Source organism: Homalodisca vitripennis, chromosome 5, assembly GCF_021130785.1.
Source record: "Homalodisca vitripennis isolate AUS2020 chromosome 5, UT_GWSS_2.1, whole genome shotgun sequence".
Classification (NCBI taxonomy): Eukaryota; Metazoa; Arthropoda; class Insecta; order Hemiptera; family Cicadellidae; genus Homalodisca; species Homalodisca vitripennis.
Window position 1 is genome coordinate 179960095 of NC_060211.1, and position 144179 is coordinate 180104273.

At 38.4% G+C, this 144179-nt stretch overlaps 1 protein-coding gene across 1 annotated transcript; it reads right to left on the reverse strand.

Moving 5' to 3' along the window:
• Positions 1–2758: 2758 nt before the first annotated feature.
• LOC124363254 (muscle M-line assembly protein unc-89-like) lies at positions 2759–99465 on the reverse strand. The gene is made up of 8 exons (XM_046818457.1): positions 99207–99465; positions 34703–34812; positions 24133–24229; positions 23097–23288; positions 7770–7833; positions 7546–7641; positions 7241–7321; positions 2759–7037 (listed from the first exon to the last, which is right to left on the reverse strand). The coding sequence occupies exons 2-8, from the start codon at positions 34809–34811 to the stop codon at positions 4443–4445; spliced, it is 3234 nt and encodes a 1077-aa protein (XP_046674413.1). The 5' UTR covers position 34812; positions 99207–99465; the 3' UTR covers positions 2759–4442.
• Between the last annotated feature and the right edge of the window lie 44714 nt (positions 99466–144179).

Below are 144179 nucleotides of genomic sequence, written 5' to 3' on the forward strand. Positions count from 1 at the left end.
CACTAGAACATTATTAATTCAGAATATGTTTAATAATAACTCATTAGATATATAAAATTTGTTTCAGTTATCCATATTATTATTAATTACACTCTAAAGATTACTCATTGTTAAGAAATAAATTTATTTTCTGTATCTCAGCTCGTTTTCAGAACATTCTTAACTCTCTGAGCGACTTGGTGTATTAACGGTTGTAGGTAAATCAGTTAAATATTCATTGTTTCATTAGATTTGTTATACCATCTTATAAATATAAATAAATAAATTAGTATCTTTATATATACATACATACATAAATAAAAAATAGTGTTATAACGAACATTTAGTCCTCATTTTTTATATTAATTAGATGATTACAAAATATCCTATAAATCATACATTCATAAACATTATTTGTATTTATTCATTTTATTTTATTTTAATCATAATGTTAATAGAAATTGGTCTGTTTATTTTTCAAGACCGCTTAGCAGGCCAGACATACTCACAGTTTCTTCAAGACCGCTTAGCAGGCCAGACATACTCACAGTTTCTTCAAGACCGCTTAGCAGGCCAGACATACTCACAGTTTCTTCAAGACCGCTTAGCAGGCCAGACATACTCACAGTTTCTTCAAGACCGCTTAGCAGGCCAGACATACTCACAGTTTCTTCAAGACCGCTTAGCAGGCCAGACATACTCACAGTTTCTTCAAGACCGCTTAGCAGGCCAGACATACTCACAGTTTCTTCAAGACCGCTTAGCAGGCCAGACATACTCACAGTTTCTTCAAGACCGCTTAGCAGGCCAGACATACTCACAGTTTCTTCAAGAACAATTTATACTGACATCGCTTGAAGGTGCTCCTCTTGCAAGGCGACACCAGCTGTAATTCAAACGTGATAGCGCATCGCAAACCTTTTCAAAAATAGTTTCCACTTGGTTGAATCAACATCCAAATAAATGGATCGGTCTAGGAGGTTCTATATACTGGCCACTCAGGTCACCATATCATACGCCGTTGGATTTTTGCATATACAGATAGACGAAGCAGAAAATTAAGAGGTAAAAGTTAATTCCCATGAGGGCTGCTTAGACGTATTCATGAAACTTTTACGCAGTTAAAAGAAACCTGAATTATGAGGTAACCGACCAGAGCAATCCTTAAACCAGCAGAAAAATGCGTTGAAGTCGGCGGAGACACGTCTGAAAATGTACTGTAAGTCGGTTGAATAAGTTTGGATTAATGTTTTCCAGTTAATTTTACTTCGTACTGTTATGAATAAAAAACCATTTAATGCTTGCTTCCGCTTTCTTTGTACTTTCTTTACACGGTTTTTTTTTTCTAAATAAAATGTTCCACAAGTTTTATTATAAGTTTTGATACGTTTCTTGGTGAATTATCAAAGTTATTGTTGCCCTAAAATGAAGAAATGTGTTTTTCACTCCACTTTTTGCTTATGAAACTTGTTTTTTCAAACACTACTTAACTTGCAGTTCTGGGACCTGTTTTATTCAATTTCTAAGGTCAAACAGAATTTCAGGAAGACCTCGATTTACATAGCGAGCTTAAAATCCGGGCGAAACCTTTCGCTAGCCGTAACTCGCTAACGAAGTATCTCCAGACCGATGTTTATATAAAGTTTGTAATTATTTGTACGAGTACATGCAGAGCGAGCTACCACAGTTTTTCTGCATACCTCTGTGTAGCACCCTGTATATGAAAACAAAGCTGTCTATTCACGGATTAAGAAAATCTAAATCAATCAGAAAAAATTATTAGTTTTTTGTTTTCAGACTGTGTTTTTAATAAGCTGCACAATAATAGTTCCTTATTTAGTTCGCAAACATTAAGACGTAGAAGGCCTAAACAATCTTATCTGTGCATGCCAAAACTTACATTACTTTCTCCATTTAAAAAAGAATTTTATTTCACTACAAAAAAATATGTACACCTTGTTAAAAGCTTAAGGTTCCTATGTAAGTTAATAAAAATGTCTTTTCGAAATCATTTGTATGTATGTGATAGGTGTCCAAGCATGCATATGGCATGTAGCCCGCGAGACCATGTAGCCTACAGGGAGCTTGTTAAAGTCATCACAGTATTTCTCCAGTACAACAGTAATATTTCTATCTTTTTATAGTATATTTCAACAATTAAAATTGAATAATTTACAAAATATTATAAAAATAATAATAGTTTAACAATATCATTAACACCTTAAAATAAGTAGGCCTAGCAATTTTAAAAAGTTTACCAAAATGCATTGAAAGGATAACAGGATTTCGAACATTTGATATCGATATATGTTACAAAAGGTATAACACAGCGTTTCGAGGATTGGAATCTATCCTCTTCGTCAGGTGAGGGAGGTATTAATACATATAATAACAAAGAACAAAAAGAAAGGGAAAGAAAAGGGTTCAAACATACCCCAAAGGCTGACTGAACTCCAAACAGTTTTTGGATATGTTTGAACCATTTCTTTCCCTATTTGATTCTTTCTGTTCTTTGTTCTTGTATGTATATTAATACCTCCCCCCACGTGATAAAGCGGATAGATTTCAAACCCTCGTAACGTTGTGTTTTATCTTTTGTAACATATATCGATGGCATAATGTCCGAAATCCTGTTGTAACTTCCATCGTCAATAACAAACTGTATTGATATCACAAGGAACTTGTTTATTTATTTTTACATAGTTTCATTTTCATTATTATTTAATGGTTATTCCTAATAATATTTTAAGGTAAAAAAGGGAAAATAAAACCACTTAAATTCCAGACAAACAGGCGTAACTTTTAATAGGAATATCTTGAATACATGTAGACACGAATCCTACACGATTATATCACATATATACAATTAGCTTATGTATTTACTATATGTACATAACATTTTGAAACTTATAATACAATTTTATGTACACTTTTCAGCCAAAATATAACATAAATTCAAACTAAAACTTAATCGTGAAATAATTATTTCCCACAAAAAATACAACTCTCTCTAATGTAAACAAAATAATACAAATCTGAAAGGAACATTTTCTGGATATAAATTACAAATAAATTGAGAAAATTATTGTCAAAATACAATTGAAATTTAAACTTTAGCTCGAATTAAATTTACAATTAATTAATTAATTCAATTATCTTGTAATTAATTACCGAAAAATTAAATATTACTGTTATATAGAACATATTCAAACGGTGTACGTGACTACTCAATCTTATATTCCTACTAGAAACATTGAAATATTATAACAAAAAGTACTGTATTAGTTAAGTACAGTTATATAAACCAACCCAGAACATTGACCACTCAACAACAACAACAAACTAACTGAACAAGAAACAACAAAATGTTATAGATAAAGATTAAACAAACAGTTTATCAATAAGTTATATGAACTACGAAAAGAAAACTAATTCGGAACAAAAATTAAGATAAATTAGGATAAAATACATTCTTAAATATTAGTTTGTGAAACAATACAGACTTCAATACAACAATACAAAATATTATCACTAACATAACAATTAGTTTCAAAATAAATCAACAATAATAGCCCAATAAAACTAAAACCGTATATTTCTTACCAACCAAAAGGTGGGAGAGACCTTCTAATTTATAAACGTTACAGTATTAACCAGTGAATTAGAGGAATAATTAACAAAACCAGAAAAAAATTCGGAAAATTGTCTCTTTTTTCCTGAACATTGGAATGCTTCAACAAACTTATCAAGTCCTTTCCATAAATAATAGTAATTTTAGTGTAATAATTAAATATCCGTAGAGAAGAATTAATAACTGCGTCAAACAATAAATCACTTAAGTAAACATAAAAATCTAAACATTTTTACACATTAAGACCCTAACTAATATTCTACATTTGGAAAACATTTTAAATGCAAAGCATTACGAGATTGAATCAGATTTGTACTGAAATACACACTATTGTACAGGAACATTGAATATTTAAAACCCTGCCTTACACTACGTGATAAAATAATGCTCTAAGAAGTCTTTGGTGTTGAAATGAACAACAAAACTGTCCATAGAAACTTAAAACCAACTTTATAATAGGCCTACGTAACTTACTATACATTTTGATATGTACAACAGTAGTATAATCTAGTTCATAAATAGACGTACTTCTGTTAACTACAGTGCTGGTAATAGTAAATTTGCACGTTGAGTAAAAACGTGCGTCAAGGCAATCTAATTGTCCGAAGTAAAAAGTGTTTATTATTTGTACTTGAGAGTAGTGGACCGTTGTAATTCCTAAGTGGTCAACGGTTTTTAAATCAAACATTAGGTTCATTCTTACACGTCACAGCTTGTTAAAGAGATCAGATCCTTCTGTACATTTGCCAAAGAGTACTTCATCCTTTGTACTAGATCAGTGTCAAGTCTTTGATCAGTCCTCGATGACGCGGTGCTGAGCGACAGTCGTGCACTATGAACTAGGGATTCCAGCTGCAGCTTTGCTAGCCGCCGAGATCCCTCTGGCGATCTTTTCCAGGTCGTACTTCCTGGCCATGTTCTCCATCTTGTAGAGGGTCGATATGGGGATGGCCGGGGGAGGCGGGGGTATGCGCCCGTTGATCCCCGCTTGTTTCTTGGCCACCGTGACAGACTGACTCTGATACATGATGGGGTAGGCGACAGAGCGACCGCGGGAGGCCGGAGATGCAGGGCGAGTCATGCTGCCTGAGAGCTTACTTGTAGACGAACGAACAGCTCCGGGCGCTGTCGGAGCCTTGTGCCTGCCGATGAACTTGTTAGCAAAACTCGTGCTGGGGGTGGGAATCTTCAACTGGGTAGGGGAAGACACCGAGGGGTATCTCTGGGGTGACAACTTCTGGTTGTTAGCCAACTGACGCTTCATGTCTTCCTGCATGTTCTTGTTGCTGACACTAACTGCGGTGTTGGTGAGTGTCATGAGGTTCCACATGCCGGAGGTATGCTGCTGCAAGGCACGAGTGGGGGATCCCTTGGGGACGGCTGCTGGGGTGGGAACTGGGGGACTGCCGGGTGATCTGCGGGGGCTGCCGGTGGCTGCTAGGTGACGGTTGATCAGAGGCTGAGTCATGGACAAGGCGGTCTGGTTGGGCGAAGGGCAGTTGGAATTTTCTGAAGCCGGCGACGATCCACAAGATCGATTGGATTTTCCAGATAAATCGAGGGCACCGAAACTCTCCCCCTTCTTTTCACCTACCTTTCTGTCACCTACTTTGTTGTCTTTACTGCTTTTGGCACTTTCAGTGGACTTGTTTGCTCCCTCAGTCTTAACCTTCGACACGGTCAGTGCGTTTTGCTTTGGTAACATTGCATTCAGACTGTTTGACTTCATGAGTTTTACAACAGGAATTCCCACAGGCACGTGTTTTTGCTTAGGTTGATTATTGTGTAGTTTGATATCAGAGTTCTTGTTTACGTTGTTCGGTTTATTGACCATGATGATTTCCAAAGACGGTTTCTTGCTTTCTAAATTGTTGTTATTCATCATCATCATTTTTTCTTCAGCAGTGACTTTGCTCACGGTCAAAGACGAGGTAGGAGATGTCAGTAGTATCGGTGTCTTCGGAGAGTTCTTACTAGCCTCCTCAGCACTCACTTTGCTTATCGTTGTGTTCACAGGAATTCGGGGAGGAGGAGGGGGTGTTATGTTTTTATGCCTCACTTGCCTCATTTGCAAGAGTTTTTCTTTGTTGGTTAATTGGGCCTTCTTGGCCTTTGAAGAGTCTAAGTTTCCATTGTGTAGTTGAGTATCTTTATCGACTTGAGACAAATCGTCCTGACCTTCCTTGGAGCTGGCCACACTCCGTACATCGTGGTCATCTGTTGACTGTGAGTTCCTGGAATCCTCATCAATATTAGAGTTAGAAGGAGATTGGGCGCAACTAGGTTCAGTTTCTTCGGCAATCGAGTATCTATGGTGCTTTATCTGTTTCGGTGAATTATGGTTGTCACTTAACGAGTGATATTTGGAATTGTCGTCTTGTTTATTTTTCAGTTTCCCTTGGCTTGACTCACTTTCACTTCTAGTTATTTTTAGTTTCAATTTCAATACGTCAACGTTATCGTCTGAGACAATGGTTGCTTCAGGGGCAGGAGAATAATCCCGTTTGTGTCGGTGGTGGTGTTTTGCTTTCTTGTTTTTCTTCCTGCTTTTACTTTCTTTTCTCACGACCTCTGTTTCCTCTTCGATGACGTTTTCCAGTTTTTCTTCTTCTACTTGAGGTTGAACCGAATCGACTTCCATTCCTTCTTCCGCATTTTCATCTCCATTCTTTTCTTCGGGTACTTCCTCAGGATCACATATCCTTAAACGATCCTCATCGTCGTCCTCTTCCAAGTCTTCACTGATGTCCATGGGTTGTTCTTCTTGAAGGATAAAATCTTGAGACGGTTCTCCTTCAACGTCCACAATAACCTCCTCGATGTCTTGATTAGCATCTGCTACCAAAACATCGCCTTCTATTGAGTCGGCAGTTTGAGAAACTTCTTCTGTTTCCATTACTTCGTCATCGTCTGCTATCAGATCTACTGCCGAATCTTCCGTTCTTCCCGGTGACGTCGCTTGGCTCTGTTCACCTTTGTCCTCCCTCGTATTCAGTTCCGGATATTCTTCTTCGACGTTTTCGCTTTCGATAGATTCCTGGCCGCAATTAAGAAGTTTATTCGGTGTTGGATTTTCCACTTCTTGGTAATTTTGAGTTTTATCAGAAAGAAGCGGTTCATCCCTTCCAATCCACCTTCTCCTTTCCATTTCCGATTGCTTACTCAGAGGCTTCTTTGACGGTGCCGGCCCGTCTTCCAGAACGACAGAGCTCGTGTTTTCCTTGAGTTTCCTCTTGGCCAGTCCCAATTCTCGCACTTGTTCTGCGAGTTGATTATCGGTTTCATCCACTTCTGTGGTCGCCACACTGGACACTGTCATTTCCAGAGAAGAGGAGGAAGAGCTCTCTCCCAATACGACTCTGTTGGTTTTCGTCACTTTTACTGCGTGCCTTTCCAAAATCTGATATCCGAATTTCATTGGCTCCTTCTGCAACACAAATTAAAAATACAACTATAATACATGAATAAATACAATTAATTATTAGAACCATTACATTTATGTTTCCAATAAAGCGTTTTATTTATTTAATTTTTTAGGATTTCACATTTTTGGTTACATGTTTTGTTGCAATAAAAATAAATGATATAGAAACTATCGCATAACGCGTGATAATATAGTGTATGCCTTACTCTGTCCCAGCTGTAGGTGTACGCCACATCAATGAGGGAGAATGACTCCGGCACCAGATTATTCAGGTAATAGATGTCCACCTGGAAACCAAAAGTGAAGTTAATGCATCTGTTATTTTATATTTTATTACAATTTTTATTGGACACTCCATATCTCTGATGTTACCCAGAGGTTCCTCACAGGCTGATACTCCGGTAGAAGATGGAATTGTGGTTGTAATTTGTGTACAAACCTTTTGTTTCTTAACTAAAATCGTAATAACCCGCATATCTAGTATTTACGACGAATTAAAGTTTTTACTCACCCTATTGTCAAACTTGAGACCATATTTCTGACGCAGGAACTTTTTCAGCATCCGAATGGTGAGAGCTCCCGGACACTGCAGGTACCTCTTCCCTGTCTGTAACGATAACAACTCATTACTCAACGACGTCTCAACTTAGTTCTTCAGTAGCAAATCTGTACGATATATCTCGTATTTATAGATACTTGAAATCAAAATTAATGAAACGATGAAGAGTCTCTCACCTTTCCAGCAGCGGATTCTGCGGAGTTGCCGCCCTGAGCCTTGTCTTCGGCATTCGTCCTCGCACTGGAACATAACATTTACAGTTAACATTTTCATTGGAAACAAAGATCCTATGTTGAGATGAAACATTTGATTAACAATTAGCCAGAAAGTATAATAGATGGAAGTGATATAATTGGTATAGAAGAAATCCTACAAATATAATTACCCCTATAGTAACTCACACGAAGTACTGAGCCGGCAATAGAGGGTTGAGTTGCGTACAATCGCCGCGGATAAAAATAAAGCAGATTACGAGGCAACGTGCTCCGGGACAATTTAGTAAACAGCCCCTGCTGGAGGGAGGGGGATGGGGGGAGGGAGTGGCTTTATTGGATTACAACAGACGGACTGACAGACAGGCGGGGTTCTCTCTAACTAAGCCAATTACGCCATAACACGTGACGTAATCTTATTAAATACATGCCTGCATCTGAGGATTGGTCTAGTCCTTTCAATGTGAAGTGATCATTACAGATTCCAAGTTGTTCATTGATGAGTATAACGTAAACAATTATTGTCGAGAGAATTGTTAAAAAACGGAACGAATAGCCTATTAGCGCCTTCCTTGGCTGGTCTAAATGTTGGATAAATATTCAGAGTATTTCGGTAAGCCCTTTGGCAAAAAGGTTTAAAGATCAGGTGAATTTTTTGAAACATTTTTGTCCACCTTCTAGGTCTTACATCTTCATATAAATTTCGGCCAGGCTTTGAGTAAACATCAAAACTTGTGCTCAAGGTTGATTCGAACGAGAAGGAGAAAGGTGCACAAGCAACATTTCCATTCCGTGTATTCAACTGATCAAGTTCTTTACGGCCCCGACTGTCCGAAGAGCGCGGGTATACATCAAGGCAGTTGTAGGCTGTGGGCGCCAATTTGCGGGTAGATCCTGAGACAGATAATCCGGTGAGTGGGTGATTATGTAAATATACGGTCGAGAGCTCGCCGGCTAAGGTAAGGAGTGCCGCAAGGCGCACGGCTGGTTCCCATACTATGCCGAGAGTGGGCGGGGCACCCGTCACGGTGGGAGACCACAAAAACCTGTTCCGACCACCTTTTGGACGCAGGGTGCTCATTAGGGGGATACAATGTATCCGATTCAATTAGTGCTTGTGTCTTGTTTATTTTAATTGCTCACTGAAAATGTGTTCCGTACTGAGTTACTGAAGTAGTCCCTCGGACACAAGGACGCGCGCCACATACCGGTTTGTGAACACCTCTTTTCTGAAAATATATTAGTTAATAGTCAATTATTCATTGCGGAGACAAAATACATTTGACCACTCATGATGCATTCATACATCGCCAATGTTTCCCGCTTCGTTCAGTAGTCAATTTTGTTATCGTAGGGTATCCCAGGAATACGACAGAAACTAGTTTACATTATTAAATTCATTTGACGCTAAACAGCGTTTCAAACGAGTTATGAACGCCTTGTGCGTAAAAGGCATTTCTTAATGCACCGGGCAATCTGTTAATAAATGAAACATTCCCTGTCTGCGAAGGCAAGCGTTCATAAACCACCGTCCTGTGTCTCCCAGTTCGGTAGTTGTCTCTGCCTCTAGTGACGTACGAATGAATGTCTCGGCCCGTAGTCAAGGGACATTTAGACATACAATACAACGTTGTTTCCAAAATTTAGAGGCTAGACAGAGGTAACAGTTGCAATTTTTTGAAAGTTGACCTGCGCGACTCTCGAACTTTAACTTTGCCTTGATGCAGATCGCTTGCTTCTGCAATTTGAACATTCTTGAAAATTGATTATTTTACAAGCACCCCACAACAACAATCCGTAAGTAAGGTGGGGTTAATAAAGCTGTAATATCCGTATCAAAACTCGACTTGGGCAGTATTTGGCTAGAGGCCTGAAAACATAAATGCCTGGCGCTTAATTTTCATCAAACGTAAATTTCATAAAATTTAGATGAATAAACTTCTTCAAGTATTGTATCCTCTAACATAACGCTTGGTCCATACACAAAGTTTACTGAGTCTACTGTTAGATAGAGAAGAATTTGTCTATAGATTGAGGTTGTGGGAGTGTTGGGACACAATTGTTAATCCCAGCAAAAGTGTTTTGTTCCAAGACTGATTTCGAAGGTTCGTTGAAATAAAAAGTCTATTATCAGCATACTGCATACTGCACGATTGTATAGTGTGGCAGCGACGATTGTATGTCCTTGACATAAAGCAGGAAGAAATTTGGACTGAGAATGGATCCTTGAGGGACTCCATAAGTCATTTTCGCAGATTTGGAGACATGATAAGAGATTTGTTATACGAAAAAATCATGGCTAAATTGATTATAGTTAATAATGCAGCTCACGTATTACAAATCTTTATGGCAGGTAGAGGGAGATAAATGACAAAATTAATACGGAGAACCGCTTATATATACACTTCATAGCAATCAGTCAATCTCAAAGTACTCTTACATGAAGCATTTAGACAACCGTTCCCGAACTCCTAGCTCTCCTCAAGCTAATGCAGCATCAAATTGATTAATTAGTGTCATCGAAAAGTAAAATATCACAACACAAAACCCGCCTGCTCCCCTTAGCCTATTGTCTGGCTGAGGGATCCCGGCCCTCTATCTCACTCTGCAAGCAGCAATTTCATCTGCAGCCCTTTGTATCCCCTTCACACTCCCTTCTCCATCCTTACAACATCCCTTCCCATTCCGGTTCGTGGACGTGAAGACCTGTTCCTCGTGGGACATCAATTTAACACTGCTCGACGATTTTGAGGAGACTAATCAATATAGAATCAGGTGTTAACGAAAGGGACTTACGCGAATTGAGCTAAATTAGCTACAATAGTTACTTTTTTGTCAGGCCGTTCTTAATATTACTACTTAGATCGTAGTAAGATGGGCTCATCCTGATGCTGAGTCGTCGCTAAGATCGATCTCAACATTAGGTTTATACTTATAAACACCTTTCATTTCATTAGAAGACAGTAACATTTGTTCTAACTTCATAAATAAGTTGCACATATGAAATATTGCAAAGATATTGATTCAACGCAATACACGATTCTGGTAAGATGACATAATTTGACGAATCAGGTTGTAAAACGTATAGTATTGCATTTACTTCTAAAAACAGACTCATAACCACACTGTAATAGCTTTCAGGAATAAAAATTACATTTTTACACAAACCATTTGTTTTTATATATGTTTTAACAGGTCGAGACTTAATAGTAATGCCATGTGATTTTTACAAAGTAACATATTTTGATATAGAAGAACAGGAACAATGTAAAGTTAATAAAATTATAACATGCGTATACTGTACTGTATATTGGATGTAAGTAAACAATGTACACGTGTAACCGTCATGTACTTTGTCCACTCACGCCATTAAGAATGTTGAAGATAAATACGACGATTTAGTGCAACTCATGTGATTACCAACTGACGTAGATTACGAGATTCAATGTGAACCACAAGGAAGTGTCAATCAAACAAATAACTTTCTACCCATCGCGTTTGTTTACTTTTTCAAAACATTTTTAAATTTTGAATTATTCCGAAAGTGTATAAACCGAAAGATGGGTGCGAATTCCGGCAATATCCGACATAGCGCGTGATGGTGCCAATGTGATGGTGCCAATAACGCTGTCGCACCATGTGGTCGCCGCCTTTGTCCACCGCACAATGCCCAGTGCTGCTGCTGCTGCTGTCACAGATTACGCCACGCTAGCTCGCCTAATACAGACAGTTGTAATAGCCACCGTGCAAGGAAACTTGCTGGGCCTCACCCCGTCCTCAACTGGGTCACCTTCTAGCCTTCAGAGCCTTTCAACTGATCTAGTCTGTTGTCTGTTTCACGGGATAATAACAAAAGCCTTTAGGAATGTTTCAGCAATGTCATTCACAACCAGCAATGTTCCTTTGATGATTGTGATTTGTAAATGGGACGTGTTTATATAAAATACGTGACCTGAACCTCTCAACGTTCTCAATCCAAAAGTTGAGAAGAGCATCTACGAAAATCTTATCTCCAGATACGATTGAAGGGAAACGTTTTAAAACGTCTCATGAGAAAATTGAAGGAAACTAATTTTGAAGGTTTCGTCCATAAACCGAAGGAGGAACAAGGAAATAGTTTCAGAGACTGAAACATGACGAGTAGAACTGTAATGTTGGCGTGACTGCAGTGGGCTGAGAGAGGGGGAAGGTTGGATTTACCCCAAATTGATTTCACGAGCGCACTAAACGGCCGTCAGATTCCCCCAGCCCCCGAGTTACGACCAATTAATTCATCCTTCGTGACACTCCCGGAGCGTGTTCACTTTCAGGTGAAGTTTATTCATTTCAAACAGCCCCTTTCACATTTGTAAAGATAATCTAGCTTTAGTGTATCGTTAAGAAATGTGTAAACCTACAGCATACGATGATGTATGTTTAAGTACACCGTATTGCAGAGGGATATGTCTTAGCTTGACAGCTCTCGGCTACTGCAGGAACAAGATCACGGCGACTCGGTGGCGAAAGAGAGCACTACGCGAGGTCAATTAATCTGTCCACGACTCATACGAAAGATAGAAGTATCTCCATCAAACAGTTTTTATCAGTGTTGCTTTTTTATGTTAAAAAATAACATTCTACTAAAGCATCTTACCAATGATTTTGGACCACGACATAAGCTAATTTTGAGATCATAACCGAATTCTCAAATTCTCCTTCCGCAAATATTGTTAGTTACGTCACAACAATATGCTTCATTATTATAAAGTTCGAACCTGAAACGGCCCCGACACAGTGGTATTTCGACTCTTGGACCGTGTGGGAGGGAAGTCAATCAGCAGCCGCTGCCACTCGCGTGCCGTACACACGGCCCACACTCCTGGACCATTACCCGAATTAATCTCCCATTCACACCCAGTGCCGCGGCAGTTTTTAATGGGACTTTGACAAAGCTGCGGCCCACCCCACGACCACAGGCACTCTGCTGATTGGGCTTAATGAGGGTGAATAGATGGAGGCTGGTCTGTTAGAACTTCCGTCACGTAACAGCCCGAGATTTATTATATATTTTATATTTCAGTGGCACTGGGTATAAGGATAGTCTTACAAATACAATAATTATCGTTAGTCAACAGAATACTTTGTACCGGAATATTCTATCTGAACTATAGAAAATGTAGAAAAAGTAAACAGGAGTCTTAATCCTGTAAAGTAGCTTGGTTCTTCAATCACCAACCAACATATTAAGAAAATAAAAATAAAAACTCAAACTATCAATGTCACTAAATCAGTAAATGCATTGTACGTAGTCTAGTAGCTACTGTTTAATAACAAAAAGGGAATTAAACTTTTAAGCTTATGTTTCAGCATATACGAGTAGGTGTGATTGGAAAACCAACGTACGGCAAACAACAGCAAACTGGAAGTGAATGCCGCGTTTAGTCAACGTTTTTAATTTTTATATTCAATAAAATAGAAAACACTGAACTCCAACATTAGGTTCACAATACAGCCCGTGTATTAATTAGTCCCTAGTTGTGACCATGACATGTTACTCCCTGTACTCCAACATTAGGTTCACAATACAGCCCGTGTATTCCTTAGTCTCTAGTTGTGACCATGACATGTTACTCCCTGGACTCCAACAGCAGGTTCACAATACAGCCCGTGTATTCCTTAGTCTCTAGTTGTGACCATGTCATGTTACTCCCTGGACTCCAACAGCAGGTGCACAATACAGCCCGTGTATTCCTTAGTCTCTAGTTGTGACTATGACATGTTACTCCCTGGACTCCAACAGCAGGTTCATAATCCAGCCCGTGTATTCCTTAGTCTCTAGTTGTGACTATGACATGTTAATCCCTGGACTCCAACAGCAGATTCACAATACAGCCCGTGTATTCCTTAGTCTCTAGTTGTGACCATGCCATGTTACTCCCTGGACTCCAACAGCAGGTTCACAATACAGCCCGTGTATTCCTTAGTCTCTAGTTGTGACCATGACATGTTTCTCCCTGGACTCCAAAATTAGGTTAATAATACAGCCCGTGTATTCCTTAGTCTCTAGTTGTGATCATGACGTGTTACTCCCTGGATTCCAACAGCAGGTTCACAATGCAGCCCGTGTATCCCTTAGTCTCTAGTTGTGACCATGCCATGTTACTCCCTGGACTCCAACAGCAGGTTCACAATGCAGCCCGTGTATCCCTTAGTCTCTAGTTGTGACCATGCCATGTTACTCCCTGGACTCCAACAGCAGGTTCACAATGCAGCCCGTATATCCCTTAGTCTCTAGTTGTGACCATGCTATGTTAATTCCTGGACTCCAACAGCAGGTTCACGACATTGAGCCTCGAGTGCAGTCCACTAGCTACAGCATAGCTGCATTCGTTAATCGCCAACCGCTGTGTTACCCTCTGCTCTAATCAGGACGATGTACTCCTTCCAGTTGGAACTACTTCAGCCTATTTCCGCCGGAAGACACGCGGACACGCAGAAGCAATTAGCCGGTAGGTATCTCTAGGCTCGAGCTTCTCACATCGCTCTTGGTGGCCGACCTGTGTGGCACACTTTCTGCGACTTTTACAGTCACCGTCCTCGGATCCTGCCTCTCCTCATGTCTGGTCGGGGAATGTAACAATTCTTCTAGAAATAGGTTATAGAATAGAATGTGTTCACTTTGACTATCAGCGTAGATATGTATGATGACACCTATTCTGCCTATTGACACATAGAGCAGTGCAGGTCCCCATGTCGCCTGTAGCCCAGACCCTGATGTGTGTGACAGCTGCCGACTATGAGGGCTGTATGCGGGCCTGGTGACAACTTGCCCGTAATTACGCTCGTGCCGGCGCTGATACGCTATCACACCACGTGCACGCCCCGACCCGTCAGGCCTTACACAGAAGCGATGTCTCGGAAGAATCGATACAGGACGGACTGAGAGACAGCATGTGGTGGGTGTAGCCGAGCGACCAGAGGTAGACTCGATTACAGATTCTGTGTTGAATGCCTTACACAGAAGCGATGTCTCGGAAGAATCGATACAGGACGGACTGAGAGACAGCATGTGGTGGGTGTAGCCGAGCGACCAGAGGTAGACTCGATTACAGATTCTGTGTTGAATGCCTTACACAGAAGCGATGTCTTGGAAGAATCGATACAGGACGGACTGAGAGACAACATGTGGTGGGTGTAGCCGAGCGACCAGAGGTAGACTCGATTACAGATTCTGTGTTGAATGCCTTACACAGAAGCGATGTCTTGGAAGAATCGATACAGGACGGACTGAGAGACAGCATGTGGTGGGTGTAGCCGAGCGACCAGAGGTAGACTCGATTACAGATTCTGTGTTGAATGCCTTACACAGAAGCGATGTCTCGGAAGAATCGATACAGGACGGACTGAGAGACAGCATGTGGTGGGTGTAGCCGAGCGACCAGAGGTAGACTCGATTACAGATTCTGTGTTGAATGCCTTACACAGAAGCGATGTCTTGGAAGAATCGATACAGGACGGACTGAGAGACAGCATGTGGTGGGTGTAGCCAAGCGACCAGAGGTAGACTCGATTACAGATTCTGTGTTGAATGCCTTACACAGAAGCGATGTCTTGGAAGAATCGATACAGGACGGACTGAGAGACAGCATGTGGTGGGTGTAGCCGAGCGACCAGAGGTAGACTCGATTACAGATTCTGTGTTGAATGCCTTACACAGAAGCGATGTCTTGGAAGAATCGATACAGGACGGACTGAGAGACAACATGTGGTGGGTGTAGCCGAGCGACCAGAGGTAGATTCGATTACAGATTCTGTGTTGAATGCCTTACACAGAAGCGATGTCTTGGAAGAATCGATACAGGACGGACTGAGAGACAACATGTGGTGGGTGTAGCCGAGCGACCAGAGGTAGACTCGATTACAGATTCTGTGTTGAATGCCTTACACAGAAGCGATGTCTTGGAAGAATCGATACAGGACGGACTGAGAGACAACATGTGGTGGGTGTAGCCGAGCGACCAGAGGTAGACTCGGCGAAGGAGTGCCGCGCGCGTGTGGCCAATCATGCGGTCCAGTTGATACGATGATTGGCTGACGGGCGTGCCGTCACATCGCGTCATCACGTGGCCCGTCACATGAATACCAGTCAAGTTCCTGTTAATGTGAGTTACAAATCTAGTAACTAATTTTGTACAACGGCAAATTCAAATTTGGACATCAGTAAACGGTATCAAGTGTATGGTATCATCACTACGGGTTTTAAACACGTGTAAAAGCGTATGGTATCATCACTAGTCGTTTTAAGTACGTCTAAAAGCGTATAGTGTCATCACTAGGGGTTTTAAGCACGTCTAAAAGCGTACGGTATCATCACTAGGGGTTTTAAGCACGTCTAAAAGCGTATGGTATCATCACTAGGGGTTTTAAGCACGTCTAAAAGCATATAGTGTCATTATTAGGGGGTTTTAAGCGCGTCTAAAAGCGTATGGTGTCATCACTAGGGGTTTTAAGCACGTCTTAAAGAGTACGGTATCATCACTATGGGTTTTAAGCACGTCTAAAAGCGTACGGTATCATCACTAGGGTTTTAAGCACATCTAAAAGCGTATAGTGTCATCACTAGGGGTTTTAAGCACGTCTAAAAGCGTATGGTGTTATCACTAGGGGTTTTAAGAACTTTTATTTTCCAAAAGAATTTAAACTGTTAACAGTCCGCACGTCACAATCCACAATCACATTAATGTTCATGGACTGTTGTAGACAGAGCGGCAATCGCGTGTTAACGAAGGACGATAGCGAGTCTCTGGTCGCGGTCCAGCGGCGCGGAACGTCCTCCGTGGCTCACAAATTGGTGAAAATCCTTCCCCGCCCGGTCAATTGCCGGATTCCATTGTCATTTGGCATTGAGTGATGGCCGTAGATTATAGCCTGAGCGCTGTACACAACAGAGTCTGTAAATACTTCGCATCCCACGATCTGGGCGAACAATTCCTTTCTGTGCAGAAACGTTGTATGTTCATGAATTACCATGGGCACGGTATTTACTTGACTAGATATATATTGACAAGTTCAGTATTTGTGCAAACAACAGATCAAGTTGTGGCTCCAAGACTAGCGAGTTGACGCCACAGGCGGCGCGGCGGGCGAGCTCTGATAATATCTCCTAACGACCGCCGTCATCATCGGCGAGCTCGGCCCGGCACAGGCACACTACCGCCGCCGATCCTTCTCGTCATCGTCACCTAGTCGCCGCACTACCGCACAACCGCCGCCACTTTCTCCTCATCAGCCTCGTGCTATACAGTCAGTAACTACTGCCGCCCTCCTTCAGGCTCGTTGACATTTGTCCTCCATTACATAACGTCGGCCTTCAGTCCATCAAAATATTAAAAGTGACAGTTAACTCTGTGTTACCAGCTCAGCACAGGTACTATGTTATCATATCATTGTCAGTATATTCAATTATTCAATAGCAGAACATCCTGGTAATATATCCTTTGTTTGAAGTTGTATCAAGGCATTGGTATATCCCAAGGTACTGGATACAGACTTCGTACCGAATGCTGTCCCGAGCTCCACAATCTGGACTCAGAATCTTGGATAGTGACGAGACGATAATTAATGCTGTCCATATATTCCCGATGGCTCCAGAATCTGGACTCGGTGCCAGCTCGGTATAACTGTTATCTTAGATAGTGCGTGACGATAATTAATGCTGTCCATATATTCCCCATGGCTCCAGAATCTGGACTCGGTGCCAGTTTGGTATAACTGTTATCTTAGATAGTGCGTGACGATAATTAATGCTGTCCATATATTCCCCATGGCTCCAGAATCTGGACTCAGTATCTAGGATAGTGAGTGACGATAATTAATGCTGTCCATATATTCCCCATGGCTCCAGAATCTGGACTCGGTGCCAGTTTGGTATAACTGTTATCTTAGATAGTGACGTAACGATAATTAATGCTGTCCATATATTCCCCATGGCTCCAGAATCTGGACTCGGTGCCAGCTCGATATAACTGTTATCTTAGATAGTGACGTGACGATAATTAATGCTGGCCATATATTCCCGATGGCTCCAGTATCTGGACTCAGTATCTAGGATAGTGAGTGACGATAACTAATGCTGTCCATATATTCCCGATGGCACCAGAATCTGGACTCGGGGCCAGCTCGATACAACTCTTATCTTAGATAGTGACGTGACGATAATTAATGCTGTCCATATATTCCCCATGGCTCTAGAATCTGGACTCGGTGCCAGCTCGATATAACTGTTATCTTAGATAGTGACGTGACGATAATTAATGCTGTCCATATATTCCCCATGGCTCCAGAATCTGGACTCGGTGCCAGTTTGGTATAACTGTTATCTTAGATAGTGACGTGACGATAATTAATGCTGTCCATATATTCCCCATGGCTCTAGAATCTGGACTCGGTGCCAGCTCGATATAACTCTTATCTTAGATAGTGACGTGACGATAATTAATGCTGTCCATATATTCCCCATGGCTCTAGAATCTGGACTCGGTGCCAGCTCGATATAACTGTTATCTTAGATAGTGACGTGACGATAATTAATGCTGTCCGTATATATTCCCCATGGCTCTAGAATCTGGACTCGGGGCCAGCTCGATATAACTCTTATCTTAGATAGTGACGTGACGATAATTAATGCTGTCCATATATTCCCCATGGCTCTAGAATCTGGACTCGGTGCCAGCTCGATATAACTCTTATCTTAGATAGTGACGTGACGATAATTAATGCTGTCCGTATATTCCCCATGGCTCTAGAATCTGGACTCGGTGCCAGCTCGATATAACTGTTATCTTAGATAGTGACGTGACGATAATTAATGCTGTCCGTATATTCCCCATGGCTCTAGAATCTGGACTCGGTGCCAGCTCGATATAACTGTTATCTTAGATAGTGACGTGACGATAATTAATGCTGTCCGTATATTCCCCATGGCTCTAGAATCTGGACTCGGTGCCAGTTTGGTATAACTGTTATCTTAGATAGTGACGTGACGATAATTAATGCTGTCCATATATTCCCCATGGCTCTAGAATCTGGACTCGGTGCCAGCTCGATATAACTGTTATCTTAGATAGTGACGTGACGATAATTAATGCTGTCCGTATATTCCCCATGGCTCTAGAATCTGGACTAGGTGCCAGTTTGGTATAACTGTTATCTTAGATAGTGACGTGACGATAATTAATGCTGTCCGTATATTCCCCATGGCTCCAGTATCTGGACTCAGTATCTAGGATAGTGAGTGACGATAACTAATGCTGTCCATATATTCCCCACGGCTCCAGAATCTGGACTCGGTGCCAGTTTGGTATAACTGTTATCTTAGATAGTGCGTGACGATAATTAATGCTGTCCATATATTCCCCATGGCTCCAGAATCTGGACTCGGTGCCAGTTTGGTATAACTGTTATCTTAGATAGTGCGTGACGATAATTAATGCTGTCCATATATTCCCGATGGCTCCAGTGGACTCGGTGCCAGCTCGGTATAACTCTTATCTTAGATAGTGACGTGACGATAATTAATGCTGTCCGTATATTCCCCATGGCTCTAGAATCTGGACTCGGTGCCAGCTCGATATAACTGTTATCTTAGATAGTGACGTGACGATAATTAATGCTGTCCGTATATTCCCCATGGCTCTAGAATCTGGACTCGGTGCCAGCTCGATATAACTGTTATCTTAGATAGTGACGTGACGATAATTAATGCTGTCCGTATATTCCCCATGGCTCTAGAATCTGGACTCGGTGCCAGTTTGGTATAACTGTTATCTTAGATAGTGACGTGACGATAATTAATGCTGTCCATATATTCCCCATGGCTCTAGAATCTGGACTCGGTGCCAGCTCGGTATAACTGTTATCTTAGATAGTGACGTGACGATAATTAATGCTGTCCGTATATTCCCCATGGCTCCAGTATCTGGACTCAGTATCTAGGATAGTGAGTGACGATATATAATGCTGTCCATATATTCCCCACGGCTCCAGAATCTGGACTCGGTGCCAGCTCGATATAACTGTTATCTTAGATAGTGACGTGACGATAATTAATGCTGTCCGTATATTCCCCATGGCTCTAGAATCTGGACTCGGTGCCAGTTTGGTATAACTGTTATCTTAGATAGTGACGTAACGATAATTAATGATGTCCATATATTCCCGATGGCTTCTGAATCTGGACTCGGTGCCAGTTTGGTATAACTGTTATCTTAGATAGTGACGTGACGATAATTAATGATGTCCGTATATTCCCCATGGCTCCAGAATCTGGACTCGGTGCCAGCTCGGTATAACTGTTATCTTAGATAGTGACGTGACGATAATTAATGCTGTCCATATATTCCCGATGGCTCCAGAATCTGGACTCAGTATCTAGGATAGTGAGTGACGATAATTAATGCTGTCCATATATTCCCGATGGCTCCAGAATCTGGAATCAGTATCTAGGATAGTGAGTGACGATAACTAATGCTGTCCATATATTCCCGATGGCTCCAGTATCTGGACTCAGGATCTAGGATAGTGAGATGACGATAACTAATGCTGTCCGTATATTCCCGATGGCTCCAGTATCTAGGACAGTGACAGTGTGCGTGGTGCGTGGCCCGGACTTGTGAGAACAAACACAATGAGCGACTGGGGGAAGCGGAGAGCGGCGTTCACGACTCGGTGGATACAGAACAGCTTGTCATCAGGGAATGTGTCTGGCCAGTAATTACTCTATTACCGCCGCATCTATTTACTATTCACTAAGTATCGCGCGGCGCGGTCTAATTAAAAGTTTCATCACACTATTAACCCGCACATTTGCATGGGGCTTTCACCGACTGCGGCAGCCGGAGTGTGGCAGGTCCGTACTTAGCTTTCACCCGGTCTCCTGGGCTACTGTAGTCTCCTAGGCTACTGTTCTTCATCAGAGGGGAACATCCCCCAGTGGCTTCACTATAGTCGTCATTACATTATACAATTTGCATAACTAGACATCAATCCCAGAACTATAGACAAGCAAGAGAGAACAATTCTAGAGGAGCGGTTGGACAAGACTGTGCGTGTGCGTGTGTGTGTGAGTTGGCGCTGGGCCACCACGCGAGTACCCCCCCCCCCCCCCCAACAACACCGCCTCACGCTACTCCGACAACAAGCGCCTTTTATCATGTTATCGCCATAAACTCGCTCTCCTGTCCGTGCTGTGCCAACTGGCGCTCGCCCTACACAACTCTCCGCCTTGTCGGTAATTCATTAGGCGGGAACCTGAGAGATATCCGCCCCGGCAGTCTAACGCGTCTATCGATCATACATTATACAACGTTCGGTGAAATGTCGTCAAACTGTGCAAGATCTCACAGCTCCAACGTTAAACCACATAATAATTATTTCACGGTTCGAAACTTCTATTGAAACGATCTCCCACAATCTTCCCCTACTTCCTTGTATATCTCGCATTCGTTGTTCACTTCTATAACAGTAATATACGAATCTAATGCATTTTCTTTTCCTATATCAGCTTTAGGTCTGATATTGAGTTATGTCGTACAAATATTATGAAGCGTAAAAATAATTTAAAACAAAAATGAAATATGTATTTCTTCAAGCAACTCATTATATCTATTCTACTTCGTTTTTTTCTCAAATCAAGATTACTCTGTCATAACTTACAATATGATTCTAGCACCTATTACATGGAAACGAGACTAAGTTTTTCAGTAGTGCTATTAAAGGAATTTATATGAAAAAAAGAAAAGAATTTCCTACCATGATATAAAGTTTATATTGGAATGTGAAATTTTCAAGTAAGGTTATTCTTTTGGTTGAGTTTGTAGTAAATTTGAATAATAACCATGAACTACTAAGTAAGTCAAATTATAAAATCTTATGCAGTCTACTATTAAGTTTTACTGGTTCATTCTCAACTCAGTTACGTCGGCAGTGACAGAAGAAGTACACATTTACTTCCAACAAGCCGTAACCGCGAGAGGGAGGACACCAGAATGGAGCCAAGTCTCCAAGGAAGGTTTCAATGCGGTCGCAGGATTTATCGAAACATAAACAACAGTGAGGACCGTAACGGGACGACTTGTATAATAGATATTATTGGTTTAGATAATGTCGGTCTTGGCGGGAGATAATCATTGATTTGTGACGGTGAGCGGCGCGGGACAGCGCGGGGGGTGGGGGAGGGTGTAGGCTCGTGACTCGCCAATTTGCGTTAATAACACATCTTCCGCATCACGACCACAACTCACTCACTCACTCACTCACTACAGCCACCGCCTCCGTCGGGGCACAATCATTTCTAGGACTGCATACGATTTAAATAAATTCCCGAATATATTGACCTTAACACGTCTTAATCTCATGTGGCTGCAGATATACGAGATATTGCTGACTCCAAACCTTCATCACAAATAAATTACTAGATTTATGCTATATTTGAATTTCTAAAATTGAATCTATTCGTCAACGTGTTTTTTTCAAAAACTTTGACTAATTGGTATCATAAATTACCCAAGATCTCCAAAACCCACGATTGTGGTCCAAGGAGTAACACCATAAAACCAAAGTCTTTTAATTGTCCTCGGTTTTTTTGTAATAATTGTAAAAACAACCTTTTAAGAGTTTGATGACGTTTTTGGGCGTTATTTCATCAAGATGAAGAGACCAAGACTGGTCGCTCCAAAGTTTGAACCATTAAACAGTCTAACCTGAGGAACACTATCCTGAAATTGATCATGACAGGATTTCAAGGAAGCATCCAAAAGTCCAACCAGTGACAATCGTGTCAATTACAGTGTATGCCTACCATAAGTTTGTTGGCAAGTTTATCAAAAGAGCAGCAGTCTCTGATATGCAAATGCCACCTTCCTCTTGTTGGGCGTATTCTTTTCGGGAGATAAAACTGAACAATTTTGACTCAGCATTCCAAGGAAAGAGTCCATAAGTAGAGGCAGCGACAACCGGATTCTCTCACTACCGAATGTTTTAGTGCACGTCTCATTGCTGCACTTCAGCCATGGGGGTTTCCATAATCACGAGTAAGGATATTCCTGGCCTATGTAATCTGCTTTTCGATCCATTTGGGAGTCCAGAGTCTAATTACAGCCTTACATACTGTTGTTAGCATCAATTTGTACGGTAGATACATTGATCGATAGTACTGTGAAACCGATGCTCGTACAGGGCGACCGCACTTGTACAACTCTACTTTGTACAAGGTCTAAATCCAACTCTAAAATGGTAAGATCCACTGATAGATACCTGTTGTAGTACTCTATTGACAGGCTGAAACTGTCCTCTGGAGAGAACGACTGGTACTTCGCCAGCCTGGCGATGTCTCTGTGGAAGTCCGGGGACTCTGGATTGGTGTAGAACTGACGTCTCCTCTGTAACTCTCGCTGGAACAGTCCCGGCACCACCTTGTACACCAGCCTCTGCAGCGTCGTGTCAGGCCTGGTCATCACAGAACATCGATCAGGCTTTGATCTTCATTATCATCGTACCTTACTCTAGAGATGTGCATTGTAACTCTAATCACATCTCATTTAGCGATCTCATTATTCGTTTTTCCAAACTAACGTATTTTGGATTTACAAAATAATAGAAAGGTAACATGGCAGATAATTTGGGTAAGTAAAAAGATTAGAATTATATAATTGCACAATTATATTTATTTAATAGGAAGTCCTAAATATTTGACATATCCTTGTCCACATCGAACAATACTGAAAAATAATTTGGACAAACGTGGGACTTTTTTGTTTTTGGCAACATAATCGCTTACTAATGTCTTCTAGGAACAATCTGCCACAAGTCTATGTTTAAAATTCGTAACGGTCTTAGCAAGTTTAGCAAGTGGAGATTTCCGAGCTTGGTGCTAGAGAATGGATAAATCCTGAGCATTTTCTGGTCAACTTTAGGTAAGTAATGCTCATATTCACAGTAAACAGTCGTTGTAGTACTTGAAGTACTAAACAAATCTTCAAAGAGCTCAGAAAGAGCCAAACGATTGTGAAGATTTGGATAATCACAGTTAGCCTATATGTGCAGAGTGATCAGTGTTGAGGAACAACTGCGGGTTAATTTTATCACGATTACATTTTGTTAATTAAAATGTATTGGAAAAATGAAAAGGTTCCAAACTCTGCAATAAAATTAATCTCAAACATACAAAAAAGGGAATTTTGATTACCAAAGTACAATATCGGCATAAGTCATTGTCCTACTGTTCTTATCAAGCCAAAGAAAATGAATCAATAACACTCACGATACAGTAAAGTAAGCCTTTCCTCCTTACCTGATGCTGAGGAGGGGTTTTGACTTGTGCAGTTGGACATCGCAGATCGGGCAGAACTTGCTGGTCTCCAGGTGTTTCACGATACACGATCTGCAGACTGAAAATGAAATCATGCCTTTAAAATCTTAATTTATTTTAATTTGACAAGTGTAATTTTTAATAACCTTTACAATATTAGTCAATTAGATTCTCAAGTTCTTGTAACGCTTCATAAATTATAACATTTTTCAAAACACTGTCCTTGAAAAGGACATTAGAAATTGAGGAAATTAATAGTCTACTATGTATAATTGAAGACCAGTCAATGTACCAGTACAAACAATGAACAAAATATAGAACATCTAATCTTTATCATCGTGTATTACTTCACAGTATACATCTATACAATGGTGACAAACAGAATAATTAACCGAATAGTACCTCGCCCTCAATGTACCAGTACAAACAATGAACAAAATATAGAACATCTAATCTTTATCATCGTTTATTACTTCACAGTATACATCTATACAATGGTGACAAACAGAATAATTAACCGAATAGTACCTCGCCCTCAATGTACCAGTACAAACAATGAACAAAATATAGAACATCTAATCTTTATCATCGTTTATTACTTCACAGTATACATCTATACAATGGTGACAAACAGAATAATTAACCGAATAGTACCTCGGCCTCAATGTACCAGTACAAACAATGAACAAAATATAGAACATCTAATCTTTATCATCGTTTATTACTTCACAGTATACATCTATACAATGGTGACAAACAGAATAATTAACCGAATAGTACCTCGCCCTCAATGTACCAGTACAAGCAATGAACAAAATATAGAACATCTAATCTTTATCATCGTTTATTACTTCACAGTATACATCTATACAATGGTGACAAACAGAATAATTAACCGAATAGTACCTCGGCCTCAATGTACCAGTACAAGCAATGAACAAAATATAGAACATCTAATCTTTATCATCGTTTATTACTTCACAGTATACATCTATACAATGGTGACAAACAGAATAATTAACCGAATAGTACCTCGGCCTCAATGTACCAGTACAAACAATGAACAAAATATAGAACATCTAATCTTTATCATCGTTTATTACTTCACAGTATACATCTATACAATGGTGACAAACAGAATAATTAACCGAATAGTACCTCGGCCTCAATGTACCAGTACAAACAATGAACAAAATATAGAACATCTAATCTTTATCATCGTTTATTACTTCACAGTATACATCTATACAATGGTGATAAACAGAATAATTAACCGAATAGTACCTCGGCCTCAATGTACCAGTACAAACAATGAACAAAATATAGAACATCTAATCTTTATCATCGTTTATTACTTCACAGTATACATCTATACAATGGTGACAAACAGAATAATTAACCGAATAGTACCTCGCCCTCAATGTACCAGTACAAACAATGAACAAAATATAGAACATCTAATCTTTATCATCGTGTATTACTTCACAGTATACATCTATACAATGGTGACAAACAGAATAATTAACCGAATAGTACCTCGGCCCTCAATGTACCAGTACAAACAATGAACAAAATATAGAACATCTAATCTTTATCATCGTTTATTACTTCACAGTATACATCTATACAATGGTGACAAACAGAATAATTAACCGAATAGTACCTCGCCCTCAATGTACCAGTACAAACAATGAACAAAATATAGAACATCTAATCTTTATCATCGTTTATTACTTCACAGTATACATCTATACAATGGTGACAAACAGAATAATTAACCGAATAGTACCTCGCCCTCAATGTACCAGTACAAACAATGAACAAAATATAGAACATCTAATCTTTATCATCGTTTATTGCTTCACAGTATACATCTATACAATGGTGACAAACAGAATAATTAACCGAATAGTACCTCGCCCTCAATGTACCAGTACAAACAATGAACAAAATATAGAACATCTAATCTTTATCATCGTTTATTACTTCACAGTATACATCTATACAATGGTGACAAACAGAATAATTAACCGAATAGTACCTCGGCCTCAATGTACCAGTACAAACAATGAACAAAATATAGAACATCTAATCTTTATCATCGTTTATTACTTCACAGTATACATCTATACAATGGTGACAAACAGAATAATTAACCGAATAGTACCTCGCCCTCAATGTACCAGTACAAACAATGAACAAAATATAGAACATCTAATCTTTATCATCGTTTATTGCTTCACAGTATACATCTATACAATGGTGACAAACAGAATAATTAACCGAATAGTACCTCGGCCTCAATGTACCAGTACAAACAATGAACAAAATATAGAACATCTAATCTTTATCATCGTTTATTACTTCACAGTATACATCTATACAATGGTGACAAACAGAATAATTAACCGAATAGTACCTCGGCCTCAATGTACCAGTACAAACAATGAACAAAATATAGAACATCTAATCTTTATCATCGTTTATTACTTCACAGTATACATCTATACAATGGTGATAAACAGAATAATTAACCGAATAGTACCTCGGCCTCAATGTACCAGTACAAACAATGAACAAAATATAGAACATCTAATCTTTATCATCGTTTATTACTTCACAGTATACATCTATACAATGGTGACAAACAGAATAATTAACCGAATAGTACCTCGGCCTCAATGTACCAGTACAAACAATGAACAAAATATAGAACATCTAATCTTTATCATCGTTTATTACTTCACAGTATACATCTATACAATGGTGACAAACAGAATAATTAACCGAATAGTACCTCGCCCTCAATGTACCAGTACAAACAATGAACAAAATATAGAACATCTAATCTTTATCATCGTTTATTACTTCACAGTATACATCTATACAATGGTGACAAACAGAATAATTAACCGAATAGTACCTCGCCCTCAATGTACCAGTACAAACAATGAACAAAATATAGAACATCTAATCTTTATCATCGTTTATTGCTTCACAGTATACATCTATACAATGGTGACAAACAGAATAATTAACCGAATAGTACCTCGCCCTCAATGTACCAGTACAAACAATGAACAAAATATAGAACATCTAATCTTTATCATCGTTTATTGCTTCACAGTATACATCTATACAATGGTGACAAACAGAATAATTAACCGAATAGTACCTCGCCCTCAATGTACCAGTACAAACAATGAACAAAATATAGAACATCTAATCTTTATCATCGTTTATTGCTTCACAGTATACATCTATACAATGGTGATAAACAGAATAATTAACCGAATAGTACCTCGGCCTCAATGTACCAGTACAAACAATGAACAAAATATAGAACATCTAATCTTTATCATCGTTTATTACTTCACAGTATACATCTATACAATGGTGACAAACAGAATAATTAACCGAATAGTACCTCGGCCAGCTTGCCCATATATGCGTAACCCGTACACATTTTTTGAATAACAAAAATATATTTCTAGTCTTGAAATCAGTTTTTCTAAAAAGCTACAAAATGCTACCAACTAGGACTCAAGAGTAACAAATAGAGAAACAAACGATGATCCCGCACAAGTAACGAGGGAAGTAGCGAGAGAGCCGCGGTTCCCATGAGCGTGTCTGGCGGAACTGATGGCAGGGTGTTCTCTCACTGATTACAGCCAACAACTAGGACTCATGAGTAACAAATAGAGAAACAAACGATGATCCCGCACAAGTAACGAGGGAAGTAGCGAGAGAGCCGCGGTTCCCATGAGCGTGTCTGGCGGAACTGATGGCAGGGTGTTCTCTCACTGATTACAGCCAACAACTAGGACTCATGAGTAACAAATAGAGAAACAAACGATGATCCCGCACAAGTAACGAGGGAAGTAGCGAGAGAGCCGTGGTTCCCATGAGCGTGTGTGGCGGAACTGATGGTAGGGTGTTCTCTCACTGATTACAGCCAACAACTAGGACTCATGAGTAACAAATAGAGAAACAAACGATGATCCCGCACAAGTAACGAGGGAAGTAGCGAGAGAGCCGTGGTTCCCATGAGCGTGTGTGGCGGAACTGATGGTAGGGTGTTCTCTCACTGATTACAGCCAACAACTAGGACTCATGAGTAACAAATAGAGAAACAAACGATGATCCCGCACAAGTAACGAGGGAAGTAGCGAGAGAGCCGCGGTTCCCATGAGCGTGTCTGGCGGAACTGATGGCAGGGTGTTCTCTCACTGATTACAGCCAACAACTAGGACTCATGAGTAACAAATAGAGAAACAAACGATGATCCCGCACAAGTAACGAGGGAAGTAGCGAGAGAGCCGCGGTTCCCATGAGCGTGTCTGGCGGAACTGATGGCAGGGTGTTCTCTCACTGATTACAGCCAACAACTAGGACTCATGAGTAACAAATAGAGAAACAAACGATGATCCCGCACAAGTAACGAGGGAAGTAGCGAGAGAGCCGTGGTTCCCATGAGCGTGTGTGGCGGAACTGATGGCAGGGTGCTAGACACGTTACAGAGATATCTGCTAAATTAGAGGATATCTCGGACAACTTACAAATCCCAGATGATACTAATTCTGTCCTCTTATGTAACAATTAAGAGAGTCAGGAAACGATGAAAACGAGGTTAGGATTAGCGTGCACGGTTGCTTCAATTTCATTCCAAATATATACTCAAACATGGGGTTAACAGGAAATTCTCAATAACAGTTTTTTATTGCAATTATTGTAATTATTGTGATGTCAATAGGTCAAAAATCCTATTGATGCCATACACTTTGTAATAGTAGAAGTAAAAATTGTTCTTCCTCTAAACACTAACAATCAACATTGAATTCCTGTACATAATCATTGTGGAACTTTCCCTTTCAATGCAGATATATTTTTTATTGACATGTACAAATTTTGATTCAGAAATATAAAATGCAGGAGGACTAAGTTTGAATTGAAGACACTTATTATAAATTACTTTTAATCCTTAAAATATATATTTTAGATATGGTTTAGAAAAAGAAAACAGATTCTGCACTTTGAATAGAGTTGTAATGTAGTACTATAACATTGGTCCGGTTTTTAGGGATTGTTTATCGACTGAAATCATTACTTTTCAGTCTTTACTAAACTAACCCTCTTTAGCAACAATACCCCTTACAAGAATTCAATTAGCATAACTTTTATAGTACTACAGTACGAGCTTGTTGTGGACCATAAACCAACAGGGAATAATGGGTTGTATTTTGTAAATACCCATAAACCGAAACGAGCGTATCGGCTACGCCAAGTCGGCGAGAACAATGGCTAACTGCCGCCGCCTTTATTGTGGCGTGACGTATTAGCTCAGAGACTGTCGCTTGTGTGGGACCGCAGTAGTACTTACACAGCAGTACTCTACTTACACTTGAATACTTACAATTCGAGAAGCTCTGCCGACACAATTATTGTGGCGTGACGTATTAGCTCAGAGACTGTCGCTTGTGTGGGACCGCAGTAGTACTTACACAGCAGTACTCTACTTACACTTGAATACTTACAATTCGAGAAGCTCTGCCGACACAATTATTGTGGCGTGACGTATTAGCTCAGAGACTGTCGCTTGTGTGGGACCGCAGTAGTACTTACACTGCAGTACTCTACTTACACTTGAATACTTACAATTCGAGAAGCTCTGCCGACACAATTATTGTGGCATGGCGTATTAGCTCAGAGACTGTCGCTTGTGTGGGACCGCAGTAGTACTTACACAGCAGTACTCTACTTACACTTGAATACTTACAATTCGAGAAGCTCTGCCGACACAATTATTGTGGCGTGACGTATTAGCTCAGAGATCGTCGCATTTGTGTGGGACCGCAGTAGTACTTACACTGCAGTACTCTACTTACACTTGAATACTTACAATTCGAGAAGCTCTGCCGACACAATTATTGTGGCATGACGTATTAGCTCAGAGACTGTCGCTTGTGTGGGACCGCAGTAGTACTTACACAGCAGTACTCTACTTACACTTGAATACTTACAATTCGAGAAGCTCTGCCGACACAATTATTGTGGCGTGACGTATTAGCTCAGAGACTGTCGCTTGTGTGGGACCGCAGTAGTACTTACACTGCAGTACTCTACTTACACTTGAATACTTACAATTCGAGAAGCTCTGCCGACACAATTATTGTGGCGTGACGTATTAGCTCAGAGATCGTCGCTTGTGTGGGACCGCAGTAGTACTTACACTGCAGTACTCTACTTACACTTGAATACTTACAATTCGAGAAGCTCTGCCGACACAATTATTGTGGCATGGCGTATTAGCTCAGAGACTGTCGCTTGTGTGGGACCGCAGTAGTACTTACACAGCAGTACTCTACTTACACTTGAATACTTACAATTCGAGAAGCTCTGCCGACACAATTATTGTGGCATGGCGTATTAGCTCAGAGATCGTCGCTTGTGTGGGACCGCAGTAGTACTTACACTGCAGTACTCTACTTACACTTGAATACTTACAATTCGAGAAGCTCTGCCGACACAATTATTGTGGCATGGCGTATTAGCTCAGAGACTGTCGCTTGTGTGGGACCGCAGTAGTACTTACACTGCAGTACTCTACTTACACTTGAATACTTACAATTCGAGAAGCTCTGCCGACACAATTATTGTGGCGTGACGTATTAGCTCAGAGACTGTCGCTTGTGTGGGACCGCAGTAGTACTTACACAGCAGTACTCTACTTACACTTGAATACTTACAATTCGAGAAGCTCTGCCGACACAATTATTGTGGCGTGACGTATTAGCTCAGAGACTGTCGCTTGTGTGGGACCGCAGTAGTACTTACACAGCAGTACTCTACTTACACTTGAATACTTACAATTCGAGAAGCTCTGCCGACACAATTATTGTGGCATGGCGTATTAGCTCAGAGATTGTCGCTTGTGTGGGACCGCAGTAGTACTTACACAGCAGTACTCTACTTACACTTGAATACTTACAATTCGAGAAGCTCTGCCGACACAATTATTGTGGCATGGCGTATTAGCTCAGAGACTGTCGCTTGTGTGGGACCGCAGTAGTACTTACACTGCAGTACTCTACTTACACTTGAATACTTACAATTCGAGAAGCTCTGCCGACACAATTATTGTGGCGTGACGTATTAGCTCAGAGATCGTCGCTTGTGTGGGACCGCAGTAGTACTTACACAGCAGTACTCTACTTACACTTGAATACTTACAATTCGAGAAGCTCTGCCGACACAATTATTGTGGCATGGCGTATTAGCTCAGAGATCGTCGCTTGTGTGGGACCGCAGTAGTACTTACACTGCAGTACTCTACTTACACTTGAATACTTACAATTCGAGAAGCTCTGCCGACACAATTATTGTGGCATGACGTATTAGCTCAGAGACTGTCGCTTGTGTGGGACCGCAGTAGTACTTACACTGCAGTACTCTACTTACACTTGAATACTTACAATTCGAGAAGCTCTGCCGACACAATTATTGTGGCGTGACGTATTAGCTCAGAGACTGTCGCTTGTGTGGGACCGCAGTAGTACTTACACTGCAGTACTCTACTTACACTTGAATACTTACAATTCGAGAAGCTCTGCCGACACAATTATTGTGGCATGACGTATTAGCTCAGAGACTGTCGCTTGTGTGGGACCGCAGTAGTACTTACACAGCAGTACTCTACTTACACTTGAATACTTACAATTCGAGAAGCTCTGCCGACACAATTATTGTGGCATGACGTATTAGCTCAGAGACTGTCGCTTGTGTGGGACCGCAGTAGTACTTACACTGCAGTACTCTACTTACACTTGAATACTTACAATTCGAGAAGCTCTGCCGACACAATTATTGTGGCGTGACGTATTAGCTCAGAGATCGTCATTTGTGGGACCGCAGTAGTACTTACACAGTACTTACACAGCAGTACTCTACTTACACTTGAATACTTACAATTCGAGAAGCTCTGCCGACACAATTATTGTGGCATGGCGTATTAGCTCAGAGATTGTCGCTTGTGTGGGACCGCAGTAGTACTTACACTGCAGTACTCTACTTACACTTGAATACTTACAATTCGAGAAGCTCTGCCGACACAATTATTGTGGCATGGCGTATTAGCTCAGAGATTGTCGCTTGTGTGGGACCGCAGTAGTACTTACACTGCAGTACTCTACTTACACTTGAATACTTACAATTCGAGAAGCTCTGCCGACACAATTATTGTGGCATGGCGTATTAGCTCAGAGATTGTCGCTTGTGTGGGACCGCAGTAGTACTTACACTGCAGTACTCTACTTACACTTGAATACTTACAATTCGAGAAGCTCTGCCGACACAATTATTGTGGCATGGCGTATTAGCTCAGAGATTGTCGCTTGTGTGGGACCGCAGTAGTACTTACACTGCAGTACTCTACTTACACTTGAATACTTACAATTCGAGAAGCTCTGCCGACACAATTATTGTGGCATGGCGTATTAGCTCAGAGATTGTCGCTTGTGTGGGACCGCAGTAGTACTTACACTGCAGTACTCTACTTACACTTGAATACTTACAATTCGAGAAGCTCTGCCGACACAATTATTGTGGCATGGCGTATTAGCTCAGAGATTGTCGCTTGTGTGGGACCGCAGTAGTACTTACACAGCAGTACTCTACTTACACTTGAATACTTACAATTCGAGAAGCTCTGCCGACACAATTATTGTGGCGTGACGTATTAGCTCAGAGACTGTCGCTTGTGTGGGACCGCAGTAGTACTTACACTGCAGTACTCTACTTACACTTGAATACTTACAATTCGAGAAGCTCTGCCGACACAATTATTGTGGCATGGCGTATTAGCTCAGAGATCGTCGCTTGTGTGGGACCGCAGTAGTACTTACACAGCAGTACTCTACTTACACTTGAATACTTACAATTCGAGAAGCTCTGCCGACACAATTATTGTGGCATGACGTATTAGCTCAGAGACTGTTGCTTGTGTGAGACCGCAGTAGTACTTACACAGCAGTACTCTACTTACACTTGAATACTTACAATTCGAGAAGCTCTGCCGACACAATTATTGTGGCATGACGTATTAGCTCAGAGACTGTCGCTTGTGTGGGACCGCAGTAGTACTTACACAGCAGTACTCTACTTACACTTGAATACTTACAATTCGAGAAGCTCTGCCGACACAATTATTGTGGCATGACGTATTAGCTCAGAGACTGTCGCTTGTGTGGGACCGCAGTAGTACTTACACTGCAGTACTCTACTTACACTTGAATACTTACAATTCGAGAAGCTCTGCCGACACAATTATTGTGGCATGGCGTATTAGCTCAGAGACTGTCGCTTGTGTGGGACCGCAGTAGTACTTACACTGCAGTACTCTACTTACACTTGAATACTTACAATTCGAGAAGCTCTGCCGACACAATTATTGTGGCATGGCGTATTAGCTCAGAGACTGTCGCTTGTGTGGGACCGCAGTAGTACTTACACAGCAGTACTCTACTTACACTTGAATACTTACAATTCGAGAAGCTCTGCCGACACAATTATTGTGGCATGACGTATTAGCTCAGAGACTGTCGCTTGTGTGGGACCGCAGTAGTACTTACACAGCAGTACTCTACTTACACTTGAATACTTACAATTCGAGAAGCTCTGCCGACACAATTATTGTGGCGTGACGTATTAGCTCAGAGACTGTCGCTTGTGTGGGACCGCAGTAGTACTTACACTGCAGTACTCTACTTACACTTGAATATTTACAATTCGAGAAGCTCTGCCGACACAATTATTGTGGCGTGACGTATTAGCTCAGAGATTGTCGCTTGTGTGGGACCGCAGTAGTACTTACACAGCAGTACTCTACTTACACTTGAATACTTACAATTCGAGAAGCTCTGCCGACACAATTATTGTGGCGTGACGTATTAGCTCAGAGACTGTCGCTTGTGTGGGACCGCAGTAGTACTTACACTGCAGTACTCTACTTACACTTGAATACTTACAATTCGAGAAGCTCTGCCGACACAATTATTGTGGCGTGACGTATTAGCTCAGAGATTGTTGCTTGTGTGGGACCGCAGTAGTAACTTACATACACTACAGTACTCTACTTACACTTGAATACTTACGTAGGTACTTTCCAGCAGTAACTCTCTTACACAGGGTGTTTTCCTACATGAATTTATATGTATATGTAAATGAATGTATATGTATAGGCTACCCTGAATTGTACGGTTTTCAGGGGGTACTGTTACTTATTTTCAAAGTGTACAACCCCAACGATCAGTCGTTTCCTCTAATCAAAAAAAGGGTTCTTAAAACAAATAATTAATCAAATCCCTGAGAACAAAGCAAGGCATTCTCCTAATTTATTAATTTTAAATTATAAATTGGTTCGCATCTGAGACTAATGGACAACATACTTTTCGAAGTGCCTAATACAATTTCAGACTGATTTTGTACGGTCCAAAAGTTCTTAAAATTAGGTTTAACTTTGTTCTGGAAGAGAGAGGGGAGCTACTAGGCTACTCACACGAATGCAGACACTCGCAGATGGTGGTGGCATCAATGTAGTAACCACCGCACAGAACACAGAGCAGGTGGGCGTTCAGGTCACTGAGGCGGGCGCGGTCGCGGTCCATGCTGCAACAAGAGACATCGGTATAGACGAGCCATCTGGACAGGCAGGCGTACAATCTTACAAACAACAATGTTACATTCCCCTGGCAGACAACATTTATTGAGAGGGAGGAGACTATCTGGCACGTCACCTTGGAGCAGCCAATGAGGACTGAGCGACGTTGCCAAACTTGTTCCCCGCTGTAACCACAAGCCGCGCGAGTCCAGCGTTCTTAAAATACTTAACCGTTACGCTCGAATGAAATGTTAGAGCTGTCTTGAATGAATTAACTACGTATTACAAAATATAATTTTAAGGTCATTTAAAAAAAAGTACATCTCTGTAGCTTATTTCCATGTTGAGTTAAATGGATTGAAATAAATTATTGTATTATATTACTCATATACGAAGATCGTATGATTAAAATCTTTAGCCGAAATATAAATTAAAAAGAAAACATAAAAATACCGCAAAAACGTTAATTTCCCGTTAATAATCCGTGAAAATGAAGAAGACTCCGAGGTTTTGGCTGCGATATTGCCGCCTGAGAGCGAATAAATAATATACAAGTGCAAAGGTAAGAATATTATTAAGTCAATCATGCTTTTTAACGTATTTCATTTTAAAATAGTAGGCCCTAAAAGCTATTTAGTGGAAAATTGGATTATTTCAAATTTTAAAAATATATTGTTCCATAATTTTAAAATTGATTATATTGTTATATTTTTTTAATTATTTTTAATCAAGCAACACGTCATGCAGTGTCCAATATAAGCAACATGTATATTAATTTTGTGTGTGTTTAGTAATCGTTTAAAATCACTGAAAAGATTGTTGTATCGTATGGAAATAAGCAAGTACTGTACTCTGACTAACTGACGGGACGATTTGTTTGTTTTAATCGATAGTTAGTTTGTAATAACATTAATAAACTATACAAGTAATTTAAATATAATATAGCTGTCAACAGATTTTAAATATTGTTTTTCAATTATACTGATAAGTTTTAAATGTTCAGTATCAGTGTTAATTGTGACAGCGCAGCGGTTTATCAGCCACAATGCGCCAGCCGTGCCGGGCGGCAGCGGCAGTTGTGTGGCAACGTCGCGCAGGCCAGTCCATTCTATTGGTCGCCGCCAACTGCACTCTCTGGTGGTTCCTTGTATAGAAGACATTAGCCTACACGATGTTACTTAGAAATAACAACAAGACCGGGAAAACTATCTCAACAATATTATCAAACAATACGGTTAGTCTACTCTTGTACACCTTATCCTCTACTTCTTTTGCTACATAGGCAAATTTAACCAATAAATAATTTTGTGAGTAAATACTTATAAAAATATTTTAGAATATAAGTAGATTTATCAACATAGGTACAGAAAAACAGCAGTAAGTTTAGGCTATATCTAGTCAACTGTGATATACAATTGCAATACGGGTTGAACAGTTGATAATTAATTGGATTGTCGGCGATCAATCAAGGGCGTCGGTGATGAGGTAGTTATAGTCAGGACACAGGGGTCGGTATAGGCAATCCGGCTAGCGAATGTCGCGAACTACAGTAGGCTATATTAGTGGTGCACCCGCTTGTTATTTTCCATACCTATTCTGCGGGGGATTTAGCTTAAGTAGAAATTTTACGATTTTCCTACGGAAAAAATGTGTTGTCAACTAATGTTAGGTGTTTTCTACAGGTAATATTTTATTATTTTGAAACAAAGACAATTACAAAGATTAGGAGAACACAAAATAATTAACGCAACATTGCAAGACACTACAAGTTGTTAACGTAAAGTTAATGTTCAAGGTTACTTGCAATAGAAAATTAATGTAGGCTAATACATCAAGATTTCAAGTTTGTAGTCAATAACGTTTTGGATGTATATAGCTTAGTTACAATTTTCATTTTGAATCTGTATCAACCGTAACAGAAAATGACAAAATGATGTTTTCAGCGAAATTGTAGGCTAGTTCACGTGTATTTAGCTTCGCTTATTATTGATAACAAGTACATTTTATTATGAATTAAATTAAACATTTTTATTTTATTTAAATTTTATAAGAAAGTTCAATTTTTAGTTCAATTTTAATTTTAAAACCAAGACGTTAACTTTTATTTAATTAATTGTATTTAAAACAAAAAAATGTTCTTGATAAAATCCTGTTAAACGATTGGTGATTAAATATTCATAAATAGATAAAGATTATTTTATTGAATGTCAATTTTAATGTTGGGGGTGTAATAAACAGTTGTTTATTAAAAAAAAGTTCTTAAAGTAATTCGAGAAAGTAATCTCCTGGCCGCCTGTCTATGCATATAACTTTAAAACTGGACATAGAAGTGCAGAAATACTAATGAACAAATAATGTAAAGAGGGTTTGTCTATACATATAACTTTAAAACTGGACATAGAAGTGCAGAAATACTAATGAACAAATAATGTAAAGAGGGTTTGTCTATACATATAACTTTAAAACTGGACATAGAAGTGCAGAAATACTAATGAACAAATAATGTAAAGAGGGTTTGTCTATACATATAACTTTAAAACTGGACATTGAAGTGCATAAATACTAATGAACAAACAATGTAAAGAGGGTTTGTCTATACATTTTGTCTATACATATAACTTTAAAACTGGACATAGAAGTGCAGAAATACTAATGAACAAATAATGTAAAGAGGGTTTGTCTATACATATAACTTTAAAACTGGACATAGAAGTGCAGAAATACTAATGAACAAATAATGTAAAGAGGGTTTGTCTATACATATAACTTTAAAACTTGACATAGAAGTGCAGAAATACTAATGAACAAATAATGTAAAGAGGGTTTGTCTATACATATAACTTTAAAACTGGACATTGAAGTGCAGAAATACTAATGAACAAACAATGTAAAGAGGGTTTGTCTATACATTTTGTCTATACATATAACTTTAAAACTGGACATAGAAGTGCAGAAATACTAATGAACAAATAATGTAAAGAGGGTTTGTCTATACATATAACTTTAAAACTGGACATAGAAGTGCAGAAATACTAATGAACAAACAATGTAAAGAGGGTTTGTCTATACATATAACTTTAAAACTGGACATTGAAGTGCAGAAATACTAATGAACAAACAATGTAAAGAGGGTTTGTCTATACATATAACTTTAAAACTGGACATTGAAGTGCAGAAATACTAATGAACAAACAATGTAAAGAGGGTTTGTCTATACATATAACTTTTAAAACTGGACATTGAAGTGCAGAAATACTAATGAACAAACAATGTAAAGAGGGTTTGTCTATACATATAACTTTAAAACTGGACATAGAAGTGCAGAAATACTAATGAACAAATAATGTAAAGAGGGTTTGTGGGTTTTACGAATCTCATTACAGACAGCCAAACTAATCGATAAAATTTCGTATTAACAAAACAACACTGTTTGGAATTTATAGCATTGAAATCTATCAAAGTGCGCATTAAAATACATTATAGATAAGTCTAGATTGTTTTGAATATGTCAAGGTTTCAGCCTTTCTAAAGTTTATAAAAAGAGAGATATTTTATGGGTTCAATACAATGAAATCTATAGATGAAAAATGTAAAAATAAATTAAAAATAACAGGCAAATTATAAAATCACAATAGCGAAATAATTCCTGGGCTTTCAAGACGAAATCAAACAACGACAGTCCGGGATTCAAGAACAGAGAATATTTATCAAGCCGCATGTGATGCGATGGTGATGGGGGATCTGAAAAAAGTTTGGCCCAATAATTACGCCCTATCGCCGACACCGAGGGCTGAAGGGAAGACTGGGGTCAGCCCAGCACGGCAGCGGCTCGGCGAGGCACCCTTCCAGGGCACAAAGATGGCGGCGAGGGCTCACTCGCTGTGAGGGGTGCGTGGTCAGAGGGAATGGCGGACCGGACACGCGAGACGTTATTCGGTTACATCATTCGGTTATTTGGTTGATACAAATATATCCAACAGATAGTCAAAGAATAACTGTACTTTGAAACTCAATACTTTTTACAGCACATACAGCAAAATAACTCATTTAAAACAGGGATATATAACAGATTATATGTACACCCGTCATGTTGAATTTGTGGCGGCGCGGCGGCCATCTTGAAACTATTAGTACCTCGAGTCTTGTAAGCCATAAATACATTTTAATATGTTCTGCTGCGACTACTCAACATTTACTTGACATTAAAACGTTTTATATTGGTGGATATAGAAAAACTTCACAAGTAAAATTTTATTATGAGATCAACGAAATAATTTGTATCGGTTTTTACAACAGCAGAGATATTTTAACAATTTAATAATGAACATTTTCTCAAAATTTCTTCGAGGACCTTAATATGCTTTTTACCACAGCTGTACGATTTTGCTTGCGACAAACATTAAAAAATCTCATAGACTACCTCATTTACACTCCGATTTAAGTTTGTATATTAAAAATACAACCAAATAAGTGCTGTTATCCAGTTGTCTGTCTGTGAGACGCTATGTAGGCCTACTCACCACCATCACTCACATAAATTTTGATTTCAATTTGTTACAACTGAATTAGAGGAAATCAGTGAAGCGACGAATCAAAGACATCAGCAAACATACAATGTCTCTCAAACTAGCAATTACCACAATACACAGTAGACTTTCACAATCGTTAACTGGTATTGTTGTATTCACAAGTTATTATATTAACTTCATTTATTTGTTAGGTGCTTTTAATAAAAATCTCAAACATATAGTAGAACCAGTACCGACGACGTACTGGTTTAAAATGTTTTAAGTAAAGTAAAATTTATTAAACAACATTATTAATTAATTATGAGAGGATTTTCATCATAATCGTTGCACAATTTTACATTAATTTTCTATAAAGTCAAAGGTAGTGTAATGTATATATATTTATTTTTATTTATTTCCACTTAACATTGTATTCTGTTTAATTGAATTAATCCACTTAGTTTGTTGTTATTGAAGAGCGAAGGTGGTGAATTTGCTAGATACTTTGTCAGTACAGTGTATGCCAGGTAATATCCTTTACTTTGTAAGACACAAACAATAGATCGTTAAATTCGCTTCTACACGCTTCACGCTTCAAATCAACTTTAATTGTTTTTCTGAATATGTACTACAGATAAAACAAATCCGTCATCGGCTTATTTACAAAGTAAATAAAACACATGTAAAAAACACGATGATTTAAAATTCTTGTAACAACTGTTTGGTATTTATTAGTCCACTTTGTCGTCGTAGTTGACCGGATTAATTAGTTATCTATGAAGGGCGAGGAAGAGAGAGAGGTGGTGTGCGCAAGCGAGGGCGATGCGGGCGGCGAGCGTCATAAAATGGCGGCCCGGCAGCTGAGTGCGGGCAAGCTACCAGGCGCGCAGGAGTGGGGAGCAGTCCTATTGGTCGAGAGGCGCGCGCCACTGGCGAGAACTCGGCGCCAAACAGCGCGCGCGGCGGGAAAATGATCCGGAGAGCAGCAAGTAACAGCAGAGCCGGTATTGGCTCTCACTCGCCGCCTCTCTCTACTGGCTCTCTCGGGCTCTCGTTCTACTAAGCTCTATTAAACCACATCTTACTCTAATACGTTTTTAGCATTCGTCTTCTTTTTTTTAGTAAAACTGTATTGTCACTAATAGAATCCGTATGATGGTACTATTCTATACAACTTTTATGAGATTCAAACATTCAGCAAAGAATAATTTGTTCTGTCATAATAAACTGAAATGCTCTCATTTTGGGTTTTTTTTCATATTTTGTCCTTACGCTTCACAAACGTGTAAAATCAAAAGTTTCATGTATTAGAACAGAAAGTATGGAATTGTCTGCCCAACGTTGTTCTAACATCGTTCCAAATTTTAACCAGCAACTATTGTTGAGAAGGACGGCAGGTCTAAAATAAGCTTCGTAAAAATAATTAAGCAAGTTACATGATAAACTGTAACCTAGAGATAATAAGCATATTATTATTAGAGAAACGTAAGCGATGCGGAAGCGTTTCCCAGTTTATGATAACACATCCAGGAGAGACGAACTCCGGGTGGGGGAACCCGTATAAACTACATATCATGACCCCCACGTACACAGCGTACCGTGGCCTGCGTGCTACACGCAACCTCAGCTGTGTACGTGCAGCTCTAGCGTAGGAACTGACACACACGCACACGCACGCACCGTAACTATTCCAGCAAGTTTTGGCTCGTTCACAGGCCGCGCTGCTCTGGCAACGATCTCATAATTTGCTCTCAGTTTCTTGTTACGACGTGTTCTTGCCATTCTCAGAATTTGCTTTACTAACTTACAGGTCTGCTTTCGTACTCACAGGGGTCGAATACTTTGTTCGACCTTTCACCAGAATTTTAGCTTGACAGATAAATTGAAAAAAATTATAATCCAACATTTATTTATGAACTGTGTTAACATTGGCAATTCCAAATAAAAAATACATCGAATACAAGCCCATAAATATTATGTTGTGGATAACAATTCATAAAGTATTGTAAGGATTTCTACCTTTCACCCCCTTATTACCACAATGATTTAATAATGAATGAAAAAAGTTGAATGGATTTGAGAGTCACGCAATCAATACAGGGGACCAGTAGTAAGGGTCGGTTTGTTCAAGGCGGTGGCGGTGTGGTGGGGGGTGACGGAGGGGAAGGGGAGGTGTCTGGTGTTTACTGTACGGAAATAGCGCGGGAAATGTTCCCGCGCGCGGTAATACATTACGGGCTGGCGACAGACACAGAGCAGCGGCGCGGAAAATGTGTGCAGGCGCGCGCTTATTTGTTTCTCTCCCGAGATCAAAGGCTCCCCTTCGTCTTCAACGAGATTCTGTTCGAGGGCTACGATTACAGTGCAGCTAGCTGTTCAGTTTCACTTAAGAGCTGGCCCAGTCTTTTTCGTGTAAAACTGGTAGGTTGTATACTCACTGAATACCTTAACACATTCTTTGCAAATTCACACTCATGTGTACTGATATTTCTACACAATATATTTTCATAAATAGTTAAATCAGAAGATTACAAAGTTCCCAATTTTTTACTTTAATTCTTTGTGATGAACACCTTCCGAAATAATTGATGAAAAATGTCACATTTATTAATTTGCGCAATAAGCACAATTGTTGCTTATAATTTGCACAATCATTCGTTTTTACATTGTACGAGTGAGTATGTTTTATTTAATTGAGAAATATGTAAACAATACGATGACGTCAGAATACGTCACTACATTGCACCCCGCCATGAAACGCAGTGTCCTTCCGTTAACTTGAGAATTAAGTTTCGCTTCGGAGAAAAATATTAATGTTGTCTGTATAAAACATTTTAATGTAAATTGTTTAATGTAAGATAGAGAAGTTTAATGGAGGTAAATCAAATTTAAATTTAGTATATTATGAACGTGGAGAAACTAAACATAAGAACATTGTCATCAATGGAATAATCTGTATTTGAGTTGAATTTGGAAACTAAATTATATATTTAAATAACATATTAAATTCTGTATATACTTAAGTGCAGAGAAGAGTTAGATTGATTTAATTGTAAATCATATATAACAAACACAAACAGGTGGGGTGGTGACGAGCTCACAATCAAGGGGTTGAGAAAAGTAGGCCTACGTATCAGGGAGGCAGAGAAACCTAGCAGCCCTTATAATAGCTGCCTCTCCCCGACTGGGTGGAACCCTTCCACGCATTCTCGTTAAATAACTTGCGTGCAATATTGTTTATAACGTTCCAAGTATTTTTTTTTATCGGTAAAACTCCTTTGCTCATTTCAGAAAACACCATTTGACAAAAAATGAACTGGTTTCTGTTATTATTTAATGTATATTGAAAAACAATTAAAATGGCGTGAATGAAACATTGTTTAGCCTACATGTGTTTAAAAAAGAGGCGAATACATGTTGTATTACTCTCCAGATGACTGTCCCCGAGTTTTCACCATATCAGGGGACGTCTAACAAGTATAATAATACAATACAATACAATGTTACATAAGAATATATTTATAATATTTATATCTTAAAACAATGCTTACAATCTGACTTGAAACAGCTCTATCTAAGAACATGGCATGCTGTATTAGACTCTCGACACTCCACACCGGATATAAGGATATATGAAGTGAGTTTACACTGAATATACACATCTTGTGTTCGTGTGTATGTGACTGAACTCCTCCTAAACGACTGTGGTGTACTGCAGATTGCATAGAAGAAGTTATTACCTAATTTTAAATTTAGATTGCACCAATGATCAACTATCTAATGCAATGAAAATACTATTGAACGTTGTTATAACAACCACCTCATCTTACAAAGCCGTGAAAGTTTGTACACAAGGTAATCGAATTCGGTTAGATCGAAGGTAAATGAAAAGAGCCGAAAGAAGACGCTTTATGATCGAAATTGGTTTTCATTGATACATTTTGTTGATCGGAGCACAAGGCAAACTCCACAATAATACTGGATATATCTTAGACAGAAAATTAATTTGTTTTAACCGAATTTGATTCTTTATAACCAAATTAGTTTATCGACATCCAATTATATAAAGTAATTGTACTGAATAACTTATCAACATCTAGCAAAAACCACGAAAGATAGAGGCAGGAAATATGGTACATACCTTCATAATGCGCCCAAGAGGCTCACGAAGGAACGACGAATCAATTATCTCAGGAGTGTTTAGAAGGTGATAGAAAAGAATACGTGAATATAGTGTACCGTTTTACAACAGGAAATTGTGTGCGATGCCGCGGGAAACTGCTAGTATAAAATATAAAATTCTACGCAAAACTCCACTCTTGAGGTTTGGATCTAATCTGAGTCAGGAAAGTGAAACGCTACATTTTGAAGATTCTCCCCCCCCCTCACATTATATATTACATTATAACATTGCGGTTCCGACTGGTATATAACGGGACGTGACTGTTGCCTTACTCGTACTTTGTTACGCAGTTTTGCATGGTTTACTGATACTCTATTATTTGTAGTTCATTCAGCCTGTTAGAGAGTATGAATACTCCTAGCAAGTTTTCGATTGGATAATGGGGTTTCACATCGCTATAATCTAGAAAGTCGACTTAAAATTTTGAAATCTAATGACTAATTTAACATTTACACCGCAGGAAACATTGTATATTGCGTGCTCGCCATCATTTTCACGACATACATAATGTTGTATATGTGACACAACACAAACTATATTTTGTATAAGGAAACACCTAAAACATAGTTAAAATATGCCTTTAAGTGGCAGAGTATGTCCTGGCGTTTTTATCTAAATTGGATAATTGGAATTGTGATAAATTTGGCGAAATTACTCCAATCTCGGAGGCCAGACAAACTAGACTAAAATATTCAGTTTTCCTTCGCAATTCTTGTTTTTGCTTCGTCGATTGTACACGACGATAGTGCACTAACAATGTTATTGCCTGTTATTCTTCGTGTCTTATGCAATTCACACGATGTTTTTGCAGTAACAGTATGTATTCGCGTTTTCCTTCTGAATGCTCAATAGCAGTTGGCGAATATTAAAGAATACTTTAGAAAGACGCCAACTTGAAAAGAAGCCCAACATTCAGAACTTAAGGATGTACCAGAACCCCAATAGTTCTACCCATTGTTCAATAACATTAGCTACTAGAAGTTGTAGTCTACACGCAGATTGATACTGCAGAGATTGCAAACCTGTAAAGAGTTCAGGCACAGACTGTACGGGCAGCTCATCAATATCCAAGGGGAGCTTCGAGGAGTCCCACAATGTAATCTCCAGTCCTAAATAGATTCCGGGCTGAAGAGCGGAGCTAGCAAACAGAAGCGGCCACAAAGCTCTGGGGAGGGCGGCCGAGGGGCGAGGGCGAGTTTATTTCGGGCCGGAAATTTATTTCGGCTCCCCCGGCAAGGCGGCGGCTGACGCAGCTCCATAAAAAAGAGGAGCTTCCCGCGCGGTGGGCGATGTTTTCAGGCCGGGTAGTATAGAGCCGTAGCGGACTCCCCTCGCAGTGGACTCTTCCGCGCTACTGTTGGTGGGTCGCGGGGAGGGGGCAAGCCGACTGTGAACGTACTGTACTTCTTTTACTGCACGCCTGGCGCTGCTGATATACTGTATCGAATCTATGCCTCGTTATCTCTGCGATACGACTACTCCGCGATATGAACACTAACTCAGAGTATCTCAGATTTAAATATGTAAAAAAGTTACCAACAGTTAGGCCTTTGCTAATCTGAGGGCTCAGATTAAAAACAAAAGTATGGTTCGTTTAAAAAAATTATAGATATTTAAACTAATTCCACTATAATATGTAGCCTGTGACTAAAACACCAAGGAATCCATATAATTAGAGAATAAGTTACTCGCAAATGAGTCCAACAAGGCCATTAAGATCCAAGCCGCCTAAATCCACAAACGACTCTTATCTGCCAACTAATGGTCGTATAACAGTAATGTAACCTCAGACCTTTACGGCTGAAGCCAAACGAAGGTTACAAGCCATCGATTTTATCAGTGAATTCCGCGTAATGGAACAGTAGCAACATTCTGAGCTTGTAGATCTGTAGGGACGTCCAGAATGGCGAGAGCTCATTGAATCGGCACAGAGATTGATCGTGAAGGTACACAACATTCTGTGCTTGTAGATCTGTAGGGACGTCCAGAATGGCGAGAGCTCATTGAATCGGCACAGAGATTGATCGTGAAGGTACACAACATTCTGTGCTTGTAGATCTGTAGGGACGTCCAGAATGGCGAGAGCTCATTGAATCGGCACAGAGATTGAATCGGCACAGAGATTGATCGTGAAGGTACACAACATTCTGTGCTTGTAGATCTGTAGGGTAGGACGTCCAGAATGGCGAGAGCTCATTGAATCGGCACAGAGATTGATCGTGAAGGTACACAACATTCTGTGCTTGTAGATCTGTAGGGACGTCCAGAATGGCGAGAGCTCATTGAATCGGCACAGAGATTGATCGTGAAGGTACACAATGTCATTCGTATAGACGTTATTCCATGTCAAACTCGCACGTCGATGAAACCGAGCAATGTTCGGTTAGAGACTTTGGAAGGTGGAGCCATATCTTGTTCACAGGTAAGAATAAAACTAAGGTTTCGCCACCACTTCTTGAGGACATATTTCTAGTTTCCTTAAGCGGATATTAGGGACGGTATTGTGAATGTTGGGTTTGGATCCAGTTAATCTTTCACTTAGTTCCTCTGCCGTACTTGGATTGTATCTAGAACATCGCAATGCGCTTGATGAGACAATGAGAACACCATTTCACCTAAATTACACTTGATGTTGTAGTCTCGGTGTCTCTGATGTCTATTTGGTATTGAGCTTCATCGCAGACTCCGTATTTCAGGACTTAAGTCTGTGGCAGCGTCAGGTTCAAGACGCTAGACTGAGAGGAAGGTGAACTGGAGCTACACTGAACATTCACATCGAATTCACCCTTCTACGTCATTGTATTAGCTAGTACTGCTATACAGGGAGTTCCTAAACGTATGGAAAACCTCGGGACCGCATTCCATAAGTCAGAATATCTTTCATCACACCAACGTGTGCCAAAGCATACAACGGCAGTTATTTCAATTTTGGGACTCCACTAATTGCCAAAAAATTTTAAAAACTAGTTATCAGGGGATAATTTTGAAGTTACTGTTACATTCTCTTAATCTTCACTGTTCTAACATAAAAAATTAAGATACAATTTTTTAAATAGGCTTTTTTCGCAAATCTGCAACCAGTCGTCAACTATTTATAAATGCTACACATTAATTGTTTTATTACAAATAGCAAATTGGTTTGAATTGGTTGCGAACAATTTCGAAATGGTTACAGACCGACCAATAGAACGATTGGTATCGCCATTTTATTTTATAAAGACATTTATTTTTTTATTTATTTCGCATCTAGAATACGTTTCTGGCAAGTTTTATATGATTTGCATGATTAAACACATTTGTTTATGCTATTTTCTGATCGCGAGAAAATATGGTTTAGACAAATTACAGGACCTCAAATCTTTACGTTCACAACGCTGCAGATAATAAATTTGAAAAGAAACATTTCTAATTAACACGATGTATTGCTAATTTATGTTGTTTCCATTACTCACTCTGTATGGTTTAAGTTACGAGAGTTACGATTAGCAAACATAACACACACGTTGTAGTGGTGCGGTATCAGCTGTTGAAGACGACTTGACGGATATTTAAGTAATTTATGTTGTTTCCATTACTCACTCTTTATGGTTTAAGTTACGAGAGTTACGATTAGCAAACATGACACACACGTTGTAGTGGTGCGGTATCAGCTGTTGAAGACGACTTGACGGATATTTAAGTAATTTATGTTGTTTCCATTACTCACTCTTTATGGTTTAAGTTACGAGAGTTACGATTAGCAAACATGACACACACGTTGTAGTGGTGCGGTATCAGCTGTTGAAGACGACTTGACGGATATTTAAGTAATTTATGTTGTTTCCATTACTCACTCTTTATGGTTTAAGTTACGAGAGTTACGATTAGCAAACATGACACACACGTTGTAGTGGTGCGGTATCAGCTGTTGAAGACGACTTGACGGATATTTAAGTAATTTATGTTGTTTCCATTACTCACTCTTTATGGTTTAAGTTACGAGAGTTACGATTAGCAAACATGACACACACGTTGTAGTGGTGCGGTATCAGCTGTTGAAGACGACTTGACGGATATTTAAGTAATTTATGTTGTTTCCATTACTCACTCTGTATGGTTTAAGTTACGAGAGTTACGATTAGCAAACATGACACACACGTTGTAGTGGTGCGGTATCAGCTGTTGAAGACGACTTGACGGATATTTAAGTAATTTATGTTGTTTCCATTACTCACTCTTTATGGTTTAAGTTACGAGAGTTACGATTAGCAAACATGACACACACGTTGTAGTGGTGCGGTATCAGCTGTTGAAGACGACTTGACGGATATTTAAGTAATTTATGTTGTTTCCATTACTCACTCTTTATGGTTTAAGTTACGAGAGTTACGATTAGCAAACATGACACACACGTTGTAGTGGTGCGGTATCAGCTGTTGAAGACGACTTGACGGATATTTAAGTAATTTATGTTGTTTCCATTACTCACTCTGTATGGTTTAAGTTACGAGAGTTACGATTAGCAAACATGACACACACGTTGTAGTGGTGCGGTATCAGCTGTTGAAGACGACTTGACGGATATTTAAGTAATTTATGTTGTTTCCATTACTCACTCTGTATGGTTTAAGTTACGAGAGTTACGATTAGCAAACATGACACACACGTTGTAGTGGTGCGGTATCAGCTGTTGAAGACGACTTGACGGATATTTAAGTAATTTATGTTGTTTCCATTACTCACTCTTTATGGTTTAAGTTACGAGAGTTACGATTAGCAAACATGACACACACGTTGTAGTGGTGCGGTATCAGCTGTTGAAGACGACTTGACGGATATTTAAGTAATTTATGTTGTTTCCATTACTCACTCTTTATGGTTTAAGTTACGAGAGTTACGATTAGCAAACATGACACACACGTTGTAGTGGTGCGGTATCAGCTGTTGAAGACGACTTGACGGATATTTACGTAATTTTAATACAATATTTGATTCACTTATGGACGTTTGTTACCATTAAGTTAAAACAGTTTTAAATATAAAGTCGATTAATTAATATAATTGTTGTTTTAGTAAACACGGAATATTAACACTGTTTAGCCTATCCTAAATACAGCTACAGTTTGTAAAAAATTATTGATCTTAATTAGACTTAAGCTGAAGTACCGCTTTGATAGCCACTGATTTGATTGGCATATGTCAATTAAATGTAAATTTGAATAAATAATAAAATTATAGTTTTTTTTGGAAAATTGGAATATTAGAGGTTTGTGTCTTAAATACAGCTGGACTCACTATTCCGTAAAGTATGTACATAAATTATTGATCTTAATTAAACTTAAGTAACTGTTTGAGAGCCTTTGGTATATTGTTGATTATACGCTACAAAGAACAGAATATAATAACATTTTCAGACAGGAAAATTACATTTTCGATATCTCTAACCATTTAATTTTCTAATAATTTTCAACTGTTGATAGCATACATAAAAGTACATTTTTGTAAAAATATGGAGTTATCTCGTACATACGATATAATACTTTGTACTTCACACCAGGTATACTATACACTATGCGGATGTAGTGTGTAGGCTGAATGAGTTAACTAACAGGTATCTGTAATGGCAGTGTAAATACTCATTTTGATACCCAGTAACTAACAAGTTTAACGTAAAGCTGTAAATATTATAGGTACACATAATTTGATTAGAAAATAATATTTAATTCTTTCATCAAAAAAACAAATGTTCAGTTATTTTCTCAATTTAAATGCAGGGTAGATCTTGTCATTAGGTCCTACAGTATTATTTTGTTATAAAACAAACTGCGTGTAATGGCGCTGTTTAGTTGTAGCGAAGGACGTCATGGCCATTGATATGGAACAAGCCAACGAAATACATGCGGAAGAAAATTACATAATTCGTGTGATGGCAACAAACTTTCCTCCAATGCATAATTCATAGATCCACCAGCCTTACGTAAACTGTCCGTAGATGTACAGCGAAGGAGAGCTGCTCCTGCGTAGTTTACAGATATATCTAACGAGCTGAGCCGCACGTATCATAACGAGTCCAGTAATACACTGTCCGTAGATGTACAGCGAAGGAGGGCTGCTCCTGCGTAGTTTACAGATATATCTAACGAGCTGAGCAGCACGTATCATAACGAGTCCAGTAATACACTGTCCGTAGATGTACAGCGAAGGAGAGCTGCTCCTGCGTAGTTTACAGATATATCTAACGAGCTGAGCCGCACGTATCCTAACGAGTCCAGTAATACACTGTCCGTAGATGTACAGCGAAGGAGAGTTTACAGATATATCTAACGAGCTGAGCCGCACGTATATCCTAACGAGTCCAGTAATACACTGTCCGTAGATGTACAGCGAAGGAGAGTTTACAGATATATCTAACGAGCTGAGCCGCACGTATCCTAACGAGTCCAGTAATACACTGTCCGTAGATGTACAGCGAAGGAGAGTTTACAGATATATCTAACGAGCTGAGCCGCACGTATCCTAACGAGTCCAGTAATACACTGTCCGTAGATGTACAGCGAAGGAGAGTTTACAGATATATCTAACGAGCTGAGCCGCACGTATCCTAACGAGTCCAGTAATACACTGTCCGTAGATGTACAGCGAAGGAGAGTTTACAGATATATCTAACGAGCTGAGCAGCACGTACTATAACGAGTCCAGTAATACACTGTCCGTAGATGTACAGCGAAGGAGGGCTGCTCCTGCGTAGTTTACAGATATATCTAACGAGCTGAGCCGCACGTACCATAACGAGTCCAGTAATACACTGTCCGTAGATGTACAGCGAAGGAGGGCTGCTCCTGCGTAGTTTACAGATATATCTAACGAGCTGAGCCGCACGTATCCTAACGAGTCCAGTAATACACTGTCCGTAGATGTACAGCGAAGGAGAGTTTACAGATATATCTAACGAGCTGAGCCGCACGTATCCTAACGAGTCCAGTAATACACTGTCCGTAGATGTACAGCGAAGGAGAGTTTACAGATATATCTAACGAGCTGAGCCGCACGTATCCTAACGAGTCCAGTAATACACTGTCCGTAGATGTACAGCGAAGGAGAGTTTACAGATATATCTAACGAGCTGAGCCGCACGTATCCTAACGAGTCCAGTAATACACTGTCCGTAGATGTACAGCGAAGGAGAGTTTACAGATATATCTAACGAGCTGAGCCGCACGTATCCTAACGAGTCCAGTAATACACTGTCCGTAGATGTACAGCGAAGGAGAGTTTACAGATATATCTAACGAGCTGAGCAGCACGTACTATAACGAGTCCAGTAATACACTGTCCGTAGATGTACAGCGAAGGAGGGCTGCTCCTGCGTAGTTTACAGATATATCTAACGAGCTGAGCCGCACGTACCATAACGAGTCCAGTAATACACTGTCCGTAGATGTACAGCGAAGGAGGGCTGCTCCTGCGTAGTTTACAGATATATCTAACGAGCTGAGCCGCACGTATCATAACGAGTCCAGTAATACACTGTCCGTAGATGTACAGCGAAGGAGGGCTGCTCCTGCGTAGTTTACAGATATATCTAACGAGCTGAGCCGCACGTACCATAACGAGTCCAGTAATACACTGTCCGTAGATGTACAGCGAAGGAGGGCTGCTCCTGCGTAGTTTACAGATATATCTAACGAGCTGAGCCGTACGTATCATAACGAGTCCAGCAATACACTGTCCGTAGATGTACAGCGAAGGAGGGCTGCTCCTGCGTAGTTTACAGATATATCTAACGAGCTGAGCCGCACGTATCATAACGAGTCCAGCAATAAACTGTCCGTAGATGTACAGCGAAGGAGGGCTGCTCCTGCGTCGTTTACAGATATATCTAACGAGCTGAGCCGCACGTATCATAACGAGTCCAGCAATAAACTGTCCGTAGATGTACAGCGAAGGAGGGCTGCTCCTGCGTAGTTTACAGATATATCTAACGAGCTGAGCAGCACGTATCATAACGAGTCCAGTAATAAACTGTCCGTAGATGTACAAGCGAAGGAGGGCTGCTCCTGCGTAGTTTACAGATATATCTAACGAGCTGAGCAGCACGTATCATAACGAGTCCAGTAATACACTGTCCGTAGATGTACAGCGAAGGAGGGCTGCTCCTGCGTAGTTTACAGATATATCTAACGAGCTGAGCCGCACGTATCATAACGAGTCCAGTAATACACTGTCCGTAGATGTACAGCGAAGGAGGGCTGCTCCTGCGTAGTTTACAGATATATCTAACGAGCTGAGCAGCACGTACCATAACGAGTCCAGTAATACACTGTCCGTAGATGTACAGCGAAGGAGGGCTGCTCCTGCGTAGTTTACAGATATATCTAACGAGCTGAGCCGCACGTATCATAACGAGTCCAGTAATACACTGTCCGTAGATGTACAGCGAAGGAGGGCTGCTCCTGCGTAGTTTACAGATATATCTAACGAGCTGAGCAGCACGTACCATAACGAGTCCAGTAATACACTGTCCGTAGATGTACAGCGAAGGAGGGCTGCTCCTGCGTAGTTTACAGATATATCTAACGAGCTGAGCCGCACGTACCATAACGAGTCCAGTAATACACTGTCCGTAGATGTACAGCGAAGGAGGGCTGCTCCTGCGTAGTTTACAGATATATCTAACGAGCTGAGCAGCACGTACCATAACGAGTCCAGTAATACACTGTCCGTAGATGTACAGCGAAGGAGGGCTGCTCCTGCGTAGTTTACAGATATATCTAACGAGCTGAGCAGCACGTACCATAACGAGTCCAGTAATACACTGTCCGTAGATGTACAGCGAAGGAGGGCTGCTCCTGCGTAGTTTACAGATATATCTAACGAGCTGAGCAGCACGTATCATAACGAGTCCAGTAATACACTGTCCGTAGATGTACAGCGAAGGAGGGCTGCTCCTGCGTAGTTTACAGATATATCTAACGAGCTGAGCAGCACGTACCATAACGAGTCCAGTAATACACTGTCCGTAGATGTACAAGCGAAGGAGGGCTGCTCCTGCGTAGTTTACAGATATATCTAACGAGCTTCTAACGAGTCCAGAGCTAGAGCGAAGGAAGCACGTATCTAACGATAACGATTCCAGTATATACAATACACTGTCCGTAGATGTACAACGAAGGAGAGCTGCTCCTGCGTCCTTTACAGATATATCTAACGAGCTCAGCCGCACGTATCATAACGAGTCCAGTAATACACTGTCCGTAGATGTACAACGAAGGAGGGCTGCTCCTGCGTCCTTTACATATATATCTAACGAGCTGAGCCGCACGTATCATAACGAGTCCAGCAATAAAGTGTCCAGCAAAGTGGTGATTATAATATAAATATTGGTGGATCAAACCGGCCGCGCTCGCTGCCAGATTGGCTGGCCGGCTGGACTGGACCATCAATATCGCTGGAGCCTGCTGGAGTCTGCTGGTGTGTGGCAAGACGTGTATGTAAACTAGGAGAACTGGAGAGCTGAACAACTCCAGGACATTACCGTGTCAATTATATTTTCCAAAGAAATTCTTCTTTAGTACAAGGAACAGATCATTCTCTTTAAGATAATGAGACATATAGAAAACATCCTGTGGATCTTGTGTTTTCATGGGAGCGACGGCATTATAAGACTATTTGGAATTTCCAGAAACACTTCTAGATTAGAGTTATAAATAGTATATCTTGAGTATACTGCTTCTCTTCAAGTAACGGACATTTTAATGAAGAATCTTGAGGACAATCCAGTGGATCTTGGGTTTTCATGGTAGCGACAGTATTACAAGACCATTTTTGAATTTCCAGTAACACCTCCAGATTAGAATTATAAATATCTTGAGTAGAGCATTTCTCTTCAAGGAACGGACATCTTAATGAGGTATAAGATATCCTTCTGCAAATCCTGTAGATAAGGGTTTATGAGAGCTACAATATCGCATGACTATTTGGAATTCCACAAACACTTCTGTTTTTGTCTTCTCTGTGAGGTACGGTACCTCACGAAGACGATGAAGATCTCTGTCCCACTGCTGGCAATGATAAAGGATATCGGCAGGGACCAACAATTGACGGTTCCTCTCGTAGATAATACAAGCACACAGCACCTCACGAAGACGATGAAGATATCTGCCCCACTGCTGGCAATGATAAAGGATATCGGCAGCGACCAACAATTGACGGTTCCTCTCGTAGATAATACAAGCACACAGAACCTCACGAAGACGATGAAGATATCTGCCCCACTGCTGGCAATGATAAAGGATATCGGCAGGGACCAATACTTGACGGTTCCTCTCGTAGATAATACAAGCACACAGCACCTCACGAAGACGATGAAGATATCTGCCCCACTGGTGGCAATGATAAAGGATGTCGGCAGGGACCAACACTTGACGGTTCCACATTAAGCTGCGGGGAGTCGCCTGGCGGTGAGCGTGTTATGGTAAACTACCGCCCACTCTCGCACCCGCACGGGAGCCACGGTGTCTTCATTAGAGCGCCAATTCTATCTCAATCTAACTCTTCTACAAGTTCTTCGACCAAGGGGTCTGTGAGAGAATGGGTACAGTTACTTTATCACATCAAACGTATATTCAATATTATTGATCTGGTAACATTTTTTGCATTTCATTAGACAACTATTCACATCTTACTAAAGAAGGACTTTAGACAGAACCCAAATTTAGTCTGCCACTCACATTTCGTGCTACCACTAACACCTCCGCTTGTTACAAGTGTATGTACAGACGAGTGTATCAGAGGTAACCTTGGGAGACAGACACGGGCGCAGGTAGGGCTGTGACCCCGTCCTAGCAGTCGAGCCGCTGCTGCTCTGCATTGGAAATCAACGACAACACCGACACTGACAGTGAGGCGCCTAAACTATCACGTGCGCGCGTACTTTACCGACGCGACCACGTGACCTTCACACACCTGCTCACTACACGAAACAGTCTGTTCTCAATATCCAGATGACGGTTTGAAACTCTACGACACGAATTCGTTGGCCAGTAAATCAGTATTGACGATGACTGAACACGGGAAACACACAAACATTAAACATTTTGTTCGTTAAAATCAACTTACTTCGAGGAATTATTATATAATCCCGAAAGATATCTAAGTAGCCTACTACGGCAAAGGGCATTAACATCCCTTTTTGTTATTTTTGTATAAATAATGTCTGTTTATGATGCGTCCAAATTCCTAAAAAGAAACAACATTTTCAAGATTCCGATACAGTAACAATGTGTTTATAAACGTAGCCTACATAGCAAAATTGACAAGTTCTAGTTGGAGAAATAAGCAATTATCGATGTGTACAATTAGATTTATAGGGGCAATTATTAAACATTTGATCAAGCTGTTCAGAAAATAATATGGTATTTAGGTGTATCAGACGACAAAAAAGGAAAAGAAACAAAGGTCTTATGGAACTGGTTGGGAGGACGCGTCCAAGAATAAATGACAAATACACGTTGTTGAAGAGAAGACAGTTTTAAATTCTCACGGAAGTAATGTTGGATTCCTCGCCTTGCGACTGGATGCGGACATGGACTCCCGCAGCGCCGGGGCCGGGCCATCGTGTTAACGTTTGCGCGATCGCCGTTATAACGGTCCTATCATTACCTCTGGCTGGTGCTGTGTTCTGCGTGCCATTGTGCCATTGTGGCTCTGCTATTGAGCTCAATCTCCTGCCATTGTGACCGACACGTGGAGAATCGGACACGAGCTGCCACTTCTATTGCTAGCACTGCTGTGTGGAGTTCGGCGTTCCTCAGGGTTCCGTTTTGACCCCCTTTTTCTGGTTTCAAATGATGGGTTTAGTTGTCAGTAAATATATCAACTGTCAACACAAATGGAAAAATCGGACACGAGCTGCCACTGCTATTGCTAGCACTCCTGTGTGGAGTTCGGTGTTCCTCAGGGCTCCGTCTTGAGGCTCCGTCTTCAGTCTTGACTCCCTTTTTCTGGTTTCAAATGATGGGTTTAGTTGTCAGTAAATATATCAACTGTCAACACAAATGGAAAAATCGGACACGAGCTGCCACTGCTATTGCTAGCACTGCTGTGTGGAGTTCGGTGTTCCTCAGGGCTCCGTCTTGACCCCCTTTTTCTGGTTTCAAATGATGGGTTTAGTTGTCAATAAATATATCAACTGTCAACACAAGAGGAAAAATCGGACACGAGCTGCCACTGCTATTGCTAGCACTGCTGTGTGGAGTTCGGTGTTCCTCAGGATTCCGTCTTGACCCCCCTTTTTCTGGTTTCATAATGTGGGTTCAGTTGTCAATAATTATATCGACTTGCAATACAAGCGGGAAAATATACATTTCAAAAGAGGCTGGCATATTAAATACGAAAGAAACAATCGCACTTTTGTTTTTGAACCATTATGCTCGATGTAATTAACGATGTTTTCAAACCTTTTCACTGTAAAAAATACGTTGAGATCTCAAACACTGATACGCCTTATTCTTGCCATATATCAGAATTCGTAAAAATATCTCCGTTTATATATTCAGTTTTTTTATGTAATAATAAAAATACTCATGAATGAAAAACTAAAGCTACAGAACTAAAAAGCAATAATATAAGGAGTCAAAAACTTGTTTTTGTACTCGCCTGGAGACAGGGTTGAGATGTCTAGCCTAATATATATATATATATATATATATATATATATATATATATATATATATATACATCATTAATATGTACATATTATGTATGTATATATGTAATATGTATATATATATATATAATACATCATTAACATATATATTGCATAAGCGAATTTTATGTAAGTTAAATTATCATATCCTCCAGAATTGCCGTAGTGGTCGCGTTTATTTATATCGCTTCAATTACTAAATATACACTTATAGAAACTGTACACGACAGATGTAAATATCTTGAGAGTTATAAAAAATCCATAACGAGTTCATTATCTTGTTAATTTAAAACTTAATGTTAATAATGATCATAAATAACAATGCTGATTCCTGTATTGTTGTCTCACATTTTAATATTCAATTCAATGTAATATATTTTTTAATTTTTTTAAAGGGGTTTAAATTACCTAGATAATAAATTCGTTATGTAAATATCTTGAGAGTTATATAAATTTCATTACGAATATGTTATCTAATTAATTTAAAACATGTTTTAATTACACGATGTCTTATATATAATTAAATATGAGATAACAATAAAGGAACCAGCAGTGTTATTATTTATCATCACTAATAACATATGACTTCTTACAGACTAGATTAGTTTAGTTTTACCACAATAAGAATAGATACAGTTTTATTACCATTACTTGTGTTGTATAATTAGCTATTTCTCTTACGAGATAGGTTATACAAGATCCGGCCGCGTGATGACGTCATAATTACGAAGGCTTTGTCGCTTACCCAATTACGTATCCGGAACCTATGGGCGAACCCTAAATGAATGCATTGAACGTGTGCAAGTGATTGCGTTAGGTTTAAAACTAATTATGACGTGAAAGCGGGCAAGAGTTTTCCCTAATTGGGACGACAGCGATTTGTTTGTCTAATTCTAATGTTCCAATGCCAGTGATACATTTCGTCAAACGTCAACATTCGATCTTGTACGAGAATACAAGACGTTGAAAGTGTGCCAGTTTCATTTATATCAATTTATTAATTATATTTGTTACCTTTATTTAAAATTCGCCAAGTCTGACATGTATAATGTAATGAGCCCCCCCCCCCCCCCGGACTAACGACCGTATGCTCGGCGATGTGCGACAGCAGTCAATTACTGGAGCGTCACGCGGTTACTCAAAGGGATTCGCCCTTGGCTGGTATCACTTTAATCTCCCCCCCCCCACCGCCGCTTCCGCCCCAGGGGGGAGTTTGTCACCAGCGTCACATCGCCTTATCGCACTCGGTGTCACCGATCCCCAGATAAGGGGACAATTTAAACATCTTTACGTACTGGGTTGTCGTCTTTCTAAACTTTATGTATGTAATGTGGACCTTAAATATGGTACTTTAATAATTAGTCCTATAACGATAATCTCGTACTGATAAACATTACAAATCTCTGTGAAGGTATTGTACACAAAACCACCGTACCTGATATACTCGCCTGCAGTCAGTTCTACACTCATTAACCGATAACCTACCAATACTAACAACTGTTATAATAACTTCAATCGTGTTTTATAATCAGGATTTTGTTAAACACATTTATATAAATTCAAAGCTGAAATGGTGACAAATGAACGTAGTAACAAATGAAGACACCTGATCGTATAACTACTCTAGTATCTTATCTATACCGCGTAACACGTGATCACTATATAAGCGTCAAATTACACACTACAATTGTTTTTTTTTTTTTCTTTTTTTTTTTTTTTAAAGCTGAGTCCTTATTACTCGTTAAATTAATTCGGATTTACACAAACTACTATTGTTTCAATTAAATTTTCATTTGCAAATGCCTCGACGCAAAAAATATTATTTATAAAGTAAGAAACAAACAAACAAGCAACAGAGAAAATTAACTGGAGAGTTCCCGAACAATGACTCATCCTGTAAGTTATATATTTACTGCGAGTCACGAATTTTACCCTACAGATGTATTTTGGTTTATATATGAACTAACTCACATTACTAAAAACTACAATAAGCACAAAACGATATTAAGAAACATTAAATTGTACTCTGTAAATTAATTTGACCAAAGGAGAACATGACAAACACAAAAAGCACTGCTGAATCACTTCACAGACAAAACAACACCTACAATTTTTTATCTAAAAAATGTGTATATATCAAATCGATTATAAAACTAGATTGTTTGTGATAAAAACAGAGCAACAAACTCAAAATTAGTTATTAATACATACGAAATGGTACCCTAACATACGAATCTTTTATTGAGAAAGACTGTTTCAAACTGCAAAATGATACTCAAACCCGGGATATTCAACCAATATTTTAATAAATGTCGGTACTGCATGATTGAACAGTAACACAATTTTAATTTTATAATTATCATTTACAATTAAAAATACAACCGGCCTCACGTTTCGTACTATGTGCAAGTTCCTTCCTCAGGTTGGATCAATAATTTTTATAAGTTAAAAAAAAAAAAAAAAACAGAACCATAATAAATAAACAAATCCTAAATATTCTGATGGTCATACGGATTTTTTGTAACAGCGTTGACGAAGCGTTTATCAAATGCTGTGAACGATGACGTGTGACGGTGCGTGCGGGTGCGGTAATTAAAGGCGATATGGCGGCCACAACATGGCGGCCGGCGAGGTCGTGGCGTTCCACACAAATAGTTTACGATCAATAAAACTGTAAGCGGGAAGCTCGCGGGGGTCCCCCCCAGCAGAGCGGCGGCAGGTGTCCGAGGAGGCCTTGGGGTCGGAGGGTCGGTCAGGCAGATGCGAGAGACAGCAGGCCTGGGAATCCATTTCTGACAGCCAGTACAATAGCAGTGAGCATATATGCGACGTTGCCATTTACAGTCAGTCAGCGCCAACTTGAGGTCTGGGGTCGGAGGGTCGGTCAGGCAGATGCGAGAGACAGCAGGCCTGGGAGTCCATTTCTGACAGCCAGTACAATAGCAGTGAGCATATATGCGACGTTGCCATTTACAGTCAGTAGGCGCCAACTTGAGGCTTGGGGTCGGAGGGTCGGTCAGGCAGATGCGAGAGACAGCAGTCCTGGGAGTCCATTTCTGACAGCCAGTACAATAGCAGTGAGCATATATGCGACGTTGCCATTTACAGTCAGTCAGCGCCAACTTGAGGCTTGGGACTTGACGATCTGACAACGTCGCGTCGCGCTCGCTCTGATTATCAGATCGAATGTGCTCTGTGTCTCTAATGGCAAACATTGTTCGTTAATGTGCATGTAACGGAGCATATCGAAATTGCTCGGAGAATACAAAAGGATGTTATTGAGATAAAACGCTTTGCTTTGAATGATCTACTTTGTGACGAATTTCACATTTCTACAAGAGGAAACATATGTCGTATCCTGCGGTTACACGAAATATTCGCACACGAGAATATACGGTAGTTGCTAATCATTTATTTATTTGTATGTATCTCTTACATTACCTAGAGTAGAAATGTACAAAATTGGGCAATAGCGAAATAATATGTGTGCTTAACCCTGACATCAAGGACGTATTCAAAGAGTACGGACCCTCCTCCCATTTTTCAATAATGTTTTTTGTAAACTATAATTACTATTTAAACAATTCACTATTACTGACATGTACTGCTAAAAGATTGTTCTGAACGTTGAAACGGGTCAAAAACTTGTTAAGGAACAAAATGGGGAATGAGCGATTGACAACTTTCCTTACTCTCTGTCTACTACGGGAAAATAAAAGTCATATTGACCTCCCCCCCTCACGAGCACCGCTTATTTGTTTCCTGGCTACGATCTTGTCTGGCATACGTGGTTTAAAATTGGCAGACCCCACGGTTAATATTTAATTATAGAAACAAGGTAAGTAATTCATGAGAGGTATTCTATGCCAAAGTGTCTATTTTTTGGAATGGAGAAATATAAAATCGTGTTAACTTTGGGGGTGTGCTTCAATCTTCAAATTTAAAATAGGAACTCCCCCTTTGTGATACACCACGGAAAAAGAAAAAAATTAAGTATTTTAGTGTTTGCGCAAACTTCAACTTCCGTCTCCGGCATCCGCGTCACATTCATCCACAAGCAATGGCCTAACAATTGGAATATGGCAAACAACAAGCTTGGCGACATTTTAAAGGTCAAATTCGAGATAAACCTTCATGAAGTATTTAGACACCATAAATAAAACATAAATATCATTTTTTTGTTTTGTTTTGCCTCTAAATTCTAATATCAAAATAGTTAACGTTTAACAAGGATGAATATGGGAATAAATTTTCATCTGTAAGGTGACAGCAATGTAGGGTCCCTTCAACCAGCACAAAAGAGTATTGCTCGATGAGTATTATTAACAAATATAATATCAAGAAAACATGCATTAATAAATGCTCCGGGAGATTAAACATATCTTGTTTTTTCCAATTATGGATGGTTGCTATCGAATAATTTTTATTTCCACCTCCACTTTCCTTCGGTGGATCTCCCCCCACCAAGAGCTAAGGCAAAAATAAATTTCATTGAATACATTTATTGGAAATGTTGGGTTGTCAAGGCTAATACAACAAAGAGCGTACAGAATCTGAATTTCCAGAAGGAAAATAAAGAACGGTACCGTGGTTAGGTTAACCACAGCGATATTGGCGTTGGTCGACCCAACTACAGGAAATCGTACAGGGGTACAGACACTGGTACAACGTGTGAGAAATGTTTCTAATTAACAAATAAATTAGTTGTTATTCGCCTTGGAAAGATGTGTTTGCCAGAACTGGAGGCTTTAGTAAGCTGTCATTATTTCGATGTGTGGAATAATGTACTCCAAGGCAGCTACAACATTCATTACGTACTTAGCTTTAACTGACTTAAGTGAAAGGTTTGTGTAGATATTAAAGTTATGCCGTGACCTCATGTGGTGATAAGACCATGGAGTGGATCGTTAAATGTATACACAGCGAGATGTACCACTACACTAAGAAAGGCGGGACTAACGACACATAAGACAGATTGATGATTAACGTTATGCCGTGACCTCATGTGGTGATAAGACCATGGAGTGGATCGTTAAATGTATACACAGCGAGATGTACCACTAGACTAAGAAAGGCGGGACTAACGACACATAAGACGGATTAATGATTAACGATGGCGTATTTATAACGATTTACGAATTCTCCGCAGATTTGATTGCAGTTTTAACGTATTCACAAATACGTTTTACAAACTTGTTTCAGTAGTCTCGTATTATTTTTTAATGTATTATTTATTAGATTTTTGGATTTTCTAATAATAAAATCCGAATGTTAACTTATTTGATTTTTTTAACCAGTAAACTAGTAACGTATACCGTACTGTTATACAATTGTAACATGATTCTATAACGGTTTAATATTGGCAGGAATACAACTTCAAATGTAGAAATATACCCGAATCAATTAGTTCGAGGTAATTAGTGATTAAAAGGGCCATCTATCGAGTTAGCAGATAATTCACGCGAATCAGCAATAGCTTACATTTACGCTTGGGTAAAAGCGGTCAGATTGTACCATAATTACATAATGATTAATGTACGTGTTAAGCCTGCATTAGCAAAGTGATTTGTGCACTTTTATAACAGTGCTAATATTGGCTAAAATTAACAACGTAAATTGTAAAACAGACAACAGTTTATCGTATTGTTGTATTCTCGTATTGTTGTATTGAACCCAGTTCAGCACGTGACTAATTATTGTTGTTTATTTTACGGTAACTTGTGTTTTGACGATATGAGGTTTGTGAAGGTCAACCGGATTTTCGAACATTTACAGAGTGATATGAGAAATCAGTAACATTCAACTGTTTGATTGGGGCTATCCTAGATTGTAGATGTGGTCGGTAAGTTAGACCTATCCACCTGAGGAAGAGATCAGATACAAAATTTCGAAACGTAGTGTTGCTGATTGCAGATAATTGGAACCAACTATTCGCATTAATGTGAATTCGTCTAAATATTTAGTTCTGCTGTTTGCAGCAATTAACTGCCACGATGTTTTAAAGAGAATTTCATTTTTAATAGCAGTTTTTGGCCGAGAAATCGTTACATTTCGGAGAAATCACTGAGAGTTACATTTTATAACAGAAATCTTTTCCATAATTTGTATCCATTTTTTACTTTATTCTTTTATGTACAAAAGGCATTCAGACCCAGGAACATCGATTGATGATATCGCACAAAACCCATCCGTATGTAACCTAACATAACAACCTAACATAACTTGTACTTGGCGATACAATCTGATTGTTAAAGCAACGTTTGAGCAACATAAAGACAAATAGCCTATCCCATAGAAACCCTAAAATACGTTAAAGAGTAGGTATTTCTATTTCAAAATATAGTATGCCTAGTCTGTAAAGATAGATGAAGTTTAGATATAAATAAAATGTATGAGCATTTTAGAGAAATGTCGGCTAAGGGTGCCACTCACATTACAATAACACGTGACAGGATTGTGGACATTTGCCAAAGAGCATCAGTTTACAGAGCCTGTTAAATGTAATTACGTGTTCTGTAACACCAATTGTAATTGTAATTGTAGGCCTACTCCAATTTGTAACTTATGAAAAGATCAATACGTGTGTGTGTGTGTGTGTGTGTGTGTGTGTGTGTGTGTGTGTGTGTGTGTGTGTGTGTGTGTGTGTGTGTGTGTGTGTGTGTGTGTGTGTGTGTGTGTGTGTGTGTGTGTGTGTGTGTGTGTGTGTGTGTGTGTGTGTGTGTGTGTGTGTGTGTGTGTGTGTGTGTGTGTGTTTGGGGGTTTGTTATGGTTGTCTGCTCAGCGTATGTGTGTCTGGTATGCAGTTTTGTTAATTGCTTTTTGCTAAGGGCGCATATTGTGCTAGCTGGGCTTTACAGGGACTAGGTGTGTCACCATGTGATTGACGGTGCCTTATCAAGCAACCTCGGGGGGACCCGAGGGCCATGATCCGCCTGGTGGCCCAGTGCAATGCGCGGTTTGAAGATTCAAACCATAGATGGCAGAAGTGCATATTACCTCAGTTTAGTTTATTTTTGTGTACAGTATTTATCATATATTTATTTGTTTGTAGTTTTGTGGTGTCTGGTACATTATATATAGCCTCTATATATATATATATATATATATATATATATATATATATATATATATATATATTGTTGATTCTTGTTACAATTATATTTAATTGTTATTGCTTGATATTTAATTTTCATTTTATTGCATGTTTGTTTATATTGTTTATTGCACGTTACTCTCTTTATATTTTATTGCTTGTTTAGTTTATTATATGTAAGTTAAAACTATTATTAATAAGTTAATATAAATTTAAAAAGTGATTCGCCACAGACTTAAATTGTAACCTTAAATAGTAACATAGTAAATTATAGTGTATAACTAAGACATTTCACAATACTGCCAGAGATGAAGGAATTATATATTATTTAAAAATGTTTTACTTTTCCCCGCACGCACTCTTGTAGTACATTGGGACTGTCAACTATCCTGTACTATGACCGAATAAAGGTTTTTTTGACTTGTGAATTGTTTTATGAAAGCACAATCTCTTTGTGTTTAGATCATTTACCGACTATTTTCAATTTGTTTACATTTATAGATTGAAAACATTGAGTAAGCTTCATAGTAACAACAATTTTTTTTTCAACATTTACTGCAACCGCTGTTGAGCAGAATGTAAGAAAATATCCGGATAAGACAATGAAAAGATTTAGTACAAAAGCATTTTAACTGTACAGTTTAGCAAATATTAAGTATGGGGTTCTTGGCCAGTACTGTAATGAAGATATAAAAGACAAAATTACAAGCTTTTACTACACATTTGGAGACGTTATAAAACCCATCTTAGTTGTCTTTTGGCAGAGGTAGGCTTCTCAGATCTGTGCATGCTTGTATATTTTTAATCGACAAACAAGATTGTATTTTACAAACGCAATAAATATACACTGTTTGATAGTTGCAAGACGACAAGCCCAACGTTGGCGTCAGCAAAATAATTCATTCGAGCCAGAAGTGCTGATACATGTGGAAATTGCGTGTGAAGCCGCGGGTAACTGCTAGAACATGATATTTCCCCGCCTACGTGCGGTCAGAGGTGACAATTTATATGTCGCAAAGAACTGCACTTGTCTGTGTCAATGGAATAAGCATAGGATCAACTTATTGTCACTGTCACAGTAGTACAACAACCGCCTTTCCTCAAAGCAACAAGCATTACAAATTAAATTAATGATTGTTTAAAAATAGTAGACAAAAAAGAGGATAACTGAAATAGATAGCAGTTCTACGTTAAACAACTCTTTTCAACCCGTTATTTTGTTAAGACAAAAGAAAGATAGAAAGTTTCAACTGAGACCCTCAAGGACACTTGTGTGTTTGGCCGCTTTCGATAAAGCTCCCCAGGGCCATATATTAGGCTTAAACAAATAGTCCGTCCACCCCGAGCACGTAAATCTGTCAACCCCTTGATGGCAGCCTTGCGTGAGCTGAGGCTATTCTCCCCTACCCTCGGGTACAGACCTCGGCTCCACTTAAAATTCTTATAACAGGAAACGGTGTCTTCAGTTTTGAACAAACCTTTTCTCAGTAATTGTAATATTGAAAATATTAACGTAATCATTGTAACACGTCTGACATGTTGAATAGTTATGTTGCTTGCTGGGTTAATACAGTTGGTAGTATGTTATGTAGTATTTTGAACGATAAACAATTTGTCCCATCATTGTAACACGCCTGACATGTTAAATAGTTTATGTTGCTTGCTGGGTTAATACAGTTGGTAGTATGTTATGTAGTATTTTGAACGATAAACAATTTGTCCCATCATTGTAACACGCGTGACATGTTGAATAGTTATGTTGCTTGCTGGGTTAATATAGTTGGTAGTATGTTATGTAGTATTTTGAACGATAAACAATCTGTCCCATCATTGTAACACGCGTGACATGTTAAATAGTTATGTTGCTTGCTGGGTTAATACAGTTGGTAGTATGTTATGTAGTATTTTGAACGATAAACAATCTGTCCCATCATTGTAACACGCCTGACATGTTGAATAGTTATGTTGCTTGCTGGGTTAATACAGTTGGTAGTATGTTATGTAGTATTTTGAACGATAAACAATTTGTCCCATCATTGTAACACGCCTGACATGTTAAATAGTTATGTTGCTTGCTGGGTTAATACAGTTGGTAGTATGTTATGTAGTATTTTGAACGATAAACAATCTGTCCCATCATTGTAACACGCCTGACATGTTAAATAGTTATGTTGCTTGCTGGGTTAATACAGTTGGTAGTATGTTATGTAGTATTTTGAACGATAAACAATCTGTCCCATCATTGTAACACGCCTGACATGTTGAATAGTTATGTTGCTTGCTGGGTTAATACAGTTGGTAGTATGTTATGTAGTATTTTGAACGATAAACAATTTGTCCCATCATTGTAACACGCCTGACATGTTAAATAGTTATGTTGCTTGCTGGGTTAATACAGTTGGTAGTATGTTATGTAGTATTTTGAACGATAAACAATCTGTCCCATCATTGTAACACGCCTGACATGTTAAATAGTTATGTTGCTTGCTGGGTTAATACAGTTGGTAGTATGTTATGTAGTATTTTGAACGATAAACAATTTGTCCCATCATTGTAACACGCCTGACATGTTAAATAGTTATGTTGCTTGCTGGGTTAATACAGTTGGTAGTATGTTATGTAGTATTTTGAACGATAAACAATCTGTCCCATCATTGTAACACGCCTGACATGTTAAATAGTTATGTTGCTTGCTGGGTTAATACAGTTGGTAGTATGTTATGTAGTATTTTGAACGATAAACAATCTGTCCCATCATTGTAACACGCCTGACATGTTAAATAGTTATGTTGCTTGCTGGGTTAATACAGTTGGTAGTATGTTATGTAGTATTTTGAACGATAAACAATCTGTCCCATCATTGTAACACGCCTGACATGTTGAATAGTTATGTTGCTTGCTGGGTTAATACAGTTGGTAGTATGTTATGTAGTATTTTGAACGATAAACAATTTGTCCCATCATTGTAACACGCCTGACATGTTAAATAGTTATGTTGCTTGCTGGGTTAATACAGTTGGTAGTATGTTATGTAGTATTTTGAACGATAAACAATCTGTCCCATCATTGTAACACGCCTGACATGTTAAATAGTTATGTTGCTTGCTGGGTTAATACAGTTGGTAGTATGTTATGTAGTATTTTGAACGATAAACAATCTGTCCCATCATTGTAACACGCCTGACATGTTGAATAGTTATGTTGCTTGCTGGGTTAATACAGTTGGTAGTATGTTATGTAGTATTTTGAACGATAAACAATTTGTCCCATCATTGTAACACGCCTGACATGTTAAATAGTTATGTTGCTTGCTGGGTTAATACAGTTGGTAGTATGTTATGTAGTATTTTGAACGATAAACAATCTGTCCCATCATTGTAACACGCCTGACATGTTGAATAGTTATGTTGCTTGCTGGGTTAATACAGTTGGTAGTATGTTATGTAGTATTTTGAACGATAAACAATCTGTCCCATCATTGTAACACGCCTGACATGTTAAATAGTTATGTTGCTTGCTGGGTTAATACAGTTGGTAGTATGTTATGTAGTATTTTGAACGATAAACAATCTGTCCCATCATTGTAACACGCCTGACATGTTAAATAGTTATGTTGCTTGCTGGGTTAATACAGTTGGTAGTATGTTATGTAGTATTTTGAACGATAAACAATTTGTCCCATCATTGTAACACGCCTGACATGTTAAATAGTTATGTTGCTTGCTGGGTTAATACAGTTGGTAGTATGTTATGTAGTATTTTGAACGATAAACAATCTGTCCCATCATTGTAACACGCCTGACATGTTAAATAGTTATGTTGCTTACTGGGTTAATACAGTTGGTAGTATGTTATGTAGTATTTTGAACGATAAACAATCTGTCCCATACAGTCGTTGTTTTACAAAAAGTATATTTTCGTTCATGAAGTGGAGACATGTTTTACACCTATTGTGTTTAGTGTAAAGCTGATATAACACAAGTGTATCGGTACCTAAGTGTCGCCGCTACACACTACTACACAGTATACAGGGACTTCTACATATAGTTTTAGAAGATCTACGGTTTTTACACAGATGGCTGGCCAATATTGGTAGTTTTGTATCCGTACTTTAAACATTTTGTAAAATAAATTAAATTTTGAGATAAACCTATATGAATAATACATTATTTTTTCTGGAAAATGTGGAAATAATTATTATGCATAAACCATAAAACATTGACCACACTAAATTATCTTTAGTAGCAGGACTGCCCTTGGTAAAGTGTGATAATTGTATAAATATTAGAATCTGAGCTAGCCAATTTATTCTTTATTTTATCTAGTTTCGGAACATAATGGTACCAAGGTGTTCTTGAAGAAAAGTTATACATATATAGATAGGCTACTGTAAAAACCACAAGAAGTACACAAAAGGTAAAATTTGTTACTATGGTTAACACGATTTTCAGACATTTACAAGAAATATAATTCTTACAATGAATGTTTCAAAAATAGCCAAAATGTAGAAATTACATACACTACAAGACACTACAATGCACTACAAGACAATAAATTAATAACCAATTTCTAATTTTTTTATTTTTGAAAGGTTACTATGTATACGATTTTTTTTTAAATAACAAAAATATAATTTTACAAACAAATATTTCCAAAATAGGCTATACCAAAATTTAGCATGGTATACCGTAAACAAAGCTAGAAAAAGCTTTAATCAACAGTATAAACCATACCTATGGCATATCTCTAATTTTCAAAATGGCTAAATGAAGACAATCTTTCTCGCAAGGTTTATGACGTCACTGAAACATCACTGTTGCCAAAACAGCGAAAAACATTTCACATTTGAAATCAGAAATTCATTCTGTTAGAAATGGTATATAAATAGTAGTGGTAGTGTTGCGTTAGGTTACAGTATGAACTGTCAAACATGAGCGTAGCAGATCGACATTATAATGTGGATTGTCCAGTGTAAAACTGTTTATATCATCATTATAATGTGGATTGTCCAGTGTAAAACTGTTTATATCATCATTATAATGTGGATTGTCCAGTGTAAAACTGTTTATATCATCATTATAATGTGGATTGTCCAGTGTAAAACTGTTTATATCATCATTATAATGTGGATTGTCCAGTGTAAAACTGTTTATATCATCATTATAATGTGGATTGTCCAGTGTAAAACTGTTTATATCATGATTATAATGTCGATTGCCAGTTCGAGGGTTAAACTCTTTAATAAGACAGGCAAAGTTAGGTCTTTTCTTACACTAAACTGTAACTTATAAGAAGTAATACAGAATAATTAGTAGATTGCAGGTGAATGTAAAGACACCATTAAGATATCACCTGTAGGTGTGCAGTGTGCATTGTGTGCATTTCCCCCTCCACTGGCTTGCATGGCACGTGCCACTACACTGCACCTGACTGTACACCTAATATTGTTTACTCCGACTGTACTACGCTCCCTGTCGTCATTCGACCCCAACCCCTCACCCCCCTCGCCGCAACGCCTCATCATCTACTTCAAATCATCGTTTTTTGACGCAATTTCTCTCGACCTTTTATTTATTTGACGGATATAAACAACATATTATACTCTCTGCGGGCATAACAAGTTCATTTATCATCACTTTTTCCCAGCAAATGTTTATATGATCATTGTTTAATTGCAATTAAACCTAAACTAATTAAATATGTATGGATTCATATATTCATACTACATTTATTGGACCAACTTGTCGAAGCCCAACCAGCGTTTGATCGATACTATTCATTCCTCCATAAACAAATTTCAAGAAATGTGTAAATATGTGTGTATAATTAATTTATTATTTTCTGTTTAAACTCTATTCTTATATTTTTAGAGAGCCTGATTAGCTTTCGATTGTAAAATTCCCTCCCACTTTATAAGCCGAGTGTGTAAAAAATGTGAAGAAAACGCAGAGGAGTTGACACGAAGTAAGATAAATTATAACAAATTTAGGAAACGCATTTTAGAGATTAGTTTTCAGTCCCATACCGTATATGCTTACATTAAACTAACAGGCGCTACAGTGAAAATTAATGCCACTGTAATTCTTGCTGTAAAGTTTAATCTGCAGAAATAATTACATGCCCATCCAGTTAGTTAACTGCTACTGATTTATGTCCCCCTGATGCTTTAATAATCACTGACGCACTCACTGCCAAGCGTAGAAGCTAGGGGAAACAAATTGGACAAAAAAGGCGAGTAACCGGCGAGCGAACACCTGTGCTTGTGATGATTGGCGGTAGGTGGGGGGAGGGGAGGGGATAAATCAAAGAGCCGCGCCGCGCCGCCAGAGATACAATTAATAGCGACTTCCCCGAGGCCCATTACTGCCGCTACTGGCTCAGCACCAGTCCAAGGGTCTGAACACGAGTACAGTGTTGTTGTGGTCTACATACCTTTATTCCATTAGCATTAGAACATAAAATACATTTTGTAGCATCTTTTGCACGCAACTTCGTAGGCATTGCACGTGGATCGAGTGAATTATATTGCCGCCACCAATGTCGAGTTTGCCTTGTTACCAAGAACAAGAAAATCTGACAAAAAGTGTATATTTATGGCCATTGAAATTTACTCCTATCTTCGTATTTTTTTATTCCACAGTTGATTTTGGCTTGTTTCCCGATCAAGAAAATACATATCACAGATCAGAGAAGCCTCCTACTTTCAAAAAACAACTAAGATGGGTTTTATATTTTATAATATGGATCTTAAAAATTAAAGTAAAAGTTAGACAGAAACGTTGTCTTTTATATGTAATACCTAATATTTACAAAAACTGTACAGTTTTACATGAACAAAACACTAATTACGTGTTTGTTACTTTATAAACTAACAAGTATTGGTAATATTTTAGAACATTTACACCTGGAATTGGTACCGTACCTATATTAGTTCAAAAGCACAATCCAGCGAACTAACATCTAGCATTGTTGTTGCCGACTGCTTCAAACGGAGTCTTCGGTGTCAAATTCTGACCAACTTCTGTTTTAGGACATTTTTTACGGTAGATGAGTACTTACGTAATCTCTGACATGTAAAAACAGCGTGAAAATTAATGGTTACTTCTTAGAGAACTTACGCGCTATAAATGTTAACAAATTGAAGATAGTGAGTGGTTGGATTAATGAAACATGTAACTGAGCTTTCACAAAACAAAGTTTACACTAAAACAGTTGACAGGCTCTTTCAATTAATATTTCACAACTTTAGAGACCGAGATGGGATATTTTCGCTACTTTAAAGACCAGTGGGGCGTAGCTCTAATGGATTTTCGAAATACGAATACGCCTATATTCCTTCGAGGGACCCTAAGAAACTGATTCAGTACAATCAGTTAACGCGCGAAAGGAAAACAACAAACGAAGGTACTTTATAATATTATTAGGATTGTTACCGTTTAGATCTCTTGGCGTTTTGGCCAATGCGTAAACCAAAATAAGCAAACGTATTAACCAAGAGCTGCATCTAGATCTGTCAACCCGCCTGTCTAACAGTTATAACATGCACACAGATTTACAGCTTTCTGTTTAATTTTTATTTATAGTATTTATCACAAATTTAGGGAGATACGGAGAAGAAACATCAATGGTTCCAGCACTGAGCCCTGAGGTACACCTGTCATGACTAATGAATACAACTCTCAATCAATTCCATACAATACACTTATAGTTTATTAGAGATGTTGCCTCAAAAAGGGTTTGATATAAATATACATTAATACACATTTTAACACTTTTTGATAAAAGTTAATTAATTTACCTTAACCTACAAGTACCTGATGATGAATTCGTTGAATTCGAAACGTACATTGTGGAAAATAAAATTTATCAAAAAGTGTTTAAAGGTTTATTATTGTAAACTTATAGTGTTATAGTAATGTTACCGTTATGGCGTTTTTGTAAAGTTTAACGACTAGATTAAAAAGAGTGCCCATTTTGTGTAAGACCAGGTGTAGAAGAAGTAATGAAGATTAGGTTTGTTTGTTGTCTAACACACTGACTGCGATACACGCACGTAAAGTTGGTACATGAACCTTTATAGTCACCATACAATAACCGAAAACTTGTATCTCGATTACAACTAAGACAATTTAGTATACAATAAAAATATAATACATAATTGAAAATGCTTTAGTACTATGACATAATTTTGTAAGCAATAAACACTTAACATAGTTTGCGTTTAACTTCATATAATTTTTTATCATTGGCTTATAAGGCTCATCCACTTCGTTAACTTACCACTGCTTAAACGTCTCGTACACGAGGCTTGTTGGAAATTCAGCTAAAATCCTTTGCGTGTCAAAGTTGAAACGTTGATACGAGTTGAAAAGGTGTCCACGGGACCACGTGTCCCGGGTCCTCTATATTACAGCGCAGTTATAGCTATAAAACTACGAACGTTGCTGAGGCCTCAGGCAGTGCTGACGCAGCTCGCTGACGTAGCATCAGCGAGTCCACATGTCACACGATACCATCATGTCGCGTCAACTTGGCCTCTTGTCAGTCTACAAGCGATGTTGTCCATGAAAACGAAGGAAGGTGATACGAAGAATCGACCTTGTCTATGGGTACAGAATCGGTCGTGTAGAAATAATAGGTACTATTTTTCATAATACGCAGTTAATCATATAATTTAACTAACGGAAGGTTATGTAGAAAAACGGTAACTGAATTTTGCAAACCATAAGCCAGCAATCACATCATAAAACATTAGTCTTAAACTGCCATCGCAAGGAAATTGCAGATCTGCTAAATTTCCACCAGCTTCATACGCGAGAAGTTTAAAAACTATTTGAGCCTAATAACTCAATGGTACAACATTAAATAAAGGTAAACGTATTTCACATGAGTGTTTGGTTACAGTTTCTGTCAACTGGCCCGGAAACCCGAATCCGGTCCCACGGGATCCAAATATCCTGTCGCCTGGATTCTTAGAATTATTGTCTGGAATGTGGTCACCCTACCCCTATGGCGCCCGATCCTCTTAAGAGGTAACTTCCGAACCACCACCAACGGCCGGGCAGGCGGGCTGCTTGCAATGGCAGGATCGCTCAGCGGTCACCTATCCAAGCAACAACCACGCTCGACATTGCTTGATTTGGTTATCTCGCGATAACCACCGTACCCGCTACACTGCACCATTAGTAGATGGGGATAAGAAAGGAGAAGTTAATCTACAACTAGACTCTATAACCACGACATAACATACACGACCATTAGTGTATCCTCATCTCCGCAGTGTCAATTGTTGTGACTCTCTTGTGACTTTCTTACTGAGGGAGCATTTGAGGTCGTGTAAACATTTTTATGGGTTATAAGGACATGTTACTAATCCGCTGTAAACGATTTGTCTTCGGTAACATCATTCATTAAAGTTATCATAAATTCAAAAGGACACGTGTGGACTGACGACACGAGTTAGTTTGTGCGGTCAATGCGTCAATTAGATTGAATTAAATTAAATTATATTCATTCACATATCTGTAAATGACAATCAGTTGACAAAATATATATTTACAGTGATTGGGGCCTTAGATGATTTAATTTTATAAAATATAACCGGATAAATATAAGCATAATATTTTGGAAACCTTTTTTATCGTGTATAGGATTAACCAACAGAAAATATGATCGACTCTTAAAGGTTTAATAACTAATATAACTTAAAGTAATAAAATATTACTACAAAACAGATGGAACAAAGCACAAAATTCCAATGGTTCAGCACCTCGCTGTGTTAGCACAGCTGTTCCTGATGATGCTTACAGTCTGGTAACACTCTACGACGTCTACACTAGCCTCAGTACCGCTAGAGTTTCCCACAAGAAGACAAGAACTGTTCCAGCTTCAACACCTCGCTGTGTTAGCACAGCTGTTCCTAATGATGCTTACAGTCTGGTAACACTCTACGACGTCTACACTAGCCTCAGTACCGCTAGAGTTTCCCACAAGAAGACGAGAACTGTTCCAGCTTCAGCACCTCGCCGTGTTAGCACAGCTGTTCCTAATGATGCTTACAGTCTGGTAACACTCTACGACGTCTACACTAGCCTCAGTACCGCTAGAGTTTCCCACAAGAAGACGAGAACTGTTCCAGCTTCAGCACCTCGCTGTGTTAGCACAGCTGTTCCTAATGATGCTTACAGTCTGGTAACACTCTACGACTCTACGTCTACACTAGCCTCAGTACCGCTAGAGTTTCCCACAAGAAGACGAGAACTGTTCCAGCTTCAGCACCTCGCTGTGTTAGCACAGCTGTTCCTAATGATGCTTACAGTCTGGTAACACTCTACGACGTCTACACTAGCCTCAGTACCGCTAGAGTTTCCCACAAGAAGACGAGAACTGTTCCAGCTTCAGCACCTCGCTGTGTTAGCACAGCTGTTCCTGATGATGCTTACAGTCTGGTAACACTCTACGACGTCTACACTAGCCTCAGTACCGCTAGAGTTTCCCACAAGAAGACGAGAACTGTTCCAGCTTCAGCACCTCGCTGTGTTAGCACAGCTGTTCCTGATGATGCTTACAGTCTGGTAACACTCTACGACGTCTACACTAGCCTCAGTACCGCTAGAGTTTCCCCACAAGAAGACGAGAACTGTTCCAGCTTCAGCACCTCGCTGTGTTAGCACAGCTGTTCCTAATGATGCTTACAGTCTGGTAACACTCTACGACGTCTACACTAGCTAGCCTCAGTACCGCTAGAGTTTCCCAGAAGAAGACGAGAACTGTTCCAGCTTCAGCACCTCGCTGTGTTAGCACAGCTGTTCCTAATGATGCTTACAGTCTGGTAACACTCTACGACGTCTACACTAGCCTCAGTACCGCTAGAGTTTCCCACAAGAAGACGAGAACTGTTCCAGCTTCAGCACCTCGCTGTGTTAGCACAGCTGTTCCTAATGATGCTTACAGTCTGGTAACACTCTACGACGTCTACACTAGATTCAGTACCGCTAGAGTTTCCCACAAGAAGACGAGAACTGTTCCAGCTTCAGTACCTCGCTGTGTTAGCACAGCTGTTCCTAATGATCCTTACAGTCTGGTAACACTCTCTACGACGTCTACACTAGCCTCAGTACCGCTAGAGTTTCCCACAAGAAGACGAGAACTGTTCCAGCTTCAGCACCTCGCTGTGTTAGCACCGCTGTTCCTGATGATGCTTACAGTCTGGTAACACTCTACGACGTCTACACTAGCCTCAGTACCGCTAGAGTTTCCCAGAAGAAGACGAGAACTGTTCCAGCTTCAGCACCTCGCTGTGTTAGCACAGCTGTTCCTAATGATGCTTACAGTCTGGTAACACTCTACGACGTCTACACTAGCCTCAGTACCGCTAGAGTTTCCCACAAGAAGACGAGAACTGTTCCAGCTTCAGCACCTCGCTGTGTTAGCACAGCTGTTCCTGATGATGCTTACAGTCTGGTAACACTCTACGACGTCTACACTAGCCTCAGTACCGCTAGAGTTTCCCACAAGAAGACGAGAACTGTTCCAGCTTCAGCACCTCGCTGTGTTAGCACAGCTGTTCCTAATGATGCTTACAGTCTGGTAACACTCTACGACGTCTACACTAGCCTCAGTACCGCTAGAGTTTCCCACAAGAAGACGAGAACTGTTCCAGCTTCAGCACCTCGCTGTGTTAGCACAGCTGTTCCTGATGATGCTTACAGTCTGGTAACACTCTACGACGTCTACACTAGCCTCAGTACCGCTAGAGTTTCCCACAAGAAGACGAGAACTGTTCCAGCTTCAGCACCTCGCTGTGTTAGCACAGCTGTTCCTGATGATGCTTACAGTCTGGTAACACTCTACGACGTCTACACTAGCCTCAGTACCGCTAGAGTTTCCCACAAGAAGACGAGAACTGTTCCAGCTTCAGCACCTCGCTGTGTTAGCACAGCTGTTCCTGATGATGCTTACAGTCTGGTAACACTCTACGACGCGACGTCTACACTAGCCTCAGTACCGCTAGAGTTTCCCACAAGAAGACGAGAACTGTTCAAGCTTCAGCACCTCGCTGTGTTAGCACAGCTGTTCCTAATGATGCTTACAGTCTGGTAACACTCTTTGCAAGGTATCTGTTAATAAGTGGAAGGTACAATAGTAAAATGCAAATTCCAAAAGTCGTAAGTGCCTTGTTACTGAGAATATTGGTATTTGATTTTTTGAATATGCATTTGAGTTAACTGTAGTAAGTATTTCTAGAAAACAATCATAGCACTTTGTTAGACTTCCAGGTTATCATTTCCCAATGTATAACAATTTATTATTTCCACATTCAGCGGAAATCTGCAGCTGAGAACGTCATATGAAACGGCGGAAAGGCCATAAATCACGTTTTACTGATCGTGTGACGCCGCCTAATAGTTAAATAAGTCACGTCAGGCCTTGACGACCGGGAACGTCGCCTTCTGTAGGTCGCGGCACCGCGCCTCGCCGCCTCTGTATCAGTTCCAACCGATCTTCCCGCCAACACACACCCGTGCTGATCTTACATGAGTAATACTGGCCGACAGAATCAATACGGTACTCTTGCTGTTTCCATGTTTATGTAGGCCTACATCGAATCTTAGTACAAAATCCCTCAAATAATATGAAAACACGACTTGGCATTCGTAAAACGAAAAAATATTCGAGTCAAGTATTTTTATTGATCTCTAAGGACAAGAAGCTTACAAATTAATTGCACCTACTCCTAAAAGGACCTTTGCGCTGATTCCGGAGTGACAGGATGTTCTGGATGGGTAAGGTTGGTGGTAAGAGGCGGGGTCGTGTTAAGTTACATAAGTGTTATTGAACAATTCAAATTAAGTACCTAACAAGACGTAATTTGACCACAAGGAACAAACGGATTCTTAGGAAAAAGTTTTCAAAGGATACAGGTTTTCGGATCGACGATGGCAAAAGTCCGATTCTATCATCCTTTCAATCCTTCCATCGTCAATAACAAATTTTAAACAAAGTAAAAGATGTTCTTATACGGTGAATGAAATATTTATACACTAGTCTTGACGAGTGGCAATCTCCGGAGACAGCAGTCAGAAGTTTCGACTTCAGGTATCACGACACACCAGCAACTGTACCACACGAGAATTATGCCGTCATGCCCAGTATGGAGAGGCATGAGATGTAGGGCGACATAAATATTTATACACTAGTCTTGACGAGTGGCAATCTCCGGAGACAGCAGTCAGAAGTTTCGACTACAGATATCACGACACACCAGCAACTGTACCACACGAGAATTATGCCGTCATGCCCAGTATGGAGAGGCATGAGATGTAGGGCGACATAAATATTTATACACTAGTCTTGACGAGTGGCAATCTCCGGAGACAGCAGTCAGAAGTTTCGACTACAGATATCACGACACACCAGCAACTGTACCACACGAGAATTATGCCGTCATGCCCAGTATGGAGAGGCATGAGATGTAGGGCGACATAAATATTTATACACTAGTCTTGACGAGTGGCAATCTCCGGAGACAGCAGTCAGAAGTTTCGACTTCAGATATCACGACACACCAGCAACTGTACCACACGAGAATTATGCCGTCATGCCCAGTATGGAGAGGCATGAGATGTAGGGCGACATAAATATTTATACACTAGTCTTGACGAGTGGCAATCTCCGGAGACAGCAGTCAGAAGTTTCGACTACAGATATCACGACACACCAGCAACTGTACCACACGAGAATTATGCCGTCATGCCCAGTATGGAGAGGCATGAGATGTAGGGCGACATAAATATTTATACACTAGTCTTGACGAGTGGCAATCTCCGGAGACAGCAGTCAGAAGTTTCGACTTCAGATATCACGACACACCAGCAACTGTACCACACGAGAATTATGCCGTCATGCCCAGTATGGAGAGGCATGAGATGTAGGGCGACACTATACGAGTGGCAATCTTATCGACTACAGATATCACGACACACCACAACTGTACCACACGATGCCCAGTATGGAGAGGCAGATGTCTAGTCTTGACGAGTGGCAATCTCCGGAGACAGCAGTCAGAAGTTTCGACTTCAGATATCACGACACACCAGCAACTGTACCACACGAGAATTATGCCGTCATGCCCAGTATGGAGAGGCATGAGATGTAGGGCGACATAAATAATGGGCGGTGCCTCGCGCCTCGGAGTGGAACTGATTACACGAGCCAGGACCGAGCGGTAATTGTTTCTCTGAAGGATGTTAAAAAGCCGCCGGTTGAATACAACGATAAATCAAGCCAAGGATGCTGTGACGAGCGGTGTAGAGCTAGAGCAGGGACCACGGCCACCGATATCTCAGGGACACACGTCATAGCGCGAGACAACAGTTTACACGGCGGGCCACACATCGCCCGAATGTGGCCAATTATCGGTAGAGAGGGGGGGGGGCAATTGGTGGCCCATAGAGTATCGCGGTGTTGCCGAGTCGTGCGGCCGTGCCGCGGAGCGGAACGCTGCTCTAGCGGCGAGGCCGTGGAGTCTGGCAACGTCGCCTAAATTTCACTGCTACGCGCAAACGCGTCAGGTCCCCGTTTCGTCACCTCGATACATTGCTCTCTGTCTGGCACTCGACTTCTACTCTGCTAGTCAAAAATGACCGCCTAATCCTCGTGTTGTTCGTCACCTCCATACATTGCTCTCTGTCTGGCACTCGTCTTCTACTCTACTAGTCACAAATGACCGCCTGATCCTCGTGTTTTTCGTCACCTCGATACATTGATCTCTGTCTGGCACTCGTCTTCTACTGTACTAGTCAAAAATGACCGCCTGATCCTCGTGTTGTCCATCACCTCGATACATTGCTCTCTGCCTGGCACTCGTCTTCTACTATACTAGTCACAAATGACCGCCTGATCCTCGTGTTTTTCGTCACCTCGATACATTGATCTCTGTCTGGCACTCGTCTTCTACTGTACTAGTCAAAAATGACCGCCTGATCCTCGTGTTGTTCGTCACCTCGATACATTGCTCTCTGTCTGGTACTCGTCTTCTACTCTACTAGTCACAAATGACCGCCTGATCCTCGTGTTGTTCGTCACCTCCATACATTGCTCTCTGTCTGGCACTCGTCTTCTACTCTGCTAGTCACAAATGACCGCCTGGTTCTCGTGTTGTTCGTCACCTCGATACATTGCTCTCTGTCTGGCACTCGTCTTCTACTCTACTAGTCACAAATGACCGCCTGATCCTTGTGTTGTTCGTCACCTCCATACATAGCTCTCTGTCTGGCACTCGTCTTCTACTCTACTAGTCAAAAATGACCGCCTGATCCTCGTGTTGTTCGTCACCTCGATACATTGCTCTCTGTCTGGCACTCGTCTTCTACTCTACTAGTCACAAATGACCGCCTGATCCTCGTGTTGTTCGTCACCTCGTTACATTGCTCTCTGTCTGGCACTCGTCTTCTACTCTGCTTGTCAAAAATGACCGCCTCCTTGTGTTGTCCATCACCTCCATACATTGCTCTCTGTCTGGCACTCGTCTTCTACTGTACTAGTCAAAAATGAACGCCTGGTCCTCGTGTTGTTCGTCACCTTCCTCGTTACATTGCTCTCTGTCTGGCACTCGTCTTCTACTGTACTAGTCAAAAATGACCGCCTGATCCTCGTGTTGTCCATCACCTCGATACATTGCTCTCTGTCTGGCACTCGTCTTCTACTCTGCTCGTCAAAAACGACCGCCTGATCCTCCTGTTGTTATAATACCCGGGTTCAGTACACAACCATTAGTTAGTACAGGGAAAAGGGAAATTTATATTATCCCATCACTCACTGAAACTTTGTTCTCTTGTTTGTAGATTATATAACTTACAGACGACGGGAATAAAAATTTTCCACACAGATATTTAATGTAACTTAAATTTCTTTGTTTTTTATTTTTTAATTTTAACTGTAACTCGGCACCGCTAGAAAATTAACGTTTATAGAAACCAATAGTTACTTAGAGCAAATATTGTTTATAAGTAGTTCAGATTTAAAATAACAGGCGTTTTAAAAACACAACGAATTTTTGGGAATAGACAATAAAACTTCTGAAAGTTCCTAATGTACTCTTCTAACTCTGAAATACCAAAATCTAAGAGCTGCAACTAAGTGAGGTCTATATTTCCTACGGCAGTGGCAAAAATTGTGCTCTAACCATTACTCCAAAGGTCAACTTTGAACATGTATGGATTAACATCATTGTGCCTGAGGTAACCCGAATATGATAAGATAAAGGTTATGTATGTACAGTGACGAAATCCCGAAAGGTTCACAAGGAAGTGGTCCGACTGATTAAATAGATTACATATCTTTTCTTCTAGAGTTTCGCTTATCCGACCTTCCCTTGTAACCCAAAACTTCCAACGTCATCCAACACCAGTCTGGCGCGCGCGGGAAACGTTGACGAAAAATGCGCGGGAGGCGCAAGCGTATAGGCGAGAGCACAGAACCTGGTTTTGTATAATGATAATTTTGTCTGATTATATTTGTCCTAACTGCATATACTTGCAATCGATCGTCAGATGAAAAAATAATAATAGATAACATCGCCACAAGCCAAGTACACAAGCAGTAGGATGTATGGCAGGCTGGCCTACTTACGCGTCTGGCGGTTGATTTTGAGTTTGTCAAATTAACAAGAATAGGATCTGAGAAAAGAAAATGCCATTTCATGAGTGTAACCCTTTTGATACAGTCCTATTTCGACCCCCACAATAACCAAATAGTGTGCTTATAGAATACTAATTGGCTCCCAGCCACTGGACTATTGACTCAATGTTGTATCAGTATCACGTTACCACAATAACCAAATAGTGTGCTTATAGAATGCTAATTGGCTCCCAGCCACTGGACTATTGACTCAATGTTGTATCAGTATCACGTTACCACAATAACCAAATAGTGTGCTTATAGAATACTAATTGGCTCCCAGCCACTGGACTATTGACTCAATGTTGTATCAGTATCACGTTACCACAATAACCAAATAGTGTGCTTATAGAATGCTAATTGGCTCCCAGCCACTGGACTATTGACTCAATGTTGTATCAGTATCACGTTACCACAATAACCAAATAGTGTGCTTATAGAATACTAATTGGCTCCCAGCCACTGGACTATTGACTCAATGTTGTATCAGTATCACGTTACCACAATAACCAAATAGTGTGCTTATAGAATGCTAATTGGCTCCCAGCCACTGGACTATTGACTCAATGTTGTATCAGTATCACGTTACCACAATAACCAAATAGTGTGCTTATAGAATACTAATTGGCTCCCAGCCACTGGACTATTGACTCAATGTTGTATCAGTATCACGTTACCACAATAACCAAATAGTGTGCTTATAGAATACTAATTGGCTCCCAGCCACTGGACTATTGACTCAATGTTGTATCAGTATCACGTTACCACAATAACCAAATAGTGTGCTTATAGAATACTAATTGGCTCCCAGCCACTGGACTATTGACTCAATGTTGTATCAGTATCACGTTACCACAATAACCAAATAGTGTGCTTATAGAATACTAATTGGCTCCCAGCCACTGGACTATTGACTCAATGTTGTATCAGTATCACGTTACCACAATAACCAAATAGTGTGCTTATAGAATGCTAATTGGCTCCCAGCCACTGGACTATTGACTCAATGTTGTATCAGTATCACGTTACCACAATAACCAAATAGTGTGCTTATAGAATGCTAATTGGCTCCCAGCCACTGGACTATTGACTCAATGTTGTATCAGTATCACGTTACCACAATAACCAAATAGTGTGCTTATAGAATACTAATTGGCTCCCAGCCACTGGACTATTGACTCAATGTTGTATCAGTATCACGTTACCACAATAACCAAATAGTGTGCTTATAGAATACTAATTGGCTCCCAGCCACTGGACTATTGACTCAATGTTGTATCAGTATCACGTTACCACAATAACCAAATAGTGTGCTTATAGAATGCTAATTGGCTCCCAGCCACTGGACTATTGACTCAATGTTGTATCAGTATCACGTTACCACAATAACCAAATAGTGTGCTTATAGAATACTAATTGGCTCCCAGCCACTGGACTATTGACTCAATGTTGTATCAGTATCACGTTACCACACAATAACCAAATAGTGTGCTTATAGAATGCTAATTGGCTCCCAGCCACTGGACTATTGACTCAATGTTGTATCAGTATCACGTTACCACAATAACCAAATAGTGTGCTTATAGAATGCTAATTGGCTCCCAGCCACTGGACTATTGACTCAATGTTGTATCAGTATCACGTTACCACAATAACCAAATAGTGTGCTTATAGAATGCTAATTGGCTCCCAGCCACTGGACTATTGACTCAATGTTGTATCAGTATCACGTTACCACAATAACCAAATAGTGTGCTTATAGAATGCTAATTGGCTCCCAGCCACTGGACTATTGACTCAATGTTGTATCAGTATCACGTTACCACAATAACCAAATAGTGTGCTTATAGAATGCTAATTGGCTCCCAGCCACTGGACTATTGACTCAATGTTGTATCAGTATCACGTTACCACAATAACCAAATAGTGTGCTTATAGAATACTAATTGGCTCCCAGCCACTGGACTATTGACTCAATGTTGTATCAGTATCACGTTACCACAATAACCAAATAGTGTGCTTATAGAATGCTAATTGGCTCCCAGCCACTGGACTATTGACTCAATGTTGTATCAGTATCACGTTACCACAATAACCAAATAGTGTGCTTATAGAATACTAATTGGCTCCCAGCCACTGGACTATTGACTCAATGTTGTATCAGTATCACGTTACCACAATAACCAAATAGTGTGCTTATAGAATGCTAATTGGCTCCCAGCCACTGGACTATTGACTCAATGTTGTATCAGTATCACGTTACCACAATAACCAAATAGTGTGCTTATAGAATACTAATTGGCTCCCAGCCACTGGACTATTGACTCAATGTTGTATCAGTATCACGTTACCACAATAACCAAATAGTGTGCTTATAGAATGCTAATTGGCTCCCAGCCACTGGACTATTGACTCAATGTTGTATCAGTATCACGTTACCACAATAACCAAATAGTGTGCTTATAGAATGCTAATTGGCTCCCAGCCACTGGACTATTGACTCAATGTTGTATCAGTATCACGTTACCACAATAACCAAATAGTGTGCTTATAGAATACTAATTGGCTCCCAGCCACTGGACTATTGACTCAATGTTGTATCAGTATCACGTTACCACAATAACAAGTTCAAGTTGTATTTCCTGTACAACTGGGCTTTACAATTTGATATACAGGCAAGTCAAACAAATATTTAATTCGCGAGTTATTTTAGTTATAAAGTTTATATATATATATATATATATATATATATATATATATATATATATATATATATATATATATATAGTTATAAAGTATACAGTTATTATATTTTAGTTATAAAGTTAACGAGTATTTTCTCTACATCCAATAAACACTCCTTGGAACCCACCGCAGAACTGATAAATGTATTATTTGGATAATTTGAGTTACAGAAAGAGTAGAGTTTCTCAGTTAAGGTTGAAAAATTAATTTTCCTAGGTACATATCAAGTTGGTAGCAGCCTCTTAATGACAGCACTGAATAAAGCCTTTTACGCCATCCTGATACTATCAAACTATAAAACAAGTCTATTTGCATATGTTCAGTCCCAAATCTCATATGGAGTCATTTTTTGGGCAATTCCAACGAATTAATCACCTTCCTCTTCCGGGTACAAAGGAGGATTATCAGACTGCTGACAGGGGTCTCCTGTAATAATTCTTGTAAACGTCGTTTTCAATCCTTAACATCTTACCTCTGCCTTCATTGTATATTTTCCAGTGCCTTTTGTACGCCAAGCAAAACCTTGATAAGTTCATGTCCAGACACCTGCATAATCACAAACACTGCAAGGAATACATCACTTCTCCAATATCCTAGCCATCGAACTACATTTTAACAAAATTTCCCACATTACCCCTGTATTACTCTGTATAATCACGAACACTGCAAGGAATACATCACTTCTCCAATATCCTAGCCATCGACCTACATTTTAACAAAATTTCCCACATTACCCCTGTATTACTCTGTATAATCACGAACACTGCAAGGAATACATCACTTCTCCAATATCCTAGCCATCGAACTACATTTTAACAAAATTTCCCACATTACCCCTGTATTACTCTGTATAATCACGAACACTGCAAGGAATACATCACTTCTCCAATATCTAGCCATCGAACTACATTTTAACAAAATTTCCCACATTACCCCTGTATTACTCTGTATAATCACGAACACTGCAAGGAATACATCACTTCTCCAATATCCTAGCCATCGAACTACATTTTAACAAAATTTCCCACATTACCACTGTATTACTCTGTATAATCACGAACACTGCAAGGAATACATCACTTCTCCAATATCCTAGCCATCGAACTACATTTTAACAAAATTTCCCACATTACCCCTGTATTACTCTGTATAATCACGAACACTGCAAGGAATACATCACTTCTCCAATATCCTAGCCATCGAACTACATTTTAACAAAGTTTCCCACATTACTCCTGTATTACTCTGTATAATCACGAACACTGCAAGGAATACATCACTTCTCCAATATACTAGCCATCGAACTACATTTTAACAACATTTCCCACATTACCCCTGTATTACTCTGTATAATCACGAACACTGCAAGGAATACATCACTTCTCCAATATCCTAGCCATCGAACTACATTTTAACAAAATTTCCCACATTACCCCTGTATTACTCTGTATAATCACGAACACTGCAAGGAATACATCACTTCTCCAATATCCTAGCCATCGAACTACATTTTTAACAACATTTCCCACATTACCCCTGTATTACTCTGTATAATCACGAACACTGCAAGGAATACATCACTTCTCCAATATCCTAGCCATCGAACTACATTTTAACAACATTTCCCACATTACCCCTGTATTACTCTGTATAATCACGAACACTGCAAGGAATACATCACTTCTCCAATATCCTAGCCATCGAACTACATTTTAACAAAATTTCCCACATTACCCCTGTATTACTCTGTATAATCACGAACACTGCAAGGAATACATCACTTCTCCAATATCCTAGCCATCGAACTACATTTTAACAAAATTTCCCACATTACCCCTGTATTACTCTGTATAATCACGAACACTGCAAGGAATACATCACTTCTCCAATATCCTAGCCATCGAACTACATTTTAACAAAATTTCCCACATTACTCCTGTATTACTCTGTATAATAACCTGCAATTCCACTTGGAGGAAGAGCAATCGTATAAAAAGTTCAAGAAACTTCTCTTGCAATATCTTGTCAATTATAGTTTCTATATTGTTTCAGAATATGTAACCATCAGATCGCAGTTAGTCCCTAACAAGCCATAAATATTAGGGCTACGTATGTCCTTCCTTCCTTCTTTCATCCTTTCCTTAATAACTTAGTAATTCGGACTTGCACACATTTAATTTACATGTAATTTTATCAATATGATGCATAATTTTATAATCACAGTGACTTTGGTAGCAGTAGCATTTTGCCTGTTACACTTGTGCGTGTACAAGGAGTGCCTGATGATGTAAATAAATAAATATATTAAACAAGTTTAACCATGAAGAGAAAGGCGGAAACGTCATTAGCCTATAACTTCCAATTGCTCTATAACTTCTAAATAACCGTAAATAGATGTCACTTAGTTGTGGAGGGTGTTGAAGTTATCAATAAGACAGATAAGGGGCTATAATGGCATCGACTCTTCCCCCCCCCCGCATTCCACAATGGGTAATTGTGTGTGACAATGGTAATGGTGAGGGGGTGGAAGGGGGGTGACTTCTTCCCCAACCACTTCCTCATTTGCGGCTAACTTTTCTTCTCTTCTTATATTTAATTTATTTGTCCCTCAAGCCGTCTTGCTTGCTTTCTTCCTCCCCCTTCGTGATCTTCTCTTGTAAACAATAATAATAATAATAATAATAATTTTACTGCTTTAGAACATGTACATGTTATAGCAATTGTCAAAGAAGAAAATAAGCTAAAACTTTGGATTCATACATTACATCTATGTTACTTTCATACATACAATTTATTCCATCCATCCTACTGCTCATTTATTCGAATTTCCCACTCTAGCACCAGCGTCAGTCAGCCAATTATGTGGTCACCCAAACATGTGCCATGACCTCGTCTGTATTGTAAAAAGCTTCTGAGAGCAACTGTCCCTTAATTATGAAAATAGAAAACAATATAATGCACCACACAATCTAACAAATGTATCATTTGAAGTTCGTTTTTGACGATGGAATAATTGTAAAGGAAGCAGGATTTTCCGAACATTTGCCATTGTTTAGTTATACAAAAAATCAGTAACACTACGTTTCAAGATCTGCAATTTGACCTCTTCTTCAGGTGAAAAACTAACCTAACAAGTAATTATAATCTAGGTTAACTTTTCAAATCAAACCAGAGCGTTGTGACACGCATATGTGTCAGGATTCACGATCAACACGTGTGTCAACTTCTCTAACCCTCACTAGCCAGCCAACTACGTTTTGTATCACTCAACGATGGCAAATATCCGGACAAAATCTTGTTTCCTTCACAATGTATTACATTTTTAATTTAAATTCGGGCTATAAAACATTTTGACTAGTGTTAGGGGATTTTATGTATCACTTCTGTATAAAAATTTAACATAGCTGTATAGCTATAATAAAGAAAGTGTCTTCTTTGCTCTATGCTCAACATACAATTTAAGTAATAATGAAAGGACAGAGTTTCACATACGAGGGATATTCAGAAAGTAGATTACGTTTCGCTCTGTACCCGCTAGGGGCTGGACTATCACGGCCATTTTTATATCAGGGCTACGTATAATATTTGGGTCCTTTGCTGCAAATTCTTTATATTACATTTATGTGAACGAGGGTTTGTGTTTAGTGCATCAAGATAAGAAAATTATCCGTAAGAAATCATCGTTGGATATTTGTAACCTTTTCCATGCTCTCACATATCGATCTCCGCCAGAACTATCGTGAAAGCAGCCCTCGAATTCTGGATTATTATCATTATTTATTTTATTAAAAAAGCGTCCTAGTGAAAAATACAATATAAAATTATATTGTAATCGATTTCCAATCATTCCAAAACATAAGTCATTCTCGTCCTTGCTAGACTTAGTTGTAATGGTATAAAACTGTACCCACTGTACCCAATACAACTGTACCCACTAACACTGTACCCACAACCAATGTACCCAATACAACTGTACCCACTAACGCTGTACCCAATACAACTGTACCCACTAACACTGTACCCAATACAACTGTACCCACTACCACTGTACCCACTAACACTGTAACCAATACAACTGTACCCACTACCACTGTACCCAATACAACTGTACCCACTAACACTGTACCCACTAACACTGTACCCAATACAACTGTACCCACTAACACTGTACCCATTACAACTGTACCCACTACCACTGTACCCAATACTGTTGTACCCACTACGTACCACTGTACCCACTACCACTGTACCCAATACAACTGTGCCCACTACCACTGTACCCAATACAACTGTACCTACTAACACTGTACCCACTAACACTGTACCCAATACAACTGTACCCACTACCACTGTACCCAATACAACTGTACCCACTAACACTGTACCCACTAACACTGTACCCACTAACACTGTACCCACTAACACTGTACCCACTAACACTGTACCCAATACAACTGTACCCACTAACACTGTACCCATTACAACTGTACCCACTACCACTGTACCCAATACAACTGTACCCACTAACACTGTACCCACTAACACTGTACCCAATACAACTGTACCCACTACCACTGTACCCAATACAACTGTACCCACTAACACTGTACCCACTAACACTGTACCCAATACAACTGTACCCACTAACACTGTACCCATTACAACTGTACCCACTACCACTGTACCCAATACTGTTGTACCCACTACCACTGTACCCAATACAACTGTGCCCACCATTCAACACCGACTGGCTTCCATCACTCGTTTTCTGTTGAATTCACAGACGCAATTTTCAGTGTTAACAGTTGTGCTAGTGTACGTTGAACAGAATCACATCAATGTGCATGGTTATTGAAAAGAATTTATATAAATTGATGGTGCACACTTTTTAATTAAAATATTAACAGTATTTTTTTCATAGTTCAAAATATTAATTAATAACACTTTTTCAAATTCCATCCATACTTTACTGAACATACTCAAGTTTTCTAATAAGGAAATAAAACTGATCCACTAAAAATATTCATACAAAAATAACGTAGATTATTTTGCGTATTTGTTAACTACGTAATTACGTTTTAAAGTCACAACGAGTAACAAATTAACAGCGGAGGAAAGCGAACAAGGTGTTTATAATGTACGAGATGCATTTCATTACAAGGAATGAACAACAAATCGCGCGGCGGACAGAACAAACCACTTTATCACTTAACTTTGCATAAGGTCACTTGTGGAACAAAAGTCCAACTTCAGTAGTACATCGCTCGGGGGTGGATGTATGAAAATCAGTATACCAGGTGACATACCAACTACGTGTACTATGTCAATAGATAGTTTTACGTAACTTATTGTTTTTAAGTTAAGATCTGAACAAAGTACTTAATACACAATAATACTTAACAAGTCGCAATAATAAAGTAGGAAGATATTAGTTTGGTGTAAAATGGCGCAATGTAGTGGGTACAACGGTTACTCAAGATAACCAGATCAAACAACGTCGAGCGTGGCTGCTGCTTGGATGGGTGACCGCTGAGCGATCCTGTCCTTGCAAGCAGCCCGCCTGCCCAGCCGTTAGTGGTGGTTCGGAAGTCACCTTTAAGCCGTTGGTCCTCAGGTCAAGTGTTAGAGAGGGCTTCTAAGCCCTAACTTCGCCTGGTAAAATAAGACATCTTTACTTTACTTTTACTTTTAAAATAGAATTTTCCGTACTGTTGGTCGAAAGAAGCAAAACTGTTACAAAAACGCAATCCTGAATCGACTTACAATCTGTATACCACAACATTTATAGTCATTTGTTCGAACATGAGATTTTCGATCATTATTATAATAAAACTTAAATAGTACTCTCTAAAAATAATGTATTCATTGAGAATAATTGAACAGCATTTAGCCATAAAATAGAATTATTTAAGCCTGATTAAACGCCTAGTTGGTAACAGAATTTTAAACCCATCAAAATGACGTCACTCCCAATGGAAATTACCGTGGTATGCTTATAAGGAAATAATGGCTGATATTGGAAACATATATTTTCCGGGCGTATTTTGAGCGAATAATATAATTCTGTGTATGGAAAGGCAAATAAAAAAAAACTCGTGATAATTAATTAGACAGTCTTGATGGTAATTCAATTATCTTAAGAACGGTTCCGAAATCTTTGTAGTAACAATTGTAGTACATCGTTTAACTTGTTCCTCGTCAAGACGCCTTGCATCGTTCAGGAGGTGCAACAACTTCTCGCGCGTCTGTTGGGGATCAACAATTTTTAATGGTTTAATTTTAAGTGTAATTGCAACGCTGAACATTTTCACTGGTGTATTTTCCTGTCAATACTTCAAATAGACCGAACTCAATTAAAGATAAATCGCTGTTTGTTCACGTTTAAAGTTTGCATCACAAAGAGAAGGTCGCCGTTTACGAGCTTCCTAAAAGTTTAGAGGTTATAACATTTAAAACATTTCACCACTTCACGCAATTAAAGTATTTCGTCTGATGTTTTAGCCTACGTTACACTTCATTACACTAACATTAGGACACGTAGCCTATACAAACTAACGACATTGCATACTTTTTTCAAATCGGATACAAAATAGTCCAACGTGATTTTTTTTATTTAACCATTTTGTGCAAACGTATTTTTATCCGGACGTCTAAAAAACTAAGCATTAGGTGCCAACGCCATGATTACCGGAAATCACGAAAAAAATCATTAGAAACTTAAAAATAAACCTTTTTCATTTATAAATATATGGTGTTACATAGTAGCCTATATATATAAAAAAAATTCTTTCAGTTGGATATAAAACAGTGGCTTTTAAAACAAGAGTCTAGAAAAAATGTGAGTGACATAACAAATATTACACCGAGACGTCCTGCCAGAGGTCCCTTCGGACATACAAATCCTGAAATTTATTTTGAGAAAATTCCCGATGATAGGGAGAAGAACTGCTGCATTTGTAGTGAAGCCGGCACAAAGGCTGGTAGGAAGAGACATCAACATTTATGTGCAGAAAATGCTAAAGGGTTTCCATTCCAATTGTTTTCTTTTCATTACGACTATGAATTTGGTTTTTGCTTCTGTAAACGTTATCCCACGTGAAAAAACCAGATAAATTGTACAATTTATAATTGACAATTTAGTTTTATTTGAGTGTTTGTTAATTTTATTTGTATTTTTCCTTAACTTTATATTTTGTTGTAAAACCATGAATTGTTTTTTACAAATTTATAAAAAAGCCATGATTTTTTATTTTTTAACATTTTACCAATACATTTCATCAGAGTGTTCGAAATTGAGTGGACCTTACAGTGAATTTATTGAATAGAGACCAACTATTTTTTTAATACCCATAAGGAGATCCAAATATAAAAACTGTTTTATATAAATAAATGTTTTGAAGTAAAAAAGTTGAATTTGAATAAGGAAATGTTTACTATTTTATTCCAATAGATTTAATATATATATTTTATATAGGCTACCTATGGCAGTAAAAGAGTTAAGATTAAGAGCCTACTGTAATTGATAGTGAAGTGTGTTATTTGTTCTTATCGTTCACACAAAGTCCTACCTAGAAAATAGACCAACTTTCTATTGTGAATACTTACTAAAAGATTAAACATAATAAATAAAGAGACCACTATGCACTATCACTAAGAGACGCCATATAAACACATCTTTAAGAACGCGAAATCAAGTTTACCGACTTGCTGTGTCTAATGTTAGGTTTCCACCATCACTGATGGTAATGGTCTTGTGTCGTAGCTCTCACGATGCACTATCACTAAGAGACGCCATATAAACACATCTTTAAGAACGCGAAATCAAGTTTACCGACTTGCTGTGTCTAATGTTAGGTTTCCACCATCACTGATGGTAATGGTCTTGTGTCGTAGCTCTCACGATGCACTATCACTAAGAGACGCCATATAAACACATCTTTAAGAACGCGAAATCAAGTTTACCGACTTGCTGTGTCTAATGTTAGGTTTCCACCATCACTCATGGTAATGGTCTTGTGTCGTAGCTCTCACGATGCACTATCACTAAGAGACGCCATATAAACACATCTTTAAGAACGCGAAATCAAGTTTACCGACTTGCTGTGTCTAATGTTAGGTTTCCACCATCACTGATGGTAATGGTCTTGTGTCGTAGCTCTCACGATGCACTATCACTAAGAGACGCCATATAAACACATCTTTAAGAACGCGAAATCAAGTTTACCGACTTGCTGTGTCTAATGTTAGGTTTCCACCATCACTGATGGTAATGGTCTTGTGTCGTAGCTCTCACGATGCACTATCACTAAGAGACGCCATATAAACACATCTTTAAGAACGCGAAATCAAGTTTACCGACTTGCTGTGTCTAATGTTAGGTTTCCACCATCACTCATGGTAATGGTCTTGTGTCGTAGCTCTCACGATGCACTATCACTAAGAGACGCCATATAAACACATCTTTAAGAACGCGAAATCAAGTTTACCGACTTGCTGTGTCTAATGTTAGGTTTCCACCATCACTGATGGTAATGGTCTTGTGTCGTAGCTCTCACGATGCACTATCACTAAGAGACGCCATATAAACACATCTTTAAGAACGCGAAATCAAGTTTACCGACTTGCTGTGTCTAATGTTAGGTTTCCACCATCACTGATGGTAATGGTCTTGTGTCGTAGCTCTCACGATGCACTATCACTAAGAGACGCCATATAAACACATCTTTAAGAACGCGAAATCAAGTTTACCGACTTGCTGTGTCTAATGTTAGGTTTCCACCATCACTGATGGTAATGGTCTTGTGTCGTAGCTCTCACGATGCACTATCACTAAGAGACGCCATATAAACACATCTTTAAGAACGCGAAATCAAGTTTACCGACTTGCTGTGTCTAATGTTAGGTTTCCACCATCACTGATGGTAATGGTCTTGTGTCGTAGCTCTCACGATGCACTATCACTAAGAGACGCCATATAAACACATCTTTAAGAACGCGAAATCAAGTTTACCGACTTGCTGTGTCTAATGTTAGGTTTCCACCATCACTCATGGTAATGGTCTTGTGTCGTAGCTCTGCCAATATCAGCAGAGTGTCATTATAGGCTAAGATGTTATAAGAAGATTGCGGAGAACGCACTATCGTTGAATAGTGAACTAAATTATTTACCTTCAAAATGAAGACTGGAAAACTGTTAAAAATCTTTACATTTCATTATTTTTTTCGTACACGTTATATCAAAATCCGTAGGTCTGTGATTCGATTCTCGAGTTATTCAAATTTAGACACATCTAATTGTATAGATCACTTTTACAGATCTTTTTAAACTGAACCCGTTACTGAAAACATACATGGAAATTTTAATGTCACCGGGAAACAGTTAAATGTAAGATTTTAAATATTAAACTATAATATGTGTATTTTTAAATGCTTGAAAAATGTTTCAAACATAAAGCCCATTACGTATAACTGTATTGGTATTTGACATTTAAAGCCTTCGTTAAATAAAAAAAAACTTTACATAGCTACAGGGTGTTTATAGTTTTATAATTAAATGTTTGTGCGACTACATTAAGCGTAGCCTTTTATGTGTAAACGGTTTAGCTATAGAAGTTAATATAGATATTACATTTTTAAACGGTTAATTAAATTATTCCATTACAACATTGGTTGCATGCTTTTACCGCTATGAATATACAGTCAATTGCCCTTAATCGTGTTTGTAAATCTGTTCCAGCACAGCTAGCTGTCTACAAAATTACAAGTAACGTTTCGTTCAGTTGAGCTCCTTTTTAGTGCGGTGTCTGAAAGCTGATGACGTCACAGACTTGACTCCTGGAATCTGGAGTCATCTTCGTCTGAAGAGACCCAAATACGTAGTTGAGGAAGAAGCTAATAACGAACTCTTTGCATAATTTTAACATCGGAGTAGCTGACTACAAAATAGGGTAAACTAGGGAAAGATGAGTTCTTATTATCTCATCCAGTATACAATGGAGAGAGCACAGGAGCTAATCTCAACATTCACATTGAATCATCATTCTCACCATAACAGCGTGATTTGTTGGAAGTTACTCGAGAACTATTAGTCCAGAAGTCACAAGAAAATAAGTTTTTGAGTAGTTTTGAACTACATACGTGGTTCATATTGTTTAGTGTTTCTTGTTAAAGTTTTAGTACACCTATAGAAGATGTGAAGCATCTCCTAGTAATCCACAGCACGCTCGGCCGCAGCAGAGTCCATGACCGATCTAGATGGAGCAGATCGGTTCCGGCAACCGTTCAATTTGGAGGGAACAGAACGTGTGAACGGATCATGAAGTGTCAACAGTGAATAGAACGGAGGCGCCCGGGACACAATGACAGTGGCCAATAAACAAATGGTGCTGCCCTGCCTTAGTGGCGAGGCGCGGCCGCCCGGAAAATTCCGTCTTGGGCGGTCTTCTCGGTCACCGGACTGCTTCCTTCCGCTTTATCCGCAGAGCGAGAAAGTGACACCGTACCTGGGTCGAGGGGTGTCCTTGGCACTACACAGTCTGAGAGACCAGGGGTTGAGAAGTGATGCAAACATTAAGTTGGGGCTTCCACAAGGCTTGAAGTTAATGCCAATTTTATACAACGCAGAAAAAAAAGATTGTTAGTAATATTTTATAATAGTTCAAAAATTGCATTTGAGTTTTTTCTTTGAAACAGTTTTTAAATTGTTTAAGTCGATTGGCATGTTATTTTTAAGATCGATATAATCTACTCTACTCTAACTTTTGGTCTACGAGTATTCTAAATCATTTAGAGTAATATTCTGGGCACTGGCTTTGGTCGTAGTTACATTTAACGAAGAACGAACCTTTACGGCCAAACCTTTCTTGAAAAGACCTTAAGAATGAATGATACAAAAAATGTAAGTGTATCAAGAACTCCAGTTTAGGAAGGCTGCTAAATTATCATACGCGTTTATGGTGCCTCATCGAGTTATAATTTTAATGACGTGGCAGTTAACAGTGGTTCATACATGAGCGATTCTTTAGACAATCTGAGCTGAAATCTCTCAATGGGATTTAGAATAGAGCCGCGCGAGGGCCAAGACCTCAATACAGATTGATGTATATCACAATGACTACTTCAACAGCATTGGCGGCTTCTTCACAAAGGAACGGCGGACTCGTTCCATTCATCCGTTCCCTGCAGGGGACCACGACATTGGAGCATCGTCCGCAACTGCAGGACGCACGTGGACACTTCTGGACATGGAATCCTCTGTCCTTATTAATTCTTATGGTTTCCAAAGGATTGATTGTGGTTAAAAATCACAAGGAAATTGAACTGCCGATCAAATTGTTTTAATATACACTACGGAATTAGATGAAATTTTAATTTTTAACGGAATCCTCGATTCTGCTGGTACAAGCACACTAATAATTTAAAATTTTCAATAAAAATTACATATTTTTTAACTTAATTAACGAGAAAATAAGCATTGGGGCTCATTTTATAGAATTATACATCACCGGATAGCAAAAGAAAAGTATTGCATTCGCAGGTGTTGTCTCTCACATAGAGAACTACTTGACAACATTATTGAATATTACTTTTTGAAAAGAACCCCGATAAATAGATAACCTTATGAAAATAAATAATAACATGGAAAAAACTGTTTGAAGAGAAGGACGTTTTACTTCTTCGCCTATTCTATTCCACGTGAACGGTGAGCTGAAGGAGGTCGCTGATAAAGCTTGTTAGGTGAACCCTGCCTGATCAGCCAGGAGAGAGAGAGAGCGGCCGAGAGTGGATTTATGGCGGTAGATTGGACGGTACCAAGGGGAAATAATCACGGGTTTCAATGAAATGGGAGGAGGCGTCACAGGCAGAGGCCTTTTATTAACTGACAAACCTCTTTTCAGCTACTCATTATTTACTGGCAGACGAGTAACGTGCTACTCACTAACGAGGTAAATCTGTACGCCTGCAGTTGTGTTTATCACTTGTGTCAGTAACGTGCTACTCACTAACGAGGTAAATCTGTACGCCTGCAGAATGTGTTTATCACTTGTGTCAGTAACGTGCTACTCACTAACGAGGTAAATCTGTACATCTGCAGAATGTGTTTATCACTTGTGTCAGTAACGTGCTACTCACTAACGAGGTAAATCTGTACGCCTGCAGAATGTGTTTATCACTTGTGTCAGTAACGTGCTACTCACTAACGAGGTAAATCTGTACGCCTGCAGTTGTGTTTATCACTTGTGTCAGTAACGTGCTACTCACTAACGAGGTAAATCTGTACGCCTGCAGAATGTGTTTATCACTTGTGTCAGTAACGTGCTACTCACTAACGAGGTAAATCTGTACGCCTGCAGTTGTGTTTATCACTTGTCTCAGTAACATGCTACTCACTAATTAGGTAAACCTGTACGTCTGCAGCTGTGTTTATCACTTGTGTCAGTAACGTGCTACTCACTAATGAGGTAAATCTGTACGCCTGCAGAATGTGTTTATCACTTGTGTCAGTAACGTGCTACTCACTAACGAGGTAAATCTGTACGCCTGCAGTTGTGTTTATCACTTGTCTCAGTAACATGCTACTCACTAATTAGGTAAACCTGTACGCCTGCAGAATGTGTTTATCACTTGTGTCAGTAACGTGCTACTCACTAACGAGGTAAATCTGTACGCCTGCAGAATGTGTTTATCACTTGTGTCAGTAACGTGCTACTCACTAACGAGGTAAATCTGTACGCCTGCAGTTGTGTTTATCACTTGTCTCAGTAACATGCTACTCACTAATTAGGTAAACCTGTACGTCTGCAGCTGTGTTTATCACTTGTGTCAGTAACGTGCTACTCACTAATGAGGTAAACCTGTACATCTGCCGTTGTGTTTTATCACAAAAAAACTATACCAAACCCATCGACAACTCATGAATAAACTATATAAACTGTTATACGTTGAGACAGAGACATTCCGAATTTGTCACCTGCCTGCGAACAGAATTCGTTCATTTTACGTTCCAAAAACCTTCTTTCCACCGTCGCTGAGGGATTATTTGCCCTCGCCGCAATCACTAGAGCTCGCAGGATATAACAGTCGCGCTTCAAATAATGTGGATAACCCATTTATTACGTCTACTGTTCCCTAACATATAAAACAATACATGATGCGAGAATGAGAATGAGAATTTCTACATGAAAACTGAAGAATGAAATTGTTGTCTAAATATTGAACACACTCCTAGATACCGTAACAGTGAGAGCCACACAAATCTGTGTTTACTCTGTTTGGAGTGGACGGGCAGCTAACAAAAGCTACGGAACAAGTGTGTACTGAAGGGGTGATTGTTGGGGGTGAGGGGGGTTGTGGGAGAGCAGCAAGTGCTGGCTGACTGCAGACCGAGGGCGCTATGCAAATATCCCCCTCCCCTCACCCCTCACCACACCCCGCGTAATTATCAACAGCGGGGATGTCAGGCCCGTGTACAATTACTTCAGTTGTGCATCTCCCTGGATACTTGACGACCTGCCATACAGCCACCTGACTAACCTCATTTACTATTCTTGCGTCTGTAAAGGACCGTTAATTCAATGCTAAGAATAAATGTTCGATTCACTATAACATAATTATAAGTGATCAGTTAGATCATTTGTAACCTTGACAATGCTCGGTAAAACGATGTTTTATGTCAGATATTTTTACAAAGATGATTCCACATAAGAGCGTATCAAATAATGGTTATCAATCCATTAACGAACTGTTCTGAAATCACAGATCATTTGATTGTTCAGCACAAATTTAAACTCAATACTTTTATGGACCTCCTCAGAGCAAGAGGCGAGGTCATTTCTTGTTTTCTCACACCGCATGTAACACAGTTACTGCAGATGTTGCAACCCAGTGTACACAATATAGCATCATACGAGCGCTAGCTGGATTTGCATCTTCAATAGCGCTTTAACGTCAATACAGTGATTGGGTGAAGTTGATGATTATAACAAAAGTTACTGCAATAGTTTTCTTCAAATTGAAAATGAATACAATTAAAATTCAACGTATAATATAATAACAAGCTTCAATTAAAATTATATACTATTTTGGACGTCTAACAAAAACGTGGGCACTAAAATGGCAAAATGTTATATCTGAAATAGCTATTGAATTCGTGGTCGAGGACATCAGAAGAGCATTATGTTCCAAAATCTACCAACATTCAGGAACCCGCAGGGAGCTCACAGAAGAGGGTGCCCACGAGTTAACTGTGGTGACACGCGATTCGCGCATTAGGCGAGCTAGAGAGTTAGAGCAGCCGGTGCCTTGCTCACTGCGTAAGTATCCCTGTGGGTGGGGGAGGGGAGGGGGCGAACAGCGCTGGTAAATATTTTGTTACCCTCCGTAATAACAGGGGAGAGCGGAAACGTCTGTTGTTATATACACGAGCAGCGGAGATAACGGCTTACAGTTACTACTTCCTCGGGCAGGGAATAGAACCCGCAGCCTACAGTTTGTGTTCTTCTGTCTTGGTAAACTTTGTGTGCAGCACAAGTCGCAAGGGAGTGTTGCAACTTTCGAAGGCAATTCATACTTTAAGCGAGACAGATGACTCATAAATGATTATACGGACAATATACAAATTTCTCGGAACAATATTTGGTGTAGCTGGTACTATGAAAGGAGTAGGCCTATAACCCGTTTGTCTCACACATTTTGAGTGACATACGTTACCAACATTGACAATATTTGTATTTTCTAATGTTTCATGTGAATTGTACCCATTATATATCTTTTTATTGAATTACTCTTTCAAATAAAGTCTAAATCAGAATTATCTGAATTTAAAACTTTGTCGTCTCGCCAGAGGCACATTGTTTGAGGTTCCTAAACCCTAATGAGTGAAAAGAATAAAACAATCTGAATGGAAATTTCAATAACACTCAAAAATTAGTGTTCTTTAATTCTTTGCAATCTACTTTGTAATCATTATACGTGTGCACTTTGAATTCTTAAAAAATGCATATCCCAACCTTTACGGGCTAATAAGCTACGTATTGAAAGTTTTTGGGTTTTTATTTCACAACTGGTGATAATACTCTTCACAATGTAAACTGTCTTGTTTGGAATTAGGGACTTTTGCCTCCGTTAAGACCTCAACTACTCAGAAAGATGATTCTGTTATGGCTGAAGAGAGTGTATTGTTTGTTGCAGACTTAAACTGTAACAGTCATGAGCATCCTAGGGTCCGAGTACGTGGGAACAATCTCATGACGCAACCCTCAGAAGGGCTAATTTGCAATTCCAAGGGCAGTAAACGTTAGCTGCATCTGTCGGGTCAAGGCAAGGGAGTCTCGAGACCTGTCCCTTCACCCTCAGCCCTTCAGGTAGCCTTCCTGTTCCCGCGGGTTACACAAGGACGGCCCTGGATCGATAGTGGAGTCCCACGTGGGGCTCACCCTCCAGATTACAATATGCTGCCGGGATAACAGCACATCGCACTGTACTAGGCGCCCCCAGCGAAGGGGGATCATCCACGTCCACCCCCTCCCCTGGGGGAGGCTGCACCTGACACTACGTGCCGCCACACACATCCTGCTGGACACACAACAATCACATTAACTACGAAACACAGGGTAGTTACCTGGTCGGCCCTTCACTTTCAACCTCCTTCTTCCGTGACTGCTGCAAAACCAAAAATGTTCTACCACCTTTCTACAATTTAGAACTTGCTAATCTGCGTTTATTCTTACTTAAAATTTGCATGCATTACAAATAGAGGGAAAATAGTACAATAACTGTGTATCGTTAATAATTTGTTGATTAATCATTTTTATGATAACGATTGTTATGTTAATTTATATAAAATGGTTTTTACTCACCAGTTTGAACAGATGACAGCTACGAACCGGGTTACATAGACAACTACACTAGGAACTCAAAATCTACTACACTTACCTGTATATAAATAAGTAAGGTATTCAGATCTAACGCAATTTTGGGTAGGACCAATTTATAGAGAATTATTTAAAAAATCATTTGTCAATTATAAGGAGGAGTATTTTTTAATGGGCAGCTGAAATTGGATTTTCAACGGAACGCGGAAGGAAGGCGCGGGACAATCCAGCAAACAGCCCATTTTGTTGTATAATAACAAATCATGTGGACAGGGAAGGGGGAGGGGGGAGTGTTTTTGTCGGGAGGTTAGGTTAGACCACTTCGTTCTGGCGGCCACATTTATCAATACCGGCTTGGGAGAAAGAGAGACAGAGACAGAGAGTATATGCGCGCGGCCGAGAAGCGGCGAGGAAGAAGAATAATTAGAGAGCGTGCAAGAGAGAGCGCGAACAGCGCCAGCGTGCGAGAGAGAGCGAAGTATAGCTCCGTCCTTGTCTAGCGAGTGCGTGACAGAAAGCGTTCTTGGAGGGGGGGGGGAACATTAAATCTGAATACTGGCTACACACGACTTTTACTACAACTATCTACAACTCTGTATGCGTGCAGGAATAATAAAAAGATGTAAAATTCATCACCTGATCAGATAGGAATATCCAAATTAATCCAATATTGGCACTATAATCCGTTAGGGCATTATCCTCACAGATAACGACGACAAGCTATGTAAACCACACTTTCGCACTACATTTGTCCACGGGATGTCCCGGCAGGCACTGGAACACTGACACTTTTAAAGTAACGATGCAATAAGGCTAGAAAAAGTCAAATCTGTTGAGATCAGAGACGGTGGAGAAGACGACAACACGATCTTCACTCTCGAAGCACTCGACTCGAACTCTGGCGCCGGCGATGCGGCAGCTGCCCCCTCCTACCCCTCCGCGCGATGCATGCCGGGATCGTATCGAGCCTGCCCGACGCGCATGCGCGGACTCCGCCAATAGCGGCGAGGCCAGTCCTTGGAGGGGACCTGCACAATAGACGAGTGGAAAAATCGTCTTATAACGCGTCATTAGTGACGTGTGTAATAGGGATGTTTCCACAAGATGGGTGATCTTCATCTCACTCGCTGGATGATCTTCATCTCACTCGCTGGATGATCTTCATCTCACTCGCTGGATGATCGTGCATCCTACACAGGAGGTAATTCTCCTGGCAAACGATCTGTGAGTGAACATTTTTGTTTGTGTCCGTACAAGTCTCCTGTGTGGGTATCACAGAATGGTTCAGTTTGGTAACGGAATGGCAGACTACACAAAGTTGAGCCTATTTAGCTGAAAGGGTGATATAGCGAGTATAGGAGATAAGAGCGGTAACATATAGTATACTAATAAGACTCAGAAGATGGTTCGGCGAGAGCTGTACAGGCCACAGTAAACTCGTGAGTTGACGATTCCAGTACAAATCGTTATCATATTTGGGAGCTTCAGAGTACACCAAGTTGCACCATCTCAGGAACGTTTGTCTCTGCCTTCTTCTCCCAGATGTTGCATTTTTTCAAGAAATAGCAACGGTATTCACTCATTTATAATTTTTTTAAATTCCCATTCAAATTCTTCCCTGGAGAACTTTTCCTCCATCCTACTATAGATTTCGTGAAGTTCTGACCTTATAAAGCTCGAGTTAGCTTTATACTTAACAAATTAAAACCACCCAAAGCATTGTAGAACCTGAAACAACTTCTGTGGGAAGTTATCAAATACGAAATGGACATTTTGTACAACGTAAATTCCTAACTATCAATGTAGACGCTATCAACAAACAATATACGAGTAAAGATTTGGATCTTACGAGCTCAAAGTTCCTTTGAGGGTGGAGGGGGGATGGATCGAGCTCCAGAGCTGAAAGCAATTTTCACTGCATAAACACGCAACCAGCGTTGTATTAAAATCGACGAGGAAATTTTTCTTAAGAAATAAATCGATCGTCAGCCGCACGATCGATTGAACTATTTTATTTTCAGATTATTACTAGCTCGATACACTGAACACAGTCGGGAAGTACACAAATAACACTTATATAATCGCCAGACAACCAGATAAACAGAACCGAAAGCCAGAACCCCTCTATCGACACGGTGCCAATCAGAAACTGTTCAGTAGACAACGGGTCTTGGAGAAGTAGACCAAGTCAATACATCATTAAGCTGATAAAACCCGCGGTTCCGTTAACTGAACAGTTGGAAATTGAGACTTGGATCATTTATACAAGCCAACGTATTACAGCACTTTATACAGGTTCTAACTACGCTTGAGGCACTTACTGCTGCGGCGTTACTCCTACGCTACGTTAAAGTTACTGCCGAGGAAGTAACGTAGATTTACGTGTACAGACTAGTGTTACAGGACGAGGTGAAATGTTGCGTCATGCGGCCTGGTCTCTTGACGATCATTGCCCGAGTGATCTACCAGAGGATGTGTGCGAACTGGCATAATGTACATCTGCCCTATAGGGTGCTTAACAGTTTGTTTTCTTTTTGAAGAAGCGATGAAGCGTTAGCAAAACCACAAGGCTCAAGTTATAATACGATACAGCATAAGTTACTCACCAATTAATTATCCTTTAGGCCTAATGACGAACGAACACTATAAGAAACATGTGATCGAAGCGTTAGCAAAACCACAAGGCTCAAGTTATAATACGATACAGCATAAGTTACTCACCAATTAATTATCCTTTAGGCCTAATGACGAACGAACACTATAAGAAACATGTGATCGAAGCGTTAGCAAAACCACAAGGCTCAAGTTATAATACGATACAGCATAAGTTACTCACCAATTAATTTATCCTTTAGGCCTAATGACGAACGAACACTATAAGAAACATGTGATCGAAGCGTTAGCAAAACCACAAGGCTCAAGTTATAATACGATACAGCATAAGTTACTCACCAATTAATTATCCTTTAGGCCTAATGACGAACGAACACTATAAGAAACATGTGATCGAAGCGTTAGCAAAACCACAAGGCTCAAGTTATAATACGATACAGCATAAGTTACTCACCAATTAATTATCCTTTAGACCTAATGACGAACGAACACTATAAGAAACATGTGATCGAAGCGTTAGCAAAACCACAAGGCTCAAGTTATAATACGATACAGCATAAGTTACTCACCAATTAATTATCCTTTAGGCCTAATGACGAACGAACACTATAAGAAACATGTGATCGAAGCGTTAGCAAAACCACAAGGCTCAAGTTATAATACGATTACAGCATAAGTTACTCACCAATTAATTATCCTTTAGGCCTAATGACGAACGAACACTATAAGAAACATGTGATCGAAGCGTTAGCAAAACCACAAGGCTCAAGTTATAATACGATACAGCATAAGTTACTCACCAATTAATTTATCCTTTAGGCCTAATGACGAACGAACACTATAAGAAACATGTGATCGAAGCGTTAGCAAAACCACAAGGCTCAAGTTATAATACGATACAGCATAAGTTACTCACCAATTAATTTATCCTTTAGGCCTAATGACGAACGAACACTATAAGAAACATGTGATCGAAGCGTTAGCAAAACCACAAGGCTCAAGTTATAATACGATACAGCATAAGTTACTCACCAATTAATTATCCTTTAGGCCTAATGACGAACGAACACTATAAGAAACATGTGATCGAAGCGTTAGCAAAACCACAAGGCTCAAGTTATAATACGATACAGCATAAGTTACTCACCAATTAATTATCCTTTAGACCTAATGACGAACGAACACTATAAGAAACATGTGATCGAAGCGTTAGCAAAACCACAAGGCTCAAGTTATAATACGATACAGCATAAGTTACTCACCAATTAATTATCCTTTAGGCCTAATGACGAACGAACACTATAAGAAACATGTGATCGAAGCGTTAGCAAAACCACAAGGCTCAAGTTATAATACGATACAGCATAAGTTACTCACCAATTAATTATCCTTTAGGCCTAATGACGAACGAACACTATAAGAAACATGTGATCGAAGCGTTAGCAAAACCACAAGGCTCAAGTTATAATACGATACAGCATAAGTTACTCACCAATTAATTATCCTTTAGGCCTAATGACGAACGAACACTGTAAGAAACATGTGATCGAAGCGTTAGCAAAACCACAAGGCTCAAGTTATAATACGATACAGCATAAGTTACTCACCAATTAATTATCCTTTAGGCCTAATGACGAACGAACACTATAAGAAACATGTGATCGAAGCGTTAGCAAAACCACAAGGCTCAAGTTATAATACGATACAGCATAAGTTACTCACCAATTAATTATCCTTTAGGCCTAATGACGAACGAACACTGTAAGAAACATGTGATCGAAGCGTTAGCAAAACCACAAGGCTCAAGTTATAATACGATACAGCATAAGTTACTCACCAATTAATTATCCTTTAGGCCTAATGACGAACGAACACTATAAGAAACATGTGATCGAAGCGTTAGCAAAACCACAAGGCTCAAGTTATAATACGATACAGCATAAGTTACTCACCAATTAATTATCCTTTAGGCCTAATGACGAACGAACACTGTAAGAAACATGTGATCGAAGCGTTAGCAAAACCACAAGTCTCAAGTTATAATCCGATACAGCATAAGTTACTCACCAATTAATTATCCTTTAGGCCTAATGACGAACGAACACTGTAAGAAACATGTGATCGAAGCGTTAGCAAAACCACAAGGCTCAAGTTATAATACGATACAGCATAAGTTACTCACCAATTAATTATCCTTTAGGCCTAATGACGAACGAACACTATAAGAAACATGTGATCGAAGCGTTAGCAAAACCACAAGGCTCAAGTTATAATACGATACAGCATAAGTTACTCACCAATTAATTATCCTTTAGGCCTAATGACGAACGAACACTATAAGAAACATGTGATCGAAGCGTTAAATAATAAATCATACTGTATTACACCACTAGTTATTTATTGTAAACATTACGGTACTTGTTAGGTTCTCTACTGATGGTCGGGAGTCGAGAGTTAATTCGCAATGTACAAGCACATAACTTAGTTCCATGAATTAAAGATTTTGCCTAACAGGGAAATCTACCGTCAGCCGCGCTTGTGATGGGTATGTCGTAATGGGGAGATATCAAAAGGGTTAAATTATGATAACAAATTTTGTTCAAACATGAGACACGTACATACAACGGTCTGGTATGATTTGTTTATTCCTAGATTGTGGTCATTTGTTAGGTTAGTTATTCTCCTGAAGCAGAGATCAAATTGCAGATCTCGAAACGTAGTGTTACTGACTTTTTTTATATCACTGCACGATGGCATATGTCCGGTAAATCATGTTCCTAATAATCCTTCCATCGTCAAAATCAAACTTAAAACAAAGGACGCAAATAAATGTTAACTCGTCATCTTACCATATGCTGACCCTTGCATTGGTGACTCTCTCTCTCTCTCTCTCTCTCTCTCTCTCTCTCTCTCTCTCTCTCTCTCTCTCTCTCTCTCTCTCTCTCTCTCTCTCTCTCTCTCTCTCTCTCTCTCTCTCCCTCTCTGTCTCTGTGTGTACGGTCGTCTGACAATGATATACTGTAGGCTAACTATTATTTACGCATCTGACGGGTTTAAGCGTATCCAGCTGGAAAAAATATAAGTCGTAAACAATTTTATCATCATTTCATATTTTTAATCCCTTTGGTACCGCCCCATTCTGACTTTCACTAAAAATTATCGACAACTTTATCAAGGGAAAGCTCGCAATCAGATCTTTTCCAGAAGAGATTAATGGATTCAGCACTTGCCTATATTTTTTATGTCTGTACTAACTTAATTTGTAGTTAACTAGTTAACGTAGTATAACTCAAAAAGTAGTAAATACCTCATCATTAATCATTATTAAATAGATGATATAAAGTATATAGATTGGCCTACAAAATCGACGAAATATTTAAATATAGATTCGTAAAGCCTAAGTGCTTTTCTATAGGCCTACTCTATACACAAAACTTTAAGTAAAGAAACTAACAAATTAATACTTATTACAGGAATATTGTTTATTGGTTATATTTGAAGAGAATATTTGGTAAGAGAACATAATTGAACATAATTTGAAGAGAACATACATGCAAATAAAAGTAATGTTAGCGATAGCCCCTTGACTGTTAATGATATTTCATGTAATTAAAACCTAAGTTGTAATGAGTTACCTTTAAAATCATGTTTTGATTATTGGTGATTCGTTATTGAGATACTCGGGCAAGCAGTGTTCCGACTTAGGTGCTACAATTGATATGAATCCTGGAGCCAGAATACGTACAATAAAGCAGAAACTTATGTCTTATCTAAATGAAAAGCCTAAGGTTATTTATTTAAATGTTGGCACTAATGATGTAACCTTGTGCTATAATGGTGGACCTTGGTTTATAACGGGGGGTGTGGCAAACGTTTAATTCTAGATTCTATGGCAGATCTTTTGTATACTGTTAAAACTAAGTTCCCTACTTCTAAGGTATTTTTAAATTGTATTCCAATAAGGCGTGATTTGAAGTATGGTACTCTGTGCATGTTGAATGAGCAGATAGAGTTGATGTGTTTCAACTTTGGAGTACAGTATGTTGATTTAAACTTTTGCTTAAGACTGCGTCACCTTGCAAGGGATGGTAGACATCTGAATAAGGAGGGTAATTTTCTTACTGGGTTTCATAATGCATCAGATTCTTTGTAAGATAAATGCTCATAAGGACGAAACACAATCCTTTGAACCAGGTACACCTGAACCTGATACTCCTACTGCTCCTGAAAACTAAACCTTATACACCTGAAACCCGAACCAGATACTCCTGCTCTCACGTCGGGAAACGATTCAACGCCTCATCCCCAATCCCCCATCTTAGCACTACGTGACTTTTCCCCCGTTGCTTCTGCTCTGGACTTCAGTCCAGGTGATGTACGCAACGGCTTTCATAATAGCTCCCTGAAGGTCCTTCATCAGAATATACGGGGTTTAAATTCTAATTATGAAACTCTCCAGCTTTTCATTCAGGGAAAAGAAAAATCCAATGGTTGGTGTGTATTAGTGAGCATCACGTTAACCAATTCGGCATTTTGCAATTGGATGGTTATGTGATGGCAAGTTCGTTCTGTAGATCCGGAATGGAGAAGGGGTGGAGTTTGGCTCTCTTCATTAAACCAGATGCTTCCTTTTCCCTTATTGATGTCTCTAACTACTGCGTTGAAGGTTTATGTGAATTGGTGGCATTTCTGTTGAGCTAGGCAGTGGAAAACTTTTATATAGTTGGGGTATATAGACCCCCCCTTAATTGCAAGGAGGTCTTCTACAAAAATACTTATGATTGTCTTTCACAGGTTATGAAAGGGAGTGCAAATACAATTGTCCTGGGCGATTTCAATATTGATTTAGCGGGTTCTTCCAACGACTCCAAAACTATACTAAACGATATGCTGTCCTTTGGTCTTCGCCAAACCATTCGTTCGTATACACGAGAGTTTAAGAAGTCTAGGGACCCTGATTGATCATATATACACAGATATACCTGAACCCTGTTTTTCGAGCTCTGTTATAGTGTTCATACTTAAGTGACCATCATGCACAGGCTGCAATTGTTGGCTCTCAATCATCTTCAAAGTCATCCCAGCTCTTTTCCGCTACAACCGTGTTTTCTCAGAGGAAAACATTAGTCTCTTCAAATATTACTTGAATAAGGAAAACTGGGCTGATTTGTATTCATTGGACTGACTTAAATGCAAAGTTTGAGCTGTTCTTGAGTCACATTGACTATTATTTCAACGTTGTTTCCCCTTGGTCAGGAGAAAGGTCCCTTCAGAGAGTAGGGACAAGTGTAGGATTAAGCTAGATGGTGAGGCAATAAGGGTTAGGGAACAGTTAAGATCCTCTTACTTGGAATCGAAAGATTTGCCTTCTGTCCACCCCTTAGGCAAAGATATCTTGGCCTCAAGAAGTTGTATCGTAAGCTTATTCTGAAACTCAAGTCTGATAGTGTGGCTAAGCGGCTCAGAACGTCATCTAATTAAAAACCAAAACACTTTGGGGGATCGTTAATCAGAGTCGAGGTTCACATGACTTTAAAAAGTACCAAAAACCAGAAATCAGGAATAATTTAGGAGAGGTTGTTAATGATCCCTTCAGAAGTGTGTAATATTTTCAATGATTATTTCCTTAATGTGGGTGATAAGTCCAACAAGGTTCCGCCTAATATTAGCTCTTCTGCCTTGAGCACATGTCCTCTGAATTCGTTTTTCTTGTCGCCTACTAATCTATGGAGATTGCTGAGTCGGTTCGCAGCCTAAAATCAAAGAATTCCGCTGGTTCAGATGGAATATCATCTGCTTTGTTGAAAAACGTAGTCTTAGAGCTGGCAGAGCCACCTCAGTGAATTGATTAATCATTCATTTTCAATGGGTATATTTCCTGACTGTTTGAAACTCGCTATGGTCACCCCTTTGTACAAGAAAGGCTGCAATCTGGACTGTTCAAATTACAGGCGATTTCTGTAGTTTCAACCTTCTCTAAAGTTATAGAGAAAATAGTATTAAAAAGGCTTTGGAGTTTCCTACAGCACAACAAGCTGATGTTTCAACATCAATATGGGTTCACCCAAGGGAAAAGTAACTGTTGACGCAATGTTCTGTGTCGTGCAGAACATTGTTGATACTATTGACTCGGGGGTAACCGGTCTAGTGGCTTATTTTTTGATTTAACTAAAGCCTTTGATTTAGTTGATCACGTTCTTCTTCTTAATAAATTGTCTATCATGGGGATTAGAGGTGTCGCACTTCAGTGGTTTCAATCATATCTGGTCAAAAAGGGCACAGTTTGTTAAGGTGAGTTCTATTAATGCGTCAAATAACATCTGCAATAGGTTTTCCACGAAAGGAAACTATCAGCAAGGGCGTGCCCCAAGGTTCAATTTTGGGCCCTGTCCTTTTTTTTAATCTTATCAACGATCTTTGTAAGGGCTTAACTGTGCCAAACTTGTGCCTATATGCAGATGACACGTCACTAACGTTTTCTAATTCCTCAGAGATCACCTGGAACTCGACACATTCTTAGAAGGGAATGCACTTGTTAATTGGCTTGAGCAAAATAGTCTTCAAGTAAATGTCTCAAAAACTACACTCATTGAATTTTCAATTAACAGCCATTCAAGCAAAAGTTTGCTCAGTATTCATTTGGGTGATGAAGCTGTTTTCTCAGAATGCTCCGTAAAATTTCTTGGCCTTATTATTGACTGCAATTTGTCTTTCCATCTCCACATAGAGCATGTATGTAGGAGGAAGCTGAGTCAGGGTATTTTTGTGCTCAGAAATCTGGCTCGTTTCGCATCAACTGAAATTCTTACTGCCTACTTATTATGGCATCATCTATCCATTCATATCTTACGGGGTTTCCATTTGGGGTTCTGAAAGCACCAAAACTAAGTCTGTGTTTAGGCTTCAAAAGAAAGCTTTAAGAATAATTTGTCATGTCCCATCCAGAACCTCATGTGCTAACCTTTTTTCCTCCAACAAACTTTTAACTTTTCCTTCCATTTATATTCTGGAAACCTTATCATTTTCTTCATAAAAACTTTCACCTTTTTAATAGATTTTTTCCGACTCACATGTATGGAACAAGAAGTAAACCCAGATGCCATTATGAATATCCCGCCACACTCCACCACTCATTTTTTGAAAATCATTAAAATATTCAGCAGTAATTCTTTTTAAAACAGTCTTCCATTAAGCTTAAGATTAGTCCAAGATTACACAGTTTTTAGAAAAAAATTGAAATGGTTGTATGATCGAGAAGGCTTACTATTCTGTTAAGGACTTTTTAGCTGATAAGATAGTGTAAAACTTGAAAAAAGTAAAATTATTTTATTGAGAGACATTATTATATTTTGTTATGATTTGTTGACTTGGCATATACATTGTTAACTCTGTCTACATGCTGAATAAAGAATTTGAATTTGAATTTTGAATTTGAATTTGAATTTGGTTGGACAGCTAAACCGATTTCTCTTGTCAAGGCCTGTAGGTGGTTACTTCCGCTTCCAGATCTTAGTGGCTGTAGGTGGTTACTTCCGCTTCCAGATCTTACTGGCTGTAGGTGGTTACTTCCGCTTACAGACCTTAGTGGCCGGTTTTCAATTTTTCAGTATAGGGTACGAAATAATTCCTAAAATGTTTTAACTATAGAAAGGTTTTAGCTTAATTTAATATGAATTTTATGTTTCTCTTGTGTTCATATTTATTGGATGAACTAACTATGTTCCTAACTTAAATATTGGTTATAGAACCATTGCAATGGCGTTCTTGATTGCAAAAATTCGACGGTTTTTTAATGAATTTTAAATTATAACTGAAAATAAATTTAGTTACAGGAAATAAACAAAGGTGTTTCATGTAAAAATTATAAAATGAGAATAAATGCCACACTCCTGGCGGTAGGATGATGGTCTTGTGCCTTTCCAGGCACACTCCTGAGGGTAGGATGATGGTCTTGTGCCTTTCCAGCCACCCTCTAGAGGGTAGGATGATGGATGATGGTCTTATACCTTTCCAGCCACTCTCCTGGCGGTAGGATGATGGTCGTGGACTTGTAAGTATAGATCTGCCCTCCTCCTCACCCTGCCCTGGAGGTACAGTAGCGGATGTACTTCGTCTTCCCGTTACATCTCACAGACTCTCGCAGAGAGCGTACCTCAGTCATCTCGGCCTCGCGGAAGTGGAATGACGCGCAGGACAGATTCGGCGAAGACCGGAAGTATTAACCGGAAGATGTAGACACCAAGTTTTGTGGGAAGCTCTCCAGTACAGGTTCCCATGGGTAGTATGAATTGTGCGGCTTACAATGTTAATTTAGAATACACTTTTTATATATTTACTTTTTAGGTTTTATAGTAAAAATGTAGGTTAATTAAATATTTTTTTGGTAGATAATACAATTGTTAAATCTGTAAAATGGCAAAGTTCTTGTGCAATTGAGCTATATTACTTTAAAAATGAATTGTGACTGTTCTTCACCACCTGATGTGTTAATTACAAAGTATGTGGAGATTAATTACATACATGCCAAGAACATAAAGTTCTCAAAGAAATTTAGTTCCAACAATTTTCAAACAATTCAAATATAACTCTTGGAGGATTTATTTTTATGTATCAAAGGCTTGACAACATTTGAGAGAGCATCTAGACTTATAAGCAGACGAGTTCAATTTACGTAATCACTAAATTATAATTAAAATGTGCTCTAACTATTTTAAAGTACACAATAAAAAATAACAATATGGCTTATAAGTAGCCTATGTGGATTCACATACTTAACGAATAAAAATATTATCACCATCACTAAAATGTGCCATATCCGGAATCACATTATTGATAAGAATCCTATAAAAGGAAGTAATATTAGAAACAAAAAAGAGCATATTTTATTTAAAATAGTGTGATTTATAACTTTTATCAAAAGCAACAGTACCGTAGGCTAACTGATGAGGGACAGTATGATGCAGTGACTAGAACAATCTGTGTAATGTTTGAGGTTGAATTTTTGTAATATCTCAATAATTAATTAGTGAGGTGATTAGGGACAGAACGGAAACATCGGTTCCAGACCACTGAGGCAGTAAGTTACTCTCGCGTTAGCTTACTTCACATCGCGGTGCGGACTACACTGAATGTAGAGGTCGGTGAAATTACCCGTTGATTCTCTAGAACTTTTTGGAGAATTGGAGTAATCATTTCTTACTTTTTTATGTTGTTATAACTAACTATTCTTAAAGTAATCATTTAGATTTAAAACTCTGTAATTTTACTTGTTTTAATACAAAAGAGATATTTTATTCTTGCACGGCTTTCGCCGGTGAAGGCATTATCAGTTAGATACTGTTTACAGAAAAAACATGTGTCTAAAATGGAAAAATAAAAACACATGATAAAATAGAATAAAATATAAAACTAATTGTAAAGACCAAAAACTAATAAATTATAAAAGAATTAGGTAGAAAAATATGGTTTGCAATTTATAATTTTGAAATGAATTTCTTCTTTTACTAATGGTAGAAAAATGTCACCGAAATTTACGGAAAGTTGGGTAATACAATTATTTTTTTTAAAAGCCATACATGCACTTCAATTTTGTTTCAATTACTCCAGGAAGATTCTTTAAAAACGACGCTTGATCATTCAAAATTTATAAGTTATGGTGATTTTCCTTTATAGCATGTTCAGCTAATTTAGATTTTTCAAAGTTTTCTTTTTTATAATTGTAAATATGTTCTTTTAGTCTCGTTTCCTGGACTTGTGTCATGTACATACTTACTCACTGGATGTCTAAGGTTGTGCTCACAAAGAAATATTTCATCATAGCTCTTGAAGGTAACCTGTCTAAATGCAAACACAGTAGAAAATTCTTTTATAGCTCCAAGGATTTGCATTTTTTATTTATCAAACAAACTCTGTTAAATATTTAAAAATGTGTTCTTTTCTTAAATTATATTTATAAAAAACCCCATTAAATCATAAATGAACAAGAAAACACGTACATTTCTAAATCTATAACCCATGTAGGCTAGTGTACAAATTTCACATTTGTATTATTCCGTTTTATTTAGGTCTGATCACAAAATATCCTACATTGTCCGTTATAAACGGCCCGAATGGCTGTAACTTCACGCGAAGTAGTCACAAAATTTGTTTTTACACGTTTTTTGTATTCGGGGAAGCTATATTAATAGTTATATTAATCTAACACAAAATAAAATATGCTCCACATTCAAAATCGGTAAGCCCAGAGAGCATATTACAAAACGGTGCTTTAGTTCTTATCACACAGAAAGATATACCGTATCCACTGTAAGGACGACGTAAATACCGTCATTGATTTAAAACCCGTATGGATTTGAATTGTGCAGTTGATCACTGATTGTTACTACTGAGAAGGCGGAGTAGCAGCCGAGTCTCGAGAGACACAATGTGTCACGTGATGTCTCGAGCAAGGATTGGAAGTGACAGTGAAGTTCGTGATCGATATAAATAACACTTTTTTACACAAAAACCTTTAGAAAACAGATGATTCTAAACTGGGTTTAGTCTGGCGTTTCATAAGACGTTGTAGGGCTTATCAGCTAAGACGTCACGTGATCATCGTCTCGTTATACAGGTGTTTGGACATTACCGGATTTTTAGTAAAAATCTATTAATTTGACTCTCCCGACGTTGTTCCAGGCGGTTCTAATGTATTTTCTCGTAGAAGTTTATTTTATTTATCAATAGTTTTTACCTGCGCTCAAGCGAGAATTGCATTTCTACAACTACTTACTAAATAAACCGTGACGGACACAACATTTCAATTTTAAATACACATAAGATAATTTAATATACTGTAAAAAGTTTTTAGTGCAAATGGTTTTCTGTATTATTGTTATTTAAAAACTTTTTCTTATGAAGCTTTACTCAGTTTTATTTTAAGAAGTTAGATGATTAATCCATTAGTATAAATTCAGCTAAGGTAATTGGAACAAGGTTGCCACCTCTCCCCAGTAATATTTCGGCAAATTGAGATACAAAAAGGAACCGCGTAAATGTTCAAGGTTATGCCCTAGGTAAAGCCTACTTCGTTGACAAGCTAATATTCCTCGGGAGATCTGCCCCAAACAAAAGAGAATCCCCATTCGCTCCACTCAAATATCATTAAAGAAGTAGCGAATTTGCAATGTTCCAAAAACAACACTGCTTGTGTAATTATTTAATAAAAATAAATAACAAAGAACGCTGTACTACACAGTTGGGTGTTCTACTCCACCTTCCAATAATATATAGTAATTATAGAGTCGTTATTTGAATTTGAAGAACTCCTCCCCGGAAAACAGGTTTTGATGGAGGGAAGTGGACTGCACTTCCAGGTGACCGTGAGAGTACTTGTAGTACAGGTACAGGATTGATGGTGAGCCAGGGAGAGAGAGAGAGGAAGAGAGAGTGGCGGCAAACAGGCCAAGGCAAGGCTTTGATGGAGGGGAGTGGACTGCACTTCCAGGCAACCGTGAGAGTATTTGTAGTACAGGTACAGGATTGATGGTGAGCCAGGGAGAGAGAGAGAGGAAGAGAGAGTGGCGGCAAACAGGCCAAGGCAAGGCTTTGATGGAGGGGAGTGGACTGCACTTCCAGGCAACCGTGAGAGTATTTGTAGTACAGGTACAGGATCGATGGTAAGTCTGTGATGGAGAGAGAGGAAGAGAGAGCGGCGGCAAACATGCCAAGGGCAAGGCTTTGATGGAGGGGATTGGACTGTACTTCCAGGTGACCGTGAGAGTACTTGTAGTACAGGTACAGGATTGATGGTGAGCCAGGGAGAGAGAGAGAGAGAGGAAGAAAGAGTGGCGGCAAACAGGCCAAGGCAAGGCTTTGATGGAGGGGAGTGGACTGCACTTCCAGGCGACCGTGAGAGTACTTGTAGTACAGGTACAGGATCGATGGTGAGTCTGTGATAGAGAGAGGAAGAGAGGGGGACGGCAAACAGGCCAAGGCAAGGCTTTTTTGAAGGGGAGTGGACTGCACTTCCAGGCGACCGTGAGAGTACTTGTAGTACAGGTACAGGATCGATGGTGAGTCTGTGATAGAGAGAGGAAGAGAGAGCGGCGGCAAACAGGCCAAGGCAAGGCTTTGATGGAGGGAAGTGGACTGCACTTCCAGGTGACCGTGAGAGTACTATTGTAGTACAGGTACAGGATCGATGGTGAGTCTGTGATAGAGAGAGGAAGAGAGAGCGGCGGCAAACAAGCCAAGGCAAGGCTTTGATGGAGGGAAGTGGACTGCACTTCCAGGTGACCGTGAGAGTACTTGTAGTACAGGTACAGGATCGATGGTGAGTCTGTGATAGAGAGAGGAAGAAAGAGCGGCGGCAAACAGACCAAGGCAAGACTTTGATGGAGGGGAGTGGACTGCACTTCCAGGTGACCGTGAGAGTACTTGTAGTACAGGTACAGGATCGATGGTGAGTCTGTGATAGAGAGAGGAAGAGAGAGCGGCGGCAAACAAGCCAAGGCAAGGCTTTGATGGAGGGAAGTGGACTGCACTTCCAGGTGACCGTGAGAGTACTTGTAGTACAGGTACAGGATCGATGGTGAGTCTGTGATAGAGAGAGGAAGAGAGAGCGGCGGCAAACAGACCAAGGCAAGACTTTGATGGAGGGAAGTGGACTGCACTTCCAGGTGACCGTGAGAGTACTTGTAGTACAGGTACAGGATCGATGGTGAGTCTGTGATAGAGAGAGGAAGAGAGAGCGGCGGCAAACAGGCCAAGGCAAGGCTTTGATGAAGGGGAGTGGACTGCACTTCCAGATTGAATACTCCGTTGTTGTGTTCAAACCCACTATGAAATCCTTTGACAAGTGCACATGTGTCTAACGTGAATAGTTAGTGGGCAGATGACTTCGCCTTGTAACTTGCACGCGCACACGTGTTTGTACAGAATGGAAAACCAGGCATTGAGAACGCAAGATCTTGCAGATTTCACCAAAGTAATCAAGGCAGGGATAAGTGCAGGAAGAAGAGTAGTCTAAGGCTTATGATTCAAGGTTAATGAGTTTTTCTAATACAAACACAATGACACTAAGAAAACACCTCTTAGTTATGGCCAAATAACACAAAAAATAATAATATGCAGTGAAGAAGTCAAAGTCTTGCGCATATCGACACAATGCGGGCGTGATATCTTTCAGTAAGACTAAATTTTGTGGTGAGCATAGTTTTGGTAAGAGGTGTCATTACAATATAAGGCATTATTTGGCCATAACGTTTGCATGGAACTTTGCAGAGATGTTTTATTCATGTCATCGTGTTTCTATTGAATAGTCATTTAAAATTACTCGTAACAAGATAAGGGGTTGCAATCTGAAAATTAAAAGTTACCCTCTTCTACCTCCTTTGAAAAGGAAGGGGAGGAGGAATTTTGTATTCTTCAAAGATTCCACAAAAGTATTTTAATAAATACGGTGAAAGTATTACATTGATATCTCAATCCGTTTAGAATATATCCAGGCGTACCAGGGCTTAATTTACATTCTTTATAGGCTATATATATTTTTAATTTGAATTGAATGTATTCCAACCATTGAAATTTTGAGATGGTTAAACCATTGTTAGATGTCCTGAGTTGTTTCAAATGTTAAACCACTGTAATGAGTTTCTCGAGCAGATTTGTAAGCAGGTACGTACACAAGGCGTGTGCATGGTTTGACAACATTGTAATCTAACTATCATATCATGTCTACACATTAGTGTGTGTGTTATTGAATCACTTCAAAACTACTGGATGAATTGTACTGAAATTTTACTTAGGGTCCCTGGTTAACGAACATACGTGCAGCCGTATTCTTATTTCGAAAATCCCTCCGGGTACGCCCCACTGGTTTTGGAAACTCCGTTATTGGATTAATCAGTACATAGTAAATCACATGTCAAAGTCAAGAATAAAAAGTTTAATTATTTATACACAGGTGATGGTAAATATTTGTTGATATTTACACAACAGGTAAATATCAACAGGTAGTTACATTTTACACATGTCATGTTACTTGCAGAAAATTTATTCTCCCGAATTTGTTTTTGTTGGGAGTTTAATCAACTACTGTAAAATGGCATAATTTATTAAACCACGTGTGCATTAAGACGGTAAGGACTTCTACTTCAGCCTCCCTTTACACCTACCCACAGACCTATAATAGTTCAGGTGTTACTGAAATCGAGAACTTTCAGACGTACTTAACAAAATCTTTCACTCTCCAGCTTGTCAGCGATAGTCTCAAGATTATTTGGAATGCCATTTACAAAGAATGAGCGCTTGGTGTACCAGTTTTTCAAAATGGAGTTGCGTGTGAAACTAGTGTTGAGTGCTAGTGTACAATAAAATTATGTTTTGCCAACCACATCTGTGCAGAAACTACATTTTGTAGTAAAGCTCTGAAAAGTACTTGAGACCTTTTAAAGTTCCATCGCCAAGATTACAAGTAAGTAAGATAATTTACGCCTTGATACCACAGACACACGAAACAGAATGAGTGTTACATCTCCCAGATGGGTATCACTATCTGCCGCTTAATCTTGGCGTAAATATTTATCGTCACGAATTAGCTAATTAAATTCCACCAGTGAAATTGAATCCCCGGTAATTGCCCTGAGCACGGCCGCAATGGGCCTTGATTATAGTGCGCGCGTCGATCTCAGGGAGTCAGCTTAGAATGGCCTTAATTAGCGCATGCTAGTAATTACACAATTGGCGATACAGACTGTGGCGCTACCTGGTGGTACTAGCACTATCCGCAGGCAAGAGCTGTTGGGTCTATTTTGTTACAAAACCAACACACTGACTCGTTTCGAGTCTTGAACAAAGGTTTTGTATCATAGATATTTTTCGTAATTTATGGTATCGTAACACGTTATTATATATCATTAAACGCAGAAATATATGCTGAACATTTTTATGTATAATACTTTAGGTTTGTGTCAATTATAACATTGAAAACAATTATAAACTTTCGATTAAATTAACGACCACCCGCCGCCGCCTATGAATACGGCCTATATTTCATATAGTACGCTATTTATTGGCCAACTAACACTTTGTAAGTTCTGCCAAAGTTTCTTTCTCAAAACATCTGAATGTATATATTTTCATTTTTTAATATAAAATTGTCTTTTCGGTTTATAATAAAAGTTTCTTTATTCACTGTTTCCTGGCAGCAAATTTCATTAAATAAAAGAAATAAATTACTGTATCAATCTGATGGTAGATCTGTAGAAAATCTCTTTCTCTTCAAAGTAACATATGCTATGCAAATATTATACAGAATTTGGGTTGGTTTTTACCAGTTTCAACAAAATAACTTTTTTACTGTTTAGCAAATTGTTTACTTTTATAATTTTACTTCTTTCTTATAATTTTCAAAATTTTTTTCCTTTGGGCACTTTAGGTAAGCATTTTTTTATAACTTTTGTATATAATGAATTTTCCGTAATCATGTTTTATTATTATTTACAATGTGTGAAAGTTGCAATTTTTGTTCGGTAAATCTAAATCGTTTTGGTTTCCACATAATAAGTCTAATTCAGGTTGTAAGAAATCATATTATTTTCCTATAATATAGAAGTTTTACACTCTCTGAATAAATCAGTATGAAACATGACTAGGTTAGAGTAAAAAAATATATTTTTTGGTGAATTTTTGAAAAATAGTCTGCAAAGTGGCCAAAAAGAACTTGCCACTGTGTAAGTTTTGCATTGCCACTTGTAGGGTTGTTGAGGTTTTATAATCTGCGGGAGTCAGATAACGTTCCTATCTTATCTTATCTTATTCACTAATGCAGGGCTTATCAGTGGCGCGCAACAAGTTGGCGACGAATGAAAAACATTCATCGAAATACGAGTATACGAATACAAGTATCAAGTATAACTAACATATCAGATACAATTCTATAGGGTCTGATCAGAAATACCTGAGAGAGTAGAAAATATTGGAATATATAGATAGCAGCCTAAAGGAAAGGACATTACCAGTAAAAACCAAGTTCGTATATATTGTACTGGAGTATAGCAATTACTTCAAGTGCTCTATGCAACGAGGCGTCGTTAATTTAACGATTCAAACTTGTACAATATTACGTTTGGAACGTAACGTAATGTGGTGTAGGGTGTCACACGCTCAATGCAGTTTCTGCAAGTGTGACACACACCTGCCCTTATGAACTATTTAATACTTTCTGGACTGTCTTATAATCAGTGATTGATTTTAATTTTAACTAAACCGACTAAGTGTACCGGATTATGGTAGATTTAAAATATGTATATGAAAAGTTTGTCTCTTTTACACGATTATTACGTTTAAGTGTGAATATAGCTTAATTGTCACGAATAATAATAGCTTAATAATTCGAGGTGGGTGAATTGCGCATATTGTATCTTTTAGGTGCAAATTAAAACTCGATTTATATAGGTAAATAATTACTACTAGAGATATCCTCCTGTTCCGAAAACTAACAGAAGCTGAGAGCCAATAATAACTTTTGTGGCATACGTTAACAATGGTAAGCGAAACTAACTACTTACAGTTGATTTAGACAAATCTAAACGTTATATATTTGTAGGTCAGGTAAAGTTGAAGAGAGATTAAACATTTTGACACCTTCCTGAACTTTGCCTAATTCTGAAAAATCCATTTTATATAGACATTATTACGTAATAACTCATTTCCAATTCGAAAACGACTATACCATCCAAAGCCTCCATTATGTTTAGTCTATTGTGGTACCCCCGTGCCTCGTGTATTGTTAGAACTGCCCTGATGCTCCAAGGATAGCACGACCCTGTCTGTCACAGCTCTGACCCCTGCAGTGCCCGGGGTGGGCGGCCACCTCACTCTGTCACCGGCGACATTGTCACTGTTCAGTGTTCATGACGCAGGTCGGCCATTAGACACTAGTCACTGTGTCTACCTGTTCTCTCCTAACTTCCCCATGTAGGAGGCTGGAACGATCTTTTCACTTTGGTCTAAAGTTAACAAGTTAATTTAGCTATTACTCCGTAAGGTTTTAAACTAAAGATTGTTCTTAATTTGATTTTCAACGAAAGGCTTGCGAGTAACGGTGGGAACAACAGACAGTAAAGAACGCTGTAGGAATAGGATTTCTCCAAAACCGCGTTTGGTCGTTTAAACTATCATAAACCCCGGATATACTCCCTTGAATATGCTCAGTACAGATATACTTGCCCAGTTAACCGATCCAAATACAGTACCAAACGAACGGCTGGAGTCGTTTTCTACTTTTCTCTGTTATCTACTTCGATATCTGCGATCCGCAATTTTAAAACGGGACCATTTTTTCAATTTTAACTACAAAAAGACGAATGATCTTTCGCAATTACAAAGTTGTCCATTACATTAACAATTGTAAGTGAATGTTTGAGTAAAAACACAGGAAATATATTTTAGGTGTGTCTTGATATAATAGTAGTTAATGAAAGCATAACAGTTACGACCGTTTTACATACAAATGACAGAAAAACGTCGAAACAGTAAACGAGTTCGCATACCAGTTTTTATCAAAATCGTATTCCACTTTTTATTACTTATATCGAGAGCACCTATTGTAATCCTCTTATCCTTACAAATTATCCATCGTTGACCCTTTAACCAAAAAACTATATTTTTTGTGTCCGTTTGTTTGGTCATTAAATCCATTACAATAATGAAATAAACATTGTAATTACGCGTTTAGAGTGTTTAATGTCAAATGAAGGATGTCGACAGTTTTATATAAAGACAGAGAGAGCTTGTGCCAGCCGACGTGAACTCGAGCTCAGACTACGTACGCTCAGCAGAGATAACGCACGCACTGTGTAGGCCTACTGTACAGCTGATTATCTCTGCTTAGTTACTAATCAGCAGGATCCCGAGCTAAGCCCACGCAGCTGGTTAGTAACGAGGCAGGTGATGACGTCATGCCAGGCTGTAACACGCTCTTATCGAAATAGCAACTTTATCAACTTTTATTTCCGGTGTTTGTCACGGATGTAACTCAAGTCTGACCCCTGACCGGAAGCTGAGACTCTCCCGGTAAGTATAGCCCTGGCTACACTATTCAGTGATCTCGTTGAGACAAAACGAACGAAAACAATGAAATTTGAATTTATAAAGACTCCTACTGAGATCGACAGTTACATTAAAAAAAATTACATTAAAAATGCTAAAATGTTTTATATATATATATATATATATATATATATATATATATATATATATATAAATCAAACATTTTAGCATTTTTAATGTAATTTTTTTTCTCGTTGGCTACTTTATTTTGCCGACTGTGATTGCACTTTAAATTCGCAAAAAAATATTTTAGTTTAAAGTTGTTATTTACAGCCGAGATTGCATAACCTACCATCATATTATTATTAAAAAAATAGTATTAGGCCTATATGATATTTAAATCTGTAAATCACAACTTTAAACTGACCTATTTTTCTGCGAATTTTAAGTCCACTTACTGAGAGTAAAATAAAGTTGCCAAGGAGAAAAAAGGAATTAAATTTAAAATATCATTCAAAATAAAATAATAATCTTTTAAATGTTGTTTAATGTCCGTACCAATTCCATGTTCAATATGTCAATGTTTGGTTCTTAAGATTAGTAATCGATTAACTGTAAAATTAATTCCGTGACTGAACTAAATAAATCCAAAATATTCTGTTGGCTTTTGAACCTAAGAGGTATGAGAAAGGCCAGAGTCTAAACTTGTAAACTAACTCAAAGCTAGTACTAAAGATGTGGAGGTGGAGATCATGCTACCTTGAACAATAAATATAAAACTCTAATACCAACTGAACGAGTTCTAATAAAAATAGAGAATTAATCAAATTCGCGCAGTTTATACATGCATCTAGGCGACATTTAAAACAAGTGAAAATTCAAAACCCACTTTAACAAATGGACAGTTTTGAAAACGTCTCCCTTTGTAGTAAACAATTACTTGCAATGCAGCACTGGAAAGTGGTTAACAGAAACACTGCAAAACATTGAAGCATAACGTATGGACATATGTTACTTTCATTTCGTTATTGAATGATAATTTCTATAAATGACATTTTATATTTTATTTTAAAATTAGATTATTAGTTTTAAATAACTTTCACGACAGTAAACACATATTTCCCTTGTTTATTAGATTTAGAATTTAACTCACAGTTACGCGTGCGAAAACTTCTCTTAAGAAATGCACAATACCTGGAATTGATAACAAGACGTATCCGGACAGTAGAAAGGAAGAGTTTCCCACGGGAACGGGACAGGAAGTGACGTCGTATCCTGCAGGTGTTTTGGTTACATTATTAGAAAGGTTAATCTCAAAGTACATAATTAGAATCATGCAGTTTACAGCCAGGCATTGCCGGAAGAAGCTGAATCCTTCATTATTTAACCAACTTCAAAAACTATGAAGGTACAACATTTTTCCTGTTTCTATATTCTGTTTTGCATGACCAACGATTTTTTAGAAACTGGGGAACCGATTTCGATGGAACCCTTTTTAACGAAAAAGAATTGCTCAGATTTGCCTTCCCTGAGTCAATATCTGACCAGGGAATAATTTTGGAATATCATAATTTAAAAGTCTATGTCATTTCATTCTCAAGATGTCCTGCGGATAGACGTCATACAGAAAAGAAAATTTTACAAAAGACAAAAGAGAAATTGTGTCACTCTACTGAGTGATAGGGTTCAATGAATGAGGCTCAGCCAAATTTTATGGTTATATATGCACCATCATTTACTCGTATTCTTGTCTATATAGAGAAATGCAGTTCTGTGTGAAGTCTACAGATAAAATCTTTCTCAAGACGTCTTACCACACGATTAATTCACGTTTTTGTTCATAGAATTATGTTTCAAAGCAGTGTTTAAGTATCGTAATAAAAGTTCAGGTAAGATAGGGAGAATACCACAACACTAGAGTGCGCTGAAATCAAATCGTATCACAGACTAACGTTGCCGTTTCTCTCTATCTTCTTTTTACTGTACGAATGAGCTACACGTGAATATTTCTCGTGCTAAAATCTCATATAGTTGTACTCGGTTTAAGTATCGTAATAAAAGTTCAGGTAAGATAGGGAGAATACTACAACACAAGAGTGCGCTGAAATCAAATCGTATCACAGACTAACGTTGCCGTTTCTCTCTATCTTCTTTTTACTGTACGAATGAGCTACACGTGAATATTTCTCGTGCTAAAATCTCATATAGTTGTACTCGGTTTAAGTATCGTAATAAAAGTTCAGGTAAGATAGGGAGAATACTACAACACAAGAGTGCGCTGAAATCAAATCGTATCACAGACTAACGTTGCCGTTTCTCTCTATCTTCTTTTTACTGTACGAATGAGCTACACGTGAATATTTCTCGTGCTAAAATGTCATATAGTTGTACTCGGTTTAAGTATCGTAATAAAAGTTCAGGTAAGATAGGGAGAATACTACAACACAAGAGTGCGCTGAAATCAAATCGTATCACAGACTAACGTTGCCGTTTCTCTCTATCTTCTTTTTACTGTACGAATGAGCTACACGTGAATATTTCTCGTGCTAAAATCTCATATAGTTGTACTCGGTTTAAGTATCGTAATAAAAGTTCAGGTAAGATAGGGAGAATACTATAACACAAGAGTGCGCTGAAATCAAATCGTATCACAGACTAACGTTGCCGTTTCTCTCTATCTTCTTTTTACTGTACGAATGAGCTACACGTGAATATTTCTCGTGCTAAAATGTCATATAGTTGTACTCGGCTTAAGTATCGTAATAAAAGTTCAGGTAAGATAGGGAGAATACTACAACACAAGAGTGCGCTGAAATCAAATCGTATCACAGACTAACGTTGCCGTTTCTCTCTATCTTCTTTTTACTGTACGAATGAGCTACACGTGAATATTTCTCGTGCTAAAATCTCATATAGTTGTACTCGGTTTAAGTATCGTAATAAAAGTTCAGGTAAGATAGGGAGAATACTACAACACAAGAGTGCGCTGAAATCAAATCGTATCACAGACTAACGTTGCCGTTTCTCTCTATCTTCTTTTTACTGTACGAATGAGCTACACGTGAATATTTCTCGTGCTAAAATCTCATATAGTTGTACTCGGCTTAAGTATCGTAATAAAAGTTCAGGTAAGATAGGGAGAATACTACAACACAAGAGTGCGCTGAAATCAAATCGTATCACAGACTAACGTTGCCGTTTCTCTCTATCTTCTTTTTACTGTACGAATGAGCTACACGTGAATATTTCTCGTGCTAAAATGTCATATAGTTGTACTCGGTTTAAGTATCGTAATAAAAGTTCAGGTAAGATAGGGAGAATACTACAACACAAGAGTGCGCTGAAATCAAATCGTATCACAGACTAACGTTGCCGTTTCTCTCTATCTTCTTTTTACTGTACGAATGAGCTACACGTGAATATTTCTCGTGCTAAAATCTCATATAGTTGTACTCGGCTTGTTTACAAATGTATTTATTTTCTACGTTCTTGCTGACATCATAATGCCCATAAGACTCGTGTAAACCATATAATACATAATTACTCGTACATACAGAGCCAAATCATATTTTATTCTAAAAATTTGGTATTTTTCACACAAAAGCTCCACAAAAGTATAGTTATGGGAAACTAGTCAAAACACGCCGTGGTCAGTGGACGAGTTGGTCAGTACTAGGATAATTATCTCACACAAACGCCGCGCCGCGTCAACTCTCAATCAACGTGTATTCTTAGGAATGAATTTTTGTGCCCAATAGAACTGTGAGATCTCGTTCTTGTCGGACCAAGAACTGAATTTGCCTGATTTATATAGAAGTGCTTACTCCGTATTGTAGCGATGAACCATCGTTGTTCACATAAAATAAAAAGAATAGCAGACCGAAAAGGGAGCCCTGAGGAATACCATACCCATCTTCACGTTGCCATCATGATTACGCATAAGAATCATGTAAAACTATTAGTTAACGCTCAGCCAAATCCAATTCCATTCTGAAAATGTGGCGTCTCCAACACAAGGCTACACAATAGATCGGATTCTACTAATCTGTCGAGAGTATGATGGATGATAAACGAACTTTCCAGAGCGGTACTCTTCCTCCTTTGGCAGACGTGCCGGGAAAAATCGCTAATTAATAACTATTGATTGTGAAGCGCTGTTAAAAGCTATGTTCGGAAACAACCAGAAAGTAGCAACAAAGTTCCTTGCGTATGCCGGATGGTTCTTTCCTCCTTATCTGTACAATTCACATATTTTAACTCTCAATTTCACGTGTTTCTGAAAGATGTTAGCTATGTGTGGTCTAAGAAATATAAGGAACATTCATAAACAATCAAGCATTATACCTAAGTACAGGGGATGTACACCGATAAATAACTCTAGGCCTTTAGAGCTGATAATAGTCATTTACTATAACACACTGAGGTATGACATTACACCTGGGATGAATCACTTACTGACTTACTTATTGCAAACATAGTGTCAATGTCCTAATTCCTAACTATTTCTTTGACATTGTAAAGTTCCCAAATAACTTTCGTAATAAAATAGTTTCATGTAACTTGACGACCAAATATCTTGGCTCTACGAAGACTGCACGAATACCACGAGTTGCTGATGACTACAAAATGTTGCCACCACGAATCCGTCTGAAACTACCTGTACACCCAACTACACTAAGCCAAGACAGCTAGTGGTTGGTTGCTGTCTAGGCTGTGACTTTTAAGCCTAGATATTCATCAATGAAATAAAACCTGTTTCAATTACTTATATTATTGATTGTGATTAATGAAGTCACAGTCAATCTGTGACTTCATTAAGATTAACATTTACAAGAAGCTTTCTGTTTCATAACTGTTATTATACTTATATTATATTATATACTCACGGACAAAGCTCCCGAAAATTTGGCCGTGTGGATGAAACACACTACACTTGTACCTGAAGTGGATGTTTGACTCGGTCACATATAAAATAGGAGTGTACTATTGTAATACTATAGTCGAAGTTCTCTTCGATTGTGTTATATCTTTATAATCACTAGTGATAAGCGACGTATATAGTTCATATTTTATTTTTATCAAACTAACACAATGTATACAGTACTTATCTTTAACCCCTCTTTTGACAAATGTTATAAATTGCCACCAAAATATTTTATGTTGACACAATGTGTGTTAGTATTTTTAATCACCGATTATTTTTATAAAAAAACAAAAACTTTCCCGAATTAATAGTTTTTTATATTTAGATTTATAAAAAAGTGTAATCTCTGTCTGTCTGTCCGCACGATATTTGACCACTAAACTCGCAGTCAAGCACAAAGCTTCGTTTCTATAACTATATAATACTATATATTGTGGACATGTCACTACATGGGAAATGGATGAGCGTCAACGAACATTTGTACATTGATATTATGAGATGCTGACAACAAGAAAGTAGCAGAATAAATAAATTTGTAAACAAATGCAATAGGTTAAACTCATAGCAGATTTAAACATGTGATATTTTAACACATGTAGTATAACTATCCCAACACATAAAAAACTATTTATTTTATTAATTAAAAAAGATGTGAATAAATCATGTGACAAGATATATCGAGAAAGATTTCATCTGTACTGTATTTTAAATTTTGCAAAATCTTCATTTCCACGTAGACAAAAATCATTATATGTCGCAGTCCAACCTTGGGATTTGGCCGAATCACTCGGTAGGCTGACACAGTTTCCTTTTTGTTTGCTGGAGACTTTAAAACTTGTTCTATGCTGCATATCCAAACCATTATTACCCACCCACATATACAGGGTCTTTGAAGTGTAGCCCAGCAAGTACTGTCCCGTGCTGGGCTAATGTTGAAATTCCCGTTATGGTTAGTGGACTCTCTCTGTGCCATTTTTAAATCATTCTGTGCAGTTATTTTGATTTTAGATCGGCATTGGTCACATACATTTTACAATTAGTTTTTAATCGATTTGAAATAGTTTCGATTTTCTTTGTTTAACCTTTGCCGACTGCTCGCTGCTATCGACTATGGGTAATGTTGTACAGTCGGCGAACGGGATTACCTTTGAGTTTGCATTATTATATGAGGATCATTTACATACGCGGAATCAGTGAAGGTTCTAGGACCAAGCCCTGAGGCACACCAAATAGGGTCTCTCCGTGAAGATCGACTTTGCCTTCTATACCTAACCAAGGTAGTGGATTTGAACCATTTCAAGGCTTTAATAACCCCGTAATAGTATAGTTTGTTATTAAATAAAGAATTTATGTTAATTAACCGATTTCTGCTACTTCAGAACTGATTCTGTCAATTCACAAACCGTTACCCCTTGAAAAAGCCAAATTGGCAGGCAGTTAAGACTTTCTAGCATTCAGAGTTTTTAATAACTTAAAAAACCTTAACGCTTCGAATTTTCACTAAGTGGTTTAAAGTACGATCAGCTAATAAATTGTGGGGTGATGCTCTATACAATAAAGAGAATTATGAATAAGACAACGGAAATTTTGTCATTTATGTTTAGATGTACAATAATTTAAATCCTGCTACTATAATAGAGAAGAAAAACAAAGACAAGACTGATAAGAGCTGTGTTGAGAAATTATTGTAATATAGTAGCTAAGGAGGTTTTTTCCGATTGGTTTTTAGTGAATGAGAACTTAAAAATTACAAATTTTTTCTCGAGAAAATTTTAAAGCAATTTCATGTGCACGACATTTTTTGACAATTTATTTTGTTACTAGCAGTTACCCGCCGCTTCGCACGCAATTTCGATGGCTTTGCACGTTTATCAGCCCTTCTGGTTCGAGTGAATTATATTCCTGACGATAATGTTGAGTTTGCTTTAATAACACGACCAAGAAAATCTGTCAAAAAGTATACACTTATATCAACTGCAATTTACTCTGGTCTTAGTGTTTTTGTTCCATAGTTGATTTTACCTGTTTAAGAAACTATAGGCTATATACATACACAGATCTGAAAAGCCAACTTCAAACTTCAGAAGACAAGGTAAGATAGGTTTTATAACTGTCTCTAAATTTATCGCAAAAGTTAAATAGTAACTTTGTCTCTTAGGCTATATATTATGCTTAATATTTGCGAAAAATGTACAATTATAAGTATATTTCTTCTAAAACTGTTCTATTTTGAATATATTCTTACATTGTGATCAAGAGCGGTTGTAGAAAAGGTTGGAATAAGAAGTGTTGATATTATAAAGCTTCGGCCTACTCTATGTTTTAAAAGTTAATGTAAACAAATAGAAATTATCGTTAAATCAATTAAACATACGGTCGGGCTGTCATTAAATACATATTTCAACAGAACAGTTGATTACATTTAACAAGCTCTTTCAATTAATATTTAACAACTTAAGAGGCCAAGATGGGATTTTTCACTGCTTTTGACCAGTGGACCGTAACCCGGAGGGATATTCGAAATAATAATAGGACCTATATTCATCCCAAGATTCCTAAGAACGTCCTTCTAAAATTTCATTACAATCGATTGAATGGTTTACGTATGAAAGCAAAACAAACCAACAAAGGCGCTTTAGCATTTATATTATTAGGATTATTTTTATGACTCATGAAATCATAAGAACTGTAGTACTCCGCTTCATCAAACTTTATAAAAATATATTTAGGTAAAAAGTTTAATAATTTTTATTGTAACTTGAATTGAGAGACATTCAAATAAATTTAATCTACGCTGCGAGTCTACGATTTAGTTTGTAACTATAACTTTGTAAGGATAAGAGGTTTACAATAGTGGCTCTCGATATAAGTAATAAAAAGTGGAATACGATTTTGATAAAAAACTGGTATGCGAACTCGTTTACTGTTTCGACGTTTTTCTGTCATTTGTATGTAAAACGGTCGTAACTGTTATGATTTCATAAACTACTATATCAAGACACACCTAAAATATATTTCCTGTGTTTTTACTCAAACATTCACTTACAAGTTGTTAATGTAATGGACAACTTTGTAATTGCGAAAGATCATAAAATTTTAGCCCTTTACGCAATTCGTCTTTTTGTAGTTAAAATTGAAAAAATGGTCCCGTTTTAAAATTGCGGATCGCAGATATCGAAGTAGATAACAGAGAAAAGTAGAAAACGACTCCAGTCGTTCGTTTGGTACTGTATTTGGATCGGTTAACTGGGTAAGTATATCTGTACTGAGCATATTCAAGGGAGTATATGGGGTTTATGATAGTTTAAACGACCAAATCGTACCTATTATTACAACTATGAATAATCTTTTCTACCTAATACTTATAAAACTAATTATATTTAAAATTAACATAGGTAGAGTAAGTATCTCCCTGAAAGTATTTCGACAAGGCTTTCTTAGGCGTAATTTATGTATTATTATTCTTATAGTTTTCTTTTGTAAATCAATTAATTTTTAAAATTTATCATTAGCCCGATCCAATAATAATTTCTCCATATGAAAAGAAGAGGTATATTAACTCACAATAAGCAATTTTCAAAACTTCTCTATTCAACAGTAATAGCTAAAGTAGCTTTGAGCAATATATACCAGAGTAAACATTGGAACATAGTTGGTATGATTTAAAAGTTTAAAGATCGGATTATCTAAAATGGCATGTTTGCTACTTCTCGTAAGAAGATATTACCAACCATAATATTTATTCCGTTTAGGAGACTGGTATACGAAACCAAAGTTAAGAACATTTCATTTTTACAAGTTTGATATCAAGTTTATTTCTGAAGAAAAGTTGTGTATACATATTGAAATCTCGGAACGTTAGAATTTCTATGTCATTCCTTAGTTTTGTATACAGGCACGATGTTATGTCATTAGTATATTGATTATTATTCGTAACTGTCATGTATAAAAGACAGTAACTAATATACGCCAGAAAAAAATATAGCATTAATTTACCTTGTGGAACTCTAACATAATAAACAATTCTAGTCATTCATGTGGCAGTCCAGGAATTCCATAGTTGTAAATAGAATTAAATAATTCTATGATCGTTACAACCAACTGCTTTAGAAACATCCAAAAAAATCCCACTGTGGGCTGATGCTTTTCTAATTCTATTACAATACATTCTAATAAATGTAAAACTTTAGTGTACAAATGTAACTTGTTAAACTTACATTTTTGAAATTAAATTAAAATTAGCAACTGATGTTGTATTCATCAGGATAATTCATTAAAAAGACCAGTCAGGGCATTTAAAAAACTTTGCTAAATAATGGCATACGGATATTGGGGTGTAATTTTCAGCATCCAATGAATCTCGCTTTTTAAAAGTACGAACATTTTTTAAACCGACTATACAGTACTACACAGCGAATACAGTGAACCGCTTTTAGAACTCTAAAGTACTGTTTGTGAAGAGGAGAAAGGATTGGCCTCGGCCTAATACTGAAGGAACAGCCACTTCTTTCATGTGACACTTCTCAGATACCCGTGGTGGTCCATGACTTCATGTCATTGGCGACTTATATGCTATTGGCCGGATTTATCATTAGGAAACAATAAATTCTCAAACAGTTTAATATTTTTAACCCTTTACATACCCTTCTATCGACCACGACCAAAACTAGCGCAGCTGACTACCCATTTCTGCCTTATGGAAACTCCTCTATTGGTTTCTCGAAGAACTACGGACATTGGCTCTCAGCTGCTAGATTATTTATTAGCAATTTAAAAAACATCAGTTTTGTAGTTTTTTTTTATCGGCCACTTAAATAGTGCTGTTGCTATGGATGATATAGTGTGGCTATATAACCATAATATAACCATAATACATATAACAAAAAGACAATCATTGTAAATAAATATATTTTTATTTATTTATTTATATTATTTATTTCAGACTGATATATATTTTTTGGGAGTGCCGATGGCCGAGCGGTCTAAGTCGTTGGACTTTGGGTCTGAGTTAAGAGATAGCGCAAGTTCAAATCCTGTCTGTGGCCGTTGCACTTTTTATCAGTACCATCGACCTCGTACTGTATCGACTCTCCCCTTTATTCTGTTTGATAAGATCCTCGCACAGGCGCACAGGCCAGTGGCCCATGAGGACGGACAGAATAAGGCTTAAAAGGGGATCGGCCTTTCCTTTTTTATAGAAAAAAAATATATATATTTTTTAGGTTCGATGTATTATTATTAAGGTAGATAGATTATATGTATGTAGTGAAGAGTATGTTGTAATATTTTACGTACAAAGGTGAAACTCGGTCAGGCTTAAATATATTAGTTACATATTATGAATGAGAGAATTAAATTTCGTTATTAAACAGTTAAAGAGAAAAAATTCACCTGCAAATATCTACCGACGTTCCCTGTACTTGAAGTTTAAAATGCAGCTGTTTTTTTCAAAGAAGACCTGGAGCTGAGTAGTGCGTGTTACGTTATTTAAATAGGTGACGCATATGACACCCCTGTTGTATGACACGAAATAGCATATGAGGCCAAGTGCAATAGCTAATATTATATATAATCGTATATATATATATATATATATATATATATATATATATACGATTGTATGTAGAGAATATACTGACGGTCAGTATATTCTCTACATACAATCGTGTCAAAACTAGCAATCCGTCAGTATATTCGACAAAGTCCATTGCCCGACCTTTTAGGTTTTAATCCAATAAATTGCGAACTAGTCTAAACTATTTATGTAAGTTTAACCTATATTTCATGTTATTGATTTCTAATTAGTTTTTAAAACATGATTAAGGAGTTATATAAAAATAAATTTAATAAAGGCAATATTTACAACTGCAGTTATCCGAGGCTTTCCACACGATTTCCTGTTGAGTATTTGATACGTCATAGACAGACAGTTCCTTATTAGATGGTATAATGAAAACTTATGAAAATAAGAGAAGGTCACTGGAGATATTCCAATCGTCCTGATCCATTTCAGAATAATTGAGCAAATAATAAGAGAAATGTTTTTCGGTGTTGCAGAAACGTCTGCATTGTTGATCCAATCAAGAAGTATATATACTCAGTGTTTACATATGTTATATATACATACATGGGTCTGAAATGTACCCCCGGACTGAAACGTCTTCTTCATTTTTTTTTTAGATAAAAGAAAATTTAGTTCTTCTAAGGATTGCAACCTTATATCAACCCTAATGGTTTTATTTTATATTGAAGTCATGAGACAAGTGTGTTTAAAGTGTAATCTTTCTAGGACATCAGGAAGCTGAAATAACAAAAATATCGGAGACATACGTTTGCCTAAATTTAACTTTCTGAGATAACTGGAGGTTGGAGAATTAGTGATTGAGTGAGTGAGGGTTTTGCTTTTATTGACGTATAGAATAAATTTAAATACAAAGACAACCTCTCATATTTCTATAATAAAGCATTATGCGCAAGATTTTACTAATTAATTAATTTGATTATTATGTTATTTTAATTTTAAAGTCACAGAAATTATGATGGATAATAAATAACATAATTGCTCTAAAACTCATATTTTAATAAGACAAGTCAAAGTTCACTTTCAAACTTTGATAGTTGGCGCATAAATAGCCTACAGTTGTAAGTAGTTATCATTACGTTTACCTCAATATTAAAATATGGAGTATAAATGAAAGGTGAGACAATGATGATGTAGAAAATTATTTTGTATACAAGAAATATATAGTTTATAATTGTGTAACTAACTACGTATCCCCATTAAATAGATTTCTTAGTTTCTGATGGACAATTTACTCAATGTTTCTTTATTCAGGACTTCTGTAATAGCCTACACTAAAGAATAATATTTTGTTTGTACACTCTCTAGTAATGACTACTCTCTCAAGCATGTCTGACACTCTAGACACTCTAGAGTCTCTAGACACTCTAGAAATGGTAATCTGCTGAGGTACACAGCGAGTCAGCCATCAGTGCGGGTAGTTCCTGACGTCCTACCGCCCTGAATGGCTGATTCTATTAATAGATAAGATAAGATAGGAACTTTACCCGACCCCCAACCATATAAAACAAGGTGAATTATACTTCCGCAGAATATAAGACCTCTTCAATAACGATTACAGTGTGTGGTTTCGTGTATAAACCTTTGCAAGATTTGGCGTGGGCTGTCAAAAGATGCCTTTATTCGAGATTAATGTATTACTCATATTAGATGAAAAATTTTAACTTAATATAATTTGGGTGTATTTAATAAACATTGGTAAAACTTTTTAGTTTATTCATTTGGGTGTATTTTAGTAAACATTGGTAAAACTTTTTAGTTTATTCATTTGGGTGTATTTAGTAAACATTGGTAAAACTTTTTAGTTTATTCATTTGGGTGTATTTAGTAAACATTGGTAAAACTTTTTAGTTTATTCATTTGGGTGTATTTTAGTAAACATTGGTAAAACTTTTTTAGTTTATTCATTTGGGTGTATTTAGTAAACATTGGTAAAACTTTTTAGTTTATTCATTGGTGGGTGTATTTAGTAAACATTGGTAAAACTTTTTAGAGTTTATTCATTTGGGTGTATTTAGTAAAACATTGGTAAAATTTTTAGTTTATTAATTTGAAAACATGATCGCAATGTTGATACAGCAATAAAACACTTTTATTGAGAATCTTTGACTTTCGCATCGTGTATTTTATTATTAAGGACCTGTCCTTCCGAGTAGATACGTAGGTCCCTGTTGCTTGAAAGGAGAATTCTCTTATGGAGTTTAAGGCTCTCAAAGCTCTTTATGGAGTTATGGAGAATTATCGAGTTAAAAGATCAAAGGACAGTAAAGGCTTTACTAAAAATGGCAAGGGTTAACCGAAAATCATGATGGCAGCGAGAAAAACGCAGAATAAACCAATTTGTAAACAAACTGAATGTATACAATATTAAAATTTCAGTAAGTTACTAACCCATTTGATTAAGTTATTTCGTTAAGTTTGTTGGTTTCTTTAAAAATTTAATATTCTAACTTTACCAACCTGAACTATCTTCTTCATACGCTTAATTTTCACCGCGAATTTATCTTTGTTCTGCAGGAACCTTTGATAATCCAATACATCAGTTTATTATTAAACTATATGTACAATATAGCCTAACACTGTTATCTGCATATCTATAGAGGGGGGAGCCACTACAGAGCTACAATATATTTTGTAAAAAGAAACACATACTAATATGCAGGTTTTGGGATATTTCCTATCGTTATATGTTACATAAAGTATAACACCAGGTTTCGAGGATTGAAATCTACACTCTTCATCAGGTGCGAAACCCCCTAACGCATTAAAACAACACTTTAAACCAAGAATACAATCGTTATGTTAGGCCTATATCTAATCTCCAAATAAGTGCCAAATGTAGTTTTTGTCTAACAATAGTACACATTGTATATTTTGATATAGAAATCGTATATATATATATATATATATATATATATATATATATATATAAGCTACTTTTATGTAACATATTGCTTGCCATGTGATGCCGATCATACATACATGTACATAATATTTGTTACAAACTCAACAGTATGGCTTATTCAGTAACTTCTAGATAGCCTTCTAGGCGTTATAGAAGTGTCCATACTGTTAATAATCATAATCTGTTACAGAGTATTGTAATTTCACTGCGTGGACAAGCTTAAAAGAAACTTAGCTTTTCGTGTTTTTGCTAGTTGAAAAGATTAAAATGCCAAGTGAAACCTAACCTCATAAATTCAAGTCTCCAAGCTGGAGAAAAAAGCACGTTTTGCCTTGGCATCAATCTACATACAGTATGAGAAGCTCGCGGCATGTTGACATGCCGGCCTCATGCATGACAATGGCGTCACAGCGTCATGCCGGCGTCACTGGGCGCTAAAAATAACCTGGCATACACCGGTACCCAGGCGATTTAGTGCCCAGAACTGCCGGGCGATAGCGCATCGACCTTGGTTGTTGACAAGCCACTTCATCATTGAGCCAGTGGTGCCAACATCGCTTCCCGCCTGTCTACTTTCCCGCCCTATGTCTCACGACAACAAATTTCCCTGCCGTCTCCAACAACGTAACTCGTATGTAATATTTGGTTCTGAACTAATCCTAGATGTTTATGTAATTAAATACCGTAATCGAAGTAAATAATAAACTAAAATGTGATTTACTAGCAACTTGTTAAAAACCTTGTTTGCGAAATACCACAAAGTGTATTATTGTTTTGGAGCTTGTATATTCTCAAAAAAACTTTTACTGTACTTTACTATGGAACATACTTAGAATCAACCAAAATTAACTGTATTAGTTTTGGGTTGTACTATATTGAAATGCGTTTTAATGTACAATAACCTTGACATATGTTTGAGATTTAGAATATGAAATAAACGCAATTTCTTAACTAATAACTTGGTTTTGTAGTTGTGTGTTTTTATCGTCGACTGAAGCACAGTAATCCATACACAACGCTGAAATAACTGTATAACCGATATAACTTAGGAAAACTTATTTAGCTCCCAAGCAAACATATATAATTAATTACCTACAATATTGTATAACACAAAATACCTACCGTCTAAAAATACGAGTATGTCACCCTACTTAAGAATGTTTTAAATAGCTCAGAAAATGTATTAAATCACCTAAATTCGTTTCTTTTGAAAATTTGTCAGAGAATGATTTTTCCCCATATACGATTCATAATCTATTTGTGACGTGGTTACGACTTGCGGAATAGGAAAACAATGAATATATCAGTTATAATTATTACACATAGTGCCTGCTTGTTATTTGTTGTCAGGCCGTCAACTTTGTCCTTTCCTTCTTTTCGTTACCATTGACAAGAACGGGAAAAAGAGGAAAATAATCATCATAATATAGAATAATCATTGAATTTAACAAAATCAATTACAAACGTTACTTACAGTTAAATTTAGTTATAAAATGTCTTAAATAAAATATAACACATTGAAGACATACAAACGCGGATATAAGTTATGATATTCTGTGAGTAGTATTTTCCCTCAAAGTTTTGTTTGTGTTATCTGATGACGCAATATGGCTGCAACTACAGAAGTGTAATATCGCATTAATTGCACAGGTCAGTACTCGAGCAGTGTAAATATCTGGAGAGATGATCGCTAACTGTACAAGGGACGTCGTGATTGATGGTGTAATAGGTGTCAACAACAAACTCGGGTATCGCGGATCATGGTTGCAACTACAGAAGTGTAATATCGCATTACTTGCACAGGTCAGTACTCGAGCAGTGTAAATATCTGGAGAGATGATCGCTAACTGTACAAGGGACACTGTGATTGATGGTGTAATAGGTGTCAACAACAAACCTCGGGTATCGCGGATCATGGTTGCAACTACAGAAGTGTAATATCGCATTACTTGCACAGGTCAGTACTCGAGCAGTGTAAATATCTGGAGAGATGATCGCTAACTGTACAAGGGACGTCGTGATTGATGGTGTAATAGGTGTCAACAACAAACCTCGGGTATCGCGGATCATGGTTGCAACTACAGAAGTGTAATATCGCATTACTTGCACAGGTCAGTACTCGAGCAGTGTAAATATCTGGAGAGACGATCGCTAACTGTACAAGGGACGTCGTGATTGATGGTGTAATAGGTGTCAACAACAAACCTCGGGTATCGCGGATCATGGTTGCAACTACAGAAGTGTAATATCGCATTACTTGCACAGGTCAGTACTCGAGCAGTGTAAATATCTGGAGAGACGATCGCTAACTGTACAAGGGACGTCGTGATTGATGGTGTAATAGGTGTCAACAACAAACCTCGGGTATCGCGGATCATGGTTGCAACTACAGAAGTGTAATATCGCATTACTTGCACAGGTCAGTACTCGAGCAGTGTAAATATCTGGAGAGACGATCGCTAACTGTACAAGGGACGTCGTGATTGATGGTGTAATAGGTGTCAACAACAAACCTCGGGTATCGCGGATCATGGTTGCAACTACAGAAGTGTAATATCGCATTACTTGCACAGGTCAGTACTCGAGCAGTGTAAATATCTGGAGAGACGATCGCTAACTGTACAAGGGACGTCGTGATTGATGGTGTAATAGGTGTCAACAACAAACCTCGGGTATCGCGGATCATGGTTGCAACTACAGAAGTGTAATATCGCATTACTTGCACAGGTCAGTACTCGAGCAGTGTAAATATCTGGAGAGACGATCGCTAACTGTACAAGGGACGTCGTGATTGATGGTGTAATAGGTGTCAACAACAAACCTCGGGTATCGCGGATCATGGCTGCAACTACAGAAGTGTAATATCGCATTACTTGCACAGGTCAGTACTCGAGCAGTGTAAATATCTGGAGAGACGATCGCTAACTGTACAAGGGACGTCGTGATTGATGGTGTAATAGGTGTCAACAACAAACCTCGGGTATCGCGGATCATGGTTGCAACTACAGAAGTGTAATATCGCATTACTTGCACAGGTCAGTACTCGAGCAGTGTAAATATCTGGAGAGACGATCGCTAACTGTACAAGGGACGTCGTGATTGATGGTGTAATAGGTGTCAACAACAAACCTCGGGTATCGCGGATCATGGTTGCAACTACAGAAGTGTAATATCGCATTACTTGCACAGGTCAGTACTCGAGCAGTGTAAATATCTGGAGAGACGATCGCTAACTGTACAAGGGACGTCGTGATTGATGGTGTAATAGGTGTCAACAACAAACCTCGGGTATCGCGGATCATGGTTGCAACTACAGAAGTGTAATATCGCATTACTTGCACAGGTCAGTACTCGAGCAGTGTAAATATCTGGAGAGATGATCGCTAACTGTACAAGGGACGTCGTGATTGATGGTGTAATAGGTGTCAACAACAAACCTCGGGTATCGCGGATCATGGTTGCAACTACAGAAGTGTAATATCGCATTACTTGCACAGGTCAGTACTCGAGCAGTGTAAATATCTGGAGAGACGATCGCTAACTGTACAAGGGACGTCGTGATTGATGGTGTAATAGGTGTCAACAACAAACCTCGGGTATCGCGGATCATGGTTGCAACTACAGAAGTGTAATATCGCATTACTTGCACAGGTCAGTACTCGAGCAGTGTAAATATCTGGAGAGACGATCGCTAACTGTACAAGGGACGTCGTGATTGATGGTGTAATAGGTGTCAACAACAAACCTCGGGTATCGCGATCGATCGGTGAGTGGGGAGTGGGGAGTGCGCTGCCCCTCGAGTATTGTACGGACATTTTGAATGTCTATATCTTTCACAAATGCACCACGTTAATGATGTCCTGATGTACTTACATTCATCTGTATATAATACAGGCATGTACCATTGTATGCTGATATGGTATCAAATGTAGCAGTGTAGCAGCCTACTACTGTACATGTTAATCATGTAAATAATTATTTTGTTTTTAATTTGTTAAATATTTAGTAAAGTGTGAATCGTGTGTTTAAAAAATAACGAGAAGCGTGATTTTATTTCACATTGTTTGTGGATTTAAATAGTTAATATTACAAACTCGCGGTGAGAACACATTTTATTAAACAAGGGGTTTAGATAAGGTTATGCACAGTGGAAGTTTTAAATAGACGACAGATAAACAAAGATACACATATTGAAAAAACAAGGGGTTTAGATAAGGTTATGCACAGTGGAAGTTTTAAATAGACGACAGATAAACAAAGATACACATATTGAAAAACAAGGGGTTTAGATAAGGTTATGCACAGTGGAAGTTTTAAATAGACGACAGATAAACATAGATACACATATTGAAAAAACAAGGGGTTTAGATAAGGTTATGCACAGTGGAAGTTTTAAATAGACGACAGATAAACAAAGATACACATATTGAAAAACAAGGGGTTTAGATAAGGTTATGTACAGTGGAAGTTTTAAATAGACGACAGATAAACAAAGATACACATATTGAAAAACAAGGGGTTTAGATAAGGTTATGCACAGTGGAAGTTTTAAATAGACGACAGATAAACAAAGATACACATATTGAAAAACAAGGGGTTTAGATAAGGTTATGCACAGTGGAAGTTTTAAATAGACGACAGATAAACAAAGATACACATATTGAAAAACAAGGGGTTTAGATAAGGTTATGCACAGTGGAAGTTTTAAATAGACGACAGATAAACAAAGATACACATATTGAAAAACAAGGGGTTTAGATAAGGTTATGCACAGTGGAAGCTTTAAATAGACGACAGATAAACAAAGATACACATATTGAAAAAACAAGGGGTTTAGATAAGGTTATGCACAGTGGAAGTTTTAAATAGACGACAGATAAACAAAGATACACATATTGACAAACAAGGGGTTTAGATAAGGTTATGCACAGTGGAAGTTTTAAATAGACGACAGATAAACAAAGATACACATATTGACAAACAACTTGGCTAAAAACTTGATATTTCGTCGAAAATCGTACAATTAATGAAGAATAAAACTATTGTTAAAGTCTAGTTTGTACCAAAAACGGGACATGTCAATAGTTTATTTTCAGTACTGCTAATCCTAAACAATTGTTTTAGAAATTATTACAAGCAAATAAATGAGATAAATAGTGACTTGTTACAAACAAAGTTGTTAGTAGACACAAACAGTTTCTGCTACAACACTTGATTACGAACTTCACTAAAACAACCTCAAACTCATTAAACTTTAAGGCTAGATAATAATAATTAATAAAATAAAAATTGCCTACCGGTGCCATAGACCAACTTCACCACTGGTTTTATTTATAACAATAAACAAATGTATGACTGAATTACTTTTATTATTTACTGTATTATTCATTAATATTAGTCTAATATTTAGGCTACCACGAGTTCTCGGCTTAATTAATACTTACGGACAGAGTTCGCGGGAAATTGTCGTGACTGAGGCTCACCCATTTGTCTAAGGGAAATCACCACACGTATACCGGAAGCAGGGCCGTACTTAGCTTTGGCGGGGCCCCGGTAAAATTATCTGATAAACTGGCCGAGTACAGGCCTGACCGGAAGTGGGTGTTTACTCAGCAGCACACATCCGGAAGTATTCAGTTATGAAAGTTTTATCGTAACATTCTGTATCAGAATTACTATAATTTGATTTCTCTAGAAAACTATATAATCAGTAATACTTACAGGGTATAAATTAAGTCCTGATACGCCTGGATATATTCCAAACGGATTGATATATCGATGTACAACCTTCACACTTACCTTCATACTTACTAAAATGCTTTTTGAATGATGAAAAAATCCCCCCTTTCAAAGAGGGGTGCGGGGGGTAACTTTAAATTTTCAAATTTCAAATCGTGTCTTGTGACATGTCATTTAAAGGTCTATTTAATAGAAACACAATGACACTAAGAAAACACCTATACACCGTGTATAGTAAAAGTTATGGGTACATATGTCACAAGACAGGGGCAAAATACGTCAATAAATATAAACAGTGGATCTATTTTATTAGCCTAGGCCTACACCAATCCATACACAGTGTTGTGTACTCAAAACCAACGCACTGCAATCATTATTAAAGATATTTTATATTCTGCGAAAGTATAATTTACTTCAATAGGGGTCGTGTAACTTTCCTATCTTATCTTACGTAATGCTATGGCCAATGCCTGCGGCCTTGCCGGCGGCGGCAGATAAACATGTCTCTAGATAATGCCTGTCACGTGACAAAATACAGTTCTAGAGCTCTGAACAAATATTAGAGTGTATATACAACTAAGGCGTGATTGGTTTGGTATGGACTAACAAAAATTAACTAAAACTGTTGTTAATCGATAATAATTCATTAAACCTGAATAAAATATGTACATTTAAAGAAACGTTAAAAGATAACCATAGGGTTTAATCCATGAATGAATATTATTGTAGTTACGATAATTGGGATAAAAGTGCACTCTGGTCGGATACTGTTGCAGATAGGGGGAGTGACTCTCCCTACACTCGCCTAAGTGTATTATAAATGAAGGGGTGAGGCAACAGACGAGGGGAGGGATGTTTCATCAGAGCCAATGAAGCCCGTGCTGCAGCCTGGTGTCGAACTTTGATTTTATATTGTAAAGTCCACAAACTAGGACTAGCTACTGCTGTAGTTAGTAGTATAAATATCAAACTTTAGGTTTTCTTGTAACCGGTAGTCGTCAGTCTTGCTCTGTTTGTGGAGGTCAAAAAGGTTAATCAGCGTGAGGTAACCGTAGGACAACTCTTATAACTGCATGGCGGTGATAAAACCATAATTGATCTGACGGGCTGTACAAAAATGCACCGTGTCAATAAAGTACAAATTTAAAATACGTTAAGACATTTTAAATGTATATGTATACATAAATATATATTGTATATAACATGACTGAACTATATTATGACTTGGCTTAGAAATAAACTTTTAAATGAGAAAAATACAATATTGCTACACAGATAAACAATAAATTATAAAATTATTTTCGTTTGTCGTTTGAGAATTATTTATAAGTGAAACACTTCACTTTTGCTCCTATTATGCATCGTCACCCATCGCACAATTTATTGTTCTCATAAATCCGAAAGTACGTCAAGTAGGTAATAATTGTTCTTTTAACTACCATATTTTAAAGTTTTCCCTCAAGTGCACAAGTTTTATATCAAACACATAAACAAAGTAACTATTTATAACAATTAAACTAATGTGAACCTACTTGCACATGCGAACAACTTCGCACGCAATTTCCTCCTGATAAATTACTCACTTTATTAATAGGCACATCATTTTTAAATAACACAACTAACGCTCTTGCGATAAGTGATTACCACGGGAAGACATTCATATCTACTGATCAATTTTGGACTATTTTAAAACTAAGTTTAAAGAGAAGTGATTTGAAGCCCGGAAGCTTGAGAGTGAAATTCGTAGTTTTTACTCACAGACAAAACGTCTCATGTTGGAAATAATATTTGCTATTAGTTTAATTCCATAAAAGGACATGTATGCCTACTATGTGACCTCTCCTGATACACGATCTTGTGTTGGTGCGGTCGTATCCCTTATCGGGCAAAAAAGTAAAGTAAAGTAGTCTTATTGTAGCAGGCGAAGTCAGGGCTAAGATAAAGTAAAGATGTCTTATTTTACCAGGCTGAGTTACGGCTAAGAAGCCCTCTCTAACACTTAACCTGGGGACCAACAACTTAAAGGTGACTTCCGAACCACCACCAATGGCCGGGCAGGCGCACTGCTTGCAAGGGCAGGATCGCTCAGCGGTCACCCATCCAAGCAGCAGCCACCGACGTTGCCTGATCTGGTTATCGCGATAACCGTTGTACCCGCTACACTGCGCCATTGGCAAAACGGACCCACTGTCCCCTCGGTGTTTTCTGCCACAGACAAATCGCACTTTGTCTCCATTAGCTACGGTCAGGGACTCACTCAGCTCACTTGTTTCCTGGAATGTAGTCACGCAGCGAATTGTTTGTCGAGTGATGTTCGTGCGCGCTCCCTAGGGTTTTACTCTTCACCTTCTGTAAACATACCGTCCTACACATTGTAAAAAGGAGCGAATTTGGTACCTTACATGCACACATGCACAGTTTTGTTTATTTAGTTTCATTTAACAATACCGTTTAGCATTGGTTACTTTCAAGTGCTACAATAACATAACGTCTATTCCAAATTGTATACACACTGAACGATACAGCAAAGATTACATAGACAAGGTTATGTAAACAAGACTAACAAATAAATGTTGTCAGGTCGATAATTGGTTGTATCGTTCACTCGCTGCGCTCAAAACACAGTTTTTGGTCAAAAATTTCAAACTGTCACAGCTCTTTTACTATTACCTATTAAAAGTTCTGCATGAACTTTTTTCTAGTTTAAAAAAATTACAATTAAATCATTTTTAAGCAGATGGTGTAGGGTTCGAGTCATTTTTTTTTTAATTCAACGGCCTATTTTATTCTTAGTCAAAAAATAGATTTGTTTATAGATTACAAAAATACTGTATATGTTATACTTCTTCGTGTATTTCATCAAATAATTCATAAAACCCCGTTTTTGTATTGTTGTGTAAAAGAAATTTTTACTGTACTATTTGGATAGTTGGCAAACCTGAGTGATATTTCACTGCAAACAGTGTTGAAATCAGCTGTTTATTGAAATATAGAAAATATCTGACGAGGTCAATTTAAAAAATGACTGTTACTGACATTCTGTGACTCATTAACACAATAGGCGTAGGTTACTAGATGTAACTAATGTTTTTTCTAATTTTATAGAAACTAAATAACATCATATGAAAATAATGAAACAACCTAATTAAATTAGAACGCAACAAAGTTTATTCTAACTAATACAGAATATTATTAGGCTAATAACTCAATCGTTTACGTAACAGGAATGTAAACGTAAATACTCAGTTTTGAAGTAGCCTTTAATTTACAAAGTGTTTTATAAATAATTTGCATCAGTCACAGCCAACAACAATTCTAATACGTTTGGTTTCATTTTAACATTTAAACATCCCTACAATCTTTCGTATTTATTATATTAATACGATTTGACGGTCAAAATGTTTTGTAAACACATTGACACTTCATCTTTGATAATTGTGTGTAGAGAACTCAGAGTGCTTTTATAAACCTTGGAGCTCATTAACCGTATTTATGAGTGTCTTATGAGCTTGTCAATGTATAACTGTGAATCTATAAACTAGAAACTGTTGCGATAAACAACACTTATTACGCCAGGAGATGGCACAATATGACATGTTTATAAGTCTTGTAACAAGAATGTACAGGTATGTACCCGGTGGATACCCAGTAGTACACAGTTAACTACTGACAGAATGTGCCGGTCGTAAGTGTAACAGCTACATAACAGCTCTTTGTTCGGTCGTAAACCGTTACGTAACTGTTGCGATAAACAACACTTATTACGCCAGGAGATGGACACAATATGACATGTTTATAAGTCTTGTAACAAGAATGTACAGGTATGTACCCGGTGGATACCCAGTAGTACACAGTTAACTACTGACAGAATGTGCCGGTCGTAAGTGTAACAGCTACATAACAGCTCTTTGTTCGGTCGTAAACCGTTACGTAACTGTTGCAGTGAGCACCGCGCCGTGCCGAAACCGTGACATAATCACGTGATAGGGACTCGTATTGTTTCATCAAACCTTACTGAATAACAAGTGCCGTTACACACTTCGTTAATCCTTAAATTCCTTTAAGCGTTAGCAATTAAAACCTGATGTTTGATATTTAGGATTGACATTGATTTCGGATTGTTCATTTTGGCATTGGAAGAACGGTGGATAAATTTCGATATCGGCGAGATATAGAATTCTAAAATTAAAAATGGTTCGAACATTTTGTAAAAAATTAAGTTCCAAAAATGCAATCCTTACATTGAAAATATCGGACTTACTCGGCGGTGCAGTGATCGGTACAACACGAACAGTGTCTCGTACATTTTATACAAACCCTAAAATGTACTCATTTTACACATTAGTATGTATATAAAATATATGTCCCTGAAATATGAAATAAAACAAACTCTGTAACTAACCACGGAAAATAAATATTTAAACAAATTGTAGACTAATTTAAATTATTTACATTATCGATAAGTAAAAGTAATACAAAAAGTAATCAGCTTCTGTAAGTAAGGTTCACAGTATTGAATGGTAGAATTGGGGTCAAGAAAAACTGCCCGACCAACTTGAGAGCAAACGGTAAACAAGCTGCCAACCTCCTCAAACAATATTTCCCTCAATTACTCGTCAACCCCTCCCTGGGGAGTAAAATCAATCTCCCTCTTCACTTTAGAACAAAAATCTAATACACAATTCGGAACATGTATTGAGCCTCTCAATAAAATTGTATTTTGGAAAATGAAGATATACTGTTTGTAAAAAAGAAAATTAATCACTGGAATAAACGAAAAACATAAAAAACCTCCAATCATTAATGAGAAAGATAACCCCGCTAGTTATATTGGTGAAAACAATTATTTTGCTAGATTATGCAGAGCAAATCACTATACTCTATATTGGGTGTAAAAAGTACAATTATAAACGTTTTAAAGCTCGTGGTTCTGAACCAAAAACTTTCAAGATGTTCTACGAGTATATAAGCAATAATATGTTGTTAATAATTTTGGAGGTCCTAAAGTTGAAACATGTTGAGACCGAAGCATGAAACCTCTGAACAGGTGCTCTCATGCTCTCAATATGCTGCATGTAGGAAAGCTCCACATTGGTTTTGTATCACAAGTGTATTACTTTAATATTTTAGTGCTAAATGACATATAAAGACATGTGTAATATTATGCAATTTTATTTAGTCAAAGTCATTTTTGAAAACCATATCCTTTAAATGACGACCTTGAACTCGCTGACATTCCTCAAGAAGATAAAAGAAGCCGTCGAGCACTTGTTCCAGCATTTCTTCAAGAAGTACCTGCCTGAACTTCCTCTGAAATCCTTTGCTTTACTCCATGAAAATTTCTCGGACGAGTTTGAAAAACCTTCATGTAGCCCCAAAGGAAAAAATCACAAACAGATAAATGTGGCGATCAAGCTGGTCAGTGTGCGTCACCAAATCTTGAGACCAAACGACCAATAAATCACTTCTAAGAGCGGCCTTGGACAGGTCTGCAGTATGCGCAGTGACAGAGCCATTAGTAGGCTATCAATGTCCAGTTCCTCTAGTAACCGTGTGTCCCAGACGTCTTCAAAGAAGTAATGTCTAAAACACCGCTCTGTCGTAACTGCACACACACACACACACCATACTGTCACTTCGGGACTCTGTAAAGGCTTGGGCTGAAGGTCTCTGGGGTTATGAGCACTCCAGTAACACGTGCTGTGCACAAGCCTAAGCTTCCATCTTACAACCGTCTGTGATCTCCATAAGGAGCTCCAACCGAATGATCCTGTAGAGAAACTACCGTAAGCTACCAGCTATGTAGCGCTGCAA

Bases quoted from the DNA above. Each gene is read 5' to 3' on its own strand.
- LOC124363254 (XM_046818457.1), bottom strand. From the start codon at position 34,811: ATGGACCGCGACCGCGCCCGCCTCAGTGACCTGAACGCCCACCTGCTC. The intron at 24,230-34,702 runs GTGAGTAGCCTA...TTTCATTTTCAG, and splicing joins CTGCGAGTGTCTGCATTCGT to TCTGCAGATCGTGTATCGTG. The intron at 7,642-7,769 runs GTGAGAGACTCT...TTATCGTTACAG, and splicing joins CAGAATCCGCTGCTGGAAAG to ACAGGGAAGAGGTACCTGCA.